At 37.0% G+C, this 144,179-nt stretch overlaps 1 non-coding gene across 1 annotated transcript; it reads right to left on the reverse strand.

Annotated features, from left to right (window-relative positions):
* Nucleotides 1-126,615: 126,615 nt before the first annotated feature.
* On the reverse strand, nucleotides 126,616-126,688 carry TRNAF-GAA (transfer RNA phenylalanine (anticodon GAA)). The gene has a single exon. It is a non-coding gene; the product is annotated as a tRNA-Phe (tRNA).
* Nucleotides 126,689-144,179: the final 17,491 nt, after the last annotated feature.

Below are 144,179 nucleotides of genomic sequence, written 5' to 3' on the forward strand. Positions count from 1 at the left end.
TCTGAGATCCTTGCTGGGTAGAGTAATCTTGGTTGTAGTTTTTTCCCTTTCATCACTTTAAATATATGCTGCCACTCCCTTATGGCTTGCAGAGTTTCTGCTGAAAGATCAGCTGTTAACTTTATGGAGATTCCCTTGTATGTTTTTTCTTGTTTTTCCCTTGCTGCTTTTAATATTTTTTCTTTGTATTTAATTTTTGATAGTTTGATTAATATGTGTCTTGAAGTGTTTCTCCTTGTGTTTAACCTGTATGGGACTCTCTGCTCTTCCTGGACTTGATTGCCTATATCCTTTCCCATGTTAGGGAAGTTTTCAACTGTAATCTCTTCAAATATTTTCTCAGTCCCTTTCTTTTTCTCTTCTTCTCCTGGGACCCCTATAATTTGAATGTTGGTGCATTTAATGTTGTCTCAGAGGTCTCTGAGACTGTCCTCAATTCTTTTCATTCTTTTTTCTTTATTCTGCTCTGTGGTAGTTATTTCCACTATTTTATCTTCCATGTCACTTATTCTTTCTTCTGCCTCAGTTATTCTGCTATTGATTCCTTCTAGAGAGTTTTTAATTTCATTTATTGTGTTGTTCATCATTGTTTGTTTGCTCTTTAGTTCTTCTAGGTCCTTGCTAAATGTTTCTTGTACTTTCTCCATTCTATTTCCAAGATTTTGGATCATCTTTACTGTCATAACTCTGAATTCCTTTCCAGGTAGACTGCCTATTTCCTCTTCATTTGTTTGGTCTGGTGGGTTTTTACTTTGCTCCTTCATCTGCTGTGTATTTCTCTGTCTTCTGATTTTGCTTACCTTACTGCATTTGGGGTCTCCATTTTGCAGGCTGCATGTTGGTAGTTCCCGTTGTTTTTAGTGTCTGCCCACAGTGGGTGAGGTTGGTTCAGTGGTTTGTGTAGCCTTCCTGGTGGAGGGGAATGGTGCCTGTGTTCTGGTGGATGAGGCTGCATCTTGTGTTTCTGGTGGGTAGGACCACAGCCACTGTTGTGTTTGGGGTGTCTGTGAACTTATTATGGTTTTAGGTAGCCTTTCTGCTATTGGATGGGTTTGTGCTCCTATCTTGCTCGTTGTTTGGCATGAGGTTTCCAGAACTGGAGTTTGCTGGTCATTGAGTGAAGCTGAGTCATAGCATTGAGATGGAATTCTCTGGGAGAGCTTTCACCATTTGATATTAGGTGTGGCCTGGAGGTCTCTGATGGTCCAATGTCCTGAATTCAGCTCTCCCACCTTAGATGCTCTGGCCTGACTACCAGCTGGAACACCCACACCCACATATGGCTCAGAAGAAAAGGGAGAAAACAAAGGAAATAAAATAAAATAAAAATTTATTAAGATAGAAAATTTTAAAAATTATTAAAATATAAAAAAAATAAGCAAAAAAAGAAAAAAAAAACAGCAACCAAACCAATAAACAAATCCACCAATGATAAAAAGTGTTAAAAACTATACTAAGATAAACATAACAATCAGAAATTAGTCACTCACATACAGCAAACCCCAAGTCTACAGTTGCTCGCAAAGTCCACCACCTCAATTTTGGGATGATTCGTTGTGTATTCAGGTATTTCACAGAGGCAGGGTACATCAAGTTGATTGAGGAGATTTAATCCACTGCTTCTGAGGCAGCACAGAGAAATTTCCCTTTCTCTTCTTTGTTCGCACAGCTGCTGTGATTCAGCTTTGGATTTGGCCCAGTCTCTGCATGTAGGTTTCCCTCTGGCATCTGTTCTTTGCCCAGACAGGAGGGGGTTAAAGGAGCAGCTATTTTGGAGGCTCTGACTCACTGAGGCCTAAGGGAGGGAGGGGTATGGGATGCGGGGGGCCGAGTCTGTGGCAGCAGAGGCTGGCATGACATTGCAACAGCCTGGGGCACACAGTGTGTTCTCCTGGGGAAGTTGTCCCTGGATCATGGGACCCTGGCAGTGACAGGTTACACAGGCTCCCGGGAGAGGAGGTGTGGGTAGTGACCTGTGTTTGCACACAGGTTTCTTGTTGGATGCAGTAGCATCCTTAGCGTTTCATGCCCAACTCTGGTGTCTGTGTTGGTAGCTGTGGCTCGCACCCGTCTCTGAAGCTGTTTAGGTGGTGTTCTGAATCTCCTCTCCTTGTGCACCCCGAAACCATGCTCTCTTGACTCTTAGGCAGTTCCAGACTTTTTCCTGAACTTCCTCCTGGTTAACTGTGGTGCACTAGCCCCCTTATAGCTGTGTTCACACAGCCAACACTAGTCCTCTACCTGGGATCTGATCTCCAAAACTTGAGCCCCAGCTCCTACCCCCACCCGTCCTGGAGGGTGAGCAGACAAGCCTCTCAGGCTGGTAAGTGCTGGCACCGATCCTCTGTGCGGGAATCTCTCCACTTTGCCCTCTGCACCCCTGTTGCTGTGCTCTCCTCCGTGGCTCGCTCTGAAGCTTCCCCCCGCCCACACACACACACCCCGTTTCCACCAGTGAAGGGGCTTCCTATCGTGTGGAAACTTTTCCTCCTTCACAGCTCCTTCCCAGAGGTGCAGGTCCCGTCCCTATTCTTTGTCTCTATTTTTTCTTTTGCCCACCCAGGTAAGTGGGGAGTTTCTTGCCTTTTGGGAAGTCTAAGGTCTTCTGCCAGTGTCTAGTAGGTGTTCTGTAGGAGTTGTCCCACATGTAGATGTATTTCTGATGTATTTGTGGGGAGGAGGCTTATCTCCACGTCTTACTTCTCCACCATCTCGAAGTTCCCCTTCAGAGGCATTGCTTCTTTTTTTTTTTTTTTTGCGGTACGCAGGCCTCTCACTGCTGCGGCCTCTCCCGCTGCGGAGCACAGGCTCCGGACGCGCAGGCTCAACGGCCATGGCTCACGCGCCCAGCCGCTCTGCGGCATGTGGGATCTTCCTGGAACGGGGCACGAACCCGTGTCCCCTGCATCGGCAGGCAGACTCTCAACCACCGCGCCACCAGGGAAGCCCGAGGCATTGCTTTTTAATAGACTCTAATTGCTTTGGTTCTAGTAAGTGGCTCCTTCATGTAAGTTAGGCCAACCCTGCCAAGGTCAGGAGCCAGACCCCAATGTCTTCCCCTGCGGCCACAATGGGATTGAAGGGAAATGATTTTAGGGAGATTAAGTGTAATAAACTATTCATGTGGAAATTTTTTTATTTTTGCCTTTTGATAGAGCATCCTTAGGAAATTGCTCTTTACATTATTTGAAGGATTTAATATTATTTTAAGCCTTACTGCCACTATGAATTATCATGTAGGTTTCTTTCCCCTCTCCATTCCACTTCCTCCCCTATCCTAAATGCTTCAGTAGCTTCCCAGGAAGTTCTGGGCCAGAGAATAGTTCCTGATTACTGCAGTCATTGAAGTCGGAGGTAGCTGGATCTTTTCTCTCCCTCTGGAGCCAGACCAGATGTTCATCATTTATTTTATGAGCCCATAAGCCACATGTCATTTTATGAGGTGGGGACAGGAATGAACTCATCATAGTGTGGTTGCTTTGACCCAGGAAATATCCAACCCTGCACACTAAATTTTGTTTCCACTTTGTGTAAGAGAGAAATTTTTCAAGATGATGATTATTTTGCTGAGCTTTCAAAATTTGTGTCATTATCACTTGATTCCCATGGAAATTCTCTGCCCTCAGTAGTGCTGGAGGTCAGTTTGATTGTGGAGGTTCTCTCAGGCATAGTGATTCATTCATAGCTGCAAGAGAAAGTGTCTCAGGCTGGGCAATAATGCACAACCATCACTGTCAAATTCACTGTGTAGAGTGGGTCAGAGAAAACAATGACACACATGACTGGGGTTTCTGTGTCAGAAATTGTTATCCTGAGTATATGAGCTTAATGGCTTCCTCTTCCATGAAATCTTCCCTGTGTCACTTCTGCCCTCCCCTCTGCTTTCCTCTGGGTTCCCATAGTCTCCCATGCTCATCTCTAATCATCTTATCAAACTGTGTTATATTTACCCTTGTTCCTAGTTTCCTCCTGAGGGAAATAACTGTTTATCTCTACAACTCCAGTATACTAATGTATCCGTTAAGTGAGTTTAGACTAAAGGCTTGCATGAAAAGGCAGATGACAAATAGATGTCATTTTACATATTAATTCTCACCAGCTGAAAGTGTCTGGCTAGAAGCAGACTGTGCAGTGCAGTGGTTGATTACTAATGCCTGATGTGGGCATGGTTGAGGTACTGGTGCCTCTTAGTCTAGTGTTAGAGGTATGTCTAATTAAAGAATTAAAGAATGCATGGCACATCAAGGACCTTTGCATGCTGTGACTTTTTCATATCTGCCCTAATTTAGAAAATGTTATTTTTTAAAAGTCTGGTTGCATAGATATAGATTTAGAAGTCCACTCTGCTTAGATTTTCATCTTTTTTTTCCTCTATTCTTAACTTCTTAGGTTTCTATAACCAGAGTCATATAGGCTAAATTCTTTAGAATGAGAGCACATCCATGCAATACACTCTTTGAAAATTCTTTCCTCTTCAGCTGAAGTAATGTGAAATGGGATAAAATATAAAGAAAAGATTGTGAAATGTTTTACATTTCAGATATAATTAATTCTATATCCTGAGAAAAAATTATAAATGTTGTGAAGCTTTTATTTTCAATAATGTGGTAGCCCCAGTTTCTACATCTGCAAATATATTAGATTCTTATATTACCTTATATTTGCATTTTCCATAGTAAAATAAAAAATAATATATTAATATATCATAAGTATTAATATATAATTACATATAATATATATATACATTGCTGTGTGTATGTATAAACACATATATGTTGCTATTATTACTAAATAAATGATTGCCTATGTGTTTGATTGTATGTTACCACATATGTGGTAGGTATTTGCCAAAAACTGTTATTGTATAAATATCTAACACTTCCTTCAACTGAAATATATACATAAATTTATACATTTTGATATTTTAAATTTTAAATTAAAAAAATTAATATAAAAAGTAACATGGAAGACTGAAGTTCTGAGATAAAAACAGCCTGGTTCCAATGGTGACCAGTCTTAACCTGTGTGAGAAAATGAATAGATAAATTTACTGTCCTTGTCTTATCAATGCTCACCCTCTTCTGAACCTTTAAGGCACATCCATGCTTGGTCAAATTTAATATTCATTAATTTTATTGTCTGTGGCAGAGATAGCATGTGATCTCCCCATATCTACCCTCCCTGTCTATTAGTAATAGAACCTCAGGGTTTTGCTTGACATTTGCATTTTCAGCTTCCCTTTCGGCTACATGTAGCCATGTGACTAAATTCTGACTAATGGATTATGAAGAGAAGTGATGTTTACAACTACCAGTTGTGTCGTCCACTTCTTTTTCCTCCTTTCCACTCTCTGGGATAAAGGTGGGAACCATGAAGTCATCTTAGATCAATGGTGGAAGCTGCATGTTGATGATAGCAAATCTCTACTAGAAGCCTGAGTCCCTGATATCATATGGCCTCCATGTCAGTCCTGACCTTCCTGCATAAAGATCACTGTGTAAGAGAGACATAAACTCTCTATTTTAAGCCACCAATATTTTGACTTGTTCTATCCTAACTTCTTTTTGTAAGCCTTCCTAATTATGACACTAAACTCAAAGTATGTTTGTACTGGAGTAGGATTGGCTTTGGAAGACTATGCTGCAGAAACAGAGATGATATTTCCCAAATTACAAAGACCAAGGAACACATGAACACAGGTAGTTAGGCACAACCTCCTGTGTCTCCTCTCACAGATTGGGGTTAAGTGATGAGATTTGTTGTAAGATACACCTGGGTTTGAGTCTTGAGTCTGCCTTGGCATCTATCTTTTTGGTGTCTGACATTATTGGCTGTGGGAGAGATGATTAGTGTATTAAGATCTTGGGAGAAGCAGAACCACTAGGATACATAGATAGATATAAGAGGAGATTTATTATTGGAATTGGCTCATGCAGCTATGGAGGCTTAGAAGTCCCACAATCTGCTGTCTGAAAACTAGGGAAGCAGAAAAGACTGATATAATTCAGTTTGAGTCTGAGGGCCCAAGAACCAGGGAAAGTTAATGGTGCAACTCTCAGCCCAAGACCAAACTGAGAATCAGGAATGCCTATATTCATGTCTGAGGGCAAGAGAAGATAGACATCTCAGCTCAAGGAGTGAGAGAATTCACCTTTCCTTCAAACTTTTATTCCATTCAGGCCCCCAGTGGGTTGGATGATAACAGCCCAAATGATGAAGACAGGTTTCTTCACTCAGTCTACTGAATCAAATGCTAATCTCATCCAGAAACACCCTCACAGACATACCCAGAAATGTTTTACCAGCTATCTAGGCATCCCTTAGCCCAGTCAAGTTGACAGATAAAATAGCTATCAGAAGACCACCCCTTGTCAACTTAACACCTATACACATCTCCAATGTATATTAGAATATTTAAACCATACTTAATCTCCATATAAGGTTTGACTTTGCAGTGTCTAAGTCATCCATCCATTTAGCAACAATGTGTTGTTGAGACCCTCCTTACGTGCAAGTGCTGTTCTTAGAGCTGGTATACTATGGTGAACAAGAACTTGGCATAGTCCTTATCTTCAGGGAACTTACTTCATCTAGTACTAAGACAACTAAATAGTATATTATGATTTAGCTTTATAATGGCTCTAATACAAGAAGTACATAACATAGACTTGCATATATAGACACAGAGAAGAAACAGAGAATACATGGTTGTCAGCAATAGTTAAGGTTGACACAGTACCAGAGGCCAGGTTATGAAAGACATTTTAGCTCCATTTAGTGCTCTGGAGCTTATTCTGAGGGCTGTTGAGATCCATTCAAATGTCTGAACAAGGTGAATAATGTGAGATCTCTATTGTGGGCAGGTCATTCTGGAAACATTGTGGGGAAGGATTGGAATAAGGAGACTAGAGATGGGGAGTTCAGCTAGGAGGCCAGAGGCCAGATTGGTACATAACTCCTAATTTACGCCTGGAATAGTGTGCAGATACTGCCTCTTACTGGAAGGATTTATGATATTATCTAATCAAGAACATATGTGGAGTCAAAAGGCAATGCAAAACATTACTTTCCTTTGCATATGCAGTTCATTTCCACCTCTACTGGGGACAGGAATCATATTTTCTTCTGGTTCCCTTCTCTCCTGCCATGTTCCCATGAGATAAAGTGAGGGAATGCAAATGGTTATACCCAGGGCCGTAGGAGTGAGGTGGCCAGTGACCACAGAAGAGAGGATTCAGGAACCATGTTGTGAGGAGACACTAAAGGCAGAATCTTGAGTTTCAGGCATAAGGTCAAGAAGGGGTCATGTGCAAAGAGAACAAAGAGATCATTGTGTAGAGGCCAGTCTCATGTGGGAGGACTAGTGATTCCTGTGATGCTTGTATATTGTAGGGTAAGCTCCTAGAGAGCAGCTAAGTTGGTGGTGCCAGCTGAGTACAGCCACCTGAACCAAACCATCCAGCCAGGAGAGAGGCTTCAATTATTGGGTGAAAACTGAGGACAATAACAAAAACAAGGCCTGAATAGAAGGTGAGCCCACCTGATCTCTGTGGTGAGCCAAGTGTGTATCCACCCACAAGGCTGGGATTTTTCTCATACACTTGTTTTAAATCTGCTCCAGTGCAGGGACTCAGGCTGTCAAGGAACTGGACACTTCATGTTAAGCTCAGAGATTTCTTCTCCCCACAGACTTCTCTTAACAACACAGTCTCCCTTGGTCTCCTGCTCACCTTCATATGCACCTTTGCCCCAGTTCTGTCCACACCTGACACACATGCTCATTCATTTGCTTTTTCCTTTCATTAGTTTGATTTCTACCAGACCTGAGAGGATTCTTCTGATTCCTCTGGCTGTCAGCTCCACTTACATTAGAATGAGTTAAGAGAGAGCATGAGAGAGAGAAAAAGAACTTTAGGGATAATATGGACATTAAGGGAACTAAGTAACCTAGGTAGGGTTATGAATTTCACATACGTAGGACTGGACTTTATCACAGGAAAATAGTCACGTATCATGCAGGATTTGAAGCTACAGGGGAAATATTTGAAAACAGTTGTGCTCAGATATTTGAGCACCTATATAAGCAACTAATGGAAGGGTTTTGCTGCACCTTCTGTCTGACTCTGGAGTACAGGTGAGGTTAGGGATGTCGGCCTGGCATTCCAAAAGTTTGGCAGAACTAATCTGGTCTACTGAATAGCAAGTAGCACTCGCCCAAAGTGTTCTTAAAACTTGACTGATACAGATCTATGCCTTCTTTGTTTCCACAACAGATTTTATTGTTCACTAAATCTTGGATTGAGTGTCTTACATATGCAGGCTTGTTTGTGCAAGTTCAGTGAGTAAACACAAGTGAATTCTTTCTCTCAAGAGCATGACCAGTTCAGACCTGAACCAGCACTTCCTACTTATGGATTCCTACTGGTATTGTATGCGTGGCTTTCTCCCCACCCAACACACACATACATACATACATCCCATTCCCTGCCACCAATACATTCTATTGTATATTCCTCTGAGGCAAGGGCAAATATTTTTGTACCTCCATTTACCCCTTAATACCAGCAGATTTGCACACCTTTAAATTATATTTTCCAAATATGGCTGAACCAATATATTCCGTCCCAGATGCTCTGCTTACAAAGTGATGTTGACCCTCCTCCCATTGAGAAGTAGGGTCTTGTGTCCTCCCTTTGATTCTGAGTGAGACTGTAACTACAAGCAACGTGACACTATGTGACTTCTGAGGCTAAGTTGTAAAATGGCAATATGCCTTCCACCTGGTCCTCTTTGGATGCTTGCATTTGAAACTCAGCCACCATGTTGTGAGGAAGCCTAAGGCACATGGAGAGGTCATAGGTAAGCATTTCCACCGACAGCCCCAGAGGAGGAATTGAGGTCCCAGTTATGAGCTCACATCAACCTCCTAAGACATGTAAATGAATCACTGTTAATTGATTCCAACCCTTCCCTCCCACTCTTGAACCACTCTACTGGTTAATGCCCATAAAACAGACTTTCTCTGCTAAACCCTGCTAAAATTGCAGATTCAGGAGCTAAATAAATCATCATTGTTGTTGTAAGACTAAGTTTTGGGGTGGTGTGTTATGCTGCAACGGATACTTAGAACAACTCCTATCTCATCTTCTCCTTTGCTATGTGAATTCACAGTTATATCTCTTCCCAGCCAGACTCTAGGTTCCTTAGAGTCTGGGGCTTTTTCAGTATAAACTTCCAGAACATTCTTTCATACTATGCTGTATTTCAGTCAAACTAAATTTCTGCTGCTCTCTATGTTTGATCTTAGATTCCCAGTCTTTTTATGCTTGATCATCCTATCTCTTTTCATCCTATCTCTTTGTTGTGCATAAGAGTGTTGTGCACTCTTGTTCCCATCTGTATTCTCCTAAGTCTTACTCATTCTCAAGACTGAGTCACATGCCAGGAAGAATGTCCTGATTCCTCCAGTCAGAGAGGTGCCTCTCTTTTCTGAACTCCCAGAGTGCTATAGATGAATTTCTCTTACCAGTCTTATCATCTTCTACCTTATATCTCAGTTACTTGTTTACAGATATTTCTCCACTTCTAGACTGTCTTATTTGTCCTTAAATCTACTTACACAAAAATATTTATGGAATGTCTACTACTTGCCATACAATGTTCAAGGCACTGGGTAAAGAACAGTGAACAAAGGAAGCCATGATCCTACCCTGATAGAACTTTCAGTCTAGTGAAGGAAACACAATAAATAAATACACAATGTTTGACTATCATGCTCTTTTAAGGGTTTTAACTGAATCAATCACATCCAGGACCTAACGTGATAGCCTATTTCCTTTGCAGTCTTGGAAGGCAACATGGAATAACCAGAGATCTGGGTTTGAATCCTTTCTCACTATCTGTGAATATGAAGCAAGGGCTTTAACTCTCTATGCTTTACTTCTCTCACAGATCAAATGAAGATAATTTTATCTGCTTTATACTTTGTTGTTATTATTAATGGGAAAACTTATATGACCTCCACTTTTGTGCTGAGTACACAGCTAATTCATATATCCCTTTGTTCCCGGCTTCTCTTGCTTAGTATGGAGCTTAGCCTTAGGCTTGCACTCAACTAATGAGGCTGGCCATGGCATCAGATTCTCAGGCCCCATCCTTTCCTTGTACATGAAACTCCTTTCATAGTTTAATGGCAACCAGTGTTTTTCAGACAACTTCTGCCAGCAGCACTGGAGGGAAAGGAAGGAAGACCTCAGTCTTTGTCATATGGCTGACTCCTACTCATTGTACAATATTCAACCAAAATGGCATTTCTTCAGAGAGACTGTGACCACCCACCCACTCCAGTCCCTACCAGAGTGTGTTGGTTCCCCCTTTTACAGACTACACAGCACCCTACACCTCTCCTTCACAATACTTGTCACAACTGGAATTGATTAATTTTTAAAAACTATCTATCACTCCCATTAAATTGTAAGCTTAATAAAGGCAGGGACCAGGTCTGTGTTGCTGCCATGATCACCAGCACCAAGTAAAGTTTTTGCCACATAGAAAGTACTCAACAAATATTTATACAACTAATGAATTGAGAAAAGCTTTGCAGTTGTATCTAGAACGCCAAGAAAGGAATAAGCTCAACAACTGTCAACATTTTTTCTTTATCCAAAAATTCCCATCACTACTCTCAGAGACTATTCTCCTTGAGCATTTTTATGATCAATTCTCAGAAGATTCTGAGGTCAGAAGGTGGGATCTCCTTTAATGTAAGATCATTCCAAAGAAAGAATGACTAATTTTATTTTGCCAGTTAACTAGTTTCTCTGAACAATGCCTCTGGGTTTCCTGGAAGACCTATGGAAGGTATAAGAAATGAACATCTTAGGGCTTCCCTGGTGGTGCAGTGGTTGAGAGTCCGCCTGCCGATGCAGGGGACACGGGTTCGTGCCCTGGTCTGGGAGGATCCGACATGCTGCAGAGCGGCTGGGCCCGTGAGCCATGGTCGCTGAGCCTGCGCGTCCGGAGCCTGTGCTCCGCAACGGGAGAGGCCACAACAGTGAGAGGCCCGCATACCACAAAAAAAAAAAAAAAAAAACAAAAAACAAAAAACAAAAGAAGAAATGAACAGCTTAAAGTCTGATGGTTCAGTCAAACCAGCAAGCTGTTTTCAGCTGAGTCTGTAATAGCAAACCAGAAAGGTAACTGACAATTTAAGAGAATTATGACTGGACTAACTACAAGTCCCGAGACAGTCATACTGTGGTACCATAAGCCTTCCAGAGACGTAAAACCCCAAGATCTTTTGAAGCTAGAGGCTTACAGAATTTTAATTAAAAAAAATAAGTAACAGCTGTTTTGCCCTGCCGTGGGCATGTAACTGACCATTCCCCCAACACACTCTAAAACAACTTTCTCTATTATTTGCTCAAAGCCAAAGAGTTGTAATAAAATGTCTTTCTTCCTCAAAGTATGAGACCAGATATAGAAAAGTAACAAGTAAAACTTGGAATCTTTTTACACATATTAGCATTAATTATTTCTCTAGCAATATGAGGCCAAAGTCCCTATAGGGTCTAACTAAGTAAACACTATACTTATTACTACCAAAATGCAGAACATGGTTCCAGACCTGCTTCCCAGCTCATAACAAGGCTTGCTGAAACTTCACTGTGTAAGGTTGAGTTTAGTCAAAATTAACATACCTACTGACCTCAGACCCTTATGAAAAGAAAGATTTATTAGAATATTAGACCATAATTTTAATTCAGGTTATATAAATACATAAAATTTCACATATCTTTTATATTTTAACACGTTGAAAGTGGCACCTTACATAGTTAGAAAAGGCTGCTAGGGTTGAGAGAAGAGATATAATTAAAGAGAGTTGGTACTTCTTATAGGCTGACTTTCATGTATCTGAAGAATATGGTACAGAAAATAAATAAAGCCTAATCCCATTTTGCTATCTTTTATACTTTTTGTGCTCTAGATCCTGGGAAAATTCATTCAGCTCTGCTTCCTTTTTTTTGAGATGTATAACTGCTATTAGCATGAAACAGGGAGGAAAAGCAAGACTAATGCATCTCATTTTCCCATAAAAATTTCCCTCAGAGGAGTAAAAGGATGTCTCCCCATCTTGCATACAGAAATATTCTTTGCAAGTCTCTATGAAGTTCCCCTACCTAATGAGATCTGAATATTGCACCAACTAGTATAAGTAATTCTTAGCTCTTGGGTCTTATTCTGCAAATTAATAGTATTTTTAGTTCCAATAGTCCCTTCTTAGTGAAATATCTCATACTGTTGACATTGGAAATAAAAAAAAACACTGCTTTCATTATAAACTCTTTCATTTAATAAACATTTAATCAGCGCAGCACTAGGCATTGTGGTAATAGAAAATCTAACAAAGAGAGGACTTCCATTTACATCCAAAATAGAGGGACCATAAATACCCTCTTGAATAAACCAAAAATATGGACAATACAAATCACACAATGGTTTGAAGACACTGGACATCAGACAATAAAGGATAGTGATCCCTGTGAGATGGGAAACATATGAGTTGAGACCTATAATTGCCTCATCTTAATGCCTTGAAAGAATTTCCAGGCTGCAGCGTCAAGAAGGGGAAATCAGGAAGAACCTGGAAAACTCCCTGTGTTGGCAAAATGAAGCTGAAAGTCCAGAAAGGCCAAGATGGTTAGAATTCATAGGACAGCATATCAGAAATCAGAGATACCTAGAGATCTACAGAAAGTCCCCTTCAAGTATTCAGTAAAGCACTTATTTATGCATACCTGTGAAAAACAATCTGTGACTGGGGAAAGAACTACCTGAAAGGAATAGGAATAACTGTGTCCAGTGCTCACATATGGCTAGGACTAGTGCCTATTACCACAGCCAGACTGGAAATCTTTATGACTCATGGGGCATGGTATAGAATGCACAGAAGGGTCCTGCCTCAAGAGTGGAAAACAGTTAGTCCTGGTCTGAGAAATTCTATGGTTCTTCTTAATAAATCTTAAAAAGATATGAAAGGATCAAATTGTTTAAAGTAACTTAGCTGCATTTCAGAACAAATCTCAAGAATATTTATAGGAATACAAAAATATCCACCATGTAAGAAGCTAAAATACACAATGTTTGTCCTCCAATAAAAATTGACGGTTACACAAAGAAGCAGGAAATAAGATTCTCAATGAAAATAATCAATTCAGTGAAACTAACCGAGCAGTGACACAGAGTTTAGACTTAGCAGACAAGGACATTATGGAATAACTTTATTGCATATATTTGAAAATTTAAGTAAAGAGAGATTATAGAACCTAAATAAAACTTTTGTAGATGAAAACTATAAAGTCAGAGATTTTAAAAATGCAGATTTTACACTGCAGAAGAAAATATTAGTGAACTTGAAGACATATCAAGAGAAGCTATCCTAAATAAAACAGGAGTGAACAAAAAAGGTTTCTAATCAAACAGTACATTGGTGACCTGTAGAACAACTTCAGTTGACCTAACATATAGGTAAGTGGAGTCCCAAAGAATAGGGGAAAGGTGGGGGATAGAAAAAATATTTGAAAAAATATATAGAATAGCTAAAAGTTTTACAAACTTGTTGAAAACTATAAATCCACAGGCCCAATAATTCCAAAAACAAGGAACAGGAATATTTAAAATAAATAAAATAAAACTGATTGATATAATCTTGAAAAAAAATCTACACCAAAGCACATCATAATCAAATTGCTAAAAACTAATAATAAAGAAAAATATCTTAAAAGCAGCCCTAGGAAAAAAAAGACATTATGTACTAAGGAGCAAAGATTAAGATGACAGCACATTTCTCACTGCAAATAATGTAAACAAGAAGACAGTGGAGCAATATCTTTAAAATACTGAGTGAAAAAAATTGATTTGAAAAAATCTGAAAGACAAAAAGAATTCTTTAACCAGCAAAAATATTATTCAGAAGTGAGAGTGACATAAAGAATTTTCCAGACATAAGAAAGCAGAAAAAAATTCATCACTGACAGAACTACACCACAAGTAATGTTAAAGGAAGTCCTTCAGACAGAAGGAAAATTATACCAAGTGGAATTATAAATCTGTATAAAGAAATAAAGAACACTGGAAATAATAACTACTAAGAAATATACACAATTATTTTGTTTATATATCTTTAAAAGATAATTGACTAAAATAACAACAATGAGCATAGTGTGGGATTTATAGTATGTATAAAAATTAAATGTGTCAAATAAATAGCACATAGGCTGGAAGGAAAGATTTAGAAGTATAACTATTGTAAGGATTTTACTCTGTAATGAATGTGGCATATTATCATTTAAACAAACTTCGATATGTTAAAGATGTATACTATAAACTTTAAGAACCTAGAAAAATAAAAGCCAATTAAAACTAAATAGAAAATGAAAAATAATAAAAGTTGAGATAAAATCAATGAAATAAAAAAAGACACACTGCACAAAGGAAAAAAAAAATAGAGAAAGCCAATAAAACCAAAAGCTGTTTCTTTAAGAAGGAATATACATATATATATATGATAATTCATTGTAACCAAACAAGTTTTATCCTAGGAATGCAAGGCTGGTTTGACATTCAAAAACCAATATTATTAAGGAAACAAATAAACAAACAAATCAGTTTCTAGTTATGTTCTCCCTCCCTGTGCCATGGTCCAGAAACTTCCTCAATGCAGAAATCCAAGGTAATCAAAAGATTCATTTTATGTATTTCCTTTCTCTCATTCACAGTTCTGCATTGCCTGATTAATGTCTGAAAATAATTGTTTTCTAGTTGTTTATGTTTAGAGGTTAAGCTCAATCCTTATTACTATATATAATATTTATAAACATATTTCTCACTTTGTCTTTAATTGTAGATGTTATACATTTTTTTCAATAGACAACCAACTGATATGTGTAATTAAACTTCAGTGTAAATACTGACATTTGGATTTAAGTGTACCAAATTTTTAGAAAAATTTTCTTAAAATTTTCCATGTTTTCCTGTGTTCTTGCCTTTTCTTTTGGATCAATCAAGTATGTCTTATTCATTATTTCTCCTCTATCAAACCTTAGTTTTATATTCCTGTATAATTATTTTAATGGTTATTCTAGAAATTACAGAATACATCACTGATTTACTGCAGTCTACCTTCTTATTACTTTTACCATTGCTCAAACAGTTAAAGAAAAATTAACTCCCTTTCTTTGCTTTCAGAGTTTGTGATATTGTTATCATAATTTCTACATATGTTATAAACCCAGAAGACATTATTTTTTTCTTGTAAAAAGTTAGCATTCTTTTATATCAACTCACAGGTTTAATTATTCTAGTAATCTTTATTTTTTTCAGTAATTTTGTAGTTCCACCTTGAATCATTTTTTGTTCAGTCTGAATAATAGATATTCTGGTGATAAAATTTCAGCTTTTTACCCTAAAAATGCTTTTACTTTCCCTTTATTCTAAAAGGATTTTTTGCTATTTATAAATTCTAGGTAAGCAGTTCTTTTTCACTCACTTTAACTGTCTTTTTATTGTCTTTGGCTTCCATCATTTTTGTTGATAAGTCAGCTCTAATATTTTTTATTGCTTACAGAAAATGTTGTCCATTGTCTCTTCAAATATACCTTTCTCCCCATTTTCTCTTCTCTGTCCTTCTGGGGCTCTAATTACACACATCTTAGACTTTTTGACTATATCCCACATGTTTCTCAAGCTCTCTCCGATTTCTTCCATTCTAGTTCCCTCTGTGCTATGATGTGGTTTTTTTCTATGTCTGTGTTTGAATTCATTAACCACGCCTTCAACCATGTCCAGTCTGGTTTTTGACTTAAGGAGTTTTGATTTAATATATTGTAAACTTTTAATTACTTAATGTCTATTTAATTCTTTTTTCAAAATTCCTATTCTCAGTTTAAGTATCTAGTTATTCATCTGTTGTCTTTCCCTTTTCCACTATTTTCTTGACCATATTTATCACATCTGACCTATATGTATCTTTGCTTTTGATGTACAGTTTTACCTTGATTATCAACCAGATATTTTTGGCTCTTGTATGTTTGCTAATTTTTTATTGTAGTGTAAGTCATTATTAATTAAAGAACCATAGTTGCCATATATGATGTTATCTTCTAGTAGAGATAATTTGCTTTTTCCTTCAGTAGAGTTCGATAACCTCAATCCAATCAAGAATTGACCTAAGAGTAGACTGAGATTTCAGTAAAACTCTGTATACTTATGATTCATCCCTGTTCTTTGTGCATGGCCATCCTGGACTTTTATTGAGGACCTTGAAGAACCATTGTTTCCTCAACCCTAAAAGACTTAGAACAGTTCTCACCATTCTGTAATTTTAGTTTTTTGTACTCCTCATTGCTTCCACAGTTCTTAGGTATCTTTAAAAATATGACTTTGCAAATCAACTGAATTTTTCTAGTTTTATAATTAGAGTTTTGTTCTGTTCTAATCTACTACATGCTATCTAGAAGTCTCATCTACTTATTTTATATATGTTTGTCAGGATTCAAAGTCACATGAAATATATGATGAATGTATAAATAATTTCAGCCTAAACTCTCTTTTTCTCAACCCTTAGTTACAAAACTTGAACAGAAAGTCTGTGTAATAGGTTTTCTGGTATGGAAGCCATTTCACAATAAAAAATAAAAGAAATAATAACTACATCAAATGTGAATGAGGTGGGAAACATTCAATGTTTTCTAGTTGCTACAGGTTTTTGCATTATTCAGTACATGTGTAAAGTCCTGTTCAATAACATCTACTACTGTGTCTCCAACATCTAGCAGAGTGCATGACACAAAGGCAATGTTCAAAAAGTATTTACTAAATTAATAGACAAACCAATGAATTAATCTCCAGGCACTTGATAAATATAAACATATAGGATACTAACATATATGCAAGTCATTCTCTTTTCACAACTCCCTAATTCCTTTGTCTCTCCATAGCACTTCTTCCTATAAACCAAACCAAAGAGAATGGTATAATGTTTTCTATATAATACTTACTCAGTAAGTATTTATTGAGTTAAATGACCAACTCCAATCAGGAATTCTATTCCTATCTCACTCTTTTTCCTAGCATTCATTATTTTCTAGTATCTATTATTTACACTGCAGTTTCTTCTATGTACAGATCCTTCTGTCACAGCAATATTTCTGAACTTTCTTTATTAAACTGTAAAAAATGTGGTTTCACTAATTCAGACTTACAAATAAAACTAACTATACCTAGAAATTTAAAAATCTTGTTTTTTTAACAAGAATCCACAACATGTATTCTGCTTTTAGACATGATAGAGTAACTAGCACTGGACTTACCCCTGCCATAAACCATGATAAAACTGGAAATATCTAGATAGATAGATATGTATGCTTTCAATCATTGAACAATAAGCAGTATAAGAACATGATATTTGAGAGAAGGAATGTGTGAGGTGATCCCCTTATTTGCCCTAGATTTCTGCCTACAGATAGTTCCTGACAGGAAGTTGGGTTATGGATCCCAAGCTGAAGAGGGAACACAGCCCAACATATTTTATAACGTCAGCATAACCCTATTATCAAAACCTGAAGAAGATATTATAGGTAAAAATAATTACAGATCAATGGCCTCCATTAACATAATTGCAAAAAATGTTAACAAAATATAAAAAATCAAGTGTAGCAATGTATTAAAGGATGAAAAGCCATGCCTAAAGGGCGTTTTATCTCTGTAATGCAAGTTAGTTTAACATTTATAAAGTAATCAATGTAATTGAACCCATTACTAGAATAAAGCATAAAAATCAATGATTATCAATGGACGCAGAAGCAGCATTTGACAAAATTTGTCACCCTTGCATGATAAAATGCTCAGAAATGCTCAAACAAACTAGGATGAGAAGGAAATTTCTTCAATGTGATAAAGGACATCTATGAAAAGCCCACAGCTACCCTCATGCTTAATGATGAAACATAAACACTTTTCTCCTAAGATCAAGATCAAGATCAATTACTATTTCTATTCAACATTGTAATGAGAATCCTAGCCTGTGCAATAATACAAGGAAAAGAATGGAATACATTGTAAAAGGTAGAAGCAAAACCATCTTTATTTGTGGGCCACAGGATTGCTCATGTAGATTACCCAGAAAAAACTACTAGAAATAATAAGTAAGGTCACAAGATACAAGATTAATATACTAAAATTGACTGTATTTATAATACAAAGATAACATTTAGAAAATGAAATTTAAGGAAAAAGCAGTTTGTCACAATTTTATCAAACTTAAAATACTTAATAATCAATTTAACAAAAGATATGCAATATCTCTACACTGAAAATGACAAAGCATTGCTGAGAAAATTTAAATTTCCAACCAGTTAAGATATATCATATTCATTGTTGGAAGACACAATAATGTCAATGATATCAATTCTCCTTTTAGTGACCTGTAGAGTTGATACAATTACAATAAAAATTGGGATTTTTTTCTGCAGTGTTTTTTTTTGCAGAAATTATAAGCTAATTCTAAAACTGATATGGAAAAATGAAGGATGTAGAAGAGTCAAAATAATCTTGAAAAAAACAGAGTAGGGAGATTTACAATAACTACTTTCAAAACAATGTAAACATAATCATAAATATAACTATAAAATTGCTATGATTAATACTGGCATGTCCTTATGCCATATTTTCATAAGGATAGAAAATAGATCAATGGAACAGAATAGAGATTCTAGAATACATCTACAAGTATATGGTCAATTGATTTTCAACAAATGAACCAAGAAATTTCAATCGGAAAGTAAATATTTTCAATTAATTTTTCATGATAAACAAAAATTAATACCTAAAAATAAAAGCTAAAACTATAGAAGAAAGCTTAGAGACAAAGATTTCTTAGAGAAAACACGAAAAACAATAATAATAAAAGAAAACTTTTTTAAACTTTTAATGCTTTCTTTTCTTTTTTTCTTTTTATTTTTTAACATCTTTATGGAGTATAATTGCTTTATATTGTTGTGTTAATTTCTGCTGTATAACAAAGTGAATCAGCTGTATGTATACATATATCTCCATATCCCCACCCTCTGTCGTCTCCTTCCCACTCTCCCTATCCCACCCCTCTAGGTGGTCACAAAGCACCAAGCTGAGCTCCCTGTGCTATGCGGCTGCTTCCCACCAGCCATCTACCTTACATTTGGTAGTGTTTATATGTCAACGAAAAATAAAAGAAAACATTGTTAAAATTTAAAAATTTTAAAACTTCTGCTTTTAAGGAACACCATTCAAAAATACAAAGCAGGCACCAAGTTCAAAGGGAAAATATATGCATATGAATTTCTATCCAGAATGTATAAAAGAACTTCTAGCTATTAATAACAAAAGATAAAAACTGAATAAAAATGGGCAAACGGTTTGAAGAGATAGGTCAGTAAAGAAGATATATCCATGACAAATAAGGAATGAAAAGATGTACAGCAGGGAAATTCAAATTATGATCACAATGAGATATCACTATTCACCCTGTGATGGCTAAAATTAAAAATAACAACAACACATATTTGGCAAGTATATGAGTCAACTGAAACTCATATATCTTTCGAAGATGTGTAAAACATCAAAATTACTTTGGAAAACTGTTTGGCAGTTTTTTATAATGTTAAAGTTTCTCCTCCCTAGTGGCCCTGCAATTTCACTCTTAGATAGCTACCTAAGAGAAATGAAAATATATGTCCTCAAAATTATTTGTATAAATAACATTATAGCAGCAGTCTATTCATAATAGTCTATTCATAGTAGACTACAAGAGGATATAACCTAATGCCCATGCACAGGGTAACATATTAACAATTTTTGTATACATTGTTATAATGGAATAGTACTCAGCAATAAAAACATGAATTGCTGATACATACAATAACATAGGCCAATCTAAAAAAACCATTTAATGTGAAAGAATTCACATACAAAATATTATATTCTTAATGATTCTATCTATATAAAGTTCAAGGTTATGCTAAACTAATTAATGGTGGTAGCAATCAGAAGTGTAGTTGCCCATGGGTTGTGGGAGTTGCCTGGAAGTGACAAGGAGGAAAATTTCTGAGAATTATGAGAATACTCTATATCTTGAGTATGGAGGTGTTGGTTATATTCGTGTATACTTTTATCAAAACATTAAATCACATGTGTAAAATTTCGATAGTTCACCTTGATTAAAAAAGCATTTATGATCTGCAGTTGGCTATGAAATCCCTGCTCTGTCTCCATTAATCATTAATATGATAAAATGAAGTTTTTCTCTTAAATTAGTGAGTTTTTTGAGCCAGAAAGTGAAAACCTTAGATATAAAGAATCCCACTACCATTATTTTACAGAGGAGGTAACAGAACCCAGAAAAGTATCTGTCTCAAAGTCACTGAGGAAGAATGAAGCAGTGCTCAGGAAAAAAAAAAAAAGACATCCTAATCCTAATACATTTAATACTACCTCATAGCATAATTATCCAAAATGATTTAACAGATCCAGACTAAATTTATAAAATCATAAAAAGGTAAAATAAATTATTGGAGGTAAAGTGGAACAAGAATATTAGATAACAAAATAGATATTAGATAACAAAATAGAATCCTAACATCGTCTTGGTATCTAGACTTCATGGTTTAGTCAAAAATATATTCTATGTTTTTTTAAAAAATAAGCTATCCCATGGCATGATAATATCATTGCCTCTAACGCTAACTTAGCATTAGAGACAATAATATGTTTTGGATGTTTTGGGTGGAAAACAGTTTTATATTCCATATGATAATGTACTATTATTAATCAATATTTACCGAGTACCCCTTATGTGACAACAGTGTCCCGGATTATTTTCTGTTGGAAATTTGAGGATTGAGTCACCATTTAGTCACTTTAAATGGCTTACCTTTTCCATCCACTTAATTATGAGTTAGCATTATAGTCAATAATATTATGATTTCGTGATATAACTTAAGTTTAAAAAATCACAGAAGTACAATTTTGGACTAAGCCAAGAAGCTTAGATACCAGGCCTTGATGTTAGGAGTTCGTTTCATTATCTAATAGAGTTGGAGTTTTTAAGTTTACTTCAATTATTTTATTTTACCTTTTTAATGATTTTATAAATTTAACTTAGATTTTTGGATAAACTACAATGTAGTATTAAAAGTATTGAGTGTTGAGGATCCAAATGAATCAAATCCCCTGGGCAATTAGTGGTTCCCTATTTGTGATATGTAATTGGATAGAAAATAACAAATGTTTCCCAGATAATAAACAGATACAGAGCCTGACCTCTCTCTCTCTCTCTCCCTAACTAACAACTTATTCTGAGATGTCTGAAAGGTATGAGGCCAAAGAGTAAGGAGGCTTTAGGTCTGATATTCTAGATATAGCTGTTCATGTCCGTAGTAACTCCCAGAATGTGGCAATCCCACCTGCTCTGGGTAGGATCAGCCACTAGATGCTCTTATAGTATCCGTGATGCTTCTTGCCTCTTCAAATATCCTCTGTGTTTGGACAGCACCAAATTACTATCTTACTCAAGTTGGGCACCACCTCTAGAGGGCCCTTCATACCTGGGTGTATACTGACCCTCTGGAACAGTGTGGCTTTCAAACTTTGAGGGAAATCTACAATTAAGAGTATACTTAACACTGTGACCCATTAAATACATACATGCATATATAAAACCAAAACAAACATCACAAAATATACCCTTATTACACGTGATTTTACATTCTATTTAATTCTTAAGTGAGAATCACAACCACCTGAATATTTCATGTTTAATGTGGTACAACTTGCCATCTGAAAAACATTGCTCTAGAAGAAGCAACTAATGGGGACATCATTTTCAATAAAATATTTTTTAAAGAATTTAAAGAAATTTTAGGTTTAGAAGAGTGAAAATTTTCAAACACTTTGAATATGAGGATTCCATATATATTGAACTAATCAGGGATTCTTGTAATGCAGAAAGTAGAGAACAACACTGTTGAAGTTTCTTTTTTTTATTGGGGTATAGCTGTTTTACAATGTTGTGTTAGTTTCTACTGTACAGCGAACTGAAGATTATATACTAATGCTTTCTGCAATACCACTGGGCATTTTTGGTAACAGTTTTTGTTTATTTCAGGATATATCATTATGTAATCATACGTGCCACTTCCTGAAAATGTTTACTTTTTATGTTAATACATAAAAGAACATAAACTGGGTTTTAAAAGCATTTTAGAATATATCTTCCACTTTTTCCTTTTTTTCTTGTAAGAAAAATTCACTTTACTGTAGTATTTTGGAATTACACACATCTAGGGTTGGACGGATTCAGATAAGCATACAAATACACACACACCTCAGCTTTGTTCTCTGCTTTCAGTCACTGCCAACTCAGCTCCCCAGTTCAATGCACTGTTTCCACCTCTTACCCAAGAGTTAGATTTAGGCTCAGGGCATGATTCCAGAATTCCCTATGGAGAAAACTATCCATGAAAATTCCCTTGGGAAGGCAACTTGCACCGCTCAGCAAGTCCAACACAGCAGGTTTTCCTCCAGTATCCGAATAGATTCTGCTCTCAGATGAGCATCCCAGGAAACCATGACTTGTGTTGGGGGTCAAGCAATATGAAAAATATGAAACCTATAAACTAGACTCACAGCAGACCAGTGAGATGCATATACTACGAAAGGCAGAGTCAGATCTGCCTCTCTTCTATCTCCTATCATGCAGAGCAAATGATCACTGAAAGGATTGGCAGGTGAAATCATCTACATGTTTCTGTTAGGATTGTGTTTGCCTCAACTTAGAACAACACAAGACAAAGATACTCCAGTGGCATAAGCAAATGGAAACTGACTTTCTCCATGTGATAAGAAGAGCTCCATAGGAAGTCTAGAGCTGGTTTTGTGGGGCTCAGCCACACAACCAGAGACCTGGTTTTTAATTCTTCACTGTCCTTAGCACATTGACCTTTGTCCTTATTCTTAGAGCCACGTGCGCTCAAGATGATGTGGGCTCAGGCCTCACGTTCACACTTAGGCAGAAAAGGAAGAAGGGCAAAAAGGTTAAGAGGAAAAAATACCTTTTCCAGAGAGGCTATGTAGATGCCCTCTCCAAGGACTTTTTCAGAGATCGTATTAAACAGAACACGGCCGTTCCCTTGTTGCTAGAGAAAATGTGAAATCAAGTATTTCTAGTGGTGCATGTTCGTGCCTTGCATTAAAAGAAGTAAAATGAAAACTGGCAAATGACGGTCTGTCTGTCTGTCTGTCTCTCTCTCCCCCTCTCCTTTTTCTGAGTGCTTATAGCTGCAGTTAAATAAACTGCAGTTAAATAAACTGCACATATGACATGAGTCCACTATAGTTCATTTATGGATATCTGAGAAGGGAATTTGGAAGGGAAATAAAATTTGAGTACCTTAAATGTGTGCTAAACATATTGTTATGCGTTTTGCATATATATATATATATATATATATACACACACACATACACACACATATATACATATATATGCATGTTATATATATTCCTAAACATATTTTATCCTATATATTATTATTGTATATATAAACATTATTCTTTATTATCTATCATCATATATACATCTTTTATATATGATATATATTATCCTCAAAACCTAAGAGAAAGGTGTCGTAAAGATATCATTATGTCCATGTTACAGATTGAGAAAATGATGTTCAGACAGATTAAGCAAGCTGCCTATAGCCTTTTAGTGACAAAACTAGAGTCAGGATTCAGACATAATTCTGTCCATAATCCATGCTGCCTTACACATAGAAGATAAAACAGGCAAGAGAAAATATGCATGCAGTGTTTAGCAGTCTGCACACACTTTTAAACTGCTCATTACCAAGGCATTCAAGTCATTAGGACAATATATTCAGCCAGAAAATAGTCCCCTGTGCCCAATAGTTCATACGCAAGTTTTGAGTGTCTTCCAAGTCCAGCTCTAATGTGACAGGGGCTTGGACAACCTGTTGCCAAGTAAGCATCAGGGCTATATTTTTTACTGGATTGACTAGCTGTTTTAGTGTCACATAGGAACAGCCTGAGGGTAAATGTATCTTCTTGCTCCTGTGTTCTGAATCCCAAATGAACAGGGTTTTGTCATAGTCCCATGCCAGGCACAGCTTTGGCACAAATCCCAGAGCCACCATGTGGCCACCACAGCCCTCAAACTCTTTCCATTCTGGCATAGTGAAAGCAGGATCTGTTCTGAATTGGAAAAGGGAGTTCTACATTGTTCCCCAGAGGAAGAGATTGTGGAGATCAAATAAATTTCACTGATATTATCAAAATATAGCCCGCAAATTTCATCACTAGGGAATTTAGGCACATTTCAGATACTGTTTCTTTAACACAGGCTCTGGGATAATTTTCACCATGCTCCAAGATGACATGCATAGGATAATAGGGTTTCCTTTTACATAATGCACAATTGTTTAAAGATATGTTATCTCTGCGGAAAAAAAATGAGACTTTGATTCACTAAAATATACAATAAGAAATGGCTTGACCACAAATACTGAAGCCCATGAGCCTAGAGCCTGTGCTCCACAACAAGAGAAGCCAATGCAATGAGAAGCCCCCACTCGCCACAACTAGAGAAAGCCCACACGCAGCAATGAAGACCCAATGCAGCCAAAAATAATTAATTAATTAATTAATTTAAAAAACCCTTCCTCACCAGGTCCTGAGTTTTTGCCCTCAGTCCCAATTAAAAAAAATAAAAATAAAAATAAATGGTTTGAATTTAAAAATGGATTGGATTCAGCACAGATATGCAAAACATGTGCTAGAATATTTACATCTCACCTCCTTTAAGAAAATAACCAGGGTGGCTCTCACAGTCATTTAAAAAGCTGAGGCTGTCATCCCATTACTATTTAGTTACTGGTATGCTGCCTCTATTACCTGTAGTGACCAATTCTCATGGCAGCAACATATACTGCTTCCTCAAGTGAGAGGGGAAATGACAATCATCCTGCTTCCTTGTGTCTAATGCCTGCTGAAACAAATCATGTCGGGGGAAGTAAAGAAATGAGCTACGGAAAATAATTCCTTCTGTGATTTTCTGCAGGACTGGAAAATAGCTGCATCTCAGGCCAAATAGGGCACATTGCATTAATGGTCATGAATAAGAAGTGGGGACAACAATCATAGGGGACTACTAGACCCACAAACCTGCCTTTTAAGGCTCTGAAATCAGCAGAATGAGCAGAAAATCCTTAACCATGAACTTTCCCATCAAAATCAAAAATATAGGAAAAGCAAGGTTTTTTTTTTCCTGTGATGTTCTATGGGTATGCCATTTTATTCTGCGGTCCCCAAGTAGAGGAAGCAAGAATGATTTACAAAGCCCCAACTTAGTGTTTTTCAAGGCACTTAGCATACTTTTCTTTATTCTCATAGGAGATAGGTTTTATTACTTCCATTTTATAGAAGAGGAAACTGAAGTTATAAGTGGTAAAGAAACGTGTACAAGGTCTCAAGAAAAGAGTTCAAATACTACCGCAGATCAGACTAGTTCTAGAAGCCATTTTCTCTCCTCTATATCATGCTAACACATAGGAAAAATTAGACTCAAAATTTAGACTCAAAATTAAAAAATTTTGGAAATTTTTGGAAAAATTAGACTCAAAATTTTTGGAGCTCAAAAATTACTTTCCTCATTATAACCAATTGTAAGAGTTGCAATTACAAGGTGACACTCCTGCGGCAGAGTATGTAGTGATACACTTTCTTGTATTCTACATTTGGGGGCTCAATAAATAATATTGAAGGTCATTTTTTTTTTTTTTTTTGCGGTACGCGGGCCTCACTGTTGTGGCCTCTCCCGTCGCGGAGCACAGGCTCCGGACGCGCAGGCCCAGCGGCCATAGCTCACGGGCCCAGCCGCTCCGCGGCATGTGGGATCCTCCCGCCCCAGGGCACGAACCCGTGTCCCTCGCATCAGCAGGCAGACTCTCAACCACTGCGCCACCAGGGAAGCCCCTGAAGGTCATTTTGAAGAAAGGTGACAAGGATGGGGAAGAATCTGGACATTTTGACATAAGGAAAAGTCAAAGAAAGGGAGGAAATGGAGGAGTCCTGATCAAGGAGCTTGATGAGCATCTTTAATGTAAGAAGGGCTTATATAGGACAGAAAGATTGCACACATTCTGAGGATGAAAGGATAACTGTTAGAAAAAGGAAAATGTCAGCCCACCATAAGAAATGATTTATTGTAATTTGATAATATTTCCAAACCTAATAGGCTACATGATATGGTGTTGACACAGAGGTTTAACAATCCTGTCTGAGAGACTGAAAGGGAACTTCTGTACTGGGCAGAGAATAGGATGAGTTGAACTCATTGTAGCACACATTGTTATTCTTTGATTCTATGATTATAATTCTGTGGAAGCTAAGGTTTTTTGCTTTTGGTGTAGAAGTATTATCGGTATCAGCAGTCCTGGAGCAAAAAGAGAGATGATGCAGAGAAATGAACACCAAAAAGAACATGAGTAAAACACTGATCTAGTCTGGAAGGCCAGTCAGAAATGGGATTTCTAAAGATGCTTCCTTCTTACATTAGATATTTTTGAAACCTAAGAATCAATGGTTTATAAATCTATACTTCTAGATCAAAGCGAAAAAAAGAAACAGGAGAGAGAATGACAAGATTAGACAATAAGATTGTGTAATTAGATTATAAAACTGAAATCAGTTAGGGTAGATTTTAGTGTTCCTTGAGCTTAGTGATTATGTCTTATTCTCCTACTTGTCCAATCCAGCATCTACCATGTATTCTTGGCACAGAGAAGATATTGTTGGCTCTCTCAGAAAAGAGAAAATACTTAACAAAAGACAGAATTCAGATAAATGGAGAGAAATTAGAGGGAATTATGTGCATAATGCAAAAGAAAACATTTTATTCTATGCACACCCTACCCATTGTAGAGGTCAACAAATGCCTGCTGGAATATAAGCTGATTTTGTGCCTAGAAAAAAAGATGCTATGGAATCTTTGACTGATACAAACAAAGGTGAAAGAGATGGAGGGAAACCAGTGTACCTGAACCTGCATATCTTCTATCTAAAAGAAACAGCATAGGGTAGAAATATGTTTTTTTGTTGAACAAGACTCAGTACTCTGGGAATTCTCTTCCCACAGACTGGCTTGATGAGCTGAAGAATCAAGAAATTCCTTAAGTATATGTTTCCATGCATTGCCCACATAAGCCTACCATAGTGATCTAAGATGACTGTGCTAAGGATAGATTTCTAAGCCAGAGGCTGCTATCTATGTGCTAGCCAGAGGTCTATCAGGTGGAATGATATTAGAAGTATTCCACCAGAGACAGTCTTAACTGGTGATTAGCCAAATAGATCTGCTTTAGGACTATTGGATTTAGCAAAAGAAAATACAGGACTCCCAATTAAATTTGAATTTCAGACAGATAACACAGTATTGTTTAGTGTGAGTACATCACAAATTTGCATGGGTCATATTTATACAAAAATATAGTTGCTGTTTATCAGAAATTCAAATCACCGAGTGTCCTGTATTTCATCTGGCAACTCTAGTCAGATTGGAGCTCAATACAGAAACTTACACGGTAATAGAGAAAAAACAGCAGAAGTAATAGGAGAAGAGACAGAGATGAGAAAATGGATGGAATTCATAAATAGGAAGCTATCGTCACCTATTACTGGAGGAACTAAAGGATGACCCAACCACTAGAGCTGCTGCTATGTGAAAAGGATGCTGTGGTACCCCTAATAACACCCCAGTTCCTTAGGAACTCTAACTCTGCTCTGTTGAGACTGTTACCCGGGCTTTCTACTGCTTCACGATTTTGTGCAAAAAAATGCCACTAACTGAAGGAGCTGAGTACATTTCTATTATTGATAATCAAGTGCTACAGACACTGTTATTTAGCCACTCAATGTTAATTTCCCCTTTTTCCTTACTATTGAAACCCTGGCTTTAGTTGGGACAGTAATGTGCTTCTATGATCCAAATCAAGCACAGCAATCTGGTTCTCTATGTCACAGCCTCTCCCAGAGGAAAAGAGCAGATGCTGCTAATGTGTTCTCTCTCACCACACTTTTCCTTCCTCAAATCAGAACAGATATGTCAAATGGCAGCAGCTTTCACATGACCATGATGCTGCAGACATAAACAATGAAAGCTAACATGCTAAATGACAGCATCATTGAGCCGCTGAAACAGTTCCAGCAACCACCTTCTAATGGTTATACATCTTGTTATATAAGAAAAACAAACCCTTGTTTGCTTAAGCCACTGTAAATTGAGGTTTCAGTTACTTGCAGCCATATCCAATCTAACAGATAAATCAACCAAAGGAATCATCTTAGAATCCACTGAACATACTATATTTCTTGACTTCCTTAATCTTTTTAGAATTGCTCCTACATATAATTCCCTCTCATTTCTCTCCTCTTATCTGAATTCCATCTTTTGTTAAGTATTATCTCCTTTCTGAGATATTCTATTATCTCAGTCTACATTGATCCCCTTTCTATTTTGATGGTATTTACAGGCTAAAGTTTGAAACTTTTATCTTGTACCTGGGGAATGCGACCCTCTGTTGTTCTATTGTTTGATTTTTGTGCTGTTTGTTATGTATGCACTATATCCCTTTATTGGATGCTTAACTTCTAGAAGACAAACACTGCACTCATATTTCTGTTTTTAATGTCTAAGGAAGTGTTTTCTAGATATAAACAGTAAATAGTATTTGTCTTGACAATGACAACAATAATAATGTTGTTATAGGATATTTGGGGGAATCTGGTAAGACATCTGGCCATGGGTTCTAGAGTAAAGGCTAGTCTAGATGGATTTGCCAAGTCAGCCATAGCCTGAGGGAGAACGAAGAAGGGCAGAAATTTAGCAGGTATGTGACTTTAACAAGTTACTTAGTGTCTGCAAGCTTCATTTTTTTCTTCTGTAAAATGAAGGTGAAGATTAAGATGAAGATTAGAAATAATATTGGTAAACACATGCCCCAGTGCTTGTCACATGATAGGCATTAGAACTAGTAGAATTCAGCTTGAATCTCCTAATATATATGGCAACCAAATTATAAGATATTTTTTCAGTGTTGAGAAATGATAAATTTGCTTATTTTCCTTAACAAAATGGACACAAGGAAAGCGAGAATAATACATTTAAAATGCACTGGACTAGTACACAGAAGATCTGGTTCTAACTCTAATTCAGTGGCAAACCTACATCTAAATCAGGTAAGTCTGACTATCAGTATTCTGTTTGTAAAATACAGATAACAGGACTTGATTTATTTGCCTTGTAGAGTTATTACAAAAATCATGTGAAATAATGTATGAAAATTTACCTTGAGAAATACAAAGCATTCATATTGGGGCTTCCCTGCTGGCGCAGTGGTTGAGAATCTGCCTGCTAATGCAGGGGACACAGGTTCGATCCCTGGTCTGGGAGGATCCCACATGCCACGGAGCAACTGGGCCCGTGAACCACAACTACTGAGCCTGCGCGTCTGGAGCCTGTGCTCCGCAACAAGAGAGGCTGTGATAGTGAGAGGCCCACGCACTGCAATGAAGAGTGGCCCCCGCTTGCCACAACTAGAGAAAGCCCTCGCACAGAAACAAAGACCCAACACAGCAAAAATAAATTAATTAATTAATAATATTAACTTAGGGGCGGAGAAAGGAATCTGTAGATTTGAGAATCAGCAGCAGATGCAAGTTTATTCATAGCTTGAAAAATATTACCCAAATTTCAAATTCCCATTGAGTGATTTAGCACAACTAACACTTAAAAAAATGTTCAATGACAAAATGAGCTAGGCTTTAAGTGGAATTGAGATGAAATTAAAACAGAAAACTCATTTCCCTTGAATGAAATGCAAATGCATTTAAACGCACAAAATGATAGTACTATTTCATTTTTTAAGGGACACTTGTGAAAAACATTAACCACATTTAGAAGTACTATGAAGACTTCATACCTACAGTGTTAGACTAGAAGAGATGGGAGCAGTAGTTCTATCTGCTACAGATGTGCCATACTATGGGTGAGCTCTCAAATTCATGCTCTGCTTGAAGAGGTATAGATTCAGGATCAAAAAATAAAAACTGTCCATCAATACTAGTTATCACTTTATTTCAAAAATGCTTAGAGATATGATCAAGCATTTTTGTTTATTTGGGGATGGGGTAGGGTGAGGAAAAATGTGCAAATGATAAAAAATAATCATGCAAAACTAGATTTGTCTGAAAGGCATAAAGTGTTAACTGTGCCAGACCTCCTTCCCACCTTGAGTCAGCAGGCCTTTCTGGAAGAGTCTTTACAGTGTGGGAATCCTATAATTCCAGTGCATTTGACATTTGCCTTCTGAGATGATCATTCTGCCTTCTTGATGGAATTCTCCCTCATTTTCCCAGATGGAAGGACTTGCTTGTTCTTTTAAACTACTGGAACAGATCTAATCTGTGCTAACCATCTGGGTGCTTTTTACTCCCTTGTAGTGAAATATTTGTGTGCATGTCCTATGTCCCACAGTAGGTTGTGAACCCTCTAAAGATCCATTAAATATAATTTTTGAACCCTACTCCAAGGGTTTCCAGGCCAATGTGTTTAACAAAGAAAATAAACAATAAACACATTGGCTGATGGGTAAATTATGCCACCTGAGCCTCTAGCTTTGCTAGCACTCTAACCAGTGGTTATTAGTCTGAGGTTCATTGGCTCCTACAAGGTCTATGAGTGATCTTTCATGGTATTCATGAGTCCTAGTTTTATCTATCTAACCGTATATCTCCCTATGTTAATTTGGTCTGGTAAAATGAATAATCTATGACTTTCATCAGAATTTCAAAAAGAGTTAAGAAATCATTGCATCTTTTTATTGTAGACTTTCATCCAATAGTTCATGACTTTGGCTGCACATTAGACAGTTTTTAAAATATATGGGTACCACTTCAAAAACTATGGTATAATTGATCTGGGGTGAAGTTTAAGCATAAGTACTTTAAAAAAAAAATCCCTAGAAGATTCTATTGTGCAAACACGGTTGGTCCTCAATCTCAGAATTGCTTTTAGTCGTTGGATATTGAAACTCTCATGGGCTAGCCTGCTACAGTGACCCCCATTCTGCAGATGTTCTGCCCATTCCTTCAAGTAGTAATTGTCCAGGGAATGCTCTTAATTCAGTGCTTAATCAGGGACATTTGTGCCTCAGACTCCAAAACACTCCCTTCGGTTATTTAAAATTTCTATCACTATTCTCAATGCCCTCTTATCCTTTCGATTCTAGGAGGGAACACAGCATACTTTCTTAATATCAGCTGTGTACCTAGGGAAAGAAAATGCATTAACTGCAGTTTTCAGGGGACATGTCCATATATGGTCACGTTTAAGCAAAAAAAAAAAAAAACCTTGGAACGAATAAGACTAGTGATAATTAGAACAGTCCCTTCAGACAGCTGGTGTCATAACCCAGGCAAGAACAGTCTTTTGTCCATTGGGTTTGATTTCATGACTCACAAGGAGAGTCAAAGTTTGATTTCCTTCTCGCATTTCCCCCACATTAAGAATTTGGCAGCATTTGGAATGGAAACAGATTTCTGGGACATTGTCAGATATCTTCTGGGGATTTTTCATGACTACAGTGTTTTTCTCAATTTGCCATTTCCTATAATTAGGCAGCACATCGCACATCTGATTCCTTGAGACAAAATTATTCAGTGTGGATCATACAGCCTCTTTGCTTCTCTGCCTTTCTGAGGCAACCTCTTTGGACATTTCACTCCTTATTAGCAATTCTGCCAAACTGTGAGATGTAGAAGAATCAAAAAAGAAATTCAAATCTAAGTGTTTTTCTTTCTCACGTTTGTTCATGATCAGGTAGGTAAAGAGGTCAGATTTCACAGCTCAGGTTTAATTTATAATTGCCCATGGATGTACAGTATATTTACACCATCCCAGTCCGAACCATACAGAAATTTTTAAAAGCTTAGCTTACTTCATAAACGTCTTTTTAAGCTACATTTTTCTTCCTTTACTGAAAGTGGCAAGTGATTTTTAACTTTTACTTCTACTGCCGCTGAATGACTCTTCTGATGCTAAAGGTCATAACACCAGTGACCGCTTGTGTGTGACCACGATGATCTGACTAACATAAAAGATGACCGGAGAGAAGAAGGAAAGTGCAAGGTCTGTGCCGGCGGGTTTTGTCAGATCGGGTGGGCCGGGCCACCACCTTGGCCGCAGCAACTCTTGTCCCCGCCGGCATTTTCCGCCGAGTCGCCCAGCAGCCGCGATATGCAGCAGGGCTGCGGGAAGTGGCAGCTTCACCGCCGCCATGGTGCCCGAGAGGAAGCTCAGCTCTGCCGAGGGGGCGGCGGAGGAGGAGCCCAAGAGGAGATCGGCGAGGTTGTCAGCTAAACCGGCTCCTGCAAAAGTGGAAACGAAGCCCAAAAAGGAGGCAGGAAAGAATAAATCTTCAGACAAAAGTGCAAACAAAAGGGAAAAGGGGAGCAAAGGGAAAACAGACTGAAGAGGCTAACCAAGAGACTAAAGAAGATGTACCTGCAGAAAATGGAGAAACTAAAAACGAGGAGAGCCCAGCTTCTGATGAAGCCGTAAAGAAAGAAGCCAAGTCTGATTAATATCACACACCTGGTCCTATCAGTGGTCCCTGTCTCTCTTCTTGCACAATCCAGAGGAATATTTTTATCAACTATTTTGTAAATGCCAGTTTTTTAGTAGCTCTAGAAACATTTTTAAAAAGGAGGGAATACCCCCTCATCCCCAATTTTTTACCCTTAAAAATTTTTTAAGGGTAATTTTTTTTTTTAAGGTGAAATCATTTGCTGGGTGTTTATTTTTTGGTACAACCAGAAAATAGTGAGATATTGAATATGGGAGGCTTTGATTGTCTTCGGTGTCAGCTTAACATTCCACAGATGGGGGTAGCTATTATATCCTATAATACAAAGCATACTAAATGGCATTTGGAGTCAGTTGTGCATTTAATGTCTTGAACACTTTTTTTTTTTTTGATTTTTGTTGGAGTGTGGTTGCTTTACAGTGTTGTGTTGGTTTATACTGTGTGGCAAGGTGAATCAGCTGTACATATTCATGCATCCCCTCTTTTTTTGATTTCCTTCGAATTTAGGTCACCACGAAGCACTGGGTAGAGTTCCCTGTGCTCTGCGGTAGGTTCTCATTAGCTATCTATTTTATGCATAGTATCAGTAGTGTATATATGTCAACCCCAATCTCCCAATTCATCCCTCCCTCCCACCCCCAACTTTAAATTACTTCTCTTCCCATATTGTTTTCGGTAGAATTTTTCCTAAAGCAAACCACTCACTCCTTGATCTTGCCTCTCCTGGTCAGAATTTTGTGTGTTCTGTAACATCTTTGGTCGTGGTAGTACAGTTCTAGTAACTTTGTTAATGTACTGTGAATGATTGACAATTTGAGTATATACAGTATATGATATTAAATTGTGAGTTAGTGGGACTTATGACAGAACAGCATATCAATATTTGAAGATATTGGTACTTGCTATCCTGTTAAGGAAAATTTGCCTCCAAATTTTAAGCTGGAAAGTCGCTGCAATAACTTTTCAGAAAAGAACCATAACTACATGATTTTTTAGATTTTTGGTATATATGTTAAGAATTGTGTACAGGGACTTCCCTGATGGCGCAATGGTTAAGAATCCATCTGCCAATGCAGGGGACACGGGTTCGAGCCCTGGTCCAGGAAGATCCCACATGCCGCAGATCAACTAAGCTCGTGCACCACAACTATGGAGCCACATGCCGCAACTACTGAAGCCCACGTGCCTAGAGACCGTGCTCTGCAACAAAGAGAAGCCACCGCAATGAGAAGCCCGGGCACTGCAACGAAGAGTAACCCTCGCTCGCTGCAACTAGAGAAATCTCGTGCACAGCAACGAAGACCCAGTGCAGCCAAAAATAAATTATTTAATTAATTAACTTTAAAAAAAAAGAATTGTGTACAAATTGAAATGTCTGAGTACTGATTCTCAAAACAACCAATAAAGTCTCAATTATGAAAGAAAAATAAATAAATAAAGATATGTAGCAGAAAATAAAAATTGCAAGGTCCTATATATAAGGAGGAGTAATTATGCAAGCAGAGGCTAAGGAGGAAGTGACTAAAATGTGACCAAAATATGTCTGTGAATAAAGAAAATCACAAAACCAATAGAAATTTCTGTATTTGTACATCAGTTGGTAGTTCCAGTAGAGCACCCACAGGATGCTGAGTGTTGAAAAATCAACCTAAATGGGATGTGTAATCATGAACAAACAACGGCAGGATACGAACAGGACTAGCAGCCTTTACACTCACTGAAGACCAGTCACGGGGAGTGCAGATGCGGTTCCAATTATGAAATATACAGATCCTCAAGGACCTTAGAAAAATAAAGCTTATTTGTAAAGCATGTTGGCCTTCCCATCAGCCTTCCTTCTGAGGATGTTAATTTATACTGCTAAGGCTTTAGGGGAATACTATGACATAGAAATTTAAGATATGTTTTTCAGAGTTAGATAGCCCAGGGTTCAAGTGCAAATTCTCCCATTTATTAGCTGTGTGATTCTGATATCTTTTTTTACCTCTGTAAGCTTGGCACAGATAAGTATTAATATCTATTAGCTTCTATTATTATATCATTATTATTACTATAACAGCCATCAGAAATATTATTTACTAAGCATTTAGTGTTATGTTAGGCACTGAGTTAGTTAATGGACTGAGCTCCTGACATCTGAAAGCAGTCTGACATAATAAAGTAAGTTTTCATGATGTGGAGACTTTGACTTGAGTCAGAATCCTACCAATTGTTCCTTTGTGACTTGGGGCAAGTTACCTTGCCATTTTAAAATTTCGATTTCTTCATTTTAAAAATGGAGGTAATAACACCTACCTAACAGTTCTATAAGAGTTAAATGATGATAAGATAACATTTGCTACATGGTTAGTGAGATGTCTGCTGTATAATGGGCTCAAAATAACTATGATCCTTTTTACCCTCTGCAATCTTCCATCCACCAAGTGACAAGGTTGAAGTGGAGAGTGGCCAGGCACATTCTGACCCAAGCATAAGCACTGAGTAACTGCACAAACTAAAGTAAGATTGAATGCACATGCATGGTCAGATGAGGGATCAGAGTAGAACAAGGGGTGATGAAACCACCATTGAACAGCCAGCACTGATGGCTGTTATAGTAATAATAATAATATAATAATAGAAGCTAATAGATATTAATACTTATTTGTGCCAAGCTTACAGAGATATAAAAGATATCAGAATCACACAGCTAATAAGTGGGAGAATTTGCACTTGAACCCTGGGCTATCTAACTTTAGACATAGAAGGGTCAAGAAATATTATTAGTGGGTGAGATTATTTTAAACAATGTCTTATAAGAAAACATAGGGAAAAGCTAATTTCTGTAGGCTTCCAAAGACCTTATAAAGACCTGAGAGTTAATCATCTTGTAAATATACCTCCGATTGACTGGCATGTTTAGAAGATTTGTCTATTTTATAACATCTAGTACTGAAAGCCTGCGCAGAGGTTCAATGGATGCAAAAGACTTATTTTGTTGCTATTGTTCTAAGTATAACCATCAGAAAATTAATAAGCTGGGTCAGTTAAGTTGGCCTTTTCATGATGATGTGTATCTTGCTTATTTAATTAGTGTCCATTGTCTTCATTACAGTTAGCATTTCAAAATGGTATTGATTGAGAACTGAATTGGCCACAAAACACTGTATTTGTATTTACACATTTATTCTCAAGATTAATTTTTAAAATCAAATCTCCTTTTTTCTGGGCTTTCTCTAACAAAAATGGTTAAATAAACAAATCATTAGGTTAAGAACAGAAGTGCCTCCACAAGTCCAATAGCCCAATTTAACTCATTACTGATGAATCTTAGGCATGACATATGACATCCAAATTTCCAGAAAGCAAAACGTCTGCACAGTTTTGTCAATTATTATAACGAATGGCAGCTTACAAATATGTTAAACCAAAAGAAAGAAAGAAAAGTTGTAACATGTCACTGGCTCTTGTTTTCTGAGATCCATTCTCTTCCCTCTGTCATTAAATTAACTTGTTCCTGTTGGATTACATAAATACAGCATGCTGTAACCAGTATCTGCCCTGTATGAAAATGCTTTTAGGAACAGGCAATGGCTGTAATACTCGTTATTCAAACTTCCAATTTTTCTTCTATTGAATAATAACTTTATTTGTAACATTAGCGTTGATTTCATTCCAACCTCTTTTCTCAAGATGCAGGAAGATTGGGCTCCTGAGGCCCTTTTACAAATACAGTAAAAAAACAGTTAGGAATTATTTTCTAATAGTGTAGGCAGGAGGAGATTTCTTCCCAAGGGCAAAGCATGAACTCCCAACACTTGCCCTCCTGGGGCCTTAACTTGAGTTCCGAGTGCTCTTGCTGAGTCAACTTTGGGAAAGCAGTCAGGTGTCTTTGAATTCAACAGATGTGTTTCGCATATGAGAGAGAAGATCACACCATCAAGGGCATTGAAAATATTATTTTGTAAACCTTAGTTAAAAGGTATGACGGACGTGAGACAAAGGGTCTTGGTTTATTTCTCAGAGAAATTGTCTAAAGGAGACATAGATTTGGAGAGTAGGGGGCAGTTGTTCCCACTCTTGGCTGCTTTACTATCTAAAAAAAACAATGACCTTGGCAAAGTGATTTCTAATTTCTCCCTTTCTGTGGAAGCAATACTCAAGAATGAACATATAGTGTCCTACATATACTCAGGGTGGGAAAGCAAAAATATTAGAATTTGCCCTGTTACAATGTATATTCTAGGAAAACACATTGGTAACCCTAGTATGGGCTATAATTAACTTTTTTTTAAACATTCATAGGGTTTTTAAAAAAATTAATATTGTTTTTAACATCTTTAGTGGAGTATAATTGCTTTACAATGGTGTGTTAGTTTCTGCTGTATACCAAACTGAATCAGCTATACATATACATATATCCCCATATCTCCTCCCTCTTGCATCTCCCTCCCACCCTCCCTATCCCACCCCTCTAGGTGGACACAAAGCACTGAGCTGATCTCCCTGGGCTATGTGGCTTCTTCCCACTAGCTATCTATGTTACATTTGGCAGTGTATATATGTCCATGTCACTCTCTCACTTTGTCCCAGCTTACCCTTCCCCCTCCCCATGTCCTCAAGTCCATTCTCTACATTGTTTTCCTCTTTCTAACTTACTTCACTCTGTATGACAGTCTCTAGGTCCATCCACCTCACTACAAACAACTCAATTTTGTTTCTTTTTATGGCTAATATTCCACTCTATATATGTGTCACATCTTCTTTATCCATTAATCTGTCGATGGACACTTAGGTTGCTTCCATGTCCTAGCTATTGTAAATAAAGCTGCAATGAACATTGTGATACATAACTCCTTTTGAATTATGGTTTTCTTAGGGTATATGCACAGTAGTGGGATCTGGGTCATATGGTAGTTCTAGTTCAAGATTTTTAAGGAACCTCCATACTGTTCTCCATAGTGGCTGTATCAATTAACATTCCCACCAACAGTGCAAGAGGGTTCCCTTTTCTCCACACCCTCTCCAGCATTTATTGTCTGTAGATTTTTTTAAGATGGCCATTCTGACCTGTGTGAGGTGATACCTCATTGTAGTTTTGATTAGAATTTCTCTAATGATTAGTGATGTCGAGCATCGTTTCATGTGTGTGTTGGCAATCTGTATACCTTCTTTGGAGAAAAGTCTATTTAGGTCTTCTGCCCATTCTTGGATTGCATTGTTTGTTTTTCTTGATATCGAGCTGCATGAGCTGCTTGTAAATTTTGGAGATTAATTCTTTGTCAGTTGCTTCATTTGCAAATATTTTCTCCCATTCTGAGGGTTGTCTTATCATCTGGTTTATGGTTTCCTTTGCTGTGCAAAAACCTTAAGTTTCATTAGGTCCCATTTGTTTATTTTTGTTTTTATTTCTATTTCCCTAGGAGGTGATTCAAATAGGATCTTTCTATGATTTATGTCATGGAGTGTTCTGCCTATGCTTTCCTCTAAGAGTTCTATAGTGTCTGGCCTTACATTTAAGTCTTTAATCCATTTTGAGTTTATTTTTGTGTATTGTGTCAGGGAGTGCTCTAATTTCATTCTTTTACATGTAGCTGTCCAGTTTTCCAAACACCACTTATTGAAGAGGCTGTCTTTTCTACATTGTATATTCTTAGATCCTTTATCAAAGACAAGGTGATCATATGTGCATGGGTTTATCTCTGGGCTTTCTATCCTATTCCATTGATCTATGTTTCTGTTTTTGTGCCAGTACCAGACTGTCTTGATTACTGTAGCTTTGTAGTATAGTCTGAAGTCTGGGAGCCAGATTCCTCCTGCTCTGTTTTTCTGTCTCAAGATTGCTTTGGCTATTTGGGGTCTTTTGTGTTTACATACAAATTGTGAAATATTTTGCACTAGTTCTATGAAAATGCCATTGGTGTTTTGATAGGGATTGCACTGAATATGTAGATTGCTTTGGGTAGTATAGTCATTTTCACAATGTTAGTTCTTCCAATCCAAGAACATGGTATATCTCTCCATCTGTTTGTATCATCTTTAATGTCTTTCATCAGTGTCTTGTAGTTTTCTGCATACAGGTCATTTGTCTCCTTAAGTAGGTTTATTGCTAGGTATTTTATTCGTTTTGTTGCAGTGGTAAATGGGAGTGTTTCCTTAATTTCTCTTTCAGATTTTTCATCATTACTGTATAGGAATGAAAGAGATTTCTGTGCATTAATGTTGTATCCTGCTACCTTACCAAATTCATTGATTAGTCCTAGTAGTTTCCTGGTAGCATCTTTAGGATTCTCTATATATAGTATCATACCATCTGCAAGCAGTGACAGTTTTACTTCTTCTTTTCTGATTTGGATTCCTTTTACTTCTTTTTCTTCTCCGATTGCTGTGGCTAAAGCTTCCAAAACTATGCTGAATAATAGTAGTGAGAGTGGGCAACCTTGTCTTGTTCCTTATCTTAGTGGAAATTGTTTCAGTTTTTCACCGTTGAGAAAGATGTTGGTTGTGGGTTTTCATATATGGCCTTTATTATGTTGAAGTAAGTTCCCTCTATGCCTACTTTCTGGTGGGTTTTTATCATAAATGGATGTTGAATTTTGTCAAAAGCTTTTTCTGCATCTATTGAGATGATCATACGTTTTTTTCCCTTCAAGTTTTTAATATGGTGTATAACATTGATTGATTTGTATATATTGAAGAATCCTTGCATTCCTGGAATAAACCCCACTTGATCATGGTGTATGATCCTTTTAATGTGCTGTTGGATTCTGTTTGCTAGTGTTTTATTAAGGCATTTTACATCTATGTTCATCAGTGATATTGGCCTGTAGTTTTCTTTTTTTGTGTGACATCTTTTTTTTTTTTTTTTTTGCGTTACACGGGCCTCCTACTGTTGTGGCCTCTCCCATTGCAGAGCACAGGCTCCGGACGCGCAGGCTCAGCGGCCATGGCTCACGGGCCCAGCCACTCCACGACATGTGGGATCCTCCCAGACTGGAGCACGAACCCATATCTCCTGCATCAGGAGGCGGACTCTCAACCACTGTGCCACCAGGGAAGCCCTGCGTGACATCTTTGTGTGGTTTTGGTATAGGAGTGATGGTGGCCTCATAGAATGAGTTTGGGAGTGGTCCTCCTTCTGCTATATTTTGGAAGAGTTTGAGAAGGATAGGTGTTAGCTCTTCTCTAAATGTTTGATAGAATTCGCCTGGGAAGCCATTTGGGTCCTGGGCTTTTGTTTGTTGGAAGATTTTTAATCACAGTTTCAGTTTCAGTGCTTGTGGTTGGTCTGTTTATATTTTGTATTTCTTCCTTGTTCAAACTCAGAAGTTTGTGCTTTTCTAAGAATTTGTCCATTTCTTCCAGTTTGTCTATTTTATTGGCATATAGTTTCTTGTAGTAATCTCTCGTGATCCTTTGTATTTCTGCAGTGTCAGTTGTTACTTCTTCTTTTTCATTTCTAATTCTATTGATTTGAGTCTTCTCCCTTTGTTTCTGGATGAGTCTGGTGAATGGTTTATCAATTTTTTTATCTTCTCAAAGAACCATCTTTTAGTTTTATTGATCTTTGCTATCATTTCCTTCATTTCTTTTTCATTTATTTCTGACCTGATGTTTCTGATATCTATCCTTCTGCTAACTTTGGGGGTTTTTTGTTCTCCTTTCTCTATTTGCTTTAGGTGTAAGGTTAGGTTGCTTATTTGAGATGTTCCTTGTTTCTTGAAGTAGGATTTTAGTGCTATAAACTTTCCTCTTAGAACTGCTTTTGCTGCATCCTATAGGTTTGGATCATCATGTTTTCATGGTCATTTGTCTCTTGGTAGTCTTTAATTTCCTCTTTGATTTCTCTGTAATCTCTTGCTTATCTATTAGTGTAGTGCTTAGCCTCCATGTGTTTGTGTTGTTTACATTTTTTTCCTGTAATTTATTTCTAATCTCAGAGCATTGTGGTAGGAGGAGATGCGTAACACAATTTCAATTTTCTTAAATTTACCAAGGCTTGATTTGTGACCCAAGATTGGATCTATCCTGGAGAATGTTCCATGCACACTGGAGAACTGTAGTCTGTTGTTTGGGATGAAATGTCCTATAAATATCAATTAAGTCCATCTTGTTTAATGTATCATTTAAAGCTTGTTTCCTTATTTATTTTCATTTTGGATGATCTGTCCATTGGTGAAAGTGGGCTGTTAAGGGCCCCTATTATGAATGTGTTACTGTCGATTTCCCCTTTTATGGCTGTTAGTATTTGCCTTATGTATTGAGGTGCTCCTGTTTTGGGTGCATAAATATTTACAATTGTTATATCTTCTTGGATTGATCCCTTGATCATTATGTAGTGTCCTTCTTTGTCTCCTTAATAGTCTTTGTTTTAAAGTCTATTTTGTCTGATATGTGAATTGCTACTCCAGCTTTCTTTTGATTTCCATTTGCATGGAATATCTTTTTCCATCCCCTACCCTTCACTCTGTATGTGTCCCTAGGTCTGATGTGGGTTTCTTGTAGACAGCATATATACAGGTCTTGTTTTTGTATCCATTCAGTCAACCTATATATTTTGGTTTGAGCATTTAATCCGTTTATATTTAAGGTAGTTATCGATATGTATGTTCCTATTACCATTTTCTTAACTGTTTTGGGTTTGTTATTGTAGGTCTTTTCCCTTTCTTCTGTTTCCTGCCTAGATAAGTTCCTTTATCATTTGTTGTACAGCTGGTTTGGTTGTGCTGAATTCTCTTAGCTTTTGCTTTTCTGTAAACGTTTTCATTTCTCTGTCAAATCTGAATGAGATCCTTGCTGAGTAGAGTAATCTTGGTTGTAGGTTTTTCACTTTCATTACTTTAAATATGTCTTTTCACTCCCTTCTGACTTGCAGAGTTTCTGCTGAAAGATCAGCTATTAACCTTAAGGGGATTCCCTCGTACATTATTTGTTGCTTTTCCCTTGCTGCTTTTAATATTTTTTCTTTGTATTTAATTTTTGATAGTTTGATTAATATGTGTCTTGGCATATTTCTCCTTGGGTTTATCCTGTATGGGACTTTCTGTGCTTCCTGGACTTGCTTTACTATTTCCTTCCCCATATTAGGGAAGTTTTCAAGTATAATCTTTTTAAATATTTTCTCCGTCCCTTTTTTTTTCTCTTCTTCTCTGGGACCCCTATAATTTCAATATTGGTGTATTCAATGTTGTCCCAGGAGACTCTGAGATTGTCCTCAATTCTTTTCATTTTTTTTTCTTTATTACACTCTGTGATAGTTATTTGCACTATTTTATCTTCCAGGTCACTTATGCATTCTTCTGCCTTGGTTATTCTGCTATTGCTTCCTTCTAGAGAATTTTTAATTTCAGTTATGTGTTGTTCATCATTGTCTGTTTGCTCTTTAGTTCCTCTAGGTCCTTGTTGAACGTTTCTTTTATTTTCTCCATTCTATTTCCAAGATGTTGGATCACCTTTACTATAATTACTCTGAATTCATTTTCAGGGAGACTGCCTATTTCCTCTTCATTTTTTTTTTTTTTTTTGGTCTGGTGGGATTTTACCTTGCCCCTTTGTCTGCTGTGTATTTCTCTGTCTTCTTATTTTGCTTAACTTAATGTATTTGGGGTCTCTTTTTTGCAGGCTGCCAGGCCGTTCTTCCCATTTTTTTGGTCTCTGCTCTCAGTGGGTTAAGGTAGTTAAGTGGGTTGTGTAGACTTCCCAGTGGATGGGACTGGTGTTTGTGTTATTGTGGATGAAGCTGGATCTTGCCTTTCTCTTGGGCAGGACCACGTCTGGTGGTGTGTTTTGGGGTCTTTGTGAACTTATTATTATTTTAGGCAGTCTCTCTGCTAATGGGTGGGGTTGTGTTCCTGTCTTGCTAGTTGTTTTGGACATGGTGTCCAGCACTGTAGCTTGCTGGTTGTTCAGTGGAGCTAGGTCTTAGTGTTGAATTGGAGTCTCTGGGAGAGCTTTTGCCGTTTGATATACATGGAGCCAGGAGGTCTCTTGTGGGCCAATGTGCTGAACTCAGCTCTCCCACCTCAGAGTCACATGCCTCACACCCGGCCGGAGCACCTAAAGCCTGTCAGCCACACGGCTTGGAAGCAAAGTGAGAAAAAACAGAAAGAAAGAAAGAAAAAGAAAGAAAGAAAGAAAGAAAGAAAGAAAGAAAGAAAGAAAGAAAGAAAGAAAGAAAGAAAGAAAGAAAGAAAGAAAGAAAGAAAGAAAGAAAGAAAGAAACTAAAGAAAAGAAAGTGTTTTTTGTTTGTTTGTTTGTTTTTTTATACTGCAGGTTCTTATTAGTCATCAAGTTTATACACATCAGTGTATACATGTCAATCCCAATCACCCAATTCAGCACACAACCTTCCCGAACCCACGGCGGTTTCCACCCTTGATGTCCATACCTTTGTTCTCTACATCTCTGTCTCAACTTCTGGCCTGCAAACCGGTTCATCTGTACCATTTTTCTAGGTTCCACATACATGCGTTAATATACGATATTTGTTTTTCTCTTTCTGACTTACTTCACTCTGTATGACAGTCTCTAGATCCAACCACTTCTCAACAAATGACTCAATTTTGTTCCTTTTTATGGTTGAGTAATATTCCATTGTATATATGTACCACAACTTATTTATCCATTCATCTGTCGATGGGTATTTAGTTTGCTTCCATGACCTGGTTATTGTAAATAGAGCTGCAATGAACATTGGGATGCATGTCTCTTTTTGAATTATGGTTTTCTCTGGATATATGCCCAGTAGTGAGATTGCTGGATCATATGGTAATTCTAGTTATAGTTTTGTAAGGAACTTCCATACTGTTCTCCATAGTGGCTGTATCAGTTTACATTCCCACCAACAGTGCAAGAGGTTCCCCTTTTCTCTGCATCCCCTCCAGCATTTGTTGTTTGTAGATTTTCTGATGATGCCCATTCTAACTGGTGTGAGGTGATACCTCGTTGTACTTTTGATTTGCATTTCTCTAATAATTAGTGATGTTGAGCAGCTTTTCATGTGCTTCTTGGTCATCTGTATGTCTTCTTTGGAGAAATGTCTATTTAGGTCTTCTGCCAATTTTTGGATTGTGTTGTTAGTTACTTTAATATTGAGCTGCATGAGCTGTTTATATATTTTGGAGATTAATCCTTTGTTGATTCATTTGCAAATATTTTCTCTCATTCTGAGGGTTGTCTTTTTGTCTTGTTTTTGGTTTCCTGTGTTGTGCAAAAGCTTTGAAGTTTCATTAGGTCCCATTTGTTTATTTTTGTTTTTATTTCCATTACTCTAGGAGGTGGATCAAAAAAGATCTTGCTGTAGTTTATGTCAAAGAGTGTTCTTCCTATGTTTTCCTCTAAGAGTTTTATAGTGTCCAGTCTTACATTTAGGTCTCTAATCCATTGTGAGTTTATTTTTGTGTATGGTGTTTGGGAGTGTTCTAATTTCATTCTTTTACATGTAGGTGTCCAGTTTTCCCAGCACCACTTATTGAAGAGACTGTCTTTTCTCCATTGTATATCTTTGGCTTCTTTGTTAGATTAGTTGACAATAGGTGTGTGGGTTTATCTCTGGGCTTTCTATCTTGTTCCATTGATCTATGTTTCTGTTTTTGTGCCAGTACCATATTGTCTTGATTACTGTAGGTTTGTAGTATAGTCTGAAGTGAGGGAGTCTGATTCCTCCAGCTCCGTCTTTTCCCTCAAGACTGCTTTGGCTATTCGGGGCCTTTTGTGTCCCCATACAAATTTTAAGGTGATTTGTTCTAGTTCCATAAAAAATGCCATTGGTAATTTGATAGGGATTGCATTGAATCTGTAGATTGCTTTGGGTAGTATAGTCATTTTCACAATATTGATTCTTCCAATCCAAGAACATGGTATATCTCTCCGTCTGTTGGTATCATCTTTAATATCTTTCATCAGTGTCTTATAGTTTTCTGCATACAGGTCCTTTGTCTTCTTAGGTAGGTTTATTCCTAGGTATTTTATTCTTTTTGTTGCAATGGTAAATGGGAGTGTTTCCATAATTTCTGTTTCAGATTTTTCATCATTAGTGTATAGGAATGCAAGAGATTTCTGTGTATTAATTATATATCCTGCAACTTTACCAAATTCATTGATTAGCTCTAGTAGTTTTCTGGTGGCATTTTTAGGATTCTCTATGTATAGTATTATGTCATCTGCAAACAGTGACTGCTTGACGTCTTCTTTACCAATTTGTATTCCTTTTATTTCTTTTTCTTTTCTGATTGCCATGGCTAGGACTTCCAAAACTATGTTGAATAATAGTGGTGAGAGTGGACATCCTTGTCTCCTTCCTTATCTTAGAGGAAATGCATTCAGTTTTTTACCATTGAATATGATGTTTGCTGTGGGTTTGTCATATATGGCCTTTATTATATTGAGGTAGATTTCCTCTATGCCCACTTTCTGGAGAATTTTTATCATAAATGGGTGTTGAAATTTGTCGAGCTTTTTTTGCACCTATTGAGATGATCATATGGTTTTGATTCTTCAATTTGTTAATATGGTGTATCACATTGATTGATTTGTGTATATTGAAGAATCCTTGCATCCCTGGGTTAAATTCCAATTGATCTTGGTGTATGATCCTTTTAATGTGTTGCTGGATTCTGCTTGCTAGTATTTTTTTGAGGAGTTTTGCATCTATACTAATCACTGATATTGGTCTGTAATTTTCTTTTTTTGTAGTATCTTTGTCTTGTTTTGGTATCAGGGTGATGGTGGTCTCATAGAATGAGTTTGGGAGTGTTCCCACCTCTGCAGTTTTTTGGAAGAGTTTGAGAAGGATGGGTGTTATGTCTTCTCTAAATGTTTGATAGAATTCACCTGTGGAGCCATCTGATCCTGGACGTTTGTTTGTTGGAAGATTTTTAATCACAGTTTCAGTTTCATTACTTGTGATTGGTCTGTTCATAGTTTCTGTTTCTTTCTGGTTCAGTCATGGAAGGTTATACCTTTCTAAGAATTTGTCCATTTTATTGTCATAGAGTTGCTTGTAGTAGTCTCTTAGGATGCTTGTATTGCTTTGGTGTCTGTTGTAACTTCTCCTTTTTCATTTCTATTTTATTGGTTTGAGTCCTCTCCCTCTTTTACTTGATGAGTCTAGCTAATGATTTATCAATTTCATTTATCTTCTCAAAGAACCATCTTTTAGTTTTATTGATCTTTGCTATTGTTTTCTTTGTTTATACTTCATTTATTTCTGCTCTAATCTTTATGATTTCTTTCCTTCTGCTAACTTTGTGTTTTGTTTGTTCTTCTTTCTCTAGTTCCTTTAGATATAAGTTTAGATTGTTTACTTGAGATTTTTCTTGTTTCTTGAGGTAGGCTTGTATAGCTATAAAATTCCCTCTTAGAACTGCTTTTACCTGTATCCCATAGGTTTTGGATGGTCGTGTTTTCATTGTCATTTTTCTTTTAAGTATTTTTTGATTTCCTCTTTGATTTCTTCAAAGTGATCTCTTAGTTATTTAGTAGCATATTGTTTAACCTACATGTGTTTGTGTTTTTTATGGTTTTTTTCCTGTAATTCATTTCTAATCTCATAGCGTTGTGGTCAGAAAAGATGCTTCATATGATTTCAATTGTCTTAAATTTACTGAGGCTGGATTTGTGACCCAAGATATGGTCTATCCGGGAGAATGTTCCATGTGCACTTGAGGAGAAAGTGTAATCTGCTGTTTTTGAATGGAATGTCCTATAAATATCAATTAAATCCATCTGGTCTATTGTGTCATTTAAAGTTTCTCTTTCATTACTTATTTTCATTTTGGATGATCTGTCCATTGGTGTAAATGAAGTGTTAAAGTCCCTCACTATTATTGTGTCACTGTTGATTCCCTCTTTTATAGCTGTTAGCAGTTGCCTTATGTATTGAGGTGCTCCTATGTTGGGTACATATATATTTATAATTGTTATATCTTCCTCTTGGATTGATCCCTTGATCATTATGTAGTGTCCTTCCTTGTCTATTATAACATTGTTTATTTTAAAGTCTATTTTATCTGATATGAATATAGCCACTCCAGCTTTCTTTTGATTTCCATTTGCATGGAATATCTTTTTCCATCCCCTCACTTTCAGTCTGTATGTGTCCCTAGGTCTGAAGTGGGTCTCCTGTAGACAGCATATATAGGGGTCTTGTTTTTGTATCCATTCAGCAAGCCTGTGTCTTTTGGTTGGAGCATTTAATCCATTCACGTTTAAGGTAATTATCGATATGTATGTTCCTATGACCATTTTCTTAATTGTTTTAGGTTTGTTTTTGTAGGTCCTTTTCTTGTCTTTTTTTTCCCACTTAAAGAAGTTCCTTTCACATTTGTTGCAGAGCTGGTTTGGTGGTGCTGAATTCTCTTATCTTTTGCTTGACTGTAAAGCTTTTGATTTCTCCATCGAATCTGAATGAGATCCTTGTCAGGTAGAGTAATCTTGGTTGTAGGTTCTTCCCTTTCATCACTTTAAGTACATCATGCCACTTCCTTCTGGCTTGTAGAATTTCTGCTGAAAAATCAGCTGTTAACCTTATGGGGGTTCCCTTGTATGTTATTTGTCATTTTTCCCTTGCTGCTTTCAATAATTTTTCTTTGTCTTTAATTTTTGCCAATTTGATTACTATGTGTCTCAGCATGTTTCTCCTTGAGTTTATCCAGTATGGGACTCTCTGTGCTTCCTGGACTTGGGTCACTATTTCCTTTCCCATGTTAGTGAAGTTTTTGACTATAATCTCTTCAAATATTTTCTCTAGTCCTTTCTCTCTCTCTTCTCCTTCTGGGACCCCTATAATACAAATGTTATTGTGTTTAATGTTGTCCCAGAGGTCTCTTAGGCTGTCTTCATTTCTTTTCATTCTTTTTTCTTTATTCTGTTCCACAGCAGTGAATTCCACCATTCTGCCTTCCAGGTCACTTATCTGTTCTTCTGCCTCAGTTATTCTGCTATTGATTCCTTCTAGTGTAGTTCTAATTTCAGTTATTGTATTGTTCATCCCTGTTTGTTTGTTCTTTAATTCTTCTAGGTCTTTGTTAAACATTTCTTGCATTCTCGAACTTTGCCTCCATCCTTTTTCCGAGGTCTTGGATCATCTTCAGTATTATTATTCTGAATTCTTTTTCTGGAAGGTTGCCTATCTCCATTTCATTTAGTTGTTTTTCTGGGGTTTTATCTTGTTTCTTCATCTGGTACATAGCCCTCTGCCTTTTCATCTTGTCTATCTTTCTGTGAATGTGGTTTTTTTCCACAGGCTGCAGGACTGTAGTTCTTCTTGCTTCTGCTCTCTGCCCTCTGGTGGATCATAATAATGTTTTTAAAATAGAAAAATATTATTGAAATAAAAAAGTATTAAAAAAAAGAGAGAAAGAAAGAAGAGAGCAACCAAGCCAAAAAACAAGCCACCAATGATAATAAGTGCCAAAAACTATACTAAAAACAAACAAACAGAAAATACCCAACAGTCAGTATCATAGGAGAAGTGGCAAAAGCAAAGCTGTACAGACAAAATCACACAAAAGGGCATACACATACACACTCACAAAAAGAGAAAAAGGAAAATATATATTTTTTTAAAAAAAAGGAAGACAGCAACCAAATCAACAAACAAAGCTATGAAAGACAATAAACTCTAAATACTAAACTAAGATAAACATAAAAACACAGACAAATTAGATACAGAAAGCAAACCTCAAGTTTACAGTTGCTCCCAAATTCCACTGCCTCTATTTTGGGATGGTTCATTGTCTATTCAGGTATTACACAGATTCAGGGTACATCAGGTTGACTGTGGAGATTTAATCCCCTGCTCCTGAGGCTGCTGGGAGAAATTTCCATTTCCCTTGTTTGTTCGCACAGCTCCTGGGCTTCAGCTTTGGATTTGGCCCCACCTCTGCGTGTAGGTAGCCTGAGGGCATCTGTTCCCCACCCAGAAAGGACAGGGTTAAAGGAGCAGTTGATTAGGGGGCTCTGGCTCTCTCAGGTCGGGGGGAGGGATGGATATGGAATGCGGGGCAAGCCTTCGGTGACAGACGCTGGTGTGATGTCGCACTAGCCTGAGGCACGACGTGTGCTCTCCCAGGGAAGTTGTCCCTGGATTACAGAACCTTGCAGTGGCGGGCTGCACAGGCTCCTGGGTGGGGAGATGTGGATAGTGACCTGTGCTTGCACACAGTTTTCTTTGTGCCTACAGCAGCAGCCTTAGAATCTCATGACTCTCTCTGGAGTTTGTGCTGATAGCCAAGGCTCACACCCATCTCTGGAGCTCATTTAGGTGGTGCTCTGAATCCCCTCTCCTCGCACACCCCAAAACAATTGTTTCTTACTTCTTAGGCAGGTCCAGACTTTTCCTGGCTAGCTGTGGTGCACTAGCCCCCTTCAGGCTATGTTCACACAGCCAACCCCAGTTCTCTCCCTGGGATCTGATCTTCAAAGCCCTAGCCTCAGCTCCCAGCCCCCACTCACCCTGGCAGGTGAGAAGACAAGCCTTTCAGGCTGTTTAGTGCTGGTCTGCACTGATCTTCTGTCCAGGAATCTCTTCACTTTGCCCTCTGCACCCCTGTTGCTGTGCTTTCCTCCATGGCTCCAAAGCTTCTGCCCTGCCCACCCCTCCGTCTCTGCCAGTGAAAAGGCTTCCTGGTGTGTGGTAACTTTTTCTCCTTCACAGCTCCCTGAGGTGAAGGTCCCATCCCTATTCTTTTGTCTCTGTTTTTCCTGTTTTCTTTTGACCTACCCAGGTATGTGGGGAGTTTCTTGCCTTTTAGGAAGTCTGAGGTCTTCTGTCAACAATCAGTAGGTGTTCTGTAGGAGCGGTTCCACATTTAGATGTAGTTTTTATGTATTTGTGGGGAGGAAGTTGATCTCCACATCTTACTCCTCCACCATCTTGAAGGCGCCCCCCTAAATCAATATTTTTAAAAGCATACAATGTCTTCTTTATATCCCAGTTCTCTTCTCAGAGGCTACTTTTTAAAAAATTGAAGTATACTTAATTTATAATATGTTAGTTTCATGTGTACAGCACAGTGATTCAGTCATATATATATATATATATATATATATATATATATATATATATATATATATGACTTTTTAGATTCTTTTCCCTTATAGGTTTAGGTTATTACAAAATAGAGTATAGTTTCCTGTTCTCTACAGTATGTCCTTGTTGGTTATCTATCTTATATGCAGTAGTGTGTATATGTTAATCCGAACCTTCTAATTTATCCCTCCCCCCACTGCCCTTTCTTCTTTGTTAACCATAAGTTTTTTTCTATGTCTGTGGGTCTCTTTTTGTTTTGTAAATAAATTCATTTGTATTTTGTTTTAGATTCCACATATAAGTGAGATATTATGATATTTGTCTTTCTCTGTTTGGATTACTTGATTTAGTATAGTAATCTCTTAGTATAATAATCTCTAGGTCCATCCATGTTGTGGTAAATGGCATTATTTTTCATTCTTTTTTTATGGATGAGTAGTATTACATTATATATATATATATATATATATATATATATATATATATATATATATATATATCACATCTTCTTTCTCCATTCATCTGTCGATGGACATTTAGGTTTCTTCCATGTTTTGGCTATTGTAAATAGTGTTGTAGTGAACATTGGTGTGCATGTGTCTTTTTGAATTATGGTTTTCTCTGGATATATGCCCAGGAGTGGTATTGTAAGATCTATAACTAACTCTTAGGGTATATGTTTAACATCCCAACATGTGTACAGATTTGATGATGGGACAGCATGGATATAGATTTTATGCTTATTCCAGAAATAATGAGGATAATGATAATAACTATAAATTATCAAAATAGTTATTGTGTGTTAATCTCAGCCTAAACAGTTCACACATGTAACTCATTTACTCCTTCCAGCTAGAGCATGAGGGAGATGGATCCTCTTTTTCTTCAGATGGGGAAACAACAATTCAAGTGATTTGCAGAAGTTCACACAGTTTAAAAAGTGGTAGAGAGAAGAATTGAATCCAAGTCTCTCTGACAACAAATTTTGTAATCTAACCCTATAATAGTTAATTGTATGTGTCAACTTGACTGGACTAAGGGACTCCTAGGTAGATAGGAGTTGACCGATATGGTCAGGACTTGGCTGGGGCAGCTCAGCTGAAATCTACTTGTCTCTCATCTTCCTCTTGTGACCAGTGAGGAAGAAGAACAATAACTGGGATACAAGAAAGTAAGTCCCATCATGTAAGTAGTCTTTAAGTTTTGCTCACGTCCAGTCCACTAACATTTCTTTGGTCAAAATAAGTCACATGGCTAAATCCAAAGTTGGGGGCAAAGTAATATACTGCATCTTTTCAGTGGAAGTAATTGCAGAATCACTAGCAAAGGTCATGGCTGCAGGATGGTGAAGAATCATAGCCATTAATGTAATCCACCATGAGTATAAACATGTTTTAAATACATAGGCAAATAACTCATTTTTCCCTGTAACTGGATGTAAAATTTATGTCCCAGAAGATTAGCCATCTTTACTTTATCAACCTCCTTGTCTACAATATATGGCTAATAATGATATTATTAAGAGGAGTATATTGCTTAGCCCACAGCTTGGCACATAGTAACCATTTGACAAAAGTTAACTGTTATCAATATTATTTCTTCTTGGGTTAGGTTGAAATAAATGCCCTTATAACACCTCCCTCAGCTTTTCAACATTGGAGTATCACTAACATACACCCTAGGAATTAGCCATGGCTTTTGAAATGAATCTGATTTACTTTCCAGATTATACCATATTTATGTCTCCTTGAACTTTATCACATATGTCATTTTGAGAAACTCCTCAAAGAAAGATTGTAGAAATTTTTATACCAAATTCATGAAGGAAGTGGTGAATGTTACTTCTCCAGTTCTCTCCTCTAAGACTACCTTTCCAGAAACCTGCAAGTTCAGAGGCTCCTGCAACTGGATTTCCCCAGCACATTTCTCTGTCCCTCCCTAATGAATGGGTGCCACTTCTAAATAAATTCTTCCCTACTCACATTAGATTTATTAACTGGAAATAAAAAGCAATTTGGACATAAATTCATTATAAATAGATCAATAGTCTCTCTGGTCCCTGCTGCAATTTCATTACACAGGATTGTAACACATTTACTGCATTCAACACCTAGGTCTTCAGTGGTTATATTCTGTAAATCAATGCCTCATAATATAATTCAAACTAATCCCATAATTGAATCTAATTAAGAACAGCTTCAGACAATTATTATAGAATTATTGAAAGCAGAGACTGAAGAGATTTGTTCATTTATGCTGTTTCCCCCTGCTGAGACTAGGGTTCCCTGTTGCTTTTCTTTCTAGAGAGCTGTCTGGTCTTGTTTTGAAGTCTTGTAAGAATTAGTCTATCTGACTTTTTTTGTTTGAGACCCCACTTAGAAGTATAATAGGTTTCACTGGATATTTTAACATAATATTTATTTTCAGTGGTACTTGACTCTCATTATTCTTTTAAGATATGTGTTTCATCTTGGGATTTATAAGGCAATCTAGACTACAATACATGTCATAGAGAGGAAATAAAACCATTAAGGGAAGAATGTACAGTAACTTAAAACAAGATAATGTATTGCCTTATTTAATGGAAAGCACAACCAGATCCAAGTACTCACACAGGACTTTATTTCTTCTTCTCTTGGCTGTTTTCCTCTGATCAGTTTCCATTTCTGGAAGGTTATCCCTAAGGAGTAGCAAAGGTGGACCTTGAAAGCTCTGGGCTTCCACATATTTATTATTTCCCAATATCTATATCAATACCCCAAAAGGATGCTGATTGCGTTATGTGCCTATCTTTGACCAATCCTATCCAAACTTTGATGGGATATTCTGATTAGCAAGCCTAGGTCACATATCTACCATTGTGGTAAGATCCCTTGATTAATAACTCCATAGAAACCATAAGGAGATGAGGAAGGAGTTAGTTCCAGTAAGGAATGGATTTAGGGGCATAAAACTTAAATATATAGATATTTTCTACTTACCTTAATCTTTTTCTATTTTGAGTGAATTGCTGCTTCTTCGATTTTATTTCCTCATGAGTTGAAACTGTAAGGATGCCCTGCCTGGGGACTTCCCTGGTGGTGCAGTGATTAAGAATCTGCCTGCCAATGCAGGAGACACGGGACCAAGCCCTGGTCTGGGAGGATCCGGCGTGCTGTGGGGCGGCTGAGCTCGTGCGCCACAACTACTGAAGCCCACGTGACTGGAGCCCATGCTCCACAACAAGGAGGGGACACTGCAATGAGGCCCATGCACCGCAATGAAGAGTGGCCCCCACTCACCGCAACTGGAGAAAGCACACGTGTAGCAATGAAGACCCAACACAGCCAAAAATAAATAAATTAATTAAAAAATTAAAAAAAAAAAAAAAGATGTCCCACCTGCTACTCTCACTATCTGGAGAGCACAATAGAAAGGCTTCATCTGCTGAATTCTGAATCCACTTTTGGGAGCCAAGTGAATAAACAGGCTACCAGTGGAAGGAACACCCTGACATTTCAAGCATCCAAGTGAGCCTGATCTGAAAAAGATATGAAAGGGAGTTTATTAAGGTAGGATGAAAGGGAGTTTATTAAGGTAGGATGAAAGGGAAAGGGAACTGAAGGAATTACATATTCCCTTCCAAGTCTGAAAACCTACTAATGGTTTTCTTCGTACAAAAAATGATTCCTTATTACCAGCTAAAATACAAGATACCTACTATCTTAAATTATAATTCCCTAATGAATCCTCCTTCGTCCTGAGAGCTGAATTCTAATCAACAGTTGGGTCTGATTTCTGTTGGGTCAGGGGCAATTGTTGGGTAGGCACTGTTTACATAACTCATGGCAGCCTACAATAAACTGCTGGGGGAAGATGCTGCCACTGGAGGGAAGGTCTTTGAATATTTTCTCCACGTGAGATTCAGTTAAAGAAAAGATGCAATTTCATTCCATGACAACATCTGCCTGGATATTCTTTCTTGTCAAGAAAAGGAATTCTTTGGCTATACTATTGTCTTCTCTTCTTCTCCTCAACAGAGCCACTCAGTTTATCACTACCATTAAATATATATATATATATTTCCTTGCCCTATCCTTTATCCCTTCAGTGAACTGGCATCACAGTATAGAAATAGATCTACAGACAATTAAAATTATTTTTGATCTGGGATTTTGGGGAGGAAAATGGCTCTATCACAAGTGTTTTAATTGAAAGGTATTTGATACAAAGCTAATGAAACATTTCAATAAATAAATGGGATGGTCCCTGTGAGTTTATCTTGTGTATCATTTTCAAAATGTGAAATAAATAAGGGTTCCAAGAAGGATTAGTAGCTAAGAAAAGCTTCCAAGCAATACCAGAATGTGTGCACTTTAAAAATATTGGCCAGGGCTTCCCTGGTGGCGCAGTGGTTGAGAATCCATCTGCCGATTCAGGGGACACGGGTTCGTGCCCCGGTCCGGGAAGATCCCACATGCTGTGGAGCGGCTGGGCCGGTGAGCCATGGCTGCTAAACCTGTGTGTCCGGAGCCTGTGCTCCGTAACGGGAGAGGCCACAACAGTGAGAGGCCCGGGTATCACAAAAAAAAAAAAAAAAGGCCAAATCTGAGATATTGATTGAAATCAAATAAAATGGTTTGAAAATCAGAGGTTGGCATTAGGGAATGAGACTTCTCCCAGGAGGAACAGTTATCTGGCTCCTGAGCTAGCATTCACTCATATGGTTATTCCAAGATTAAAGAGGACTAGTATTATTTAAAATAGCAGGTTAAGTCTATTAAAATTGATACAATTCTTCTACTCTTTGCTATATTACAAAGCTAACTTCAAACCCCAACACTTACCTACTTACCACTTACCTGAAGAAATGAAATATTTCACTCTCAGATGATTTTGACTATGTATTGGAATTCACTGTATCTAGTTTAGACGTGGTAGAATCACAATTCTTTTTTTAATTGGGGTATAGTTACTTTACAATGTTGTGTTAGTTTCTAGTGTACAGTGAAGTGGAGTTCCCTGTGCTATATAGCAGGTTCTTATTAGTTATCTATTTTATACATATTTGTGTATACATGTCAATCCCAATCTCCCAGTTCATCCCACCCCTCCTGGCTTCTTTTCCCCCTTGGTGTCCATACGTTTGGTCTCTATATCTGTGTCTTTATTGTTGCCTTGCAAACCGGTTCATCTATACCATTTTTCTAAATTCCACATATATGCATTAATATATGATATTTGTTTTTCTCTTTCTGACTTACTTCACTCTGTATGACAGTCTCTATATCCATCCACGTCCTTACAAATGACCTGAGCGAAGAACTTCCTTCCTTTCTATGGCTGAGTAATAGTCCATTGTATATATGTAACGTATATCTCTCTGGTCTACTGTATCATTTAAAACTTGTGTTTCCTTCCTAATTTTCTGTCTGGATGATCTGTCCATTGGTGTAAGTGAGGTGTTAAAGTCCCCCACTATTATTGTGTTACTGTTGATTTCCTCTTTTATAGCTCTTACCATTTGCCTTATGTATTGAGGTGCTCCTATGTTGGGTGCATATATATTTATAATTGTTATATCTTCTTCTTGGATTGATCCCTTGATCATTTTGTAGTGTCCTTCCTTGTCTCTTGTAACATTCTTTATTTTAAAGTCTATTTTTTCTGGTATGAGTATTGCTTCTCCAGGTTTCTTTTGATTTCCGTTTGCATAGAATATCTTTTTCCATCCTCTCGCTTTCAGTCTGTATGTGTCCCTAGATCTGAAGTGGGTCTCTTGTAGACAGCTTATATACAGGTCTTCTTTTTGTATCCATTCAGACAGTCTGTGTCTTTTGATTGGATGGTTTAATCCATTCACATTTAAGGTAATTATCAATATGTATGTTCCTATTACCATTTTTTAATTGTTTGGGTTTTTTTTTTTTTTTTTTTTTTTTTTGTGATACGCAGGCCCCTCACTGCTGTGGCCTCTCCCATTGTGGAGCACAGGCTCCGGAAGTGCAGGCTCAGCGGCCATGGCTCACAGGCCCAGTGGCTCCGTGGCATGTGGGATCCTCCTGGACTGGGGCACGAACCCATGTCCCCTGCATTGGCAGGGGACTCTCAACCACTGCACCACCAGGGAAGCCCTGGGGTTTGTTTTTGTAGGTCCTTTTCTTCTCTTGTGTTTCCTACTTAGAGAAGTTCCTTTAGCATTAGTTGTAGAGCCAGATTGGTGGTGCTGAATTCTCTTAGCTTTTGCTTGTTTGTAAAGCTTTTCATTTCTCTGTTGAATCTGAGTGTGATCCTTGCTGGATAGAGTGTGCTTTGTTGTAGGGTCTTCCCTTTCATTACTTTAATTATGTCCTGCCACTCCCTTCTGGCTTGCAGAGTTTCTGCTGAAAGATCAGCTGTTAACCTTATGGGGATTCCCTTTTATGTTATTTGTTGCTTTTTCCTTGTTGCTTTTAATATTTTTTCTTTGTATTTAATTTTTGATAGTTTGATTAATATGTGTCTTGGCATGTTTCTCCTTGGGTTTATCCTGCTTGAAACTCTCTGTGCTTCCCGGACTTGGCTGGTTATTTCCTTTCCCAAGTTAGGGAAGTTTTCAACTATAATCTCTTCAAATATTTTCTTGGGTCCTTTCTCTCTCTCTTCTCCTTCTTGGACCTCTATAATGTGAACGTTTGTGTGTTTAATGTTGTCCCAGATGTCTCTTAGGCTGTCTTCATTTCTTTTCATTCTTTTTTCTTTATTCTGTTCTGTGGCAGTGACTTCCACCATTCTGTCTTCCAGTTTACTTATCCGTTCTTCTGCCTCAGTTATTCTGCTATTGATTCCTTCTAGTGTAGTTTTCATTTCAGTTATTGTATGTTCATCTCTGTTTGTTTGTTCTTTAATTCTTCTAGGTCTCTGTTAAACATTTCTTGCATCTTCTCCATCTTTGCTTCCATCTTTATCCGAGGTCTTGGATCATCTTCACTATCATTATTCTGAATTCTTTTTCTGGAAGGTTACCTATCTCCACTTCATTTAATTGTTTTTCTGGAGTTTTATCTCATTCCATCATCTGGGACATAGTCCTCTGCCTTTTAATTTTGTCTGTCTTTCTATGATTGTTTTTTTTGTTCCTCAGGCTGCAGGATTGTGCTTCTTGTTTCTGCTGTCTGCCGTCTGGTGGATGAGCTATCTAAGAGGCTGTGCAAGTTTCCTGATGGGAGGGACTGGTGGTGGATAAAGCAGGGTTTTGCTCTGGTGGGAACAGATCAGTAAAACTTTAATCCACTTGTCTGCTGATGGGTGGGCTGAGTTCCCTCCCTGTTGGTTGTTTAGCCTGAGGCAACCCAGCACTGGGTCTTTGGTGGGGCTAATGGCAGACTCTGGGAGGGCTCATGCCAATGAGTACTTCCCATAACTTCTGCTGCCAATGTGCTTGTCCACCTCTGCAGGAGACCCTCCAACACTAGCAGGTAGGTCTTGTTCAGTCTCCTATGTGGTCACTGCTCCCTCCCCCTGGGTCCTGATGCACACACTACTTTGTGTGTGCCCTCCAAGAATGGAGTCCCTTCCCCAGGTTGGGAAGCCTGACATGGGGCTCAGAACCTTCACTCCAGTGGGTGGATTTCTGTGGTATAATTGTTCTACAGCTTGTGAGTCACCCACTCAGTGGTTATGGGATTTCATTTTTTCGTGATTGTGCCCCTCCTACTATCTCATTGAAGTTTCTCCTTTGTCATTGGATGTGGGGTATCTTTTTTGGTGAGTTCCAGTGTCTTCCTGTCGATTGTTCAGCAGTTAGTTGTGATTCTGTTGCTCTTTCAAGAGTGAGTGAACACATGTCCTTCTACTCTGCCATCTTGAACCAATCTCCAGAATCACAATTTATATAGTAAAATACCTTTGAAAGTATATTTAAAATCTGGATAATGATTTTATTACCTTCTCAGCCCCCACTCTCACCTCACCCCTCCTATACATACATCCTGTCTATATAGACATCCCTTGAATCTATTATATACATCCTGCATTCACAGGTTCATGATGTTTGCTGACCAATATGTTTGCTGAACCTTAGAAGATTATTTAAAGCACATTTCTTCTAGTTAATCACTTAACCTTATCTTAATCAGTCCCTTTCGCTAGGGACAAATTTTATTTCTTGCTTAATGTGTTAATAAGTTAATGAAATCATTCTAATATGTTGTGTGTTCTTTATCTCCATTTCCATCTACATTTCTAAAATGCTTACAAAGGTAGCATTCTAACTGTATAAGATTCAGACTATTTGTTTTCCAAATAAATTACACATTGCCAGGATTTCTAAACTTAACAACTTAGACTTCTCTTGATCCATATGGCTAATGACAAAGACTCTATAAATAGAGTAGATTAAAGAATCTTGTTCTTGGCAACAAGCAAAGTCTCTGCTTATTATGGTGGATGTATTATAGTGAGGGCTTATACCACAGAAGATGTTCCTTACTCTGCTTCTCCCATGTGCTCTTCTTAGATGAGGATTGCTGGATGGGCTGTAGAAGAGTAGAGGAGAGCATGCTGAATTAGCAGTAAACATAGCCCCTCCTATTAGAATGACTCTTGCACTTGATGAAACAAGAACATAAATGAACATCTGGATTCTTGATTATCATTTTATCATTTAGCACCTGTGTCTGCGAATCCTTAGAGTAATTAATCTCCACTTCTTGAATGTGGATAGGTCCTATAAAACTGCCCCCCAATAATGTCAGTCTCCTTTAAACTCAGGTTATCGTATTACTATTTGCTGGAGACTTATCTATTCTAGGCTAATCCTTATTCTTTCTAATCTTTTTTTTAACTTAATGTTTATTTTTATCAGAGCTATAAATGCACACAGTTTAAAAAAATCAAAATTTCCATAATTATTATTATTGAAACAAAATTAAACTAAACAAAACAACTGTCATCTGCCCAACATTTTGCCCATTTCCTGCTCCCAGGGGCAACTACTCTAAATTTGTTTGGTTTTTTATTTCAGTATTTACCTCCACATCTATAAGTAACATGATTATTGGACCACTTTTTAATTTCGGGGGTTTTGGTATTAATGATTGTGGTTCTATGGAAGATGAGGATTTAGCTCTCCACTGTATTTGTGCCTCATTTTCCTGAAATGATTGTAACAAGTTATGATTAAACCAGCATTCAGTACTTACATTAGTATGACAATGTAGACATATTCTCAGTTGAGCCTTGTAGTATACTAAAATTACTTTTACTTTCTTGCATTTGTTTTTTTTCCTGGAATTAAAAATTGCGTTGTACTCTGTTTGCTTAGTTTTCTATGCACCTATCTATTCATCAACAAACTCTCTCCCAGTCACCTAAAACTTTCTCTCAATATATGCAGCACATTGGACATCTTATCAATTTCATATCCTTGGAAACATATTTCTCATAGTTTTCTGCTCGATTCCAACATGAAGTATGGTCTCTACGTTTCACAGCTGTCATCTTGGGGTTGCCCTTAATTATTAAGCTGGGGATTTCTTTGCATTTCCCTTGAGTCTGATCTGATCACTAGATCCTGTCTTTTCCTCTTTTCTTGGCCTTGTCCCTTGTTATTATGGAGCACATTCTCTAGCAGCTTCCTCATAAATAGTGTCAATGCATGTGAGCCTGCGTGTGGGTGGGAGGGATAGACTTTCTGAGTTCTTGCATGTTTGAAAGTCTATAGTCTATCCTCACACTTAATCAATAAATTTTCTAGATATAGAATTTTATGTTGAATTTATTCCAGAATTATGGAGGCATGGATTTATTCTGGTTCTCAGTGTTGCTCTTGACAAGTTCAAAGCCATTCTGAATCATTATACTATATGTATGACATGTTTTTAATCTCTGATAGTCTATAATATTTTTCTTAAATTTCATAGTAATGCATATAAATGTGAGTCTTTTTTATCCATTGTGCTGAATATCCAATGGAATCCTTTAATCTAAAAACTCATGGCCCTTAGTTGGTGGAGTAATTTGTCTGGTTTTTTCCAGTAAAAATTCATGGCCTTGACATTTTTTGCAATTATTTTGTTGCTTATTTTCCCCCTCTCTTTTGTCTGTTTTCTCTTTCTGTAACTTCTATTATTGGGATATGGAACCTCCTGAATTGATTCTTTAACTTTCTTCTTTTATCTCTTATTTTCCTTTTTTTTTTTCTGTTCTACCTTCTGTGAAATTATCAAAATTTTTCTTTTTTTTCAGCTTTATTGAGATATAATTGACAAATACAATTGTAAGAAATTTAAAGTGTACAATGTGATAATCTGATATACATACACCTTGTGAAAGGATTCTCACTGTTGAGTTAATAATCCATCATCTCACATATTTACTTGTTTTTGGTGGGAAAATTTAAGTTCTATTCTCCTTGAAAATTCTAATTATACAGTAGTGTTCTCAATTACAGTCACCATATTATACATTAATTTTTCTTTCAACCTTTACACTGAAGTTGTGTTTGTTCATTTTTATTGTTTTGTTTGTTTTACTTTATGCTTCAATTATTTTTAATTTCTGGGTACTCTTTATTGCTCACTAAAGTTCTTTTATTAATCCTGTTCTTGGTTCTTGGATATTCTTTTTTCTCTTTTCTCTTATGTTTTGGAGTCTTCACTGCCACTCACAATATTGGTTTCTAAAATCTTCTTTCTAATTAAAGAAAGATATTTCCTGATATGTTTGACTATCCTTAGCTATCTGTTCATACTTAAAAATGAAATTGTTTAAAAAACTAATTGGATATATTGTGAGTATGTCAATTTTCTAGTTTTGATAATGCACTAGAATTAAGATGTAGCATTTGGGGAAGCTGAGTGATGGACACACAGGACTTCTCTATACTATATTTTGCAACTTCTTATGAATTTATAATGATCCAGGTGTTCAGAAAGGGGGTTGCTGCTTTGGGCATTACTGGATGATGTCTTGCTAGACACTTTCACTAGTAACTGATAGTACTATTTTTGGGGCTTTAACACTGGGTTGCTCAGATGCACAAAGCTCCTGCCTATTGGCCATGTTGTCCTGACAATTGAATTGGGAAAAAAATGTGCTATACATTTGGTATAAATATTTACCACCTCCCCTTGACCTGGTTTCCCATCCTGAACTACACCTAAGGTGACTCCCAGTTGAAGGACTCTCTCTTATACTGTTTCTGTAAAATAGCTTCCAGTTTTCTGTTGGTGGGAGATGGGTAATTGCCTGGCTATATGGAATGGATGGGGGATGTAGACCTGGGTTCCTAGCTGCTTAAGTTAATTCTTTTATTTTGTCTTACCCAACTATTGCCTCCAATTCCTAAGGTTTTCATAAATTTGGTTTGCTTACTCCACTGCTGAGTCAATAACCATGCAGCCTTTTTCTTTTGTTATTTTGTTGCTGTATTTTGTTTTGTTTTCTTCCTTTGTTGTGGAATTTTGCAATTTAAAAAAATTTCTTACTTTCATTTTGGTGAGGTTTCCAGGATGAAGCAGAATAAATGCTGTCTACCAAGTTAATCTTAAAGTAAGAGTTTGCCAAGCCAAAAGCTTAAACATGGTTTCATGAGATACACAACAAAAAGAAATAGGTAGCAAGGGATTTACATACACTCCACTGGAGAGTGAATCTATGGTTTGAAAGTTGATCAGTGGCAACTGCCAAGAAATGTTTTGTATACATCTCAGTAATCCCAATGCATTCATGAGTGGCTACTACTAAGACTTTTTATTACTATTAAGATTTTTCTTTTCTGGTATTAGAGGGGGTCACTGCACTATGATTCCAGACACAATGGGACCTAACACAGGACAACAGAGACAAGGTTATTCTTGAGCATAAGATGAGAGAGAATGGTAGAATATAATGGATTTCTTCAAGGTTGAAAAACTATACAATGAATTCATCAAAAATTTTCTCTTCTTTTTCTAAGCATAGTGAGCCAAATGGTCAAATCCCTGAATATCAGTGAAAACTCAGCTTGAATATAGGTCATCAGAACATCAATAAGACAATGTTCCTAAGGACTTTCTGAACTCGTGGATTCTTTGTGCAATAAAAACCTTCCATTGTATCTAAAGCATTAAAAATTTGAAAACTGCTGAATAAATTATTTCATTCTTCAATTCCTCAACCTCTGCAAAATTAGGTCCTCAGTCTTTCTATATCCTTTGTTTCAAACACTTTGTTTTTAATCTAAATAGTACATAAAAGCTAAAAGAACTTAAAAGCTAACAGATATATTTTCTTTGCCCCTTAAGAATTCTTTGTTTCAGCCCATAAATCATACGTGAAACAAAGAGTTTCTTGAATATTAAAAGATAGACACCATGAATAAGTCAAAAGTTCAAGTATAAACTCTTTGTCCAATCATCCATTGTGGCCAGAAAGACTTGAGGCTGAGCCCTCTCAACTCACCCCACTACATGGAGGAGCTCTCCCAACTCAATGTAGAGGCTTAAGTTGGCTAAAAGGAGGTGGCCTCAGACATGGAGTGGAACAACTTCTGATCTCTGGTTGTTCAAGTGCTCGGTTATAGTTTTGGGAAAACAACTCCTTCTTGGAGCTGTTCACTCTTTCTGGCCTTCTCCCATTCCTGGGGCCTCAGGTGACCCAGTCCTTAAGGCTTAGGGGACTCTTGGGAGGACCCCACTGAGGTGTACTGCCCTAGGAAGCCTGCTCATGGCCTGTGGCAGCCAGCTTTTCACCTGTAGTGTAGACAAGGCCGAGATGGCAAGATTACCTCATATTAACTTGTGTAATAACTAGCTCTGCCTTTTTCAAGGTAACACATTTCCCAAGTCTGTTGTGGCATAAATAAACCTGATTTCTTAAAGCCCAATCTCAGAAGTAAAGACAGAATGAAATAAAATGCAGGGCGCAATTCTTCATGAAAACATGGGGACAGGAATAGAGAAAAGAGCAATAAGGAAAATCCCTGTTCTTCCTTTTAATCATTTGATCCTCTTCTGCCTGAATCTTTTACCAGAGCTACTTTGATAGCAATGCAATTGATAGATTCAAATTTTATTCTTACTCTCCATCTTTCAACAGAGATGATGGCAAGCCAAGTTTGTCCAAAAACAGGTGGAAAAGATTGTGGGGAGGAAAAGAGAAATTTGAGGTCTAAATTCCCAACTCCTGTGTGATTGCTTCATAATATTTGTGTATGCCAAGAGCCCAGATGGGGGTGTGGGACACACTTTAAGGGTGTACTGGACTTGTTCTTAATAATATTTTTCTTCTTGGCATGGACAATCTAAAAAACAGAGAATGTTTTGGCTAATTAAATGTATCAACACGTCTCCAGGAAGTGGAAGGTAAATCAGTACCTTCTGTGACTGTAGGAGGGAAAGAATCCAGCTGGATGGAGCAGAGCAACTGAGAAGCCCCACCCTTTTATGATGGGCTGGCAGATTCCAGAAGAGCTCATTCTGTGAACTGGGAAGGCATCCAGCAGCAATGATGGGTGGTTTCAAACAGGCTCACTCTAATATGCAGACCCAATGAGCCAAAGAGAAAGGCCCATATCAGGTAGTTGCATCCCACCCCTGTTATGAATCAGCTACAGTCTCTACTTCATAGCATCTGCCATGTGGGCTTTAGATCCAGGTAGCAACTGTATGCTGGGCAGCTGCAGAGATTAAATAATTGTTGCCCTTGACTCAGAGAGGCCATATTACTTTATGGTTTTAGATGGCAGTGTTTTAGACTATAGTGAAAACCCATTCAAAATGGAGGTTGAGCTCAATTACTCTGTCTTGTGAATCTGATATTTTCCTCTCTCTCTCTTTCAAGAAGCAGCACAGAATTAAGTCAGTGAGAAGCCAAATGGAGTTGCTGCTCTACTAAATCAGATTTAAATGGAATTTATTGGCTTTACCAACATCTCAGAGATTCCTGGAAACTTGATGTGACTATTCACATCCTTGAGGAACAACCTGGACCGGAGGTGGGGCTGTTTGGCAAGTGGGTGAATTAGAAGAGCAGCACTATGTGCAGAAGAAAAGTCACATTCTCCCTTTGAATGGAGAACCACTGGGAAAGAGAAGGAAAAGGACAAAAGAGGGTGGAAACAAACCACTATTGTTGGCAACATCCCTTGGTGTCCAGGGAAAATTGAAACTTGGGGACCAGAGAAAAGGGAGACTGTAGGACAAAGTCAGGAAGGAGGACTCTGCTCAGCACTCTGGCATACTAAAAGGAGAACAGCTACAGAGGCTGGCATCACGCTGACCTATTTTCATATCCAAGCTCAGTCATTTCTTATTCATTCATGACCTTTGTCACATAAAGTAAATTAGTTTTTCTCAGGAACAAAATGAATGTTATAATAAAACTTAATCTTAGAAGGTATTTGTGAGGATTAAAGGAAACAATGTTTTTAAGGTGTTTGTCACTTGCCCAGCCCTCAATAGGTCACTGGTGGTGGTGGTGGTGTCATAGGCGCTGGGAAGAAAAGCATCTCTCTTGTCAAGGCCATTGTAACTCTCTTCTCAAGGGAGGTAGAAAGTCCCAGAGTATAGTGGCGGTTACTCTAGGCCATCAGTCTCTCTGGCATTGCACATAATCATGACAAAACCAAACAAACAAAACTAAACAGCTTGAACTAGAAAAAGGTAGAAGAGGCAATTTATTTTAAGGATGTTAGATGTTTCAGGAAAATTCAAAGAGAAATGCAGCTGGGTCTCAGTAATAACTGGAATCAGAAGGCAGGGACCCAATTGCTTTGCTTTGCTGAGTAGGATTCTCTTTTTCTGTTCCCAAGGCAGAACAGAGCTAAGCTTGCTCTCAGAAAGTCAATGGGAGTTGCTACTAGAGCCTGGACTGTGTCCTTAAACTTTTATTCTAAGTTTGTTTCATTGCCTCTTTTGCTGAGGTCATCACTGTGGAGCCGTGTAACAGTGGAATCCAAGAAGCAGAAGATATTTTTGGGTATACAGTTTACAGTCTAGGCACGTAGAACCAGACTAACTTATCTTTGTGAGATCCAGTTACAAACAATTTAGGAAAGACAGTAATTGCCCAGTTTGGGCAAGGTAGCCACCCCTAGACAACAACCATGTCTGTGATGGGCACAGCTTGGATCAGGTGCCCAGGCTTGGACCAGTGACCATGGCCATGAGGGCTGAATCAGGCCAGATTAATACTGTGGCTCCCATGGTAACCATGCAAATGGGGATGGAGGGGACAGTTCTGAGAAGAAGTGGAATTCTTGGCAGACAGAGTTTAGGAGGACCCAGCCCAGAGCTGGAAGGGAGACATGATGGAATCAGATCCCTCTTTCCATATCCTTGGATTCCTTGGGACTATCATGTTCTAACCTGATTTTTCCAGAGTGGTGAAATGAACTATGTCATCAGGATGAATTTGGAGTTCCTGTCATTTTGGAAAAGAGGTGAGGGGTTGAAGAAACCTGGGGGGAGAAAACTTTGCCCTATTTTTCTAAAATGAGTCTTTTGGAGTCTTCTGGCCCAATAGAAACAATTCAGGATTTACTTGACCTCTATTTATTGATAAAATATAGAAGTTAAGTTATGGGTTTGAGTCTTGGCTGTGCTACATAGTAACTGTATGATCCAGGGTAGTTTACTAAACCTTGGTTTCTTCATGTATAAAATGAGGATAAAAATGAACCATCCATTTAGTGTTGTGAGAAAATATGTATAACATGCTTAGTACAGTGTACATGACACAGCACTCAGGAAACATTAGTTATTATTGTTTATACCTCTTAAACAAATTTTCATTCAACAGACTCATAATATACAACCTTAAATAATAGCTATTAGTGCATTTCTCCTCCTTCAGAAATTATAAACTCTATGGGGTCAGGGATCATTTCTTACTTGTCTTTGTATCACAGGCCCTTTACAGTACTCCCACAGCAGAAGATTACTAAATATTGACCAAATCAATGATGAGTGAATGATGACTGGGCTGGGTGGCCCTATGTGTATTTTCCACTGTCTCTTGGGGGCTCTGCAAACAGGCAGCATCCTATGGTAATATAACTGGGACATACATTGTGAGCTGACATCTTTCACAATTGCAGATGGATTAGTTCCACTAATTTGTTCATTCATTTAACAAATATTTATTGAATGTTTACTAATATTCCAGATATGAGTCAATTTCTGTCTATATATAGAACAAACTCCTGCTGCCATGGAATTTACATGAAATACCATATGCTGGTGCAGGATTTTCATGCCCTCATGTGCAAACTCTTATCCCTGGATGATAGCTTCCGTTTAATTCTCTGTCTGCTTCACAGACAGAGAGGACTCACAGGAGGACTGTGAAGCAGTTCACAGACTGCTTCACAGTCCTCCTTGAGGACAAGAGTCATATATTTTATCTGTCTGACTAGCTCAGTGATTTTTACATAACAGGGTTCAATAAATGATGAACAAATGAATGAATACATGAATGAATGATTTCCTGGAATCATTTCCATGTCCCTAGAGAACCCTGACAACCTTCGCATATATTTATTCCTTACTGAATTCCCAGATCCTTTGAGTAAGACAGAAAAAGCAGTGAGTTTTACAGGTTGGGCCCTTTGAGCCTTCCAAGTCCTGCCTGAACAACTTGAGTGATAGAAATGCCCATGGTCCCTGAAGCAAACATAACAAAACAAAGCAAAACCCAACAATGAGAATGAAATTTAATTTTAAGAAAATGCCTCTTGCTCTAATCTTTCAATATTCTCTCTACTTAGAGAAGAGATACACCTTCTTTCTCCCAACCTTAGGTCTTTGCCTCTGAGCTCAAACTTATATTATTAATCATTTGAAACAATTGTTTCCATGGAGATAGCCTAGCAATTTCCCAGAGTAGAACAGCAGCTATGGAAACTTTTGCACACTTGCATCAGAGACACGACTGCTTTGTCAAATACCATGTTTTAAAGATGATTTTAAGCAGAGTTTTAAAACCAAGCTGTGAAATAAGATAAATTGATTTATTTTTTAATTCAATTTAAAAGAAATGCTGATCTGGATAACCAATGGGTTACCCTTACCCCTCCAAGAAAATAATAGACAATAGGAATTGGATCATTAAAAAACTAACTTGTAAATAAAACATGTTGTTTTATTAGGATTTTTATGGAGTTCATGCTCACTATGAAAACTTTGGAAAACACACAGGAAGAAGAAAATTTAGGTTTCTGTTCAAGATGGCAGATTCAGCACTCACAGCCTATCTCTCTTATCCCCAAGTGCCCCAGACAATTGAAGAAAGTAGTATTTACAGCTACCATCATTCTGTCTCCATACCTGAGGTCCAAAGTTATCAGAGGTGTCTTATGGAATTTAATATTGAATAAGCCATATCACTGATAGACACTGCATTTTAAAATTATTGATCCATGAAAGTTAAGTATATTTAGTATCTACTTCATTAACAGTTTCCTTTTCCTCTGATTTCAGGAAAAACAAAACAAAATAAAATGCCTTATTTTTCTAAAGCCAGGAGCAACTGCATAAGACTGCCACCAAGTGATATTTTCATCATTTGTGATTTATTTATTTAGCAAACATTTATATAGCCAGGTATCATTCTAAGTGCTTTGGAAATATTAATTCAGTTAATTTTTGTAACAACCTTATAAGGTTTGTACTATTGTCTGCATTTTGTAGATGAAGAAACGGGTCATTAAGAGATTGAGTAAATAGGAGAGCTAGTAAGTGGGTACATTTATGACACATTTATACTGTTCAGATAGTTGCTATTCTCTTCTCATCCTGAAAATCTGCTCCAGGTACAATTCTTGCCCATTCCCTTCTCACCACCACTCTTTCTACTCCTCTGTCCTATCCCAAGGACATATAACTATTATCTGAAACACTTTTTAATAAAAGTTTGAAATTATTACTTGTCTATATTTTATCTTCAAATGCTTTGGCATCTAAAGACAAGCACATTATCATTTATGTCGTAGGCAGTTTAAGCTTCAGCTCTAGGAATAATCTGTTGATTGATTTGAAGATCACACTGCAGGAGTAGTCTGCTAGCTGTGTATCAAGGGCCACACTCAAGCTAAGACAACTGCATTGGATCTTTATCCAGGTCCCACTCAACACCTAAGTCTTGGTTAATTGACATAAATAATATACATGGCTATATTATTGGTGAAAATAGTGGCTTGTCAACTAATATGATAAATGTTAGAAATGGACTTTCACTAATGAAATTGTAGGCATTCAATATATGTGTATTGGCTTAGGTATTTTAGAAATATTTCCTGCCCTTGCTTGAAGACAGTATAAGACTCTTGCAAGCCTGGTGGCTGTACCCTTTGTCCTAGATTCAGCCAGTACATACAAGGATTTCTGATGGGCTGATGTCAACTGTTAAGTAACATAAATCCTGCCTCTAGAATCTTGTCCTGAATATTTCAAGTGACCCTTCATGTGAAGTGGCACACAGAGCAATGACAAAGAGCTGGGACATCACTGAACTTAAAGGACATGCTTAATCAACCATACTGAGCTTGATGATTAAAGAATGTATGTTAATAAATGTCAACCTGTACGCAAAATGTGGTCTGAGACTTGTTCCCATTAGTAATAAGTTTAAACCTCATTGTAGTAAGGTCGTGGGGAATAGCTACCTCTCACTTACTTCAAACTTCTTTTGAGCCTACTGTTACTATCAGAAAGAACCTCAGAGTTGTGCATGGTGAGATGATCTAAGGTCAGTTCACAACAGGCAAACAGAAGGTAATTATGGAAGAAAACTGAGAATTAATCTGGACACTATTTTTCCTAAGCCCATTGGCCATTTCCTGCCTCAGGGGCTCTCTTATTTCTTGTTTCTCTCCCTAAACCCAAACTAACTCCTATGTCACTAGAATCTACATTTTTCCTTATTTCTCTGCGTGCTTGGCAGAAAGGATTGTCACTTTATTACAAGAGCAATGCTCCTTTCCTTAAAATGTTTTTCTACACAGGGGTTGTTTTAATGATGGTGGTCTTCCTTGTCCCTTTCTTTATAATACAAAAATATCTTTAGCTTTGAAATATCACATTTGTTTTCTTCTTTTGTTCTGCTATTAGATGATTGACCCATAATGAGACAGCCCAGGCAAATCCTTAAAGTTGGCAAATTTTATATTTGGAGCTCTAAGTTCCTGAAAGCACTCTCATCACAAGATGCCTGGGGTGCTCACTTGCCCCCTGTCCTAAACAGTTCTTGAGGAATGCTCTGATAACCTTGTTCCCACTGAGTTGTTGATTGATGGGATTTTGAGTAGGGAATAATGGTGGGAAAACAATCATGGTTTCCAGATGCCCTCATCCAACAAATGTTTATTCAGCAACCCTTTCTTCTTACTAGGTACATGCCAGCAGATGAATATATAAAAATTTAAACCCCAAACCTGCCCTTGGTAGTAAACATCAGAGGGTGGCTAAAGTGCCATTTCTTCACAACCAATCTCTCCCTCTCTGCTGTTGACTTTTCCACAGATCTAAAGAAACAGAGGCTATTACTTCAGCAAAACCAGCCTCCAAGCCTGGGCCAAAGGAAATTTCTAAAGAAGTATGCATTATATAAATTCTGGGAACAGAACACATTTGGTTCTCTGCATGAAAAAAAAGCTTATCTTCTAAATCATCTCCTTCCTAAGTAACTGTTGGGGAATGTGCAGCATATCTAAGAAAAAGTGTTTTGTTTTTTTTTTAATTCTACTTTTGCTCTCTAAAATCACATATGACATCCTGCTGACAGAGCACTGCCCCAACAGGCAAAGAGCACAGTCGGTTGTGTTGATGAAGCCATTTCTCCCTGAGTCAGTCTGCAGTGGCCCAGCTGGAAGGCTTTGGCTCCCTAGCTGATTGTAGTTAAGTGCTGAATGCAAATTCTTCTGGGAATTGGCACCTCCTTGAACCTGTCCCATGTTTTGATTACAGAGACCAAAAATAGGTAAGCAACTGTGGAGCTCCAGGTAGGAGGCACTGCAGTCAGAAGGCATTTACTATAGCCCTGAGTAGAAGGCAATCTTAAGACATGTGAGTTCTAACACCAGCCCCATCACAGCCTGTGATTCTGTGTTTTTGGAGGGTGGGTAAGTGGAGGGAGTCGGCAGTGGAGGGGTGGGGGTGGTAACATGTGAGGCAGAGGGGTTTAGGGAGAGTTACGATGTTCCCATACCCTTCACAAGGATTTGAAGATTATCAAATGAGAAAAAGCTTGTGAATTCTTCCTAAATATTTAAAATATTGTTTTGCCATTCAAATGTAAGATGTCATAGTAGCAAGGATACGCCAGCTGTTTTTGAAATCAGTGGAATTTACAGAAAAGCTCTCTAGCCACAAATGATCTTTAAATGTCTCGGTCTCTAGCTTCTATACCACCTTGAGTATTCTCTTTTCGCCTGACTTTTTTTTCTCAATTTGTATAAGGTCTCTGGTTTACAGGAGCCATTCCTTGTCCTCTCTTGTCCATCACTTCCTGAGACTGGAAGGTAGAATACTATGTACAGAATGCCCTATGTACCTGGTTGTCCTATGAACACTTCTTCACTTTTCTTCTCTTCCCCTCTTTGTTTTCTTTCCTGTTCACTTCTGGTTTCCCCCCCACCCCCAAAAAAAGATGGAATAGTATAGACAAAGGAGAGAATTTGAAATAGTTTGAATTCTAACTATGTCTCTTCTAGTTGGGTGGTTTAATCACATTATCTAATCTCTCTGAACTTCAGACTCTTCATCTGAAAAAAAAATTAGTAAGAATGATAATACGTATCTTACTGGTTGCTGTGAGGCATACAACATATGAAAAGCCTTTGGGGCAATGCTTGGCCCAGAGTTGGTTTGATACTACCCTACCCTGTTCCCACTCCCTCCATCTATTTGCACCCTTCTGATATGCGAAACAGTTTCTTACCATTTTAGGGAGCTCTGAGATTTTCTAAATCTGACCCCTTGACCCCAGATTAAGAACATCTCTTCCAAATCTTCTTTTTACAGGTGAGAGGAATCTCTATACACATAAAATTGTTGTATAGTTGGCTTCATTCAACTATAATAACAAAAATACTCCTCCAAAACCCATGCTGATCCTTTGGAAGAGTTACCTGACCAATCCGTGCCCAAGTTTCAACAACATGACTTTGTGATGATTAAATGAATCAGTACATGCAAACTACTCAAAATATTTATTGGCATATAGTAAACATTCAATAAATATCAAGTATTAGTAGTAGTAGTAGTGATAGTAGTATTTACTGAGTGCCAAAGAACTTCCAATAAAGTGAATGTCCTATCTCTAGCTTTCTGGGATGCCTTTAAAAAATATATATAAAGATTTCTTTGTTTAAAAGCTATTATCTACATCTACATCTTACCATCTCATCTTAAGGAGTAAAGTCCTGAGAGATGGCAAGCAAGAGAAGTTATAGTGGCAAGTTCATGAGGCTAAAAGTCAAGACAACTGGGTTTTAATGAGTACTCTGCTGCTAACTAGCTGTGTGACCCTAGGCAAGTAGCCTTGCCCTTTGGGGTGTTTTAATGACTTCCTCATTGTCTTATCAACCATCTCTTGAAGATGCATTCTAATTCTAACACTTCTTGAATCTATGTTCTACGTCAGTGACTACAGAGTGAGGAGAGGCATTTATAGAGAATCTACCTCTTTGGTAGTGCTTCACATTTGGCTGACTTCCTTGAAACTGACACTGGGAAAAGAAACTCAGAACATTTTAATTTATGGCCCAAACAAAAAGTACTCTTAATTAAACTTTAGAAGATAGTTCCACAGACAATTTTTGGAAGTAAGCCCAAAAGAAAAGAGAGATTATGACATAACCAAATAAACCTACAAAAGTTTTTAAAGTAGTTGAAGAGAAATCAATGTATATCTGTGTAAACCAAGGTAAAGGTCATGTGTGCATAAAAGAGGGTACAAAAAACTGACTTGGGCATGCAGCCTTGGCTCAGCCTTGACCCTCCGAGTGGTGAAAGAAACATACATAATCAACTTTCACTTTTTACTTTGCAGATTTATCTCTGGACAGGAACGTATGACAAAACATAGAGGAATAGGTTTCTTAGAGAGAGTTCTACTTATGGTAGATATGATGGAACTTTTGGAACAATAGATATGTATATTATGTTAATTTCAGTGGTGGTTTGCATGTCAAAGTTTATCAAACTGTACACTTTAAATCATGCAGTTTATAGTATGTTGTAACTCAATAAAGTTGTTTAAGAATATTCTAGGACAACTACTGTAATCATCTAATTCTTCATAATTCTATTCATCTGTTTTCCTGGGGGTCCTTTGAGAGACTTAGCTCTGATCTGGAACACAACTTGAGCATCACTGGACCCCTAGTTAAATTCCATCTTGATAACACCCCAACTTAATCTCAGGTAATAACAAGAGCAGTGTCCTTCACCTTTGCTCAAGGTGATCCTTCTTTCCCAAGAGACTGCTTTGTCCTTGCCTCCTCCTGACTCATTGTAGTATCTTGGTGATTAGATGGGCCTCTGCTGACCTAGAGAACATACCAAAAACAAAAGGACCAACAATGGAAGCAACCAGAACATAATGGATAGACCTTGAGACCAGTACAAATAATAGAAAGAAAGGCATCAAAGAAAGACAGATATCCAAGGAAGCTATAGTGGGCTATCTAAACCTACTCAGGATTTGTGGGTATAACTGACTATGAGAAACCCTGTAATACAGAAGTTTAGGAACTCTATTTGACAAAGCTCTGCAGAAAGTAGCAGCAAGGCTGAGGAACAAGATAATTTTATTTTATAGTTATGCAAAACTGAATGCAATTCAGTGTTGGGAGAGTTCTTTGTTTAATGATTGTTGAGAAGACTTGTAAATATGTATAAAGCATATGCTTTTTGTTATGAGAGGAACTAATGAAATAATGAAAGTGAATGGGCTTTTAGTACTTTGTAAAGTACTAAAAACTAAGTATCCTTCAGTATATCTCAGAAGAACTAATAGTTATGGACAAAATGTATCCTGATGATGTAGAAGGCATAAGGAGCAGAATATAGAAATCAAAAAGGGTCTGAGTGTTTCTAGAGTTTATTTCTGGGACAACTTAAAAAAAAAATCACATGAGCCAAAGAGCTTCCAAGGGATAATATAAACAGTCTTTGTAAACTATAAGACATCACACAAATGTTTATTTTGAATTTTATATGTATATACATATATGTATAAATATATATGCCAATGTGTGTATCCATCTAGTTATTTGTATTTATATATTTATGTTGTTATATACTTTACCATTTTGACTTCTGTATAAGGTCACAAGTCTGGATCCACGGTGCAGCCTGAGGGGTAAGTATCAATATATATAAACTCTGAATATTAAAGATGGTTATATGTTATGCTGATCAAGTCGGAAGCTACTCTTTTGAAAAAGGGACTGTTTGATTTGTCTTTAGACCAAATTGAAGAATTCATGTATTAGAGCAGCTCCAACTCATTTTATGCTGCACTGAATTAAAGATAAATTTAAATTATGCCTTTGACTGGCCATGCTCTCTTTAAGGAACTCCTCTCTTCCCACACCTAATAATGTGATGATCCAGCCTTAGCTGATGAGGACACCATCTCCTTGACCAAAATGGTTAGTTCAGGTATGGGCACATAATCCAGGCAGGGCCAATGAGGAACATACATGAACTTTTGATATTATTGATAATAAAATGATTTCTTGGGCTTCCCAGGTGGTGCAGTGGTTGAGAGTCCACCTGCCGATGCAGGGGACACGGGTTCGTGCCCCGGTCCGGGAGGATCCCGCATGCCGCAGAGCGGCTGGGCCCGTGCACCATGGCCTCTGGGCCTGCATGTCTAGAGCTTGTGCTCCGCAGCGGGAGAGGCCACAGCAGTGAGAGACCCGCATACTGAAAAAAAAAAAAAAGATTACTTTTCACTGGGGCTGATAAGGTAATAAGCCTGAAGTGGCTGGTAGCTACCATAAAGGGAAGAATTTATTTCAGAATGAAGCCAATATACAGAAAGGAAAGCCAGTCTAGAGATGGACAGGTAGTATCTTCTTGTTAACATTTGAGCCTCTGGATCCAATCGTCCTGAAGTCAGATGCATCACTGCATTTTGCAGGTGCATAAGTCAATAATAATTCTTATATTTATTAAATGAACATGACCAGAGTTCTGCCACTTGCAACCAACAAATGCTTATCAATTTTATGGAAAGGATTTAAAATTCAGGTCTCATAAGCTGTGGATTTTACCATTGATGCCATCTCATCAAGTTCTCTTCCTACCCAAACATCAAGGAAAAACTAGCTTTCAGAGAAGTAATATTTACCTTCAAGAGTTAAATGTCTTGGCCAAAAATTTAGGGCTAGATGAGCTTGAAACTGCTTTCAACCACTCTCAAGGAGATAAGCCTAGTAGAAATTCTGGGACAGCACATATTCTAAAGCCTTCTTTTGGACAGAATTCAAAATACAAGGTAGTGTATATTAGCTTAGGTGATTTTTAGTTCTGTTTATCCAGTCGAGCAAATGAAGTTACTCATCTATGTTGACCATGTCTGTCTTACCACATTTAAGAGACAAAGTTGCTCGTATTTTGGTGTAAATACTCTAAAGATTTATACACCAACCCAGGCATACTTGCAGTCACCTTAAAGAAGATTCCTGGGACCAGGCTAGGGATCAGAAATGCTGGTCTATGCATGTACTTGTAGTCTGTACAGTGAGGAGGAGGAGGAAAATTAAACACTTCCTACATTTCCTTACTGTGTTAAATAAGCTTCTAAAATAGTAACATAAGGAATCATAACCTGATATAGCAAAATTTTCATCCCTCTGGAATAAATATAAAAAAATGCAGTCCAGTACATCATTCATCTCACAAATTCTCCAAATAAGAAGAAATTCCTTTAAATCTGTATGGTAAGTTGTCTATGCATTAGCCAACAGTGAGCCCACAGACCTGTCATATTTGATCAAGAAGAAACATTTGAGCTAATTTATGTTACAGACATCACACTGGTATAGATTTTACTGGAATCAATTCTTCAGAGAAGAAATTAAAATAATTTTTCTAAATCAATATACATTCTCAGACCTGAAACCTCCTTGAATTTAGAAAATGTAAACTAGTCTTTGAATACAAATTAAACTCCTTGACAGTAGGTTGTGAAATATTAACAGATAGTGCCATGCATACATATAAGATACACATACACACACACACACAAATTTGTAAGACTAATTGACATCTACGGTCTACTTACATTTTACTTATCTGTATTTACCTCTGGGTCTTCATCAATTTCTCCCATTGTTCTCTCTCAGGAAAGAATAAAAACATGAATACTTGCCTGCAGCCAATTCTTTATATTCCATCTATTCTGCTTATCTCAATCAAATATTTTTTGCTGTTACAATTCAATATTCAAACATAAAGTAATTTTCTGTATTGTAATATGAGTGATGCTGTTCCACTATTTAAATGTCCAAATTAATTTGACGGTTTTTTTCTAGTTATTCAGCTTTTAAAATAATGAAATACACAGTCTCCTGAGAGACTGACCAATAATTGGCATTAAGTCCACTTCCAAACATGATATATGCTGAATACAAATGCAGTCCTGAATTTCTCCCATTACAAATGCATTTTAAAAGCATGAGGGAAATAAAATGATTAGTTATAAGCTAAAATACTCAAGGAAACAGTGGGATTTACTTTGAGGTTGGTAGATGTCTACAACAAGGAGAGGTAGTAGGTGACATGAATCCCAAAGCTGGTGGATTTCTGGAAGGAAAGAGCAAGGAAGATACCCACCCCACCTCTAGACCCAGTGGTACAAGGGTACCAAACTTGGATATTAGAACCAAACTTCAGTTCTAACTGGAAGGAATATTCAGAACAAGTTTTGATGATGAGGGAATTTTGCTGAAAACTAACCTTGAGTTTCAGAAAGTACAACTCATTAGGTTTAGGAGCTGGGAGGGATGGAATAAGGTCAGAAAGGGGGATGTGAGGAGCTTGATGGGGTTGAGAATGAGAGCTGAGAAAGTCCTGGGTTTCTCCTGATGACTGATATAAACAGCACAGTGGGAATAAGTCTTTCTTAAGATGATTTCTAACTTCTATGCTATGTTAGTAAAAGTATCTTATGAATTAAAGATTTCTGTGCTTTAACAAGCTTCTAAATATCTTGTTGATTTTTGTTTGGAAAATGTATACTGAAGAACAGGAATAGGATAGAAAAGTTGTGGAAAAGATAAAAAGATTCACACAAGGGTCCATAAACTTTTTGTGTGAGAAATAAGGGAAAATAAGAAAAAATGGGTATGTGTCTTAAGTATTTTTTTATTTTTTCCAAAAATAAACTTGGAGAAGACCAACCAGAAACTAATAAAAATGGTTGCTTACAAGGGATGGGTAAACATGGACTGAAAGTGTTAAGGTTGGGAGTGAGACTTCTCTGAGTATACTCTCCCATATAATTTTAATTTTTCAACCATATATGTGCTATACATAGTCAAAAAACAGAAAATTAGATAAAAAATATTCCTAAACACAAACTGAAACATTAAATACAAACAAAACTAAGTGAATCTAGCTTTATATCAAATTTATAACATTAATCACAGAGAAAAAAATATTAATTCAACAACTTTTGAATATGGTTCTCTGACTGTGCCTCCTTAGGAGGATGTAATCTAAAGACAAAAAGAACAGTAAAGACATCTTGAACTACATTTAGTTGATTTGTTGTTGATCATGGTCTTGATGTAGTAATTCTGAAACCATTTTGTTTATATTAAAAGATGGCAAAGAAATGCTTTAAAATTTGATGATGTGCAATTTATCTACTTTTTCTTCTGTTGAGAATGCTCTTGGTGTCATAACTAAGAAATGGTTGTCTAAACCAAGGTTACAAAAATTTATGACTCTATGTTCTTCTAAGAGTGTTATAGTTTTAGCTCCTGCATTAAGATCTTTGATCTATTTTGAGTTAATTTTATATATGAGCTGTTGTAGGGGTCCCAATTATTTTGCAGGTGGATATCCAGTTGTTTTATTACCATTTGTTGAAAAAACCAAAAAACTTTTTAAATTTTATTTGTTTTCTGATTTCTAACTCAGTTTTGCTTTAATTTTTTCCCCATATTTAGTTTATTTTTGTTGTTCTTTTTTGTCACCATGCTTAATTTATGTATTATAGCTTTACTGTTATTCGGATATTTAAGGTGATGAATTTCCTTTTTTTTTTTTCGGTATGCGGGCGTCTCACTGTTGTGGCCTCTCCCATTGCGGAGCACAGGCTCTGGACGCGCAGGCTCAGCGGCCATGGCTCACGGGCCTAGCCGCTCCGCGGCATGTGGGATTCCTAGACGGGGGCACGAACCCGTGTCCCCTGCATCAGCAGGCAGACTCTCAACCACTGCGCCACTAGGGAAGCCCATGAATTTCGTTTTGGTTATTGTGTTAGCAATATTCCATAGTTTCTGACATGTAGCATTATTATTATGATTTTCTAAACATTCTGAAATTTGGATTTTATATCTCCTTTAGACCTAAGAGTTATTTAATAGAGATATTTAAAATATTTACAGGTTGAAAGGCCATTTTTTTTTATTTTGTTCTACTTTTATTGCATTTTTGTCAGAGATCATTAGCTGAATCGTGGCTACTTTTTGCTATTTATTGAAGTTTTCTTTGTGATCATACATAGTGTCTTTTTTTTCCTACATGCTCTATAGGAACTTGAAAGTAAAGTGTATTTATTACTATCATTGAAACACAGTGATATATATATGTGCATTTATATATGCATATGTACATATATATACACACACACACATATTCACAGGACACCATCAAGAAAGTGAGACGACAACCCACAGAATGGGATAAAATTCTTACAATCATATATCTGATAAGAGATTTTTATCTAGAATAAACAATTACAGAACAATTACAGCTCAGTAATAGAAAGACAACTAACCCAATTTTAAAATGAGCAAAGGATATGAATAGACATTTCTCCAAAGAAGATATACAAATGAGCAATAAGCATATAAAAAATGTTCAACATCATTAACCATCATGGAAATGTGCATCAAAATCACAAGATACCACTTCACATCCTCTAGGATGGCTAGAATCAATAAGACAGATAACAAGTGTTGTTGAGGATGTGGAGAGATTGGGACCCTAATAAACTGTTAATGTGAATGTAAAATGGTTCAGTCTCTTTAAGAAACATTCTAGAAGTTTCTCAAAAGTTTAAACAAAGAGTTTCCATATGACCCAGCAATTCTACTCTTAGGTGGAATACCCAAGAGAAATGAAAACATACATCCACACAAAAACTTGTACACGAATGTTCATAGCAGCATTATTCATAATAGACCAAAACTAAAAAAGAATGAAATGACCATCAGCTGGTGAATGAATAAGTAAAATGTGGCATATCCATACAATGGATTAGTATTTGTTGATAAAAAGTGAAGCAATGATACATGCTACAACATGGATGGACCTTGAAAAATCATGCTAAGTGCAAGAAGCCAGACACAAAAGACACATATTGTATCATTCAATTTATATGAAATATCCTAATAGGCAAATCTATAGAGACAGAAAGCAGATTAGTGGTTGCCTAAGGCTGGGAGGTATGGGCGAGTAGGGTAGGGGGGTGACTAAGGAATGTAGGGTTTCCTTTCACGGGTGATGAAAATGTTGTAAAATTGATTGTGGTGATTATTGCACACTTCAGTAGATATTGAATATAAAAAGCCATTGAACTGTACACTTTGAATGGGTGAACTGTATTAGATGTGAATTGTATATCAATAAAGCTGTTAAAATTTTTAAAAAATAAAATAAAAAGGACAGAACTAATGACTTAAATGCATTTATGTTTGGGGAACCAGAATTTTGACTGTAGCAGTAGGAAAACAGAAACATGCAATGGGGAAAGGTGAGGAAAAGACATGAAATTAAGGTATGAATTATTAATATTGATGTTTATTTATATTACATTTCTTCAGCTCTGTCCATGTACAAGACTTAGAGGCAATGAAGCTTTGTTGCAGTTAGTATGCCTAGCAGTCAGATCTTGATTTCTAAATACCATTCTTCACTCCAGAGCTCCTTGGAGAAATAAATAGTTGATTTCAGGTATAGAACAACAACAGCAACAAATATACAGCCTTGGGATATGCCGAAAAGTAAGGAAGTGCTCAATTATGGGGACATATCAAAAGGACAGGAACTGGCCTGAAGGGGCTCCCACAGACCAAATTTGTCATATGTCAATGTCATATGTCATTTAACACAATGTCATTTGATTTATGTCGATGTCATAAAAGACCTGGGTGAGAAGTGGGAGGGTAGAGGTAACTCTTCTAGAATAAAGGGAAGTAAAGAACTAATGCCATGGCACATGCTTGGTTGGAACCTGAATTTTTAAGATAATAAAAAGCAAAAGAAAGAAAAGAAAAACTCAGCTATACAGAAAATAAAGAGGAAAACTAAAGACTTTTTTTTTCATATGGACTGTATTTTGGATAATACTATTATATATGGTAAATTTCTTGGGTGTGCTGGAATATTATATTTTGTCATATTTGCCTTTTTATCTGTCTCTTTCCATTTTAATTTTTGCTGGATGATTTGAATATTCCAGCAAATATGACAAAATATTAACAATAGAGGAATCTAGCTGACATGTATATGGGTGTTCAGTGTACGACTCATTAAATTGTAGATTTGACACATTTCAAAATTAAAAAGTTAGGAAAGAAAACCTCAACTCTTCATGTTGGTAAGTCTTATATTTCAGCTTAACTAAAAAGGACCATGTGGCAGCATCCTTCACAGGTCTCTTAAGTAGATTTTGTGACTTCTCCTTAATTGGCCAATATTGTTTTCATAAACACGAGATTATTTCTGGTTAAATTGCAGAGAAGAGTCACATGAAAGAAAAATGGCATGTGTGATCCAAAAGGAAAAAAAATTCATCTGTTAAAATATTAGTTTATTTCATGTCTTTGTTGTGCCCAGCAAGTTATGTCACTTAGTTATTTTTAATCCCAGTTAGAGAAGTTTAAATTTATTTTAGAAGGATAAGTGAAACCAACCCCAGCAGGGCTTGTCCATATCAATTTATATCTCTAGTCAATCTGCATTTTGTTCTGTTTAAATGTGTTTTAGAATTTTAGCATGAGGATAAAAGTCCCTTTAAAATTAAATGGAAGTTCTTGATTTTTATTATGGGAATGGATGAGGAAAGGAAGAGTGAAGATGGAGTGACTTAAAAGTGGTTGCCAGGAAACTCTCACTCATTTAAAAAGTATGTTCCCTGAATGTTCATTGTGTGTCTACACTTTTACTTTTTTCACATTTCAGTTTTGCCACAAAGAGAAGAGCTGAAGCAAGGGCTAGATCATGTAATTCAGAAGGAAAAATTAATCCCTTCCTCAGCTAGATGTTTAACCTAATGGGAGTTTCTTGCAAAGACTTTTAACATCGAGATGCTCCTGACTCTAGAAGGGGAGCCAGAGGTGGAGCTACAAGGAAACCTACAAGGCCTTTATTCTGAGTGCTTGCTCCTTGTGGTACGGACCATACCACTGGCACCACTTAGGAGTTTGTGAGAAATGCAGGGTTTCAGGTCTCACTTCAGAACTTGTGTATCAGAATCTACATTTTAACAAGATCCTCAAGTGATTTGTATGCCTATTAAAGTTTGAGAAGCACTTTTCTGAAAGAAGTAGCTCTCTGCATTAGCTACTGAGCTGTAGAATCCCCAGGGGAAACAAAACTACTGATGCCTACTCTGATGGGCTGAATTGTGTCCCCCCCAAAATATGTGCTGAACTCCTAACCTCTATTATCTGTGAATGTGACCTAATTTGAAATACAGTCTTTGCAGATGTCACCCAGTTAAGATGAGATCATATTGGGTTAGAGTAGGCCCTTAATCTAACTGTGGTTTTATAAGAGAAAGAAGAGGGAGATTTGGATACAGAAACACAGAGGAGACACAGGGAAGAAGGCCACGTGACAACAGATGGAGTGATGCAACTACAAAACAAAGAATGCCAAGGATCACTGGCAGCCATCAGAATATAAGGAGAAACAAGGAAGGATCCTTCCCTAGAGCCTCGAGAGAGAGCATGGCCCTGCCAACACTTTGATTTCAGACTACTGTGAGAGAATACATTTCTTTTGCTTACGTTAACAAGCTTGAGGTAATTTATTATGACAGCCCTAAGAAATTAATATACCTGTGTCTCACATCCAGAAATTCTGATTTAATTATTCTGGGATATATCCTGGGCATTGGGACTTCAGAAAGCTCCATGATTCTAACATGCAATCAAGGTTGAGACTCACTACTCTAAATGTTCAGAGCAGATAAGAAAGCAGTTTTCTACCTAACTCTAAGAAATAGTCAAAGGATTTAAAAAGTCTTAACTTAGTGAAGAAGAAAGCTAAATGGTCCCAAGTGTTTGTATTTCTTAAAATTAGGCTCAAAATAGTATGCATATACATGATATGTAAAATTTGTATATGATAATATCCACAGTTTGCTGTGCTTTGAAGACTAATAAAGTATTTTAATAGAAGATGTAGTCCAATGAAATCAGATTGAGGCATTTTATTACACCTGCAAGAGAGTTTTTTATTTTTAGAGATCAGGGTCCACCATCCATCTACTAGCAAGAGAGTGTTTTGGAGAAACAAAATAGTGTGTTATATCTTGACCTTGCAAAGTTAACCTCCAAAAGTGACAGCAAATATCCTATCTCACAGTTCTGATCTTTGCCACGTTTGTGAAATTTAACTTAATCTGAGAATTTAGCTATAAACATTCTCAAGTACAATATTTATTATTTAGAGGAACTTTGTAGGAACACTGAAGAGAAACCATTAATGTGTTATAAACAACACATTATTGTTAGAAAAGAAAGAATTTTAAACAGCTAACCTGATTCACACCATACAGTAGTGAGTTATTAGTTTGCGTATGTACTAAAAAATCATGTGAAAAATAAGGCTGCCACTCCCTTCTACAAAATCTTCTGAATATTTGGCAGCCAATTTGATTACACATATTTCATATTTAGGTGGTGTCCACACAGACATATGAAGCTTCCACTCACTGACCTGAATCAAGTATAAAACTATAGAAAAATATCTGAAAAGATTATTATGTATTAGATAGTAAAATTATGAGTAGATTTTTAAAAATTCACACTTCATTATACTTACTCATGTTTTCTAGCATTTTTTAATATAAAAAAGTTTGCTTTTAATTTTTAATAAAAGGACTAAAATGACTTTTGGTGGAATAGGAAAGGCTGAAACACATTTTAAACCTAGGAAATCACATTATCACTGATCCTGCTTGTAGCTACTAAGCTACTACTCTTATGAAAGTCTTGTCTTGATCAGAGCTCCCAAGAGAATAAGCATGGAAGCTGGAGACTCAATGATAATTTTGATCTTGTTTAACACAAAGATTAAACCTGAGGTGAACAGACCTTACAAAAGGAATGTGAGAAGATGAATATTCACAATGAGTTTCTAAGTCACGCCAAAAAACCCTGGCTACAATGAGCTTATAGTTAGCCATAAGGTGTTAAAGACTAAGAAAAAATGCACCAAATGGTGATTCATTCCCAACCCAAGATTATTGCCACTTACCTATGCGAGCTATAGCTGTAGAGTATCTTCTGAAGTTTCCTGGAGAAAAGCCAAAGAAAACTAACAGTAAGTCAGTAAATTAATGTATTTAAATTCTGTCACTATGACTCAGTAGAGAGAGAGAGATGCATAGAAGAACAAAACCCATCTTGCATATTAGTAGCTGAGAAAGGGAAGGAAGTTAAAATTTAGTGGAGCACTGGTTCATGCAAGGCAATGTAATAGAAACTTTGTATATGAAAGCTCATTCAGTTATTACAACTGCCACATGAAATAGATAATAAAAGCCAAGCTCAGAGGATCTTGATTCACCTATGATCACAAATTTAAGTGCCAGAGCCATGTCTTAATACCACACTTTCTGATTTCTAGTCCAGAAAAGTCTTGACTTTCAAGCTTAGAATGCAATAACGTGCATGAAGGATGAAGATTTCCACAGAGCTCTGTTTAATGTTAGGTTTAACAGAAACCACTGAACTGAAAAAATGTTGAGAAAAAAAAAACAGGCTAAAGAAAATGGGAATGTAAAAAAGAGGAAAAGTAAGACAAAGAATAAAAAGTTAAAAGAATGAAAAAATAGCAAATTAAAAAGGGAGTCATGACTAAGTTAGTTTTGGAAGGCAGTAAGTTATGTAAACTATGATGTATCAAGTCAATACACTGTAGAAAAGGGGAAGAACAAAAGAGAGTCTATTTTTAGTGTGTGTTATGTGTACTAATTGATAAATAATTGTGATTTTTTTGAAGTCCCACATTTCCACATAAACACTACATTATATTAATAGTGACTGCCATAGGCAGGGCAGAATCTAAAACATATAAGGGAGAGTCTACAATTGAGGGGAGCTCCATTTACCCCATAGAATTCTAGGCATTGATAGATTTTGGTATCACCAGGTATTAGGGCAAGAATGAGATACAGTGGTAAAACAAACATCAAAATAGGAATAGAAAGAAACTTCCTCAACCTGATGAATGACATCCATGAAAAACACACATCTAACACCATACTTAATGGTAGAAAAGACCGAAAGCATTCCTAAGATGAAGAATGAGATAAGGAGGTCCACTCTTGCCATTTCTACTCAACATTGTACTGGAGATCCTAGTCAGAACAATTTAGGCAATAAAAAGAAATAAGAGGCATCCAGATTGGAAAGAAAGAAGCAAGCATTTCTCTATTTGTAGGTGGCATGATCTTGTATATAGAAAACCCTAAAGAGCTTACCAAAAAACAATTAGAGATAATAAATTCAGCAAGGTTGCTGGATACAAGATCAATATGCACAAATCAGTTGTGTTTCTACACACTAGTAATAAAAAATCCAAAACTGAAAAAAATCCAAAACAGTTTCATTTAAATTAGCAACAAGAAGAATAAAATACTTAGAAAAAATAACAAGAGAGGTATAAGACTTGTACACTGAAAATTACAGAACATCATTGAAAAAAATTAAAGAAGACCCACATAAGTGGAAAGACACCCAGTGTTCATGTATTGGAAAGCTTAATATTGTTTAAATGGCAATAGTCCCCAAATTTATCTACAGATTCAATGAGAACCTTATCAAAATCCAAGCTGCCATTTTTGCAGAAAATGACAAGATGAACCCAAAACTCATATGGAAATGCAAGGGATCTAGGACAGCCAAAAAACTTGAAAAAGAATAAGGTTGAAGAATTCCCACATCTCCATTTCAAAAGTTACTACAAAGCTAAAGCAATCAAGACTATGTGGTGCTGGTATAAGGATAGATATTTACATCAATAGAATAGAATTGAAAGTCCAGAAATAAATCTATATACCTATGGTCAATTAATTTTTGACAAGGATGCCAAGACAATTTAAGGAGGAAAGAATTAGTCTTTTCAATAAATGGTGCTGGGGCAACTGGATATCCACAAATAGAAGAATGAAGTTGGAATGCTACATCACAACATGTAAAAAATTAACTCAAAATGGATCAAATGTAAGATCTAAAACTATAAAATTCCTAGAAGAAATGGTTTCCTAGATATGACACCAAAAGCACAGAAACAAAAGAAAAAAATAGGTAAACTTTTTTTAAATTAATTAATTTTTATTGGAGTATAGTTGCTTTACAATGTTGTGTTAGTTTCTACTGTACAGCAAAGTGAATCAGCTTTACATATACATATATTCCCTTCCTCCCCATTTAGGTCACCACAGAGGAGAGTTCCCTGAGCTATACAGTAGGTTCTCATTAATTAGCTACTTTATACATAGTATCAACATTGTATACATGTTGGGCTTCCCTGGTGGTGCAGTGGTTGAGAGTCCGCCTGTCGATGCAGGGTACACGGGTTCATGCCCCGGTACGGGAAAATCCCACATGCCGCAGAGCGGCTGAGCCCATGAGCCATGGCCACTGAGCCTGCACGTCCGGAGCCTGTGCTCCACAACGGGAGAGGCCACAACAGTGAGAGGCCCACGTACAGCTAAATATATATATATATAGTATACATGTCAATCCCAATCTCCCAATTCATCCCACATCCCTTTCCCCCCTTGGTGTATATATGTTAGTTCTCTATGTCTGTGTCTCTATTTCTGTTTTGCAAATAAGATCACCTATACCATTTTTTTCTAGATTCCACATATATGCATTAATATATGATATTTATTTTTGTCTTTCTGACTTACCTCACTCTGCATGACATTCTCTAGGTCCATCCACATCTCCACAAATGACCCAATTTTGTTCCTTTTTATTGTTGAGTAATATTCCACTGTATATATGTACCACATTTTCTTTATCTATTCCTCTGTTGATGGATATTTAAGTTGCCTCCATGTCCTAGCTATTAGGTCCATTGTAGCACTATTTACAAAAATAGGTAAACTTGACATCATCAAAATTAAAAGATTTTGTGCTTCAAAGGACAGCATCAAGAAAATGAAAAGATAATGCACAGAATGGGAGAAAATTTTAATAAATTTTATATATGATAAGGACTCACAACCAAAATATGAAAAAGACTCTTACAACTCAATAATAGAAAGGCAATTAATTTTAAAACGAGCAAGTTTTGAACAGACATTTCTCCAAAGAAGATATAAAAATGATCAATAAGCACATGAGATGTTCTGAAAATCAGAACCATGATGAAATAGCTATAATCAAAAAGACTGAAAATAAGAAATGTCAATGAGGATGTGGAGAAATTGGAACCTTCAAACATTGCAGATGGGAATGTACAATGGTGTAGCCACTTTGGAAAAATGTTTGGCAGTTCCTCCAAACATGAAACATAGAGTTACCATGTGACCTAGCAATTCTTTCCTAGGTATATTACATACCCAAAGTAACTGAAAATATATGTTCACACAAAAACTTGTACACAAATATTCATAGCAATATTATTCATAAAAGTCCCAAAGTGGAAATAACCAAATATCAACTGACAAGTGGATAAACAAAATGTGGCATAGCTATATAATGGAATAAATAAATAAAGTACTGATACAGGCTATAGCATGGATGAATCTTGAAAATTGGGTGAAAAGAGCTATGACACAAAATGTCATGAATTGTGTGATTCCATTTATATGAAATGCCCAGAATAGACCAATCCATACAGACAGAAAGTATACCAGTGGTTGTTAGAGGCTGTCCAGAGGGCAGAATAAGGCTGACTGCTAATGGGTGCAGGGTATTTTTGTTGGGGTTGGAGGAGAGGTGATGAAAATGTTCTGAAATTAGACAGTGGTGATGGTTGTACAGTTCTGTGAATATACTAAGAATACTTCACTGTCCACTTTAAAAGAGTGAATTTTTGGTTTGTGAATTATATTTCAGTAAAGCTATTATTTTAAAAAAACACAGGAACCTAATAGTGATCCAGAAAGAGAAAATGCAATAATAATAAAAGCTGAATGAGATGCACAGTTAAAATGCACAATGTAGAAATGTAGACCTACACATACTCCCCTCTTCTGATTACTCCCGCTTTGGAATGCTTGACTATAGATCCCATTCATTAGGCTGAAGACTGAGGATTCATCTCTGGAGATTAAATGCCTCAGAGAAAAATAAACTCCTGGCATTTGCAAGTATATGATAACAATGGTCACCTCTTCATTCTATAAAGTAAAACCTTCCAGGGAACAAAACCCACAAATGTGTACATTGCTTCCAAAAACTGAGGGTCAAAAAACACTCAAGAAACATCTCCAATATGAGAGTTACAATGCCATAATGGAGACAACATATAAGAACTAAAACAATACAAAACAAATTTATAAAACAAGGGCAAAGTACTATTTAAAAAAAGAATAAATAGGAGTTCTTGAAAATAAAACATTGCAAAAAATTCAATAAAAGAATTTAAAAAACAAAATTGAGGAAATCCCCCATAAATAAAAACAAAAAGACAAACTGTAAAAACAGATATGAGAGTCAAAAAAAAAAAAAAATCAATCCAAGTTATCCAATACCTAGGAAGAGAAAGCTAAGAAATTGGAAATTCAAAAGAAGAGTTTTGTTATAGGTCAGCTTCCTGATGAGACTGAATGAAACTGAAATTTGTGAGCAGAAGGTTGACTGGGGAGAACTTTTGGGACAAACACGTTTGTGGAGTGAAGGAAGCAGGACTAAGCAGAGAGAGAAGTTGACTTGTCCAATGGGTTCAGTTGCCGTAGAGACCTCAGGGGGTTGTTCAGCTGGTATGACCCTTTAGAATTGTCTTAACTGAGGCAAGAGGCCAGGTACTTATAACCCACATTGACCAGTCACTGGATGCAGACAGCCCCCAAGATGGGCTATATGGCTTTCAGGAAAGCCAGCGAGGGCAACTCTTGGAGTGGGACTCTGTTGAGCGTCTTCAGCACCAACCCTGGCAGATGGCTGTCTCAGTCCTGATTAGGGGTCTGGGTTATAGGCTAGCATCTCCCATTGGTTTAGAGGCTAAAATCAGGATCTCCCAGAAAGTAGAACAAAAAGTCAAAGACAGAATATGAAGGGAAAAAAATGATGTTAACAGGAAATCAATCCAGGAGACCTAATCCAGGAATTTCAGGAAGAGAGAACTAAGAAAATGGAGATGAGGAAAGTATTTAAAAAATAATAGAGATAATTTCCCAGAACAGAAAGAAAAAAAACTCTACAGAATCAATTAATTTTCTTGGGCACTTGGGCTTTTTCATTCTGGAGACTCATGTCCTTTAACTCTGGGAAATCATCTATACATAAATATGTATAAAGTTCATTTTATGTGCCAGGCAGTCAAAATAAACCCACACTTTCCAAGTGTACACTTTCCAAAGGTACACTTTCTTGGAATGTTTAGAACTACAAAAATAAACAAAAAAATAAAATAAATTCAGTGGAAAAGCAAACATCAAAAGAAATAAATCTAAGACAGAAATAGAGGTAGAGTTGGAAGATCTGAGTTTTGTAGGTGGTGGGTTTTGTTTTTAATTTTGTTTTTAAATCCAGAGTTTGGATGAGGACATAAGAAATCATGTTTATTAAATGTAAGTTGTCAAACTTGAGGGAATGATAGATGATGATTTTAAAATTTGGGCTGATAGTACAAAGCTAGAAAGAATAAATTTAACAAAATAAAACAAAATGATCCCAGGAAATAAATCTTATAAAAAATGAATAGTATGATAAGTTTATGTACTCTACCTTACAACTAAACAAAGAATATATTAAATAAGTAGAGATGCAATCTTCAGCTTGAAAATTACCTTTAAATTATAAAACACAATAATAGGATTATGGTGAAAGTTGTAATATATAAACTTGTATATTGGCATTATCTTTTGTTCTTTTGGAAAGTGATTTGGCAAGTAATTTCAAGAACCGTAAGCAGAAAACTCATGATTTTGACCCAAACACTAGCTTCTGTGGATTTATCTTAAGTAAAGAATTAAAAAGAAGACAAGTTATGCTCAAGAATATGTTTACTGCAGTTTTAGTTATAATAGCTACAAGTCAAAACAGTCTAAAAATATCCAACAACCACTTAAACGGTAGCGATTAAAAATGAAAATGATTTTGAGAACTAGACTGCAAGGAACACATTTGATATGATGTTTATTGAACAGAGAACACAAATTGTTTCTACTATGATGATTATGTAAAAATCAATGTATAGAGGTGAAAACTGGGAGGGAATATTTATGAATGAAAATAATTGGATGGAATTGTGAAAGTATGAGTAACAGTTTTTATTTTATGAAAATAATTATCTTCAACTTTACTGTAAAAGTAATTACAAGGAATACATTTTTAACTTGTGTATTAAACTGATCACATGTTAATGGGCCCAGAAGTTGGGCGGCTTTCCTTCGGTTTATTGTTCACCTCTCAGTTTTCTCTTCTTTCCCAGTTGCATCAAATATCCCACATGTGAATTGGTCTTTGATTTCTCCTCTCTGTGTCACTCTGCTCTAATTACAACTCTTTAGTCTATCATTGTACCTGTTGCACACACACACACACACACACACACACACACACACACTCACTCCCCTGAAACATGGACTGACCCAACCAGAAGTCAAGTCTAGGTTTCCATCAAGGCCTCATACAATAGGTGCTAGAGTTTGAGTCCTTCTAACTTAATATTTAAAAGTAGTTTTCCCTCTGTTAAAAATATCCTCTCAGGGCTTCGCTGGTGGCGCGGTGGTTGAGGGCCCGCCTGCCGGTGCGGGGGATGCGAGTTCGTGCCCCGGTCCAGGGGGATCCCGCATGCCGCGGAGCGGCTAGGCCCGTGAGCCGTGGCCACTGGGCCTGCGCGTCCGGGGCCTGTGCTCCACGGCGGAAGAGGCCGCAGCAGTGAGAGGCCGGCTTACCGCAAAAAAAAAAAAAAAAAAAAAAAAATCCTCTCAAAATTTTTTTTAAAATACACAGTGCAATTCAGATTTAATATATTTATCTGTCCAAACCCAAGGTTGTGGGGGAAAAGTAACAGAGAGGGCTTTTCCTCTCTGTCATCAGCTTTGGCCCATCCTACTTAATTAATACTGCCTATTCATCCTCAACTCACCAGGCCTTGTTGCTAGGAAGCAACAGAATTAGATGGTATCATATGAAAGGTTTATAGGCAAGAAAGCATTTTGGAGGAATAGTAGATATTTTGAGACAATTTGAGGTTAATTCCTACAGTAAACAAACAGAGGCAATACCTGCGGCTCTAATTTGTGGCAAAGAAAGACGAGAATCTGAAAAGGCCACAGTGAAAAGTTCTGATAGCTGTAACTAGAGTGAGAGAAAATATGGCAACTCAAGTATATTTGAAGACAACTTATGCTGTTTGAAGCTAAAGGAAAAGAGAAGAAGAGACAAGCCTAACCTTGCCTGGTACTAGCTGGTGGAAAGACAGCCTGTGAAAGCTTTTGCTGCCATGGTAAATCATTACTATTCAGTATATCAACTTGGATTTAGCTCAGACACACTGCTGTAACACAGTCAACATAGGTGGAAACATGCTAAGAACTCTCAGACTCTGTTTATAACACCTAGGGTTAATCTTATATCGTCTCCCTGGAGTTGCTAGAACCATCTGGGTGAAATCCGTGGGTCAAGACAGAATGTCTCGTGGGCTCTATATTTACTCACCAGGGATGAAAGAATTGTCTTAGCAATTGAGACATGCCTTTTGACTCATATCCAGCTAAAGAAGCCAGCTTTTCCTTGGGGCCTGAAAGCTTTTCAATCATCTTATTTCAGCAATTTATACCCCATGCACTTTCCACTCTGCTATGGTTGGCCACAGGAGTAGGTCTGAACTGGGTAAGAAGCCATTTTCACAATGCCTCCAGCCAAGATTAGAGAGAAAAATAGCTTCAAAATCTAGAGGGAAAGATTTATTCTTATAAGATTTCCAGGCTGATGCATTTTATATAGATAGTAAGACAGGCTATACGTATTAAATACTTTATTTACACACACACACACACACACACACACACACACACACCAGCCAGCAATCTAAAACAAAGTTAACTTTTAGTGGCAGCTGGCAGAAAGGATGAACAAAAAGATGTTGATGCATTTGATGTTGGTCTCCTCCACACATGTTTTTGGACTCAGAATGATTGAGTTTTACAGGTCTGTGTTCTACATGCTTGTCCCATAAGGAAATGTTCAAAGTGTGTCAAAAGCAAGAGCCAACTTGTGCAATAGGGGCTCAAACATACTTGCATCTAAACCCAGGAGCTCAAATATTCTAGGATTTATGACTGAGGAGGCTTTATTCACATAAAAGTAAAATTCAGAACTAGAAAATCTGAAGCAGTCAACAAAGGAGTGTTGTCATTTTGTCCTTAACACTCTTCTTCAGAAATTTATCAGAGTCATAAACCTTTAGAGGAGAAATCGGATATAACAGATGTAACACAATCCACTTCTGTTTTTGCCTTTGTTTATGCACCCATAAAATCATCAAATTAATTCCATTCTATATGAGGGAATAGAACGTAGTGTCTTCCAGCTGCTAATAAGCTCAGGTACTAATCCAGTCTTGGACCATAGATGATTATTTTCTTTAACCAGAAGCAGAACTCTTATAATTACTTAGAAATAGTATAGTGGGTAATCTCATGGGCTTTGGAGTTATGTAGATCTGAGATCAAGATTAAATCCCTTTCTTTTTTCAGATTAAATCTTAATTCTACCACTTACTATATCACCTTAGGCAAGCTAGCTAAACTCTCAGAAGTTTCTTATGAAGAATAGATAACATAGTAGGTTATACAATACTTAGCTCATAGTAGGTGTTTGACTAATTGTACCTATTAGTACTATTGATAATAGAAAAGTATAATGGGATTAAGGCAATTTGCTGCATATATAGTCATTTAATATAATAAAATATCTTTGGAAACTAGAGCATCCCTGTGCTTGTTTTAAACATGATATAGCTGTCATGTGTAATGGGTATACAGATTATTTTATTCTCCATATTCTCTTCAGGCCCCTTGGTCATATTCAGTAGATGGGTGTATTGTTGTGGCGGGTGGGAAAGGAGAAAACTAGAATATTTTTAGTCAAAAGGCCATGGTTTACTCCAGAGGAAAAATAAGAATAAAAATGTTGGGGTGGGAGAACACAAAGGAAACCTGACTGGTATAAGGTGAGAGGCAGTTTTGACAAGAGAAGGTGAATATTGTGGGTGGGAGAGTCTTAGAGGAAGCCCTGGGATATGAGAGGGGAAGAGCAAGATGAATAGGGAAAAGAATTTTAAGAAAAATTAAGTCTTGATAAATTCCTCTTGAGCAAATAAATGGATTTTTTAGTGCTATGTCAGTGTTGTGACTGATAATAGTGATGTTCTTTGAGAGAAGTAAGTAAAGATTGGAATCACTTTTATTACTTTTAGTTGCAGGACTGTATTTCTTCTCCTGTGACACTGTGACAAATGTGGGCCACATGGACCCTGGAATGTATTTGGGTTACACGTAGTCAAAGTCTTATATTTAAACATGTATTGAATGCTTACTGAGTTTCACAAAGTTAAGATAGAAATGGAACTTCTGAGGCCACATGGGTGAGCTGATAGCACAGATATACAGTTCCTACAGCTTCCCAGTATTACAGTCACCAACTGAAGCTTTGAAATATCCTGGCTGAGCAAGAGCTCTCCCTCATCTAAGCTTTCCCTGCTGTCTATGCACAGCCAGTAGCTGGTTTGTGATGTTGCAGGGTGGTACTGAGGGGAACCTTGAAGTTACGACCTGGGTATCTTTAGGGGAAAAAATCTTTAGGAAATATCACACTTTTAATTATTAATTATTTAAAATAAAGTTGTTAACTCATAAAAAGAAGAAAACTAAATAATTCTACTAATAACTAACAACACATTCTAGACACTAGAAATAATAATTGTAATTTTATTAATTATAAAGCAGTCACTTTTTCAATAAATAGTACTCAGTAGTAACTTAATAAGTAAAAATACTAATGCTCAGGGAGGGTGTATACTTGTCCAATGTTGCGAAGCTAATAAGTTGTAAAACTAGTTTTAAAACTCAATCAGGCTTAGCTTCCAGAGTACTTAAAAATCATCATGCTATGTTACCAAAAAATGATAGTAATAATGCACTTTTTTCTAAATTGTGTTTACAGTGCATATTTAATAGAAAGAATCCATAAGTAAAAAAAAAAAACAAAAAAAAACAAAGAGAAAAATAATTTGTCCTTCTACTCCCAGACATAACTACTGATAATATTTTGAAGTACTGTATTTTCCTTCAGTCCTATTTCTTTGCTTCTTTGTATCTTCCTAACTCAATTTTAATTATTCTGTTTTGGTTCTCTCTAAGTTTATTCTCAATCAAGTAGAACAAGTCCCAATATTTAAAAACCAAGAGACACTACCTTGTTACTTCTCTGAATTACCAAATGACAACACAGAGCCATCGATCTCCTTGTTCTGCCTTTTCTCTAAATCAGCCTGTCTCTTCTCTGATCTCCCTGAAACCACAGACCTCTGAATTACTCTTCCCTTCTCAGTGCCTGAGCGGCCTGTTACACTACTAGAGGCTCTTCCCTCAGATACAACTAATTAATCCCTCTAGTCTGCCAGGAGAGGTAAATGATTCAACAACCTGAACTTTTCATAAAGCTAGACCCATAGACACCACATTCAGACATGACAAACCATGAAACAATATTTACAAGCCAATCCAAATGAATTTATTTACAATTACAATAAACCACAAATCCTGATTAATAGCATAGGTGATGAACATGAGTTTTCAGGCAATGGTTTAAGATCTAGGTGGATTTGAATTTTGATCCTAGCCCTACCACCTTCTACCTTGCTTAACTTCTCTAAGCCTCAAATTTCATCCTCTGGAAAATGAGAGTAACCGAAAAGTAGAGATAAATGTTCAGGGCTTCTATGGGATTAAATTAAATAGCGTATGTGAAATAGCTAGAAAGAATCAGGGTTTAACAGAAGTTAGTTCACTCACCTGTTAAAGCATTATATTGTTAATTAAACGTATCACTTGTTTTTCAAGAAAGTAAAATGGTTTAATGATATTGAGAATAAATATATATATGTCAAGATATAGTGAAGTATCATGGAGATGTAAGGATGTATTATTACATTTTTTTAATAATTTTAATTTTTCTTAGTAAAAGTCATTAAGCATATGTAAAACTACAGAATGAACGTGGCACTTTCCAGATTCATGGTAGCTGAATATCATTAATAGCCAATTTAATATTTCATGCTTTAATTACAAAAATTTTCATAGGGGCAAAAATACTTACCATCAAATTTAACTTTGAACCACACGATCTTAGTTAATCACCATTAATTTGTCCTAACTATTCCCATAATGATGTGCCTCTAGTTATATATTAGCTCATTTCCCATTACAGTCAAGAAAAACAGTAAAGAAAGTGAAGTGACAGGCTCATAAAATTCTACCCAGTATGGCAAAATAAGATATAAGACCTGCAGCCATAGAAAATAGGAATGAAGTCATAAATAAACAAAAACAGCCATATTATTTTTAATAGATCTTTATTGGAGTATAATTGCTTCACAATACTGTGTTAGTTTCTGTTGTACAACAAAGAGAATCAGCCATATGCATACATATATCCCCATATCCCCTCCCTCTTGCATCTCCCTCCCACCCTCTCCCTCCCACCCTCTCTAGGTCATTGCAAAGCACAGAGCTGATCTCCCTGTGCTATGCTGCTGCTTCCCACTAGCTAACTATTTTACATTCGGTAGTGCATATATGTTGATGATACTCTCACTTCACCCCAGCTTCCCCCCTCCACCTTGTCCTCAAGTCCATTCTCTATGTCTACATCTTTATTCCTGCCCTGCCACTAGGTTCATCAGTACCTTTTTTTTTTTTTAGATTCCATATATATGTGTTAGCATATGGTATTTGTTTTTCTCTTTCTGACTTACTTCACTCTGTGAGGTTGGGGAGGATTTTTTTGAAAAGTGACACATCCTTCTTGTTATACACAATGAGTTATGAATGGAAATCTATAAAAAAATGAGGTGCCACAGCAGTTGCCAGGGGTTGCAGGGGTGGAGAAGGATGAATAGGCAGAACACAAGGATATTTAGGACAGTGAAAATACTCTGTGTGATATACAATGGTGAATATGTGTCATTATATATTTGTCCAAACCCATGGAATATACAACACCAAGAGTGCACTGTAATGTAAAGTATGGGCTTTGAGTGATTATGATGTCAATGTAAGTCATCAGCTATAACAAATGTACCACTCTAGTGGAAGACGTTGATAACTGGGTAGGCTATGCATGTGTGGGGGCCGGAGGCATAAGGGAAATCTCTGAACCTTCCTCTTAATTTTGCTGTGAACCTAAAACTGCTCTAAAAAATAGTCTTCTTCAAAACAAGATGTCAGATCAGTGAACATGGACATTCTGTTGCTATATGTGTTTAGGGATTTGTAACAATAGTTACTTGAGGTGAACAAAATAGGGAGGAACATGAGATCAGAACAGATAAAAAGAAAACAAAGCTCAGCAAAAATAAAAATATAAAATAATATTTACAATAGCCAAGACATGGAAGCAACATAAGTGTCACCCAACAGATGAATGGATAAAAAAGATGTGGTATATATGTGTGTATATAAATATATATATATATATATATATATATATAATGGAATATTACTCAGCCATAAAAAAGAATGAAATAATGCCATTTGCAGCAACATGGATAGACCTAGAGATTATCATACTAAGTGAAGTAAGTCAGACAGAGAAAGACAAATATCATATGATATCACTTACATGTGGAATCTAAAAAATAATACAAATGAATTTATTTACAAAACAGAAACAGACTCACAGACATAGAAAACAAATTTATGGTTACCAAAGGGGAAAGGGGTGGGTGAGGGATAAATTAGGAGTATGGGATTAACAGATACACACTACTATACATAAAATAGATAAGCAGCAAGGATTTACTGAATAACAGGAACTATATTCAATATCTTCAATAAACTATAATTGAAAAAAAATATATATATATATAACTGAATCACTTTGCCATGCACCTGAAACTAACACAGTATTGTAAATCAACTATATTCCAATAAAATGTATACATGTATAATAATAAATAGAGATAAGTAGCCTGTGGACAACTAAAACTCAGACCTTGTGTTTTCCTTTGGCCAACTTTGGCTGTCATGCCATTTTGACCCACTTTAACAACTTTAAGAGCAGATTACTGCAAGATTAGACCAAGACTCCCAGGGAGTCACATGGGACACCTTCCTGCTGACACTGCACCCTGCAGAGTAAACGTAAAGGCTCATGGATCTAAGTTCCCCAGGAAGATTCAGTGACCCAAGGAAAGAGCTAGCAGAGCCTACCTCACTCACCTCAAGACGCTGTTTCCCTCGCTTGCCCTTAGCTGATGTTTCCCCTTCTTGTTCTTTGTACTTCCGATGTCTGCAAGAGGATATTTGCTCAGAAAATGGTTCTGCAGCATGATATGGGATGTGACGTTCATCCTACCAGGGTCTAGGTGACAAGTGTGATAATTAAGAATGGAAGAAATGCCAACAGCAAGAGCAGACTGGAATAAAAGACTGATTTCTTTTTTTTTTTTTAACATCTTTACTGGAGTATAATTGCTTTACAACGGTGTGTTAGTTTCTGCTTTATAACAAAGTGAATCAGCTATACATATACATATATTCCCATATCTCTTCCCTCTTGCATCTGGTCTAAGCTGGTTGCTTGCCTGTCTGGTGAGAGCCTCTGCAGTGTTAGGAGCCTGGCTTGTAATCGAGTGTTGGCAGGAGAGACCTAAGACAAATAAATTTCTCTTTCAGGGCAGATATATGATCCACATTGCTCACTGTGAGGCACTGTCCAGCCATGCCTGGCATCCATGTGAATGGATGGCTTGTGACAGAAGCTTAGCATTTGAGTCAAGATAACAGTTTGCCGGCTCCAGAAAGGAACATTTACTATGTGACCAGAACCTGCAATAAGCCTTAAGGTGCTTTTCTCCAAAGATACTGTAGTTTAGCACCCATGTCGAAGCACAAACCAAAATGAGAAAAATTAGGAAATAGAAATCCAAAAAAATGACCTCGCAATGTTCCTGAAATCATTCAAAGGAAAGAAAATGTTTGAAAGGATGTGGAAACTGGTTTTTCACTTTGGAAAATGGGCATACACTCAACCTGAATATTAAAGTTCCAGGGAAGAAAGGACAAAATTTTATTTTGTTTTCTTCGAATTCTCATCCTCTCTGCACCTTAGTCTAAATTCAGTGGAGGAAAAATTTACTACCCTTTAAACAGAATCTCTTTCCTCTGTCAAGTTGTAAATTGCTTCAAATAGTTTTTCATGGTTTTTAATTTTACCAACATGACATTGGAAATTATTTATGGCTTATCACACCTGAAACAAGAGTTCTGGAGATACAAGCTAATTTAGATGTAAAGTAATTTCTCCTGAAATAAAAGTTTGCTTCCTAGTCACGGAAAGATTTATCTTGGCTCTTTCTAGGTCTTGCAAATAAAATGAAAGTCCCAATGAGGCTTTCTCCATTCAAATTTTAAGGAATCTAGAGCTAGAAAATAAATGCAAATCACAGTAAGAAAAGCCTCAACACATATGGATTAATTTATTTATAAATCACAGGCACACTGTATGAAATATTGATTCACTCAGAAAATGTATATGTCTTACGCCTCGAAGCTGGGGGATTGAAGACCTTGGGTCTCTGGTGTATGTCACATGCTGACATGTTATGATGTGCTTTTAAACAAAACACATTCTGTATGTCATGTGTTTTGTTTAAAACAGTGATTAGTGTAAATTAAATAAGAAATAAGCCACTAAACATGAAATTTTATTTCTGCCTAGCAAAGTAGCTAAATCTTATTATAAAATTAATTATTACCATGGACCAGAGCTGGGTAAATAAATGCATGCATGGCACTGTGGTCCATCCTGCTATTCAAAGGCAGCTTCCCCACAACAAGACTTGTTAATACAAAGGTGAAACCTAAGAATGCCATTAAACAAACACAGAATGGTGACAGCTTATTTTTAAGTACTTAGGTATTAAAGCATTTATGGCTGAAGAGAAAATGTCCCCAAAGTCAGTTTCCCTAAATATAGCAAATGTTACATTTATCCTTGCCCACTGATTTCTTTTTGGGGTCAGAAAGGATGGAAGGAGATTTACTTCACTGCCCAAGATATTGTTCTTGGATTTGTGCCTGTCCATCTAAAAAGCTTTGGGCAAATCATTATTTGCTATCACAACTCCACAAGATCTGCAGCATTGTCAAATTATGCAAATGATTTTAAACAGGAAAAGGAGATAGACTTGCCATTTAATGGTAGCTAACACTTACTGAAAACATACAATGTGCCAGGTGCTATGGTAAGGGCTTCATAAGTATTATCTTATTTAGTCATTAACCACTTGAGGGATCCCATACTGCTAGAATTATTATCTTATTCTATAGATGGAAAAACAAAAACCAGAGAAGTTAGGCACTTCTTACTGTCAGATAACACAGTAAGAGACAGCACTGGGGGCTGGAATCTAGATTGGCTATCTGTCGATGCCCTCGAGGGCAATGCAAACCATTTCTACAAGTTGATCCAATTCAGCCTGTATAGATCAAAATGATTTGCTTATTTGACTTGATTAGCCCCCATCAAGGAAATGTCTTACTTTATGTAAAAATATACGTACACCAACAGAGATATATTAATAACTTAAATGATGGTGATTTGTAATACTTAAAGAAAAATCTCCACTTGACAAATTAATCCTAAAACCTAGGGCTCTTAACTTGAGGTCCATGTCCATCCATGTTGCTGCAAAAGGCATTATTTCATTCTTTTTAATGACTAATATTCCATTGTATATATGTGCCACATCTTCTTTAGCACAGAAAACTCTGCTCAGTATTATGTAACAACCTAAATGGGAAAATAATTTGAAAAAGAATAGATACATTTATATGTATAACTGAATCACTTTGCTGTACACCTGAAACTAACACAACATTGTTAATCAATATTGTGTTAAAAATATAAAATATAAAATAAAAATATATATAAAATAAAAAGTTAAAAAAAACCTTGAGGTCCAGAGATAGTATTTAGAAGTTTTGTGAACTCCAAAAGTGACATGCAAAATTATGGGCCCATAGCTTTTTCGCATTCTAAGAGGTTTAGAATTCCACAACAGTAAATAGCCTCTGGTCAGGTCAACTGGGAAATTCAGAGAAGCGGGGAGAAGAAGGGTGAGAACTGTGAAGGATAGAGGGTCCTAGAAGCTGCACTGAGTGACCTCCATGAGGAGGTCAAACAACAGATGGCCACAGCTTCCTTGCAGAGGATGTGGAGATGTTACAATAGCTCACATTTGATGAGTGCTTACCAAATTCCAGGCACTAAGAATTTTACATTTTTTTGTCATGATTCACCTGAGGAGTCAGATACCAGAGCCTTCACCTCATATCCACTTTGCAATACTGTCTCATGCTGAGAAGTTGGTTGTGGGTGATGTGAAAGGGGTGGGGGGACTGATTTATTAGCTGATAATTAGCACACAGTTACGAACATCAGCATCCTTTGGCCTGATCATTGCTTTTCCCTTTCCAGGAAGAGAGAGACATGTGCTCCTGGCATAGGTTTGTGAGATTTATTGCCAAATGCCAGCTAAGGGGCTGGCTGGGCTTATGGGAGGGCTGGAACTTACAAGGGGAGCATGGCAGCACAGGGGGGTGATAAGTGGGATCTGTTAAGGAAAATGTGGGAATGGATAGGTGGAAATAGGTCAGTTAGAGGATTTAACTTCAATGAAAACAAAGGGTGAAACAAGTCTGTTCCAAAGAAACACTGTAGATTTAGATATGAAAGTGTATGGAGATCCTGATAAATGAGGCTGATTGAAGATTTAAAGGAGGACAGAATCAGATGGTGCTGAGAATGGAGTGAAGTTGGGGCAGGAGGTGGGGGAGTGTCGAAGTTCAGAGCAGAGTAGTGGAAATATTCTTGCTGGGACACTGGGGAGACTTTCTTGCTGCATATTAACCACATTGCTCCCACCAATGGGCAGTTCTTGCCACTTCTAAAGTGACAATGTGAGAGGCCAGGAAGCTTTCTACCTGGCTGCAGGGGATTCACCAACAATAGAAAACACCTTATATTTAAGCTGTTGCCCTGATTCCTGCAGCCAGCTAGGGGCTGTTGTTACCTCTTGTGAGTCTCTGTGTTACATAAACATCATCGTAACCTGCCCAAGGTCACACAGCCAGTATGTGGTAGTGTTGCTGGGATTTGAGCTGAGATCTATCTGTCTCCAAAATTCACATTCTGCCCAGGACATAGCACTTCAAAAGAGGCCCAGGTGCTATCAAATGTCAGAAGAGTAAATAGAAATATGCAGTGCTGTTTTCATCAAAATAGAATCATTATTGACCAATATTGATTAGTCATTCAGAATCTGAGCAATACCTCTTCAAGCCCCTGGGAGCTTAATAGGAGGAAGCTTGGGCTAAGCTTCCCTACATACATATCTCATTTTGAATGTTTCTTGACTATTTTTTACAAATTTCATTACACTACTTCCTTCTTATTTTTGTCATCAGTTGTATTATTAAACACAAGATCTCTTTATATAGGGACATTTTAGTGCTATGGATTTTTGATTATACAAGTACCACACAGAAAATCCTAAAGTAGCTATTATGGAACAGGCATCTTTTTTATTTTCGGTACAAATATTAAGATAAATATAAAATAGGAAAAATCAAATTCCTTCCCTAGAGAAGTCTGCTCCATAGGGTTCCACAAAGAGTTCTTGCATGGACAGTGGTCCAGAAAGCCTTGGAATAGTTTTTCTGACCAATTTTAAAGATTTATTGGGCTTCCCTGGTGGCGCAGTGGTTGAGAGTCTGCCTGCCGATGCAGGGGACACGGGTTCGTGCCCCGGTCTGGGAAGATCCCACATGCCGCGGAGTGGCTAGGCCCGTGAGCCATGGCCGCTGAGCCTGCGCATCCGGAGCCTGTGCTCCGCAACGGGAGAGGCCACAACAGTGACAGGCTCGCGTACCGCAAAAAAATAAATAAATAAATAAAAATAAAAAAAGATTTATTAACTTTGCACTGTAGGTAGAGATTTACACAAAAGATGACACACAATGTTTATTCTGTCACTTACACTTCCTTTATTTCCTTCATTTCAAAAGTATATTAGCAAAACCCACATTTATTAGCATATCAAGCAATATTAAATAATGGAGAAACAAAAACAAATCATCTGTAACCCCACCACCCTACTCTGACCACATTTAGCAGGTTACTATAGTGGCTTCTCTCCTCTTCGTCTGGACCATTTTTTTTTTCTGATTTGGTTATAGTAACATTAGATATTTAATTCTTTTTAAAATTATTTATTTATTTATTTTTATTTTTGGCTGCATTGTGCCTTCATTGCTTCTTGTGTGCTTTCTCTAGTTGCGGCAGGCAGGGGCTACTCTTCCTTGTGGTGCGTGGGCTTCTCATTGTGGTGGCTTCTCTTGTTGCAGAGCATAGGCTATAGGCACACAGGCTTCAGTAGTTGTGGCACGTGGGCTCAGTAGTTGTGGTGCACAGGCTTAGTTACTATGCGGCACATGGGATCTTCCCGGACCAGGCCTCGAACCCGTATCCCCTGCATTGGCTGGCACATTCTTAACCACTGCACCACCAGGAGAGTCTTAGACATTTAATTTTATATTTCGCTTTTATTTGTTAATATTATAGTCTAAGTATCCTTTACATTACTATATAATCTGCAAAATCATTATTTAAATACTATAAAAATACTATATCAATTGAATGTATCATAATTACTTATTGAATCTTCCACTTGATATCAGGTTGTTTATATTTTTATACTATAAATAGTTCTATGAATATCTTTATCTATACGGATTACTTTTGCTTCTTTTAGTTTAATTTCTTTAGAGTATGATCCTAGAAATTGAAATACAGGGTTAAAAGGAAAACTACTTCTATACCTCTTGATATAATAGGGAGATATTGGGTGTTACAAAAAAAATTGCGGTGAATAAAAGCTCATGGGGACTAGAATAAATTGCCTGAAAGTGTGATATAACAGAGAGAAGAAATGCACTTGATAATAGGAATACAGGATGTTCAATGCTGTGTTGTACATAAGGGCTGAATTGTACTGTACTGTCTTCTGCAATATGTTAAAGTTATAAATACTGCAAAAGGATTAAAGTCTTACATAAGAATCCTAACAGATACATAATACTAAATTACTTTCCTAAAGTGTTCTACCAATATAAAATATTCCAGAAATGAGTATGATGATGACACTGTTTCAGCACCTTCACAAAAATTACATAGTATAAGTTTTTAAACCTTTGATAATTTAATAAGAAATACTTCATTCTCATTTGCATTGATTTTATAGGTCCACTGAGCATTAAATTATACATGGTCTGTGGAATACATGTTAATTGGCATTCTGCCATGGGTTTTCTGTAGGTGCATTCCTCTTAGAATCTGCTTCTGCCCAGATTCCCCCCAAATTAAAGACCCCATATTTCTACCTCTGAAGGGTTTTACTGTTGTCCATGATGATGTTTACATTTCATTTGAATTGTCACCTCCTCACAGCATGGCTTTTCTCTCTGGTGTTTTATGTTTTGCAAACCACTGTGTAACACTTGTGATGCTCTATAAATAATAAATAATAAAAGTCCTGTAGTCCTCTGCCAGCAGCCTTTGATCAAGGAAAGGTTTCAACTGACTTCACATGAGCAGACATAAAGTAGAAAAAGAAGGAACTTTCTTGATGGTTCGGCTGTTTATCAGCAGTGATCAACCATATTGCTGACAGGGAGGCACCAGAAACACACCCTACACCAGCTCCCAAAGAAATTCTGTTTCCTGGAGGAAGGTCAGTGCAGAGCTCTGCACATCCAGGACCGCTGCTGTGAGATCTCACTCGAGTGGGTTACAGAGTGGGAAGGTTCGGTACCCCTTAGTCTTTCCTCTTTATCAGGAGACCTCATAAGTGTGGATGCCCCTCATCTCAGCTACCATGGACAGAGAGGGAGCTGGAATAGTTTCGGTTTTGATTTCAACTTTTCCACGATCAGGTTTGAGTAAGAACCTGCAACTTCCCCATCCGGAAATTAGTCAATTCACCTACTTTTCAAACAAGATCAAAAGCATAAAACTTTAATCCATTGTTTTCACCATTTTAAAAAGAAAACAATCTCAGTTCAGTGTCATGGCCAGTTGTTAGCAGAATCAGGAAAAAAGAGGATGTAGTAGAGAAAGGAGAAGAGAGCACAATGTGGAAGAAATAGAAAGGGAGATAGAAAAGTAGGGGAAGGACACAGTAGACATAACAGAGAACAAAAGAATATTGCTGAAAAGAGGAAAAAGAGAAAGAGACCCTGGGAAGAAAGTGGATACAGAACAGGATCTGGTAAGGGGAGAGAAACTCAGGAACTTTGTAGGTATATATGTTGCCATGCCCATCTATCTAAAGTAGTAGCAATTTAATTTCATCTACTACCATTCTGAATATTTGTGTTTTTTTAATGTACTTTGAAAAGTTTTTTATATAGAACATTTTAAATGTACATAGAAAGAATAATATAATTAAATTCGTGAAGCTGTGATCCAGCCCCAACAATTACCAATATATGGCCCAAACTGGGTCCATCTCTTTCCTCACTCACCATTCCACTCCTGCATTATTTTCTTGCAAACTCTAGACATCATCCGTTTCAAATATTTCAGTATGAATTTCTAAGACATAATGTATTTTAAAAAATATAACCACAATACTATTATCACATCTAAAATATAATACCAATTTCTAATAATACCAAAACATCAGCACTGAAATTTCTAATCATCTTATAAATGTCCATGCTTATATTTTTTAAGTTTTTAAGTTGTTTCTTGAATATGTATCCAAATAAGACCCTTAGATATTGGTGATCTGTCTTTTAAGTCTCTTTTAACCTATGCATTCTCCTTTTAGTTCTTTATTTTTCTTGCAATTTATTGTTGAAGAAACCATTCATTTGTTGTGTAGAATTTCCTACATTTTGGATTTTGCTCATTCATTCCCATCATGCTGTTTAATATGCTTCTCTCTCCTTTGTATTACTTAAATTGATAGTTGGATACAGAGATTTGATCAAATTCAGATTTGATTTTTGGCATGGCTGTTTCATAGACTGTGCCTTGTTCTCCCACTTGGAAACATATTGTGTGTGATGGTCTCCATTTTGAGGTTGTTAACAGACATTAATGATCAATGTCTAGATCCATTAATTAAGTAGAGGTTGAAAATGGTAATAAAATTTCATGATCCCTCTTTTTTATGAGCTGAAAACTTCTACAAAGAGAAACTATTTCATCAACTTTTCATTCATGTGGTGAATTAGTTCTAGTGGAAATGATAGGATAAGTGTTTTATTCTTTACCTAATTTGCCAGATTTCAAAATAACGATTTGGTCCACTACCATCTCCCAACAGTGATCAATGGGAATTTTTTTAAAAAATAACTTTGTGAACTCGTGATTTAACCATAAATCCGTTGACAAGCTCCAATAATTTATAGTTCTTTTCCTTACCGATGCTCAAATTGTCTCAAGTTTAACCAGTAGGAGTCTAAGTTTCCTCCTCAATCCTTTTGACATGACTCTGTAGTCTTTAATAGTTTTCTATGACAAAATGTTCCAAGCTCATGTGGTACATTTTCTGCCCCAAACCTGGAATCAGTTAGTTCTCCAAGAAACCCTGGTTTTCTTGTAGTGGAAAATGGTATTTTTAATACCACAATCTGGAAGTCAGGAATATTATTGCTACAGAGAAATCATTGTTTCCAGGCCTTTTGAGTAAACAGAGTTATGAAATAAAAATTATATATATGTGCAAGTTAAAATAAATCATGGATTTAAACTTATACTTATGATTAAATTGAGGATCATAGAGATTTTACATAATTTCTTATAGCTTACATTTATATCTCCTTCTTCTATGCAAAGAATTTCAATTCTTGAAAACACTGGGAATGAGAAAGGTAGAATAGTATGTAAGTACTCATTTGTTTTGTCCTACACTACACAGACACCAATCTCAGGATAGCAATACCAACACTAGCACCAAAAATACAATCATTGTAAATACTTTAGTTGTTTTTTCAACAAATGTTATCCTTAGGTTATATCCCACTAGGAAATACATGCAAATAATGGTGCTTCCAGGTCACTTGGAATAGTTCTTCTCTGTGTGGTTATACTATCAACTCAGTACATATTTAAGTCTTGAGATTGATTTTTTAATTTAATTTTGTTTCATAATTATGCAAAATATATTATATATGTATTCCAAAGTCAAATCTATAATACAAACAAATGGATCTAGCTTTTATCCCTGTCCCTTCTACTCTATTCCCTTTCCCTCTATAGACAACCTCCTTTTTATAGTTTATCCTTTCCTTTCTTTTTTTTTTAAACAAAGTATATCCATATTCCTTCCTGCATCAGATTAAACATTCTATATAAGTATTTCCTGTGTTTTTCTTTTTCTCCACAAAACCATATATTCTGCAACATATTTCACAGTAGTTTATCAGTTTTTCTAAGTCCTTTACAGCTGCATATAAATTTATTAGGTGGATATACCATAGTTGTTTGTCCAGTTCCACCTTGATAGATATTAATACTGTTTCTGTCTTTCCCTATTAATAATCATTCTGCAATGACTAGTCATGGTCCTACATCTTTTCATATTTTTGCCAGTATATCTTTGGAATGAAATTCCTAGAAGTTTGGCTGCTGGGCTAAAGGGTAAGTGAATTATTTATTTTGCTTGGTATTGAAAAATGTCCTACCATAGGGTTTGTTTCATCTTCTATTTCTACTACAGTGTATGAAATTATCTATTTCCTCACAGCCTTACCAAAATATTATGTTGTCTAGCTTTTCTATATTAACCAACCTAATAGGTGATAAATGGTATTTAAGCACAGTTTTAATTTGTGTTTATATTATGATGGGTGAGGTTGATTACCTTACATCTAGTTAAGAGAAACTTGCATATCTTTGCTAATGAAGCTGGAGGAATAAGGTTCTCTGACTTCAGACTATACTACAAAGCTACAGTAATTAAGACAATATGGTACTGGCACAAAAACAGAAATATAGATCAATGGAACAGGATAGAAAGCCCAGAGATAAACCCATGCACATATGGTCACCTTATCTTTGACAAAGGAGGCAAGAATATACAATGGAGAAAAGACAGCCACTTCAATAAATGGTGCTGGGAAAACTGGACAGCTACATGTAAAAGAATGAAATTAGAACATTCCCTAACACCATACACAAAAATCAACTCAAAATGGATTAAAGACCTAAATGTAAGGTCAGACACTATAAATCTCTTAGAGGAAAACATAGGCAGAACATTCTATGACATAAATCACAGCAAGATCCTTTTTGACCCACCTCCTAGAGAAATGGAAATAAAAACAAAAATAAACAAATGGGACCTAATGAAACTTAAAAGCTTTTCCACAGGAAAGGAAACCATAAACAAGAAAAAAAGACAATCCTCAGAATAGGAGAAAACATTTGCAAACAAAGCAACTGACAAAGGATTAATCTCCAAACTATACAAGCAACTCATGAAGCTCAATATCAGAAAACAAACAACGCAATCCAAAAATGGGCAGAAGACCTAAATAGACATTTCTCTAAAGGACATACAGTTTGGCAACAAACACATGAAAAGATGCTCAACATCACTAATCATTAGAGAAATGAAAATCAAATGCACAATACGGTACCACCTCACACCAGTCAGAATGGCCATCATGAAAAAATCTAGAAACAATAAATGCTGGAGAGGGTGTGGAGAAAAGGGAACCCTCCTGCACTGTTGGTGGGAATGTAAATTGATACAACCACTGTGGAGAACAGTATGGAGGTTCCTTAAAAAATTAAAAACAGAACTACCATATAACCCAGACATCCCACTACTGGGCATATACCCTGAGAAAACCATAATTCCAAAAGCTATATTCACCACTGTGTTCATTGCAGCACCATTTACAATAGCCAGGACATGGAGGCAACCTAAATGTCCATTGACAGATGAATGGATAAAGAAGATGTGGCACATATATACAATGGAATATTACTCAGACATAGAAAGGAACAAAACTGAGTTAATTGTAATGAGGTGGATGGACTAAGAGTCTGTCACACAGAGTGAAGTAAGTCAGAAAGAGAAGAACAAATACCTTATGCTAATGCACATATATGGAATCTAAATAAACGGTACTGATGAACCTAGTGGCAGGGCAGGAATAAAGACGCAGATGTAGAGAACGGACTTGAGGACACAGTGGGGGAAGGGGAAGCTGAGACGAAGTGAGAGAGTAGCTTTGACATATATACACTACCAAATGTAATAGATGGCTAGTGGGAAACTGCCGCATAGCACAGGGAGATCAGCTCAATGCTTTGTGATGACCTAGAGAGGTGAGATAGAGAGGGTGAGAGGGAGACTCAAGAGGGAAGTTATATGGGATGTATGTATACATATAGTTGATTCACTTTGTTGTACAGCAGAAACTAACACAACATTGTAAAGAAATTATACTCCAATAAAGATGTAAAAAATAAATAAAAATAATAAATGATGCTGGATTAAGAAAAAACCAAACTATTTCTCTACCTTATTTTTTTATCTTCTCTTTTTATTTTTAGAACTTTTTTATATTAAAAAAATGTAATCCTTTCTTTGTGATATAAAATTAAAAATATTTCCCCCAATTTGTTGTCTTGTTCCTTCATTTACAGTTTTTGTTTTCCATGCTAAATTTTTTATGTAATTACATTTATTTCTCTCTTCTCTTACTGCTACTGGATTTTGAATTATGGTATAAATGTTTTCCCTATTTCTGTGTTATAAAGGAATTCATTCATGTTTGTGTCTAATACTTTTATGGATTCTATTTTGTTAACTTCAATTTCAGGTCCTTTTGAACTTTTTCCTTTTTAATGATATGAAAGATGGATGCAAATTTACCGTTTTTCATATATTTATATATGTCCAATTATCTCAGCATTTTAATTACATGTCTATTTTGTCCTCTTTTTCTTAAGTATATTTTTGGTATTTAGGAGTGTTTGCATTTTTGCTCAAATGGTTATTTTTACACTAATATTTTTACTCACCATCTTAAGCCCTCTTTTTTTGATTATTGTCTAGTGATTCCCCACCATAAATATATTGAAATAGAGTTAAAACCCTTCTTTTCCTTCCCGTTTTTCTTTCCTAACATCTGATTTGAAATAATATCTTTTTATTCTTAAATTAACAACTGTAAGCCAATCAGCAACTTCAAATTCTCTCCCCATTCACCTTCCCTGCTCTGTTTTTGATAGTTGTTCTTTACCTATGTTGTTTCTTCTAGCACCTCTGTCTACTTTTACAGGTGAATTTAGAGAGACTCAAAAGTGATGCTGCTCCTACAGACATCTTCCCAGGATTCTCCTCTGCTTATTCTTTTTTGACTAATTTAATTTTTTACTTCTTTAAATTAGTAGTTCTCAAAGGAATAAGTTTTGAAAAGTTATGGAGATATTTTGGCTATCACAGTTATTAAGAAGTCCTAAAGGCATTTAGTGGACTGAGGCTAGTGGTACTAGACAGTCTGTAAGGCATAGTACAGTCCTATACAACAAGGAATTATCCCATTTTCCATTTTTGACCCATGTCCATGGCTTTTGAATGCCCTTTTCAATATTCATGTAAGGAAAACCATTGATGATTTTCCAAGCCTAGAATCTAACTCTGTATTATGTATAAATTCAAAATATGTTTTTGCAGATTCATTTCAATATATGCTGAATTTCCAGGAATACAACTACCATGTAACCTGAAAGAAGACTATACTTTGTTTTATTTGGACCTGTACCAAGAGTTTTTCATCATTTGAGAAAATTGTCACTGACAACAACATCACTCACACTATTTGAGTAACCAATGCAAAAAACTTGTGTCAAAGTACATTTGTAGCTGTGGCATTCACAGCAATTCTTCATGCAAATGCAACTGACTACCTCATTTTGTTTTCTAGTGTAGTCATTTCCCCACATTTACATATTTAAATGTGTATTATTTTATAATAAATTTGTTTAATTGTATACTTTTATTTCTCCTCAGTTCTTTTTAGACTAGAGAACATTATTGATTTTTTTAAAATTATGGGTGAAATTTCATTTCAGTAAATATTATAACATATGTGTTTCAACCTATTGCAGGCAATAAGTATCATAGTGTTGAGAACTAGGGATCTGGATGGTCCTGAAAACCAAAGAAAAGGAAGGAGGTTGTATCTTTGGACCACAGCAGCAACATCCGCAGAGATGATGACCCAGATGTAAGACCTCACAAAACCCTGAGGGGATGTTTCCTGTTCATAGTCTTGGCAGAAGCAGAGCCCTTTAAAGAGCAATGCTCATGGGGAAGCTTGTTCTCAACCTATCATCTGTGGAAGAGTGAAGAAAATTTAAATGACACAGAAAATATTAAGGAACAATTGTGAACTAGGTAAACATCGATTACACACCAGCTGGATAATGAGATTGTATATTGGTCAACTTATGTGATCTAAGTCCTATCTTTATTTAAGGAATGCCATAAACCAGACTTCATTCACCCAATGAGGCTAATGGTCTTTATCAAGCACCTGGTTTTACATGGCACTGTGTTGGATACTGCACAAGAAAAATGAAATGGACAATATTACCTTTGCACTGGCTTTTAAGCAGCCACATTTCTACAAGGTTTAAATGTGACAGTATTTAGCTAATAAAATGACTGCTTCTTGCTCTGTAATTCTAGACTTCATGAGAGTAAGCCTTAGCAACACAAAGTTAACCTAATTTGAACTCCTCTGGTTGGGATTCCAGGCTGATGTTGCTCTGTGTCAGTCATTATCTCTGGGTCACAGACAAAAAAAGTATTCAGCCAATCCAGTGAGATAAAGGCAAGATTCAATTGAGTAAGAAAAATGCTGTAAGGTTCTAGTCACAAGTGGCTATATTAGTAGATTGTGATGTTATTTGTAAGTAGAGACACCAGTGATGGATTATCAGTTTGCATTTACTGTGTGATCCACTTGGTAGATCCCAAAGGGCAGCCCATTTTCAAAAGGATTTTGCCCTTGGTAGCAGCACAGTCCATTCACTTTATGATCTCCTCCTAGTTTTCTGACAGCTAAAATTTATATAACACAAACTCCTTGAAATACATGTCTAACTCACTTTCAGAAAACACCTTCCAATACTTTAGTGGTTTGCAATGGAATAGTCCTCCATTTGGGGTATGATGTGTTTTTAGTTATAATATGTGGAATATCATGATATTGGTTTGCATATATATACATTGGGTTATATATATATATATATATATATATATATATATATATATATACATACATACATACACATATTCAGAAAAATTAGCTTCCTCCAGGAAGAAGCTGATACTTATTTCTGTATCTCTAACACTGAGTATTGTAGACATTCACTAAATGTTTGTAGAACTGAATAGAACAAAGAATTAATTTGCAAGCTGAAGAAGATACATAAAGTCTATAGAAAACATCTAGCAATGTGGGCAGAGATGGTATCTTGAGCCAATTATCCATTTAACAAATATCTATTCAAGACTGTCTTGTATCTTGGTTAATTCATTTTTCTGTAGCTGCCAAAATATACTCTAACTAATACAGATTTATATGTCAAACATTATGGTCACATGCATTATTTATTTCAACCATCACAATTACTCTAAGATGAGCAATTTATATATTATCCTCAAATTGTTTGGAAAGAGTAAGAGATTTACCTAAGTTGCTAGTGACTGGGAGAGCTTGGATAAATCCAGTTTCCCTGATTCCTTCCCTGGGAAATACAAATGCTACCTTCTTCTTCTACCCTTTCTGGGGCCAAGATCCCTTATGTTTTCAACTCTGCATCCAGATTTCTGGCTTATCCAGACATCTCATTCTGCTGCCAGTGCCCACTCTCTGAAGAGAAGCACTTGGAGAAGCTCTAGAGAGTTGCATCTGCTTCTTTGCAACACAAACTAAAGGGTCTGGTTAAAAATAGGCCTTTTTAAAATCCAGAGGTCTGAGCACATACGAGGAGCCAAACTATTAAGGGGGAAGATCAGTGAAGCAGCCATAATCACCGGAGTCTGTAGGGGAAAGGAATCTACAAACACTACACCAGACACATTATAAAGGGCATCCCATTTTGTCCTCAGCTCAAACCCATGAAGAGGGTATTAAAGCTGCCATATTACAAATGAGAAAACCAATGGATTAAGATCCTTGCTAAAGATCACAGAATTTGACCCCGGGTTTTGCTCCATTTCAGTGTGCTGCCTGCTGTTCTGTATCATAAATAATGAGAAGGGCTACTTCTAGACATGGTCAAAGTCTTCTTTCCTTACTCTTTTATTGCTTTCTTTTTATTCAATTTTAATTTTTAATATATTTATCTTTTTTTAATTATCTATGAATTTGTCAAGGGGAAGTGACCCAATAAAATATTTAATAGAATTGGAAATAATGCTGATAAACAAGAGAATATTTTACTTCTCCCTGCCAACACTTCCTGGGTTATAATATCATCTCTAGGCATAGTAACTGTGAAAGGCCCTAAATCTGCACAGAGGTCTTATTTTTAGGGCCTACTCCCATCCCACCCTCCAACTTCTTGATTTAGAATACCTCTGCCATTGTCTTGGCATCTTTCTTATCTATAACATTCTGATAAGGACTAAGCCTCTCCTCATATATACAATTTAGGTAACCCAACTGTTACAAAGAAGAATCCAGAAAGTCTACAACTTAATTTGGTGGAGCTGTGAAGCATAATTATCAAAAAATAAAGGTAACTTCCCCAAAAGAAAGGTTTTAAAAACCTTTTATATTTCATTTATGAGTAAAGGAAAACAGTGGAAAGATAGGAAGTGTAGTGGTGGTAACTGAGAGACCAGCCCAGTCCAAGATCTGCAAGATCTGCGATTAGATGGCAAACAGTGTGTGGGAAACTAAATCAGGACTAAATCTGAGGTCCCAGGGGACCTCAGAAGGGACTTTATTGGTTATTCAGTGTATAACATTTGAGTGTGCACAGCAGTTTCGGTCAACTTTAGTGTCCATCTAAAGAGCTCATTAAGATTTCAGACCCCCTGAGTCTCCCTGCTTCGGGTCTACTTACTCCCTGAGAGGTTTCTCTTCACAGTTGATTTGCCCTAACATGTCTGCTTTCAAAGGTCATGGCTTTATGGTCTCAGTATGACTACTAGATATGTATATAATATCCAACTAACCTGATACCACATGAAATTCAACTCAAAGTTGCCAAGTGTTTCTAGCCTTTTATAATTGCCTTACCTTCAATAACAAATGTAGTAAATGGCTAAATCTCCCATCTCACATAGAAGGGGAGAACTAATGTCTGCCTATCACTCCACCCGATATTGACAGGGTTGTTTTTCTTGAGGTGCCTGGATTTCAATTAGTCACCTCTCAGGCTGATTTCTTGTTTCCCTTTAATTCATCATCTCACTCACATCTCACTTCTATGAGAATTTTCTCTTACTTGCTTACTGTGACCCAAATGTGGACCAAAGTCCTTTCCATTGATTTCCCTAAATACCACTATTACAAGGCAGATGTGCACTGGAGAAACTTGGGGAACTACAAGACAACATCTTTATCAGGCAATAGTGTTCTTAACTATCTAGAGGGTAGCCTTTCTCAGTGGACCATGCCTGTAACCAGTGCAGTGTCAAGCTATATTGGAGACTGAGGCAAAAGGGAAATAATCAATAATACTGATCCTATCTTTATTAAATTTTTGATATTTTGTTCACCATAGACTGTTCTGCATTAATTTTGATTTTTTTAAATTGCATTAAAATATTATTTACCTTGATTACTGACTTTTTTGGTAATCTTTCTAATTTTGTATCAGAGGAAAATGTCTTACTTGCTTCATCCTCATCCTGGTCCATCATCCCAGCTTTTCATTGTTTTCTTAGACTAGCATTCGTAAACTTTACAGTATATTGAAGTCACATGGAAAGCTGCATCGGAAATGTCAGGGGACCATTCGGTAGGTCTAAAGTGGGCCTTAGGGATCTGAATTTTTAATAATTATTGCTATGAGTAGAAATATTTTCTCCAAAAACTTATGTTGAAGTCCTATCTCCTGCTACCTGCGAATGTGATCAAACTTGGAAATAGGGTCTTTGCAGAAGTAATTAAGGACAAGGTAATACTGGAGTAAGGTGGGTCTTTAATCCAATATTACTGGTATCCTTACAAGTGGAGATGAGACACAGAGATAAACACACATACTGAGAAGAACACCACTGACACATAGAGATGAAGGCCATGTGGCTGTGGAAGCAGAGATTGGAATTATGCAGCTGCCAGCCAAAGAACACCAACAATTACTGGCAACCACAAGAAGTTAGAAGAGAGTATGGCCCCTGTGACACCTTGATATCAGACTTCTAGCCTCCAGACTGTGAGAAAATAAATTTCTATTGTTTTAAGACACTCAGTTTGTGGTACTGTGTTATGGCAGCCTTAGGAAGCTAATAAAATCACCTACCTCCCTCAGTAATTCCAATGTGAATGGTCCATAGGATAGCATCTGATCTTACTCAAAAATTTTGTCAGTCCATCTGTGGAAATTTAAGATTCTCCTTGTTTTATTAATTAAACAGAGAGATTTAATGTTCTTTGTCTTATTTCTATAGCTATCAGAGCATAACCCAGAACCTATTTTTCTCAACAAAATTGATTCAGGAAGGTCTGTATATTGGCTGGGTTGAGATTTGAACATGGGTCTTCCAGTATCTTTAGCTTGTTTTCTTTCTGCTATGCCAGGCTGTATCACTTTCCCTAGTCTATTCAAAAGACCTCCTTAAAAGCATACCAAATGGATTTGTCCTTTTTAAAAATAATTTTCATAATCTATTCATAGCTTTCTGTAGTTTCCTTTGTTAAACTGCCATGAGGTAAGGAAATTATTCTTTTCATAACTTTTAAAACATTTTATGTTGCATTATGAATCTGTTTTTCTGTTTCTATTGATGACTTCATTGGAATAAAAACAGTCAAGGATTATGATCTCTCAAAGCACACAAACATAATTTTATAGTCCCAGAGATTGTGACTGCTACAAAATTGTTCATATTAACCACACAATTAAACCTTTTTCTTTTACAAAATTCCTAGGACATGAGGCATTTGCAGAGGTTAATTGGTATCATGTACGTATATGTCTTTCACCTGAAAATCTATATAAATTGGGATGCAGAACATTGGATAAGGCAGAAGTTAAGGCATATCGATACAGGGAAGTGGGTTGAAGCAACACCAGTTCCACCTCCACATTCACCTGTCAGAAATCAGGGAAGACTTACAGGTTGCAATAAATTCAAGTCCCCTGAGCCCAGCACACCTTATGAATTCATAGAGGGGTCAGAAAGCTGGGTTCCTGCTTTCTCAACCTTCCATGAAACACTATGAAAAGGTTATGCAACATTCTCTTTCCTACTCTACAGGAATGAAGAAGAAAAATAAAATTAATTTCAGGGAGCTTTGTCTTTAACCTCAAACCATTCATTCATCCAAAAAATCATCACTATAGTTCAGGAACTGTGATGAGAATATAAAGATGAGAACATAAAGTCCCTTCTCTCATGTTTCTAAATAACCACATCCATAAGAGAATTGATATGCACTGTAGCAGAGGTATAAGAAAAATGCAATGGGAAATAGCTTATAGGGAGGCATCAAAGAAGGCTTCACAAACAGGGTCACTTTTTAGTGGAAACCTGAAAATGAGTAAGACTCTAAAGGATTCAGAAGTTGAGGGTTGAGAAGAAATCAAGGTACTTTAAAGCAAGGGTGTCCTTTAAAAATTTCTATGATGACGAAAATGTTCTGTATCTGCACTATCCAATACATGTGGCTATTGGGCACTTAAAAATGTGCATAGTGTGACCAAGGAACTGCATGTTTCATTTTATCAATATTAACTAGTTTATAATTAAATTTAAATCATTAGCGGCTACCTTACTGGACAGCATAGCTTTAGATAAAAGAAACAGTTTGTTCAAAAGAACAGAAATCTAAAAGCATGGCTTCCTGTCACAAAGTAGCAAGTGTTTAAGGGGATAAGGTATGGGATTTTGATAGGAATGGTGGAAAGCGGGAGGTGATAGGGCTAGAGATGTTGGTTGGGCTTGAATTACACATGGTCTTATATACCAGTAATATATCAGAGACATTGAACTTGATCTTTCAGGTCGTTAGTGCCATAGAAACATTTTGAATGAGTGCTATGGTATGATTTCATTTTAGATAATTACACTGGCTTCGGTTGGCTTTTATAAGTATTTAGCACAGTGTTTAGTATTTGGAGTCGTATTAATTACATAGTTTAAGGTAGGGGGGTCAGGGCCCACTTGGGTTATGGGCATTTCTCACTCCCCAGCTACAGCCCTGGGATTTCAAAAAGGAGAATACTGAAGTTTATAAGTAATATTTTGGCTGCTTGATATTTCTCCCAACTTTCTTTCAGGTTCTTAAACAATCATAGTATATGGCAAAAACTTCATTCAACTGTTTTCCTAGGATATAAGCTCATTAAGCACATGATAGGCACAAATTTCTTAATACAGGGAACTGATCTCCTATTGGTTTCATCTCTAACCCTTAGGTAGCCCCTGGCACCAAGGTACTCATGATGTCTTAATAGTGAATACGGTTGGTTTTGTGGGTTATGAAAAGAATGCTTTAGATTAATGACCATTCTTTTCCCTTCCAAAATCAGTCTCTTACTTTTCTTGGACATATTTTCTAGCTCTGTTTTTAAAAGAAAAAGTCATGGATATGAAATGAAGTAACAACATTGTTTGGAATAAATTTGTCATTTATAAAAGCTTTATAGCAGTGCCCAAGGCAGAGACTCCAGAACCAGACTGCTCTAAACTGATTCAGACCTCAGGGTGCCATTTCCCAGTGGTATGCACATTGCTAAGTTACATAAACGTTCTGTGTTCTAGCTTTCAGAGATGGAAATAATTGTACTTAAATCATTGTTCCAAGAATTACAGGAGTTATATGAAGAATAACTCAGTTCCTGGTTAATGGTAAGTACTTAATACATGTTAACCATTGCTATTATAAACCCAAGCTTTCTTTGGTCCCCTCTCTGATCATGGCCTCCAAGGATTCTAAGAGAAATTCTGGTTTTGTATTACAATAAAAAAAGTTAATTTGGACCATCCTCTCCTCCATTACAGACAAAGAACATGAGTGTAAAGTACATTAACACCTCAGATTAGATTTAAAGGAAAATCCTCTTGACACTGATGATTTTTTACATTTAAAAATTAATTTCTGAGAAACAGCATGGTCACTACTTCCTACAATGAATTTTAAACATGAAATGAAATTTCACAGGTCAGAATCTGCTGGAATCAGGCACCATATGATCTTCTGGATTTTTCTTTAGGAACCAACTGGAGCTAGAGACAGGCTGCAAATGGCAAGAAAGGCCTACTTCAGAACTGGGCTCCTGCTCTACTGCGGGTTGAATTTGACAAATCACGTAACAAACAAGTAGAGCAAGCTTAACATTTTTTACAAATTCATTGGAAAGTAAAATCAGTGAACTGATAACTGATTTGATGTGTTTTGAAAGTAATGGAGATGAAGGAGTTGAAATTGAAACTGAACTTCCTGCCTCGGTAACTATATGATGTCATTCACAGAGATAAAGTTGTTGTTTATTCATTCAACAAAGAGTTAACAAGTGCCCACTCAATTCCTGACACTCTTCTAATGAAAATAAAACAGCAGTGAGTGTTTCAAAGGCCTCACTGTCATTAAGCTTGCATTCAAGATGGGAAAACAGATCATAAATGAGTTCAGTTTGTGACATATTGAGTTAAAGGTACCCATTAAATCTCAAAGTGGAAATGTCCAGATGGCAACTTGTTACATGGTTAAAGTTAGAAGAGAGCTCTAGGTTATAGACAGAGATCAGGAGCCATTAGGACATAAATGGCTGTTGAGATGATGGGAGAAAATGAGATCCCCAGAGACAGATTATAAGGATAGAACCTTGAGAAACACACAATGTAAAGGAAGAGAAATCTTGTAAGGAAACAAAAGAGGAAGCCAAAGAAATGGATACAAAGTCAGGAATGCAGGATACCATGGAGACGCAGTGAATAGAGGGTTTTAGAACAAGGGACCAGGCAATGGCATTGAATGTGCCAAGAAGTCAAGGACTGGGAGGCCTTCACTGAATGCAACATCAGGAGAGAGTGGGCTCACCTAGCTCATAAGGGAGGAAGCCAGGTTTAATTGAGAGGAGGGATGGTTGGGAAGTGAGTTGGAGGAAACCATACATGTAGACATCTCTCTCAGAAAATAGGATTTTGAAGAGGAGAAAGCATAGTGAAGTTTAGATACATGAGAACATTTAAATGTTCTGAGAACAAGTGAGAAGAGAGAGAAATTACAGACAGGACAGAAGGGAAATAGTTGATGGGCAGAGATTCAGAGGAATAAGAGTAAGGGATGAGCCCTGAACGTGGAAAAGAAACACCTTCACTGTAAGGGATCAGAAGGAGGAAGGATGTGGGTTTTGTGTATGGTAGGGAATGAGCGAAGACAAACCTGTAGAGGTAGGAAGAGGACCTTATACTCTGCATTCTGTTGTACTTTATCTTATAGGAGATGTAGATCCTTTAAGGCTTTAAGCAAGGAAATGCATGGTCAGGTTTGTCTTTCACTTATATTAATCTGGCAGCAGAGTCAAGAATGCATCTGAGGGGAACAAGGCTTAAAATAAGCAGACCAGTTTGGAAGACTCTGGAATAATCTGACAGTTGCAAAGATCCTGAGTCCATGTGGTCGTAAAAAAGGATGGAAAAGAGGGTTCAGACCATATTCAAAGTTAAGGTGGTCAATGTTAATGATTGGTTAGGTGTGGTGAATGAAAGAGAAGGAAATCAAAAATGATCCTCAGATGACTGGCAAGTTCATGAGAGAGTCATTAACTGATGACAGAGAAGACATGAGGAGAAAGTTTAGGGAGAGGATGTTAACTGTGGGAATGACCAGTGATGTGTGTATAAATTATCCGGTGGAGATGTCCAGCAGACAGTTGGATATGTAAATCTGAGGCTGAGGAACTGGGCTAGAGGCATAGTCACCTATAGTAATACTCATATTTATTTACACTTGACTGCATGCAGGTACTTTACTTACACTACTTTATTCTCACATCAACTCTGTAAGACAGATATCATAATTCCCACTTTATACAGAAAGTAGCTTTTCTTTAATCACTGAGGTAATGAGTGGTAGGATCATGACTCAAGACCTGTGAGAAGTCATCAGTGCCTATGTGCTAAATGAAGCCACAGACAAAGCCGCACTAGCCCAAGGATAATGTGTAGGAACAAGAAGGGGGTAAGCATTCCTAAGTGAATAATATATTTTAAAGAATGAGCAAAAGAAGAGACTAAGCCAGCAACAAAGGAAGATTGTCTATTCACTGGAATATGGCAGAAAATTTCATACCCTCTCTACGCTTGCTACACAACCATCCTATCTCAATGTTCTAATGTACAGGCATTCTGTACATATCCAAACTGTACATATCCTTGGTTGCAGCAAAAGTAAATTTTACACATTAATTAAAATTTGGCCACACAACTTTGAAGGCCTTGGAAGACCATTTGATAACTATGGCTAGTCTCTGCCTGGTTTTCCACCTTAGAATTGGCATCTGGCCTCATTTAGTTGTGGCACATTGCCAGGCTTCAAATTCTAGGTGCAAACTTCCATCCCAAGACTGCTCCACTGGACATAGAATTTCATTTGGCTGGACACTCTTTCCCTGCAATTCAAGCCCCCTAAGAGTTTTCTGACTCTGCACAGAGTCTTATGTTCTGCACAAGGTCTACTCTCTTACTGAGCAGCTACAGCCTCAAGGAAGAGCTCAGTCCTTCTTTCTAGTGATTTTCTCAGTCAATGCATTAGTCTTTCTTGTAATTAGAAAGGTTATTGCTTTTATTTCTTATGCTGCGTAAGAATCTTCACTGCCATCCCTAAATTATAATCAGTTTTCTAAAAGAGTGCTATAAGGAGTTCCCTGCTGCTGCTGCCTCGCAAGAAAACTGCAGGGAATATGAATGAGTTTAAGCTTTGATAAATTTCTTTGGCAAAGTAGGGCCTCATGCTAAGTGACAGCTCAAAAATTGCTGGGAATGTTTCAGAATTCCAGTTTGGTCCTACCTGAGTGTGGTCATAGTGGGGGTGATTGATAGTCTGGCCTGAGAAGCAGCTTAGCACTGTCTCATAAAATGTGCTGGAAAGACCATTTAACTATGTTAAACCTCGTGACTTTGTGTTCTGTGGAACTGGAATGGCCTCATAAATCAGACATGCCTGGTTTCAATAGCTCCAATCAAAGGGAAAAAGAAAGAAAAAGACACTATATTTGTGTAAGGCTGTCCTACAAGTGTCTTAGAATAGTAAGAGTGTCTTTTTGAAATGTTTACACTCATGTGCACACACTCCCAACACATAAAATCAAAGACAGGGTCATTTTCTTTTCTTTTCTTTTCTTTTTTGTCTGATCAAGATGAACTTTCTATTTCAATGCAATCTCTCTCCTCCATTCTGTTGTGATTGAGCACAGAAAAAAGGTAACTTTTTCTTCTTCTCATTACGCCACAAGCTGAGCACAGTGGCCTTCATGGGGTGGGTAATCAAGCCAGTAAGGCAGCATCCTTGACAAAGATCCTGAAAGGTATATGGTGTAATCACCCGGCTGGGGCTGGGCCACAGCTGGATGATTCTGCCTGGTCGACCTGTGTGAAACTGCAGGCAGCCATCATTTAAATTGGGTTTGTCTGATTGGCAAGTTGAAAATCCTTTAGGACAAGACGGAATTTATGACAAGATAGGTATTTGATTATAGTTTCACTTTATTGGTCCATCAAATGCAGCGCCACTAATGTAGACATATTTAACTCAGGAAAACTTTGAAGATCCTCTCGCCTCTTTTTATTGATGTCAATTTAAACTAATAAAGTGAGAAAGATTGAAAAATTGGACATGACTGAGCCTTCCACTCTAGACACTCCCTACCTGTTCTCCTCTGAACATTCAAATGACCACCCATGAGTCCCTCAGAAATCCATTTTTGAACTTTTAAATCTCAGCCTATCTGTCACTCTTACCTGAATATAAAACATCTAAGAAGTTTACATTTTCTTTCGCTGTGGTTTGTTTTTATTTGTATTATATCAATGTACATATTATTTTCAAGAGAAATTGTGTAGCAGATTGTATTAAGGGGCAAATAGATATATATAAAGTGTATATGCATATGTGTGTATATGTGTATGTATATATATATAGTCAACACATATGCACTTACAGAAAAATACATTTAACTTAAAAAGACAGTACAGCTTACTGATACTGTTCCTTCTGCGGCGGTAATTTGAGAATGACAATGTCATCTAGAATTAGCTGATTGGAGAGTGTTTAGGTTACATCTAAATTATATCAAAATAGTAAATTCTGAAAGAAAAAAATATATATATATATTCAGCTAGCTATCTTTGTTGTGTAGAACAAAAAAGTTTGATTACATTTTCACATTTCAATTGACTGTGCAATATTTTATAGTAATTTAAAATAAAAATTAACTCTATTGTGGTTCAAGACTCTATAAACCTGTCTAAGGAGAATACCAGTCCCCCGTGGACCCACACAAAGGGGCTGGCGACACACTATGTAATAGTTACCCAGCTTGTTGACACATCCCTCTGAGAAGTTTATCTCCCAAAAAGACTGAAAGAAACAAATGATGGATTTTTTTTTAGAATGCTTAAAGCAGACATATTTCCCCACATGGAGGGGAAAAATCAGGTTGAACAACATTTTTAAAATGCTAAATTATATCTGTTTCTTTGTTTATTTAATAATTATTTATTGAGCTCCTACTATATGCTAGGCACTATAGAGAGTACAGACAAGACAATGCCTCTGCCTTCATGGAGCCACACTAGCAAACTCTGTGTATAACTAGTTGTAAACTAAATGGAAATATACAGTAGGCTGTGAGACCCCCAGAAACTCAAACTATGATTGAGCAATATAACAAGTCCTTGAAAGACTCAATGTCAAAGAACACTGGTGTGAACCATAAGTGTTAAGAGAAGGTCAGAGAAAACTCAGGTTGGTGGGAAATGGAACAGTGAGGAAGACCTCATTGGGAGATGTGGCTTGATCTGGACTTTGAAGAGTGGGCATCACTTGGACAGAGAAGAGAGGGAAGGTCATTTAAGACAAGAAGGAAACAGCAAGGACAGTGAGTGGGGAATGAACATTGTTTGGAGGACAGGAAGGAAATGAGGTAGCTGAAATGTAGGGTGGAGTATTAGATGAGGGTGGATGAGCAAGACGGTACCTAAAAAAGAGAGGCCTTAGTACTGTGTTCACACATGTGGACTTACTTGGTCATTGGCAATGGGGAACCACTGAGTTTTAATCACAAATGGAGTCTTTATATATATACTCTATATTTTTCCCTGCTTTGTGAAAACTACACATTTTTTTTTATTTCTAAGTAATGACTTGAGACTAAAGTAGAGAAAGCATTAACAAGTTAAATCAACCATACTTACTTTGGTATGAAAAATGTAAGAAGGAAAAAGTCTGAAAACAATGGCTAAATTGACATGGATTTTAACGAAATTCTCTCTCCCATGTGTTCATTAATATATGTTTTTATAAATAGGTGGGTACAATTCAACCAGAGAATAGCTATGAGCTTCTATAGAAATACCACAGAGTGCAATCTGATTAAATTTCCACCCACCACAACTCCCCACTCTTCTAATAATGAATTCTGGGCTCCTCTATACTGGTGTTTCTTAGTACAAAAAGAAAACAGAAATGAAATACTAGAGCTTGAACAGAAAAGAATTGAACTTCCTGAAATTAGTCTAGGTAAGTCCAAGAAGGTGAGTTAAAGCACTTTATTTTATTATCAAGACTGACAATGTGATTTGTTTTAGAGTGAGTATCTTGGAGGGGAGGCAGGTTCCTGATGGCTAGAAAAATATTTACGTTTTTACTAATTCATTGTTATGTTTTCTCGTTTAATTCTGATATTTTGCAGGAGCTATTTGGCTTAAACAATAAAAGTTTCATTAAACTCAACTTGGTAGAATTATGCCATATTGCTTTACCTGTTGGTTGATAGTAATGATATTAACATTAATAATAGCTACCTTTGGCTTTCCTTGGTGGCGCAGTGGTTGAGAGTCCGCCTGCCAATGCAGGGGACACGGGTTCGTGCCCCAGTCTGAGGAGATCCCACATGCCGCAGAGCGGCTGCGCCCATGAGCCATGGCCGCTGAGCCTGCGCTTCCGGAGCCTGTGCTCTGCAATGGGAGAGGTCACAACAGTGAGAGGCCCGCATACCGCAAAAAAAATAATAATAATAGCTACCTTTTATTGAAACTTTACCAAATTCCAGCTGCTCCAAGCACTTTATATGCATTATCTCATTTAACTCTCACAATATTCCTATGAGTTATCCTCTTTCATTTCACAGACAGAGAAACTAAAGTTTAGAGAAGTTAAGAATAGGCAGTTGTCACTTTGCACACTAGTTTGAGGTCATAAAAATGACCATACAAGAAATCTTGCAAAACAATCTTAATAATCAATGGAACATATTACTCTTATTTTGTGACCTTTAAAAACGTTTTTCAAAACATTAAGAACTCTATAACTGTCTGCTATAAATGTATAGCAAAATGAAAAATAGTAAAACAATATTTATTTAGGACACTGTAATTTAAGAGAATTAAAGTGTTTAGTTTCTTCAAAAAATGTATCCAGAGTAGTTTGAACAGTGCTTACCCTCTTGTTATATAACATGATACAGAGTGAGCATCTTTTCTATTCCTTGTAAATTGTCATACTGTTTCTGTTTGGATGACCTTCTAACATTTCACCTTTTCCTCATTTCGTGTTGTGAAATATCTCCAAGAACTCCTTTAATGTAAAGTTTATTGCTGACATCATGTCCTCTGGGATATCTTTATTCTTTTCATCACCACCAATTTCTTCATTTTTGTCCATAAGCTCATCTTCACTAAGTTCCTTGGACTGTATGTCTGGAGTCTCTTGAATGGTGTCAGTGTCAGTATTCTCAAGGTTAGCTGTTTTTTTAATAAATCCATTTATGTTCAGTTCGTTTCCAGAAATATCATTTTATTTCTTTGCTGCACTTTCATCTTTCTTGGTCAGTTTCCTCTTTTGTTTATTCATTTTTGTAAAAACTCATCTTGGTTTATCACTAGAACACAAGAAGTCAACACAGCTACTTGATGTGTAGTCTGAGAAGCTAGTAGTGAATTTTATAAGTTATGCAATTACTCACAGTCAATATACTGAAGTAACTTAAATTTGAACCATGTTGTTGAAGGACTAGTATTATTAAACTAAACAGTGGGAATTTAAATTTATGCATATCAGAACTGAGCAAAGTAAGGACTTCCTGCAATTGCTTAGATTGATACAACTGGTAGAGACAAGGCCAAGATTTGAATTCTAGTTGGCTTAGCTCCTAAGACCATGCTTTGTCTAATGCCTTACCATTGATTTAGAAATGCATGTCTCTCCAGAGAGAGACAAAATTTATTTTTTCTGGAGGAGGTATGGGTAAAGGAGAGGTAGAGGGAGGGAGTTTGGAGGAAGAAAGCAGTGCTGATGGAGGTGGAAGGAAGAAGAATAAAGAGGGAGGGAAAGAATAAAAGCAGGAAGGAGGGGAAAAGGGAAAGAGTGAGAAAGAAAAAGCAAGCCAAAGAGCATGCAAGAGCAGGAGAACAAAAAGAACAGACAAGAGCAAATGAGAGTGACAAAAAGAAAAGGAAATAGAAACCAGAGGAGAACAGAGTTCAGTTTCCCATCATAGTGACTCAGTGGTCAGTGTGAAATACCAGAAAATTGTTATGTAGAAACTGTTCCCTGACCTCCTTCCTCACCTAAACTCTGAGCTCCTTAATGAGCAAAATGAGACCATTTTCATTTCCTTGTGCCTAGAACACTACCTGACTCAACAGTGCATATTATCAAATAAACTTCAAAAATATAATACTGCCAACAGGGCATTTTAAATGATCTTTTGTTATTTAATAATTGATGTAAGAATAAAAGTACATAATATGAAGTAATCATCTCACCCCTTTACCACAATAAATTCTACATTATGAGACAACTATAAAATTTTAATCAAAGAAAATCAACAGACTATAGGATTAAAAATATTATGTCCATCTTTAGAGAAATGACAATTGTAAACAATAAATAATCTACAGATTCAATTGCATAAATATTTAAATCCCTGGTGCAATAAAGAATAACATAACTAAAATATGAGAGAAAACAAAAGACTAAGAAAATATTTGCAGCAAACATGAATGCTCATAAAATTTGACACAAAAATACTTATACCCAATGAGTAAACAAAGGATATGAAAAGACAGTTCACACAAGAGGAAAGACAATTGCTAAACCAACATTTAATAGTCTCTGAAACCACCAAAAATACCAAGAGAAACAGGGTATTGTTTTTCACATGGTACATTAACAAATATTTTAAGTAAAAATCCATAATCCTGACCAACATATTTTTAACTATATACACCAATAGGGGAAATTTAATTTGTTCAACCCTCTTGAAAAGTAATTTGGAAATGTACTTTATGAGGTTAAAAAAATGTCATACAATTTGACCCAGTAAAACTATTCATAGGAATATCTTAATAAAAGAATAAATTATGTGGAAAACACATAGGCATAAATATTTCCATTGCAATATTATTTACAAGATGAAAAATGGAAGGGACAACTACAGAGTTGTATGAAATATTATACTGTCATAAAATTAATATAAAAACAAGAAAATTGTGATAAATTATAAAAGAATAAAACAAAATACATTTTATGAATGTCATTCTAAATATGTATTCTAAACACATATGACATTCTAAATATGAAGACATAGAATATGTACACATAGAAATAAAATCCAGAAAACAATATGGCAAAATTGATTGGAGGTTAGTGGTATTTAGATATTTTTAATTCATAATTTTTATAATTATTTTGCTCAATGCATTAGAAAATGGTATATTTTGACATCATACATCTTGGTGAGCTCATTCTTACCAGAAGCTGACAGTAGCCACTTATTGAGTAATATGAACTGAGAAAATGATCAAAAAAATATTTCTCAAGGTAAAAGTGTAGCCACAAAGAAAAATCTATAATAAAAAGTTCTCTTTTCCTATGCCTTATCATAATAATCTGAATACCAAAAGACAAAGACTTAAGTTAGATTCCCCCCACCCAAAAAAAAGGGATACTCTGTTTTTTGAAACTTCCTAAGAGGACACAAAATTAAAAATACCCCCAAAGAACATTATTTTCAATGACCATATTTAAGCCATTTAAAACCCAAGCTCCATATTTTTAATCAGTGAGTTAGTCATTTCAAACAGATTTTCTTCATTTTACCTCAAATTAAACTCTGTTGTTAACAACCGATCAAACTATTTATTCTGGATAATCATGTAAATACTAAATAAAGATGGTTATATGGCTTGATGAGGTGATGCCCAAATCACCTACTTGCTGGCTTAGTTATGAATGGAAATGAAATGCATGGAACTACCACATAAAAATATTCTCAAACACGTTATGTTTCCAATCAATTGTTTTATTATCCCCAGTGCCTTAGAGTTTCATGTTATTAATACCAATATATTTTCATCAGTTGAATCAATAAGGCTGTGGTGTAATGAATGTTTCATGCTCAGTCTTGAGGATAATAGAAATACTGACAGACTGAAAAATGACTGGAATTTCCTTCTGCTCTAATCTAAGTCATTATAGTAGCTACAGGGTTGTTATCCAGGCAGCTCTTGCATCCCTTCACAGCTCAGTGGCATTTATTGCTTCCTACAACTTCACAGGCTCTCACATGACAGTCACTGCAAGATGGTAGACAAAGCTCAGCTTTTCTGGGGATTGGATGGCTGAGCCCTGACAGAGTCCCTGTAAAGGAGCTCCTTGGCCACAGAAGAAGAAGGCATCTCTCCCTGTCCCATGGGAAGGAGAAGGCATCGTCTCCTCCTATCTGCAGAGAAATGGAGCTCTTCTCACGGCCTCTTCCTGGGGAAATGGTTCAGAGACAAGTATAGCCAAACACCAGAAAGCCTGTCTGTGTGTTGCTCAGCTGGAGAAACAGAAAACTGCTGTACAATGTAGTGAGTGCCATGATAAGGATTGGAAATGGTGCTTCATGAACCCATAGAAAACATACCTAGAGAAGATTTCCCAAAAGATGTGAATAATAAATTAACTGACTTATTAAGAATGAGAAGGAGTTAGGCAGAAGAAAAAGAGAAAGGAAAGAACTAGGGAGAGATGAAACTCTGTGTGAATCATTAATATAGTGGTAGATAAAGCATACAAATTCTCTACACATTTGGATACTAGTTAAGAGTGTGTGGGGGAGAGAAGATATATAGACATATATACATATATATCTACAATGTATATTTAAGAAATATGTGCTTGAAAGGTCATTTTGTACCAACCACATGCCAGGCCTCTGGCATCAAACTGTTCATTTATTTAACAAGTAGTTATCAAGAATTTTAGTGGTCATTTTAAATAAGTTAACACACAGAAAAAGCTTAAAGTATAGCTTGACATATAGCAAGTACTCAAGATAAGTTAGCTATTATTATTACAGTCAGGAAGTACTAAGGTATTGGGGGTTTAGTAAAAAGGCCCACCAGGGCACCTGACACCACCCCTCCCTGAAAAGTCATAGACCCACTCAAAACATAATAACCAAATATTCCCCTTAAAGCTTATATTTTGGTTAAGACTGCCAGGAAACTCTATTTAGTGCAAAAACCCAAAACTACTGCTGAAACCCAGGATGGAACCAGGGACCTTTAGATCTTCAGTCTAACGCTCTCCCAACTGAGCTATTTCAGCTTGTTCAGGTGATTTCTCCTGAATAACTATAATGGAATAATACTTGTTTTATAATATAAAAACAAAACAATATTCAGAGTCAGCTGGAGGTAGGCATTTAACAAATCTTCAGAGATGATGAGGTAAGATCCCTGTTTACAAGCTAGACGTAATAACTAATTTCACTTTTCTCAGTTCTGTGTTTAACTGCCTTGCAATCTGTTTTTTCCATTTAAAAATAAATCATGGACTTTTTTCATGTCCAAAAAAAAAAAGAAATATGTGCTTGATAAACAATAAAGCAGAGTAGAGGAATGAGAAGATTGAGGAAGGATATTTCTGACAAAATCATCATGGAAGACAGCTCTGAGGAGGTGGCATTTGAAAAAAAAATTTGAATTAATTGAGGGGATAAAACATGAATTGGCTTGGGAATATGGAAATGAAATGAAATGCATAGAACTACTACATTAAAATATTTGGTGTGAACAAGGGAAGAAACAAAAAGACAAAGAAAAGAAGAGAGAAGAATAACAAAAACAACTGGAAAATAAGTAATGAAATGGCTGTAAGTAAATGTTCATCAATAATTACATTAAATGTCAGTGGACTAAAATCTCCAATCAAAAGACATAGGGTGGCTGATTGAATAAAATAAAAAGACCCTTTAATATGCTGGTTACAAGAGACACCCTTCAGGGCCAAGACATACAAACTGAAAGTGAGGGGATGGAGAAACATACTTCATGCAAATGGAAGTGACAAGAAAGTGAGGGTAGCAATACTCATATCAGACAAAATAGACTTTAAAAGTCTATAACAAAAGACAAAGAAGGGTATAATGGAATGATAAAGGGATCAATACAAGATGTGGATGTTACAATTATTAACATATATGCACCCAATACAGGAGCACCTAAACCTATAAAGTAAATATTAACAGACATAAAGGGAGAAATTGACAATATAATAACAGTAGGAGACTTCAACACTGCACTTACATCAATGGGTAAATCATCCAGACAGAAAATCAGTAAAGCAACAGTGTTCTTAAATGACACAATAAAGCAGTTGGATTTTTTTTTGTGTGTGTGGTACGCAGACCTCTCACTGTTGTGGCCTCTCCCGTTGCAGAGCACAGGCTCCAGATGCACAATCTCAGTGGCCATGACTCACAGGCCCAGCTGCTCCACGGCATGTGGGATCTTCCCGGACCGGGGCACAAACCCGTGTCCCCTGTATCGGCAGGCGGACTCTCAACCACTGCGCCACCAGAGAAACCCAAGCAGTTGGATTTAATAGATATCTACAGAACTTTCCACCCCCAAAACAGCAAAATACACATTCTTTTAAAGTGCATATGGAACATTTTCCAGGATAGAGTGTGTGTGACGTCACAAAACAAGCCTTAATAAATTTAAGAGGATAGAAATTATATCAAGCATTTTTCCAAACACAATGGTATGAAACTAGAAATCTATTACAGAAAGAGAAATGGGAAAAGTGCAAACATGAGAAGACTAAATAACTTGCTGCTAAACAGCCAATGGGTCAATGAAGAATTCAAAGAGGAAACCAGAAAATACCTCAAGAGAAATGAAAATGGAAACACAACTTTCCAAAATTGATGGGGTACAGCAAAAGAAGTTATCAGAGGTTTGTTTATAGTGATATAGGCCTTCCTTAAGAAGAAAAAAAAAACTCAAATAAACAACCTAACATATCATCTACAGAAATTAGAAAAATAAGAACAAACAAAGCCTAGTCAGGAGAAGGAAGGAAATAATAATATTTTTTTTAAAAAAAGAGAAGAAATGAATAAAATAGAGATTTAAAAAAATAGAAAATATCAAAGAAACAGCTGGTTTGCTTGAAAAGATAAACAGGATGGACAAACCTCTAGCCAGGCTTACCAAGACGTAAAAAGAGAGGACCAAATTAACAAAATAAAAATGAAAGGGGAAAAATAAAACACAGATACAAAAAAAAAAACATAAGAGAATACTTCAAACAGTTATATGCCAACAAATTGGACAACCTAGAAGAAATGGACAAATTTCTAGAAATATTCAGCCTCCCAAGACTGATTCATGAAGAAACAGACAATCTGAACAGACTGATCACTAGTAGTGAAACTGAAATTTTAATTTAAAAAGCTCCCAGCAAACAAAAGTCCAAGACTTGACTACTTCACAGGGAAATTCTACCACACATATAAAGGAGAGATAATACCTATCCTTCTCAAACTATTCCAAAAAACTGAAGAGAACAGAACACTCCCAAATTCATTCTACAAGGCCACCATTACCTTGATACCAAATCCAGACAAAAACACTACACAAAAAGAGAAAATTACAAGTCAATATCTTTGATGAATATAGATGCAAAAATTCTAAACAAAATATTAGCAAACCAAAACCAAAAATAAATAAAAATGGTCATACACCATAATCGTTTAATTTATTCCAGGGAGGAAAAAGTGGTTAAATATTTACAAATCAAGCAATGTGATACACCACTTTAACAAAAGGAAGGGTAAAAATTACATGATCATCTCAACAGTTACAGAAAAAAAGCATTTAACAAAATTAAACATCCATTCATGATAAAAAATCTCAACAGGAGACCTTTAAGATAGCAGAGGAGTAAGACATGGAGATCACCTTCCTCCCCACAAATACATGAGAAATACATCTACATATGGAACAACTCTTACAGAACACCTACTGAATGCTGGCAGAAGACCTCAGATCTCCCAAAAGGCAAGAAACTCTCCACATACCTGGGTAGGGCAAAAGAAAAATACAGAGACAAAAGAATAGGGACAGGACCTGCACCTCGGGGAGGGATTTGTGAAGGAGGAAATGTTTCCACACACTAGGAAGCCCTTCACTGGTGGAGACAGGAGGGTGGGTGGGGGGAAGCTTTGGAGCCATGGAGGAGAGCACAGCAACAGGGGTGCAGAGGGCAAGGTGGAGAGATTCCCGCACAGAGGATTGGTGCCAACCAGCACTAACCAGCCTGAGAGGCTTCTCTGCTCACCCTCCGGGGCGGGTGGGGGTTAGGAACTGAGGCTCCAGCTTCAGAGGTCAGATCCCAGGGAGAGGACTGGGGTTGGCTGCGTGAAAATAACCTGAAGCCTGAAGGGGGCTAGCGCACTACAACTAGCTGGGAGGGAGTCCGGGAAAAAGTCTGGACCTGCCTAAGAGGTAAGAACCATTGTTTCAGGGTGCATGAGAGAGGGGATTCAGAGCACCGCCTAAACGAGCTCCAGAGATGGGAGCGAGTGGTAGCTATCAGCGCAGACACCAGAGATAGGCATGAAATGCTAAGGCTGCTGCTGCAGCCACCAAGAATCCTGTGTGCAAGCACAGGTCACTATCCACACCCTCCCTCCTGGGAGCCTGTGCAGCCCGCCACTGCCAGGGTCCCGTGATCCAGGGACAATTTCCCCAGGGGGAACACACAGTGCAACTCAGGCTGTTGCAACATCATGCTGGCCTCTGCCTCTGCAGGCTCACCCTGAATTCCGTACCACTCCCTCCCACCGGTCTGAGAGAGCCACAGCCACCTAATCAGCAGCTACTTTAACCCCATCCTGTCTGAGCAAAGAACAGATGCCCTCAGGTGACCTACATGCAGAGGTGGGGACAAATCAAAAGCTGAACTCCAGGAGCTGTGCGAACAAAGAAGAGAAAGGGAAACTTATCCCAGCAGCCTCAGGAGCAGTGGATTAAATCTCCACAGTCAACCTGATGTACCCTGAATCTGTGGAATACCTGAATAGATAACAAATCATCCCAAAATTGAGATGGTGGACTCTGGGAGCAACTGTAGACTTGGGGTTTGCTATCTGCATCTAATTTGTTTCTGGTTTTATGTTTATCTTAGTTTAGTATTTAGAGTTCATTATCATTGTAGGTTAGTATATTGATTTGGTTGCTCTCTTTTATATATATATATATATATAAATAGATATATATATATATATTTTCCTTTTTCTCTTTTTGTGAGTGGGTATGTGTATGCTCCTTTGGGTGATTTTGTCTGTATAACATTGCTTTTACCATTTGTTCTAGGGTTCTCTCTGTCTGTTTTTTTTTTCCTTTTTTTTATTTTATTAACAAATTTTATTTTAATAACATTTTTTTATTTTAATAACTTTATTTTATTTTCTTCTTTCTTTCTTTCTTTTTTTGCTCCCTTTTCTTTTGAGTCATGTGGCTGAAAGGGTCTTGGTGCTCCAGCTGGGTGTCAGCCCTGAGCCTCTAGGTTGGAGAGCTGAGCTCAGAACATTGGTCCAACAGAGACCTTCCTGTTCTACATAATATCAAATGGTGAAAGCTCTCCGAGATCTCCATCTCAGTGCTAAGACCCAGCTCCACTCAATAACCAACAAGCTACAGTGCTGGACACCCTATGCCAAACAACTAGCAATACAGGAACACAACCCCACCCATTAGAGGAGAGGCTGCCCAAAATCATAATAAGGTCACAGACACCCCAAAACACACCACAGGACACGCTCCTGCCCACAAAAAATAAAAAATCCAGCCTCATCCACAGGAAAACAAGCACCAGTCCCCTACATGGGGAAGCCTACACAATGCACTAAACTAAGCTTACTCACTGGGGGCAGACACCAGAAACAATGGAAACTACGAACCTGCAGCCTGTGAAAAGGAGACCCCAAACACAGTAAGTTAAGCAAAATGAGAAGACAGAGAAACACACAGCAGAGGAAGGAGCAAGGGAAAAAGCCATCAGACCAAACAACTGAAGAGGAAATAGGCAGTTTACCTGCAAAAGAATTCAGAGCAATGATAGTAAAGATGATCCAAAATCTTGGAAATAGAATGGAGAAAATACAAGAAATGTTTAACAAGGACATAGAAGAACTAAAGACCAAACAAACAATGATGAACAACACAATAAATGAAATTAAAAATTCTTTAGAAGGAATCAATAGCAGAATAACTAAGGCAGAAGAACAGAGAGGTGACCTGGAAGACAAAATAGTGGAAATGACTGCTGCAGAGCAGAATAAAGAAAAAAAATTGAAATAATTGAGGACAGTATCAGAGACCTCTGGGAACACATTAAACACACCAACATTCGAATTATAAGAGTCCCAGAAGAAGAAGAGAAAAAGAAAGGGACTCAGAAAATATTTGAAGAGATTATAGTTGAAAAACTCCCTAACATGGGAAAGGAAATAATCACTCAAGTCCAGGAAATGCAGAGAATCCCATACAGCATAAATCCAAGGAGAAACGAGCCAAGACACATATTAAACAAACTATCAAAAATTAAATACAAAGAAAAATATTAAAAGCAGCAAGGGAAAAACAACAAATAGTATGCAAGGGAATCCCCATAAGGTTAACAGCTGATCTTTCAGCAGAAACTCTGCAAGCCAGAAGGGCCTGGCAGGACATACTTAAAGTGATGAAAGGAAAAAACCTACAAGCAAGATTACTCTACCCAGCAAGGATCTCACGCAGATTCAACAGAGAAATTAAAATCTTTACAGACAAGCAAAAGTTAAGAGAATTCAGCACCACCAACCCAGATTTACAATAATTGCTAAAGGAACTTCTCTAGGCAGGAAACACAAGAGAAGGAAGAGACCTACAAAGACAAACCCAAAATAAGTAAGAAAATGGTAATAGCAACATGCATATTGATAATTACTTTACATATGGATGGATTAAATGATCCAACCAAAAGACATAAACAGGCTAAATAAATATATAAAAAAAGACCAATATATATGTCTACAAGAGACCTGTCTACAAGAGACCCAATTCAGACCTAGGGACACATACAGACTGAAAGTGAGGGGATGGAAAGAGATATCCCATGAAAACGGAAACCAAAAGAGAGCTGGAGTAGCAATACTCATATCAGACAAAATAGACTTTCAAACAAGACTATTACAAGAGACAAAGAAGGACATTGCATAATGATCAAGGGATCAATCCAAGAAGAAGATATAACAATTGTAAATATTTATGCACCCAACACTGGAGCACCTCAAAACATAAGACAAATGCTAACAGCCATAAAAGGGGAAATTGACAGTAACACAATCATAGTAGGGGACTTTAACACCCCACTTTCATCAATGGACAGATCATCCAAATTTAAAAATAAATAAGGAAACACAAGCTCTAAATATTATTTTAAACCAATGGACTTAATTGATATTACTAGGACATTCCACCCAAAAACAACAGAATACACTTTCTTCTAAAGTGCTTATGGAATATTCTCCAGATATGATCAAGATAGATCATATCTTGAGTCACAAATAAAGCCTTGGTAAATTTAGGAAACTGGAAATCATATCAAGTATCTTTTCCAACCACAATGCTATGAGACTAGATATCAATTACAGGAAAAAATCTGTAAAAAACACAAAATATGGAGGCTAAACAATACATTACTAAATAACCAAGAGATCATTGAAGAAATCAAAGAGGACATCAAAAAATACCTAGAAAAAAATGACAATGAAAAAACGATGACCCAAAACCTATGGGATGCAGCAAAAACAGTTCTAAGAGGGAAGTTTATAGTAATATAATCCTACCTTAAGAAACAAGAAACATCTCAAATAAACAACATAACCTTACACCTAAAGCAATTAGAGAAAGAACAACAAAAAACCCCCAAAGTTAGCAGAAGGAAAGACATCACAAAGATCAAATCAGAAATAAATGAAAACGAAATGAAGGATATGATAGCAAAGATCAATACAACTAAAAGCTGGTTCCTTAAGAAAAAAAAACAAAATTGATAAACCATTAGCCAGACTCATCAAGAAAAAAAGGGAAAAGACTCAAATCAATAGAATTAGAAATTAAGAGGGAGAAGTAACAACTGACACTGTGGAAATACAAAGGATCATGCGAGATTACTTCAAGCAAGTATATGCCAATAAAATGGACAACCTGGAAGAAATGGACAAATTCTTAGAAAAGCACAACCTTCTGAGACTGAACCAGGAAGAAATAAAAAATATAAACAGGCCAATCACAAGCACTGGAATTGAAAGCATGATTAAAAAGTTTCCAACAAACAAAAGCCCAGGACCAGATGGTATCGCAGGCGAATTCTATCAAACATTTAGAGAAGAACTAACACCTATCCTTCTCAAACTCTTCCAAAATATAGCAGAGGGAAGAACACTCCCAAACTCATTACAAGGCCACCATCACCCTGAAACAAAAACCAGACAAAGATGTCACAAAGAAAGAAAACTACAGGCCAATATCACTCATGAACATATATGTAAAATCCTCAACAAAATAGTAGCAAACAGAATCCAACAGCACATTAATAGGATCATACACCATTGTCAACTGGGGTTTATCCCAGGAATGCAAGGATTCTTCTATATATATATATATATATATATATATATCAATCAATGTGATAAACCATATTAACAAACTGAAGAAGAAAAAAACAAGATCCTCTCAATAGATGCAGAAAAAGCTTTTGACAAAATTCAACATCCATTTATGATAAAAACCCTCCAGAAAATAGGCATAGAGGGAATGTACCTCAATATAATAAAGGCCACAAATGACAAACCGACAGCCAACATCATTCTCAATGGTAAAAAACTGAAACCATTTCTCTAAGATCAGGAACAAGACAAGGTTGTCTAGTCTCAACACTGTTATTCAACATAGTTTTGGAAATTTTACCCACAGCAGTCAAAGAGAAAAAATAAACAGATTCCATATCAGACAAGAAGAAGTAAAGTGGTCACTGTTTGCAGATGACATGATACTATACATGGAGAATCCTAAAGATGCTACCAGAAAAGTACTAGAGCTAATCAATTAATTTGGTAAAGCTGCAGGATACAAAACTGAGGCACAGAAATCTCCTGCAGTCCTGTACACGAGTGATGAAAAATCTGAAAGAGAAATTAAGGAAACACTCAGTTACCATTACAACAAAAAGAATAAAATACCTAGGAATAAAGCTACCTAAGAAGACAAAGGACCTGTATGCAGAAAACTATAAGACACTGATGAAAGAAACTAAAGATGATACAAACAGATGGAGAGATATACCATGTTCTTGGATTGGAAGAATCAACATTGTGGAAATGACTCTACTACCCAAAGCAATCTACAGATTCAATGCAATCCCTATCAAACTACCACTAGCATTTTTCACAGAAGTAAAACAAAAAATTTCACAGCATGTATGGAAACACAAAAGACCCCGAATAGTCAAAGCAATCTTGAGAAAGAAAAACAGAGCTGGAGGAATCAGGCCCCCAGATTTCAGACTATACTATAAAGCTACAGTAATAAAGACAGTATGGTCCTGGCACAAAAACAGAAACATAGATCAATGGAACAGGATAGAAAGCACAGAGATAAACCCATGCACATATGGTCACCTTATTTTTGATAAAGGAGTCAAGAGTATACAATGGAGAAAAGACAGCCTCTTCAATAAGTGCTGCTGTGCAAACTGGACAGCTACATATAAAAGAATGAAATTAGAACACTCCCTAACACCATACAGAAAAATAAACTCAAAATGGATTAAAGACCTAAATGTAAGTCCATATACTATAAAACTCTTAGAGGAAAACATAGGCAGAACACTCTATGTCATAAATCACAGCAAGATCCTTTTGGACCCACCTCCTAGAGTAATGGAAATAAAAACAAAAATAAACAAATGGGACCTAATAAAACTTAAAAGCTTTTGCACAGCAAAGGACAGCATAAACAAGATGAAAAGACAACCTTCAGAATGGGAGAAAATATTTGCAAATGAAGCAAGTGACAAAGGATTAATCTCCAAAATTTAAAAGCAGGTCATGCAGTTCAATAACAGAAAAACAAACAACCCAATCCAAAAATGGGCAGAAGCCCTAAATAAACATTTCTCCAAGGAAGATATACAGATTGTCAACAAACACATGAAAGCATGCTCAACATCATTAATCATTAGAGAAATGCAAATCAAATCTACAATGAGGGGGCTTCCCTGGTGGCACAGAGGTTGAGAGTCCACCTGCCGATGCAGGGGACACAGGTTCATTCCCCAGTCCGGGAAGATCCCAAATACCATGGAGTGGCTGGGCCCGTGAGCCATGGCCGCTGAGCCTGCGCGTCCAGAGCCTGTGCTCTGCAACGGGAGAGGCCACAACAGTGAGAGGCCCACGTACCGCAAAAAAAAAAAAAAAAGAAAACCAAAAAAAACCCCTATAATGATGTATCACCTCACAGCAGTCAGAATGGCCATCATCAAAATATCTACAAACAGTAAAAGTTTTAGAGGGTGTGGAGAAAAGGGAACCCTCCTGCACTGTTGGTGGGAATGTAAATTGATACAGCCCTATGGAGAACAGTATGGAGGTTCCTTAAGGAAATAAAAATGGAACTACCATACAACCCAGCAATCCCACTACTGGGCATATACCCTGAGAAAACCATAATTTGAAAAGAGTCATGTACCACAATATTCATTGCAGCTCTATTTACAATAACCAGGACATGGAACCAACCTAAGTGTCCATCGACAGATTAATGGATAAAGAAGATGTAACACATGTATACAATGTAATATTACTGAACCATAAAAAGAAATAAAATTGAGTTATTTGTAGTGCAGTGGATGGACCTAGACTCTGTCATACCAAGTGAAGTAAGTGAAAAACAAATGCAGTATGCTAACACATATATATGGAATCTAAAAAAAAAAAAAAAAAGTTCTGAAGAACCTAGGGGCAGCACAGGAGTAAAGATGCATATGTAGAGAAAAGCCTTGAGGACATGGGGATTGGGAAGGGTAAGCTGCGATCAAGTAAGAGAGTGGCATGGACATATATACACTACCAAATGTAAAATAGATAGCTAGTGGGAAGCAGGTGCATTACACAGGGAGATTAGCTCAGTGCTTTGTGACCACCTAGAGGGGTGGGATAGGGAGTATAGGAGGGAGACGCAAGAGGGAGGAGATATGGGGATATATGTATATGTATACCTGATTCACTTTGCTATAAAGCAGAAACTAACACACCATGGTAAAGCAATTATAGTCCAATAAAGATGTTAAAAAAAAAGAACTCTCATCAAAGTTGGTATAGAGGGAACATATTTCAATATAATAAAGGACATTTATGACAAACTCTTGGTTAACATCATACTCAGTGGTGAAAGCTGAAAGCTTTTCTGCTAAAATCAGGAATAAGACTTGTATGCCCACTCTCACCACTTCTAGTTAACATAGTATTGGAAGTCCTAGCCACAGCAATCAGACAACAAAAAAATAAAAGGCATCCAAGTGGGAAATGAAGAGGTAAAACTGTCACTATTTGCAGATGACATGATACTATATATAGAAAACCCTTAAATCTCCACAAAAAGCTATTAAAACCAAGAAATGAATTCAGTAAATTTGCAGGATACAAGATTAATATACAGAAATCTCTTCCTTTTGTATACATTAATAATGAACCATCAGAAATAGAAAAAAAGAAATTTAAAATTGTGTCAAAAAGAATAAAATACCTTGGAATAAAATTAAGCCAGGTGATGAAATACTATTTCATTAAAAACTATAAAACATTGATGAAGGAATTTGAAAATGATACAAAGAAATGGAAAGATATGCTGTGTTCTTTGATTGGAAGAATTAATATTGTTAAAATGTCCATGCTACACAAAGTGTACTACAGATGTAATGTAATCCCTATCAAAAGACCCATGACATTTTTCACAAAACTAAAACAAATAACCCTAAAATTCTTATGGAACTACAAAAGACCCTTAGTATCCAGAAGAATCTTGAGCAAGAAGAACAAAACTTGAGGTGTCATGCTCCCTGATTTCAAACTATACTACAAAACTACAGTAATCAAAACAGAATGGTATTGGCACAAAATCAGACACATAGATCAATGGAACAGAATAGAGAGCTGAGAAATAAACCTGCACACCTATGGTCAATTGATTTATGACAAAGGAGGCAAGAATATATCAACACAATGGAGAAAAGACAGTCTCTTCAGTAAGTGGTGCTGGGAAAACTGGATGGCTATATGTAAAACAATGAGATTAGAATATTTTCTCACACTAAATACAAAAATAAACTCAAAATGGATTAAAGACCTAAATGTTAAGACCTGAAAAGCTAAGACTCTAGAAGAAAACATAGCAGAACACTCTTTGACATAAATCATAGCAATATTTGTTGGATCTATCTCCTGGACAAAATAAATAAAAGCAAAAATAAACAAATGGGACCTAATTAAACTTAAAAGCTTTTGCACAACAAATGAAACCACTGAAAAAATGAAAAGACAACCTACTGAGTGGAGAAAATATTTGCAAATGATGTGACCAATAAGGGGGTAATATCCAAAATATATAAATAGCTCATAAAACTGAATATCAAAAAATCAACCCAATTTAAAATATAGGCAAAAGCGCTGAAGAGACGTGTTTTCCAAAGACAAAATGCAGATGGCCAAAAGGCACATGAAAAGATGTTCAATATCTCTAATTATTAGAGAAATGCAAATGAAAACCACAATGAGATATCACCTCACATTTGTCAGAATGGGTACAGGAAGTCTACAAATAACAAATGTTGGCAAGTATTTGGAGAAAAGAGAACCTTTGTATAATGTTTGTGGGAATGTAAATTCTATATATTCACACATGCAATGGAATATTACTCAACCATAAAAGAGAATTAAATTCTGCCATTTGCAATAACATGGATGGACCTAGAGAGTATTATGCTTGGTGCGTTAAGTCCAACAGAGAAAGAAAAATACTCTATGTTAACACTTACAGGTGGAACTTAAAATAAAACAAATGAATGTATATAACAAAACAGAAACAGACTCACAGATATAAAGAACAAACTGATGGTTACCAACAGGGAGAGGGGCAAGATAGGGATATGGGATTAAGAAATACAAACTACTATGTATAAAATTGATAAGCAACAAGGATATATTTTACAGCACAGGGAAATATAGCCATTATTTTTTAGTAACTTTAAATGGAATATAATTTATAAAATTATTGAATCACTATGTTGTACACTTGAAACTAATATCATATGGTAAATCAACTATACTTCTATTAAAAGTACATAAAAATAAAATAAAATATTGTGAGTGAAGTGTGTTCCAGGCTGAGGGAACAGAAAGTACTGTTCTGAATCAGGAGAATACTTGATGTGTTGGAGGAATAGCATGAAGACCAATGTGGTTGAAATGGGAGTAGGAAAGGTAGCCTACCTTTAGAAAGAAAGGATCTGGATCACATGGGGTTTTATAGACATTGGTAAAAATTTGAAAAAGATAGCTTTTGTTGCTGTGTAAAGCAAAGAATGTGGTGCTCAGGACATATAAGAGGATGAGAAGGCAAGATTGGAAGAGATCAAAGCATCATGAAACAGAGAGAATGGTGGCTTGGATTAAGGTTGTAACAGAGGGATCAAATTCTGGATATATCTTGAAGGTGCAAATGCCTGGATTTACTGATGAACTGAAAATGAGATGTGAAAGGATGATGATGACAATGTCAATGTTAGTAAGCTAATCAACTGAGTGAATGGTGATATTATTACTGAGATAAACAGGAAAGAAGAAACAGGGTTGCGAGCACTGGGGAGGAGGACTGGGAATCATGAGTTCAGTATTAGAGAAGTGAAGTTGGAGACGCTGATTGAACACCCAATGTTCGACTACTTTTTAGTATATACAACTTTGGAATTCAGGAGAACAGTCAAGGTTAAGAGTACACACTGGGAAGTCATCAAAGTAAGAGAGTATTTAGAGAACTAGGTCTGGATGTTATTACTTAGGAAGTAAGAGCAGATAAAAAGAGATCTAAGAACTGAGTCCTAGCCCACCCCAGCCACAAGTAGAGACTGGGAAGAGGAGAGAGTTTTAACAAAGGCACTTGAAAATAAGTGGAAACCAAAAAAGTATGACCTAGAAACCAATTGAAGAAAGTGTTTCTGAAAGGAGGGAATTTATCAATTGTGTCACATATCTCTAAGATGGAGATTGAGGATTGACCATTGGTTTTAGCAACATGGAGGTCTTTGGTGGTCTTTGCAGTGGTGGTAAGGTGGTAGGAGCAAAAGCTTGACTAGATTGGAAAAATGGGAGGAAAGAAAGTGGACACTGTGGATATAAATAATTTGGTAAGAATTTTTGTAACAAAGAAAAGCAGAGAAATGAAGTATTCGCTAGAGGGGAATGTTTGGTCCAACAAAGATGTTTTTTAAGATAGGAAATATCACAAAATACTTTATTGCTAATAAAAAAGAATAAGTAGTCAAGGGAAATTGATGGTTGAAGAAGCAAAGTCTTTGAGAAAATGAGACGTGCTGGGATCTGGGGCACAAGAAGATAGGCTGATCCTAGATGTGAGCAAGGTTCTTTCTTCCACAGTATTGGAGAAAAAGCAGCATATACAGGCACAGATGCATGGAGGTGTGTAGAGCAAAAGTCAGTGCATTGAAGGAATGGGAAGTAGTTTAGTTAGGCTGGAGTCTAGCATGTAAGGAAGACAGTTGTCAAGTGGATGAATGACACCTTCAGTTAATCAATTCAAAAGGTATTGTGAGATGCTGATCTTATATGATTATGACTTGTTTTGAAAGACTACTTGGAGGAATTTCCCAATGTGCTTCACGCCAAAGTAGCAGAAGTGGAATAATTATACAGCCTCCCAACATGCCTGCTTTAAATAATAACAATAACGCAAAACCCATGCCATGTGTCAGGCTTTACTCTAAGCATTTTGCATATATTAGCACACTTAATCCTTACAACAAATCTGGGCTTAAGCACTGTTATTATTCTCATTTTAAAAATGAGAAAGTGAGACACACAGAGGTTAATAACTTGCCTGAGTTCACATAGCTGACAAATAGCAGAGCTGAGACTTTAACCCAAGGATAACAATACAAGAGCCCATGTTCTCAATCGTTTGCTATATTTCCCTCTGATCCACAACCATTTCAAAGTATAAATTCTGTTAAACTTCTTTTTAAAAGCCATGTTCCTTAATAGTCATTCCTTTACTGCATGACCCTTACAAGGTTTGTGTGGAAAGTATGACTGGGATATGGGCAAGTGAGGGGTGATCTGGGAGGGCAGACATCTGGAGGTGCAGCTTCCCAGGCCTGGGGAAGAAGGGTCTGATCAAGCCAGTCTGTGGCCTGGCTTCTTGAGAGTTCATGCTTTTACCTTCTAGGCCTTGCATTCTCCCCTGTTGTCTTTTTGAACAGCTGTACTGTCTGCAGCACACTGCAGTAACCCAGAACAGGGCTCACCCTCCAAGATTCCCCACAGCCAGTTATCAGGGCACCCAACTAAGCCATTGGATGTAGTAGGCAAACACGAGTACAGCATAAACAGCTGGGACTCACCCAGAGTTCTGTGTGCCCCCTTATGCTTCCCACATGGCCGTAGAGTTAAGGTGATTCTGGACAATGGCCTGTGATTAGAGACACCAGTGGCATATGTCAATCCCTACACAAGGCAATTCAGAGTTATTCTGCCTCCTCCATCTCTCTCTCCTTTCCCACCTTGGCAACCACAGAGGCCCTGTTTTCCAGATGATGTAGTTATTGAATGGAGGAGGGCCTCCCAACCCACACCAGATTTTAGGTGAATGAGAAATATACTTTTTGTACCTTTGGGGGCTTGTCTGTTGAGGCAGTTATCATTAATTTCTTTGATTAACAAAGTGGGCAAGTGATTCTCAGTCACAAGCATTGTCCCTAGGGCAATGCTGCTGCCTCAAATAGAGCAGGTGGTGAGGAGAAAGGCTGAGCCCTAGAAGACACTCAGGCAGCAAGGCAGGATGGCAGAAAGAAGAAAGTGACTTGATTAAAGGATATTTTGTTAAAAGAAACAGAAATTATCTCAAGGTAACTTAAGTAAAAGGGGAAATTAATTAAAGATAATATTTCTCAGGACTATCAAAAGACAAAATGAAGTATGTCTGGGCAAGACAAAGACAGACTGAATTCCAAAAATGGCAGTAGTCACCATGTTCTCGGAAAGCATGTGGTTTCTCCCATCTTCTCTCCAATTCTCTTCCTTCTTTCCTAGTCTGGTTTCATCTCCTTTGCATGACCCCACTTGGGGTTACAGCTGTGACTTTACCTGGTCTTGCATGAGTGTCTGCCACCATCCAACTGGCTCAATTTTTGGGTCACAATTCTAAATACCTGTGAGAGAGAATCACATTGGTTCATCCAACCTACCTGTGGTTCCCCAAAATCAGGCGGCTATGACCTTCACTCTGCTCAGTTAGTCCTGGACAGAAACAGGGGTCTTGTGGTCTCAGAAGTGGCTTATGGGTGGGGCAACTTCAAATCAGGAATTGGACAGAGACCTTAACATAGGTTTATCACAGAAGAGAATTTCTATGGGCCTTAAAACAGAATTGTCAAAATATCCAAGAGGATAAGGGAGGCACTGTGAATTATGGAGGGGAAAAGACAAAGTACAAGTAGAAAGAAAAAATGTCAGGCCAGAAGGAGGAATGAATACAGAAATGAGCCCCAGGATGAAGTTAGAGCTGGATTCAAGAGGCAAGCCAGCTGCAAAGTGTGCCGATCCACCATGGACACTAAAGCGTCACTGAAATAGGTTGGAAACATGGGGCCAGTTAATTCACACATGACATCCACACAGGACAACCCACAAAACCAGGGAAATGTAAATTGGTTCCACTGCAGCTGATTTGAGCAGTGTCCATGAATGAAGATAAAAAAATAAAATTCCTCACCAGGGATACATGTCTCTGTTGAGCATTTTTGCAAGTTGCAAAGAGCAGCTATGACCCCCAAACCAGCCCACTGACAGTTGCCTGAGATCAATCCTCAGAATCAGCAACATCTGAAAACTGTATCATGGATGACATAGAACTATTTAACAAAAACAAATGGCATCTTTTAATACACATTTCAGATCCTTAATATGTCTCCCAAGGAAGGCACATCTGCTTCAGGAAATCACAAATGAGAGCTGAAAAGAGAACAGATGACCTCTGAAGTGTGTGCACAGCACAACTGTGTTGTTATTCAGTCTCAGGTCATAGTGCCTGTAGACACAGGTCAAGGGCAGACTGTCTGGATAAATAATGGAGGACAGAGAGTGCAGCCAAGTCCCAGGACACACCCACGTGATGGAGAGTCAACACGCCCCCTCCTTGGGCCTTTTGGTGTGGGAGTTCTAAGATATCTTTCAAAAGGCTCAGCTCTTGCCAATCTTGCAGCATACCATACCTGTACTTCTTTAAAATTACAGTTTAAAACTTTGCCCCATTTCTTGTAGCTGTGTGATTCTAGGCAAATCTATTAGTCTGTTTTGGTGAGGCTGTTGCCTCATTTATAAACAGGAATAAGAAAATCCCATCTTGCAAGTAAAATATACTGTACAATCAGATGCTTGAGAAATGGAAGTAGTATCATTATCATTAAAAAGCAGCTCTTCATCCCTTCAGCCTTAGCAAACAAACATTCCAATATAGGAGAGTGCACAGACTGTACAAAGGGAGATTTAACACTTGGATGTTTGATACATCTCCTACAAAAGAGCAGTAAAATGAGTGGAAAGAGGCTGGCTGTTGAGCCCCCTGCATCACTTACAGAAAATGCCGAGGGAGGATGATTGCCCAGGGACCCACCAGAGTTTCAGTTTCCAAAGTATCAAATCAAGAAGTCAGTCTTTGTTTTGGTATAGTGTTCCTAGTGGATTTAAAATTTTTTAAAGAAAGAAAGAACAAAAGCCTTAAACTACTAAATCATTAGGGGGAAGCAGGGAGGGAAGATGAATCCCACATAAACTGAAGAAACTTGAAATTAAAGAAGCAGTTGAAGTATGAAATCCAACCAAGCAGAATGAAATCTCAGACACCTTTTAGGGTCAAATGCATCCAGTTACCGTATGAAAGTCAGGGACAAAAATTGCTGAAAAAGTAAAAGAAAATTATGGTTTCTGAAAGCTGATTGTGCACCCAATCTATTGACATTTGCTCCAGGATTTTATATACCACCATCTGAGAACCATGAGTATTTCTCACTATACAGACCTGAGTGGATGTCTTGTGTCTCCTGCCTTTGGAGGCCAGCAAGTCAGCTTAAATTACCCAGGGCTTAGCCTGGAGCCAGGGTGGAGAATAGGAACCAGCTGAATTTAAAATGTCTAGCTTGGAGTTTACAATCCCTTTAGCCTTAAGGGATGTTGGCTAAAACAGTCCTGAGCAAAACTGGTGGATGCCTTTGCCAGCAGAGAACAAATCTGAGAAGAAAAATGCATTGGAGAAGAGGAAAGTGAGAAAGAGAATACAGACAACATTAGTCAAGTGATTTGGTTGCAAGTAAAAAAAGACTTCTCTGAGCTGAACTAAATCAAGAAAAGTGTGAGAAGTCTCCAGTACTGAATCCAGCTGAATACACGAACTGCCACTTGAGGGTCACCATACCT

The sequence above is a fragment of the Lagenorhynchus albirostris genome, chromosome 9 (assembly GCF_949774975.1).
Source record: "Lagenorhynchus albirostris chromosome 9, mLagAlb1.1, whole genome shotgun sequence".
Classification (NCBI taxonomy): Eukaryota; Metazoa; Chordata; class Mammalia; order Artiodactyla; family Delphinidae; genus Lagenorhynchus; species Lagenorhynchus albirostris.